This window comes from Corapipo altera, unplaced genomic scaffold (genome assembly GCF_003945725.1).
Source record: "Corapipo altera isolate COAL_440 unplaced genomic scaffold, ASM394572v1 56, whole genome shotgun sequence".
Lineage (NCBI taxonomy): Eukaryota > Metazoa > Chordata > Aves > Passeriformes > Pipridae > Corapipo > Corapipo altera.
The window spans coordinates 6,057,303-6,189,398 of record NW_020884896.1 but is presented as its reverse complement, the minus strand read 5'-3'; the positions used below and the strand labels follow the sequence as shown (position 1 = coordinate 6,189,398).

At 46.3% G+C, this 132,096-nt stretch overlaps 3 protein-coding genes across 6 annotated transcripts in view; 1 reads left to right on the top strand and 2 right to left on the bottom strand.

The window, feature by feature from the left end:
• Window positions 1-10,662: 10,662 nt before the first annotated feature.
• On the bottom strand, window positions 10,663-109,184 carry SUFU (SUFU negative regulator of hedgehog signaling). Of its 2 annotated transcripts, none has more exons than XM_027647906.1 (12): window positions 108,970-109,184; window positions 103,178-103,312; window positions 79,316-79,452; window positions 57,056-57,198; window positions 54,455-54,540; window positions 52,273-52,345; window positions 47,510-47,666; window positions 45,956-46,067; window positions 35,322-35,456; window positions 33,752-33,890; window positions 20,568-20,636; window positions 10,663-17,402 (listed from the first exon to the last, which is right to left on the bottom strand). In XM_027647906.1, exons 1-12 carry the CDS (start codon window positions 109,149-109,151, stop codon window positions 17,313-17,315), a joined length of 1,458 nt encoding a protein of 485 aa, XP_027503707.1. In that variant the 5' UTR covers window positions 109,152-109,184; the 3' UTR covers window positions 10,663-17,312. The 2 variants fall into 2 exon arrangements, with proteins under 2 accessions (XP_027503707.1, XP_027503708.1); XM_027647907.1 differs by having other exon boundaries at window positions 47,510-47,663; window positions 108,970-109,179.
• Window positions 109,185-110,933: 1,749 nt separating this feature from the next.
• On the top strand, window positions 110,934-125,645 carry ACTR1A (ARP1 actin related protein 1 homolog A). The gene is made up of 11 exons (XM_027647893.1): window positions 110,934-111,071; window positions 116,588-116,652; window positions 117,548-117,623; window positions 118,307-118,432; window positions 119,203-119,327; window positions 119,642-119,858; window positions 120,789-120,881; window positions 121,605-121,779; window positions 122,628-122,689; window positions 123,059-123,099; window positions 123,486-125,645. The coding sequence occupies exons 1-11, from the start codon at window positions 111,024-111,026 to the stop codon at window positions 123,586-123,588; spliced, it is 1,131 nt and encodes a 376-aa protein (XP_027503694.1). The 5' UTR covers window positions 110,934-111,023; the 3' UTR covers window positions 123,589-125,645.
• Window positions 125,646-126,324: 679 nt separating this feature from the next.
• Window positions 126,325-132,096, bottom strand: part of MFSD13A (major facilitator superfamily domain containing 13A) — a 13,388-nt gene continuing 7,616 nt past the window's right edge. For 2 of the 3 annotated variants that reach the window (XM_027647890.1, XM_027647891.1), the window contains exons 4-9: window positions 132,002-132,096; window positions 130,990-131,107; window positions 129,953-130,049; window positions 129,043-129,214; window positions 128,318-128,511; window positions 126,325-128,122 (exon numbers count right to left, since the gene is read on the bottom strand). The exon at window positions 132,002-132,096 is cut by the window's right edge and continues 355 nt beyond it. In XM_027647890.1, the coding sequence (XP_027503691.1) occupies window positions 127,869-128,122; window positions 128,318-128,511; window positions 129,043-129,214; window positions 129,953-130,049; window positions 130,990-131,107; window positions 132,002-132,096 (930 nt within the window). In that variant the 3' untranslated portion in view covers window positions 126,325-127,868. Of the gene's footprint in view, window positions 128,197-128,317; window positions 128,512-129,042; window positions 129,215-129,952; window positions 130,050-130,989; window positions 131,108-132,001 lie in introns of all 3 variants that reach the window. The other variant, XM_027647892.1, reaches the window with a different exon arrangement.

Below are 132,096 nucleotides of genomic sequence, written 5' to 3'. Positions count from 1 at the left end.
CGGGAGGCGGCCGGGGTGGGCGGGCGGAGCGGAGGCGCCGGTGCCGGTAGGTCCCGCCGGACGCTGCCGCTGCCGTCGCCGCCGCCTCGGAGCCGCCGCTGCTGCTGCGCTGCGGCGGGAACAGCCCCGCCCCGGCCGCGGGACCGCCCCGCGCGTCACCGGGCACCACCCCCGCCCCGCCCCGGGGCCGCGCCGCCGTAAAGGGGACACGGCCGGCGGTGGGGCCCGGCGCGGTGTTGGGTGCTGCGCGTGTTTCCACCGCTGTCTCACGGGAACTCGGGTTTGGGATGTCCCTTCTGGCCACCGGCTTCCCTGTGCGACTAGGGTTACTGGGGCTGCCAGTCCGTAAAAAGGCTGGTTGCCCTGGAACCAGCGCACATCTGGGTCACAGCTGGCGCTGGGTACCATTCCTCATCGCAGCCTACAACTTCCTCGCGAGGGGAAGTGGAGGGCCAGGCACCGATCTCTTCTCTCTGGCGACCGGTGACAGGACCGGAGGGAATGACCTGAAGCTGTGTCAGGAGAGGTTTTGGTTACATATCGGGAAAAGGTTTTTCACTCAGAGGGTGGTTGAGCACTGGGAAGTGGTCACAGCACCAAGTCCGACAGGGTTCAAGAAGTATTTGGACAATGCTCTCAGGCACATGGTGAGACTCTTGGGGATGGTTCTGTGCAGGGCCAGGAGTTGGACTCGATGATCCTTGTGGCTCCCTTCCAACTCAGAATATTTTGTGGTTCTGTGATAAGTGCCCTCAAGAGCTTCCTGTGCCCTCTTGGCTGGCCCCTGTATGGGCTGTTACTTTGCACGGAGCCATTTCAGGTGTGTTTCCTCCCTGTGCAGAGCAAAAGCCATTTGTCCCCCGGGGTCTTTGCCAAACCGGCAGCCCCAGCACCTCCCACCAGAGCTCAGGGCACAGAGGTGTCTCTGTCAACAGCTCTCCCACCAAATGTTTCCGCAGCTGTTTTGCAGGACACTGTATATCTAACCCCTGCCATATGTGCCAGGCCACTGGGAATAAAGCGCACTGCTGGTGTAAATCCATTTCCCACTGGCAAGAGAGCCACAAATGGCTTGAAACAGAATATTTACACCCAAAAATGCTTGGGGTCCACAGTCAAGGTTTATGGTGGAGTGACAAGGGGGCAAAGGCTCAGTCAGTGGCTTCAGGATCTGGCCCCAACCTGACCCCTGGGTGACGCTGGCTGATAGCAATTTACCTCTGGGGGGGATTTATCAGGAATTCTCCCACTGTGGCCTCAAAGTATTGATCTAACTATATGTATGTACTATGGCACCCTATACCCCCAGTGCCTTGGACCACCTAGAGCAGCTTGTGAGAGGGATGAGCACCGTTCCTGGTGTGTGGGTTATCCAGGTCCTTCCACACTGTCTTTTACAGGAATCCCCTGTGCACAGGCTCCTGCCAAGAGGCACTCTGCTAAGGAGACAGTGATGGTACTGCTCAGGCCCTGGGGCTCACACCATATCACCCCTCGGCCACTCCCCCCCATGACCACACATTCATCCCGCAGCTCCTGGAGCTCAAGCACCAATTCCTGAAAAGGGAGCGGTTTGACATGTAATTTCTCTGCCAGGCCTCAAAGCCCGTGGGCTGTACCTCTCCTCTGGGGTTTTACAGGCTGTCCGGCAGCCAGGACTGGCGGGAGCTGGGCAGGGCGGCATGAGATATGTCGGAACCGCAGCTGACTGGCTGAGCTCGTGCGGAGGCAAACCTCTCCTCAAAAAGTCAGTGTAAAACTATTCATGACTCTCACTTCTTTATAAACACAGGCAGTACCAGACAGCCCCTGGTGACAGCCACCATTCCCATCTCGGCCAGCGTATGGCTCTTCTGCAGGCTCCCTGTGCTCCCACTGTGGGTGAGCTGGGAAAGCCAGCTGGTATCTACCAGTATTTAAAAGAGGAAGGTGGAAGGAATGGGGCTGTGTCAAGCTGAAAGATGCACCCTACTCTCGAAAGATGCACCCTGCTCTCGAAAGATGCACTCTACTCTCGGCTGGGAATCCCTCTGTCCTGGGATCGTCACTGGCCCTGCTGTTGTCACACCCACATGTGGATGATGCCATCTCCCTGCCCAGCCTGGAGAAGGGAAGCAATGCCAAGCTTGGCATTGCTGCCCTTCCACAACTAGCAGGAGCTGCCTGGAAGGGGGCTGTAGACAGGCCCCCCTCTGCCTACACAGATTTCAACCCCCTTCCCGACAGTGTTGGGTGACTGAGGGACACCAGCAGGAGCAAGCTGCAGAAAACCTGCCTGTGCTTTATGGCCTCTCCTCTACCAGGATCCAGCCTCATGTGGGTGCCCTAGCCCACGCCAAGGAGCCACAGAGGTGGTTTGTAGCTGAGTCCTGGTGTGCATCCCTCAACCCACCCAAGCCTTGGTTTTTCCAGGCACTGCTAGGCCATCGTTCTCCTTCATCAGTGGTCTCACTTTGGCAGACCTTAGCCCTGCCCTGGAGAGACCAGTTTGGTATTTAGGGCTTTGGACCTTCCTGAGCTGATGGGAGAGGGAGGATGTTTGCACAGATTTACAGAGCAGTTTGCTGTTGAAGTGACTCCATCCCTGCCTGCCACCACCCCATCCCAGGAACACTCCTGAAGGCTCTGGCACACAGCCCCATGCCTTCCCCAGAAGACTGAAGCCCTCCAAAAGTAGTACAAAGTGCTGTGCTTCTTGGGTCATTTATAACTCAATTAACCAGTCAGAGAACAGCCATCACTGCCTTTCTGTCCCCCTTCCACGTCAGCCTGGTGAGGTGGCTTAGTGTGATGGAGAAAGCTCCCTCCACCCTCCTCCATGTGATTAATGCACTGAAGGCTTTCACTGAAGACTGAGTTTAGGGATGTAAGGAATGTGCAGGGTGGCAGTAGCCTGTTTTGCAGCACTAAATCTGTCTGCTTGTGGCTATCCCCCATTCCTGGTTGGGGTGGAAGAGGAGGGAAAGAGCCCCATGGAGGAGGCACAGCACAGAGGTTCCCATAGCTGGTCACCCCCTGAGCCAGCCCAGGGCACACCACTAACATGCACCACTTGTGCCCACCCATCCCATGGTATCACACTTGTCCCTCCCTCACTGTCACCTGCCTGCTCTGGCCTGGTACCCACTGGGAGAAGATGTATGTGTGGCGCATCTGCAGGGGAAACCTCCTGTCCTCCGACATTAATAAAAAGGGACCAGGAGCTGGGTGTTCAGTTTGGTCCCCACGGCATACAAAGCAGGTTCCCAGCCCCCCAGGTGCTGGGATCCAATGGCACCCATATTTGATACTAGCAGCTGGGAACAGGGCTGGAATGGTGTGCTGGATGCAGGGATCGTGATGCCCTTGTTGACCCCGTGGGAGAGCTTTACCCTTGTGCAACGGGTGCTCAACTGAGGCTCCTCTTGGGCTACAATGCTGGGCTTTCTCGCTTCCCCCCCAAGCCTAAAGCATGGACCAAAGTGGATATTGAAGGCCGGCCAAGGCGAACTGCATGGGGTAGCAATGGAGTGGAGCTCCCTTTTGGCAAATCCAGGGTGGAATAACCCAATCTGAGGTTGAATGACCAAATCCGGGGGTACACAGCCAGCCACCAGGCAGGGATGGTGCTTCAGGGCTCTCTGCCTTGGCTGGTGCTGATGGGTGCTGGTGAGTGCAGAGCGAGTCCGGCAGCTGCGGGGCTGGAGCAAGGGGAGCAGGACGAGGCCGAGGGCTGGTGCGGTTCCTTGCCTGGTGGGGTTTCTTTCTATGCAAATGCCTGGGAGCAGCTGCCCTGCCGGTGTGACTCATTTCCTGCTCTTGTGTCACATTCTGGTCAGGCCAGTTTGGCAAAGGCTTTCTTCTCTCCCTCTCTGGCTTCTCCTCCTTCTCTCCCCCACCGCCGAGGGCTGGGATGTGCATTTGCTCAGTCCCTGGCAGGATGAGGCAGGATTTTCAGGAAACTGCGTCAAAGCCACAAAACCTCCATATATATTAAAAAAAAACCCCAAACAACCAAACAAAAAAAATCCAGCACAATTTTCTTTTTTTGTTTTTTTTTGGTTTTTTTCTGAGTACAATGGAGTCTGGTGTCCAGACGGGCTCCTCCGCTCTTCCTCCCGCTGGGGCAGCTCCTTCCCCTGACACACGGGGGATGGGACCTGGCAAAAAAGCTGTAAAAGTTTGCCCAGGGGCACAAAGGGAAAAAGTGCAGCTTGCTCTCATTTTACCTTCTGCTGCCAGTTGGAGAGGTGCTGCCAGAGTCAGGCTGCCAGTGGACAGCCTTTAACAGCGGACGGATGGTGAGAGCATCCAAGGTAGCCACAATCCCTGAGATTTGCTGGGCATTTCTTATTCCTCGGCAGAGCTATGGGGCAGCCTCACCACTGTGGTCTAAAAAATATACTGGCCAGGGTTAAAAGGCATTCATCTTCGTGGGGTCAGGAAGGGACAGTAGCAAATTCTGGCAAACCTCAGCTTGATGGGTCTCCCACCACAAGTTTTTGGGGCAAGGCAAGGCGATGCTGGGAGTGAATTCCTCCAGCTGCTCCTACAGTCCATCCAGGCTGGCGCTGCCCTAAGCCCAGGCTGTTCACAGGTAGAAAAGTCACTCTTCGAGGCATTTCCAACCTGATGTGTGTTGTAGTGGTGAGGCTGAGATTTACAGCCTCCCAGGTGGCCATGCAAGCCCTCCTACCACAGGGCTCTCGCTCTGCTGTGTCACTGTCCTCTAGGTGCAGAGACACACACATGCACCCCTCATCATCCCCACAGCCAGGGCAGAAACCAGCAGCCCTTTGCTCCAAGCCTGAGGCTACCAGAGGCCCCAGTTCTGTCTCTGCACCAGCCCTTTCCCCAGTGCATCAAGCTCTGGCACAGCATCCCACACCATAGCGGGGCATCTCCCTGAGGGAAAAACAGAGCTCCTTAGTGCTGCCAGCCCAGCAATGGGCTTGGGGATGTGAAAATGCCATCCCCAAATCTGATCATGGGAGACAGGGTGGAATGATCCCACCATTCCCATCTGCAGTTTGGTTCAGCCACCCTCCCACAAGAAGGCCCCTGTGGTCCCTGCCCAGATCAAGGTGCAACCTTTGCAATCTCCACTCCAGAGCAATTTCTCAGCCTTCCTCTTCCTTTCCTGCATGCTCCCTGCAATTAAATTTGGCTGCAACCAAATGACTCATTGCCACACACATGCCAACCCCCCCCACCAGGCAGCTGCTGGGCTTTCCTTTGAAGGGCAGAATATTCAATGCTGCTGTGCCCCGTGTGACCCTCAAACCCGAAGCCCCAAAGCCCAGTGGCACCACTGAAGTCCAGTTTGGTTCAGCCAGGGGAAACTGAGGCAGGAGAGGGCAGAGGATCACTCCAGAGCTTCAGCCCATGCACTCATCACTGCTGAGGCTCAGCTTCCTCTACAAAAGCTTAAAGGTCTATTTGTCCACAGTAAAGGGAAGAGCAGGAGGGTACCGGTGTAAATTAGGTCAGGAAGCATTGCTAATAAACTGTCACTCTTGGTTGTGTAATGGGAGCAATTATGGGTTTAGGTCTCTTTAAGACACCAGGAAGGAAAACATGACCTGTCTGGGGATAGGAGTGTGATGGCAAACAAAAAAGGAGGGTCCTGTTGACAGAAGGATGAAGCTGCTTTTGTGTCAGAGGCATTTCTGCCCTATCCTGGTGTTGGCAGCCTGGGGCTTGGATTGACTCTCATGCAGGGGGATGCAAGGGGTGGGTTTCCAGTTCTTTCTGTACTCTACTCCTTTCTCCAGGTACCCCAGTGCTCCAGGGTCTCCAAGCAGGTGGTTTTAACCCCTCTGAAGTCTCCTTGTCCCTAATCCACTCTGCTTAGTTCAGCACTTGGTACCTACTGTCCCCCCCACAAACCCTCCTTGGGGTCCAATGGGGATTTGTGGGTGGCAGGGCCTGTGCTTGGCTGTGCCAGGAAAGCCTGGGAGAAGTGCCCAAGCTCCTCCCGCCTGTGCAGCCACCGATGGCCTTCCTCTCCCTGGGGAGCTGCCAGGCTTCCCTTTTTGCCCACCACCTTGTGCTGCCCACTGCACTGCTGGCAGTAAACACCTCTCTGCCTATCCCTCCCTGCTGCCGGTCTCTGAGGGATGCTTGGGTGCTGGTGGAGGTCACCCAGAGCTCGCCAGAATAGATCTAGAGCTCCCCATTAACAAAACCCCAGGGCACTGCCAAACCTGGGGTGGGTGGGGACACCCACATCCCCTCCATGGGTGCTGGGAAAGCGGGAGGCTCCTGGAGTGAATCCAGCTCATGTACACTACTAAGGAGGGGCCGGGACACCTGGCAGCCAGGGTTAGCCTTTAACCACCCAAAACACAGCATGGAGGGAGAGGAAATTCTTGAGGCATCTATTAACATAAAAGGAGTCATACTTTACATTTGGTCCCACTTATGGCTTATAAATGATTACTGCACCTTTTAATAAATGGTTAATCAAGTGTTAGAGTCCAAACAAGTGGATGGGTTGCTTATTACCACGGTTTATAACCTTTTATGAATGCCTTCTGTCGATGTACTTATAAACATCCATACCACGTACTTCTCGTGTCTTGACATGTTGGTCACATCTGTTTGAAGTTTATTAACTCTTGAGCTGCTCGCTAACGGCAGGCTGGGGGAATCCCGCTATTTTTCTGGATCGATCCGTGTGGCTCAGGGAGCACACCTGCCTGGGAGGCACCAGCTGAGGGACAGTGTGGGCATCCCCCTTCATCTGAAAGGGGCTCGAGGCAAGCAGGATGCAGCCACATCAGAAATAAGTTGACAGCAGGGTCTCATGGGTGCTTTTTTTTTTTTTTTTTGCCACCAGGACAAACAGCCAAGGGGAAGTTGGTGGTAGATTCTTCCTCTCTTGAAGTCATAGAGCCGAGACAGGATGTCGTCCTGGACTACCCGCTTGAATCAAAAACACAAGTTATTGGGCATAATGTGAGGGGAATTGGGGAAATTCTCTGGTTTGCAAACACAGGAGGTTAAACGCGATGATTTAATGGGCTCTTCTGGACAAGAAATCCATGGAAACATCCCTGGCCATTGCTGTTCCTGTGCAGCCGAAGCCCCCCTCCCGTTGTGTTGCAAATAATGAAATGAAACTTTCAACAAGCTGAATAATCAGAAAACAATTTTCCAATAAAATCATTCCCTGAAATCTCCTTTTAAGGCAAGGACTGGGATTCCCACTGCCGAGCGTGTTCCTGACGCCTCACATTATTGTTCGGCTGGCTGTGCCGGGGCTGGGCAGGCTGCCACGCCACCCTGCGCCCCAGGGATGCTCCCCATCACACAGCCCAGCCTCCCCTCCACTCCTGAGCCCCTGTTGCCTTTATTTTTCCCCCTCTGCTCCAAGCTTCAGATAATTTCCCCATTCAAAAAGCAAGTGGGAAGTATGAGGTGCCACGGTGTTGTGCTTGCTCCAGTGTTTTTAAGAGCCGGAGAAGGGATTTGTGCAGACAAGGATGATCCCAGCCCGGGTGGGAAGCTGGGTCTCCCAGGTCGCCTTGGCTTGGAACTCCTGGAGATTTTTTAATATCCAACCATGCTTTTTCCTTTGCTTCCTGCTGTCCAGTCCTTCTGGAGCAGGTACTCCATCTCCTGCAGCAGGAGCATCTCCAGTGTGGGGCAGCCTTGCTTGCTGCCCTCCAGAGGGTTATGGTTTGTGTCCTGGAGCGTGGAAAGTTTGAGGAAATGTGAATGATGGGAAAGGACATTAAAAGTACTCTTCCCCTTGGAAAAACAAATCTGAACCTGAAGTACTATTTTTTGGAAAGCCACTGTGGCAATGGCTGCTGCCTGAAACGTGCCCACAGGCAGTGCATCCCTGTGGCAGGTGAGCAGTGGAGGACCAAGGGGACAGAGCCTGCACTGAGGCCACTCTGGCTGAGCCATGGGGGCCTGTCTAAACACTGCTGCAGTTAATGTGAGTGATGAGGTGTCAGGAAAGGTAAAGCCATTTTTTTCTCTGATGCAAACTCTGCCTGACAGCAGGAACAGTTGCTCCGAAAGCTATTTGGAGAAGCTGGAACTTTTGGACACACCATGGACATCCAGGTAGGGAGCTGGGGCATGCAGGAGGCTTCCCTACAGTCTTTTCCCACTTCTGCCAGGTCCTGGTTTCCTGCATCAGAAGGTGAGGCTGTGACTAGCAATGGAGCAAGGATGCTTGCTGGCTGCCTGGTGTCACCGAAGCTCAGCTGTGGAGCTGGGGGTGCTTGTCCTGTGCCAAGGGAGGAGGGAGCAGCAGGACCCAGCCCAGCCTGGCTGCTTTGGGCCCCTCTCAGGAGCCTGGGGTGTTAATGCGTCAGGTCCTGCACACTGGGTTGTGTTGGGAGCCTTTCCTCTGCACTGAGGTGCTGCCACAGGTGACTGTGCCAGCTGGGCAAGAGAGCAAGCAGGAAAGAAACAAAGCAGAAAGAGGGGAGAAAGAAAAATCCAAAGGGACCTAGTGTGCTGATCCCCTGCAAACCCACGTTTCTGGGTGCTGCATGACACATATTTGTGGTCCTAGGGGCTAAAGCATGGAAAACCCCGCCTTTCCATGCCTGCACCCTCCTGCCATGGGCTGGGCAACATGCTGTGGGATGGGGACATGCCATGGGAAGGGACATGCTGTGGCAGTGATGCTTTGGGAGGGGGCTTGGGAGCCAGAACCATCCCTGGGTGTCCAAGTCCAGCACAACCAGTGCCCACGTTGGTCTGTCCTGGGTGGGAAGGGAGCACTGCGGGAGTGGGAGCCCCTTGCCTTGGGGGATGCTCCTTTGTTCCACCCATGGGGCCCCATCTCTTATCCCACCCCATCTCCTCTCCTGCTTCACAGGTGCACCCTCTTCACCACTGAAGTTCGCAGGCACCACCATTCACTTTTCAGACGGGAAATGAGCCCCAGCCCTCCCTTCGCACTCCAGAAAAAAAACACCAAGAGAGAAATAAACAAACAAATCCCTTCCCTCTCCTGGCTTGGCATCTGCTCACAGCCCTTCCATTATTAATTAGAAAAGCTGCCGGCATTATTAGCAACAAACCGCTCCTAATGAAGTTCAGAGCCGCAGATCCAGGAGGGGCTCCCAGACACTGCTTTTCAGAAACCTTAATTAAATTCACTGCCCGAAGGTGCTTTTGGCTGGGGTGGAGGCAGAGCAGTGAGGCTGCCGGAGCTGGGCATGGCCATGCCGGCGGTGGGGTTCGAGGAGAAGGGTGTCAACGAGAGAGGGGCACCCCATGGTGCCGCAGATCCAGGGACACCCCATCCCCTCTGGATTTGGAGCTGAACAGAGAAATCAGCTGGGATGCAGTGTTGCAAAGAGGGTGCTGCCTGGCCACCACAGGAATGGGAAAAGTGGATTGTTTAATTCATCGATTAAATCAACTGAGTGGCTGGCGATGAGGGCTCCCAGCACTATGTGAGCAGTGGGGTCCCTTGCTGGTCCCAGCTCTGCCGTCATTGCTGGGATGTGCTAAAGGGGTGACCCTGTGCTTGCACATGCTTTAAGAACTGGGAAGGCAAGAGGCGCAGGGGATCTTGGGCCAATGGAACAGCTGTAGGTGGCCTCTCACCCCCCAAACCGCTGCCTGCGTAAATAACCTTGCTGGAGAACCCAACTGACTGGCAAGGTGTCCTCAAGTGACACGATGAAACCTGGCCAACCTGCGGTGATGTTCCCTTCAGCATGTCCAGCATCGGCTGCTCTGCACTAGCAGAGCTTGGAGATCCCACTGCTTTGCTTTGAGGTTGGGGCAATTTGTGTCTAGATATGGCTGTAGGAGGGGTTCTTAGGGAAAGAATGTTTTCACCCCAAACTTCAAAAGAAAACAGGTCCTCGCAGAAACCTGTTCCACCGATTGCTCCCCTTGTGATGCAGGGTGGGCTGAGATAACACCCACAAAGAGCAATGGCAAAACCTGCCCAAAGTTGGATTTTGGCTCCCTGCACATCCTTTCTTTCCCCTGCCACCCTTCCTCTGCACACAGCGATCTCCCTTCCCCCCCGATATTCCACCCTTTCTCTCTGACCTTAAAGGCATTTATTACTGAGGAGTGTAAAAATATTACTGCAAAATCATTCTGCGTTACTGGGAAATCATTGAAACATTAGCTCAGTAATGTTTTTTCATAAGTGTTTGCTGTGTCTCTTCTCTGACATATTCAGTCTCTGCGCGCACGTCCACACCCCCACAAATCCCGCTGAAGCCAGGAGGTGCTTGGCAGAGCACAGGATCACGGACCTGACCCAGCACTCACCCCAGCTCCCTCCTTCCCATGCCGGTGGACAAGGTTGCCATCCCTCAGCCAACTGGCTGCATCCTCGGACCCACGTGCAAGCATTCCGGATCCCAGCTTGTCCAAATGGCACGGAAAACTCTGGCTGTCAGGGCACTCAGGCTGCCTTGGCTCAAGGAGTTTTGCCAGAGGATACTTATGGAAGATCCTAAACCTGTTAGGGCCTGGGACTGGCTCTTTTGCTGAGTATTTTTGGGAAAAGAAAGATCCCTTTCCCTCCCACACTTGCACTCAAGAGGTCTGGGCAGTAGATCTCACTCCCCTGGGGCCAGGGGGAAAAGGTGCCAATGAGGAGAAGAAGGGGCTGCTGAAGCAGCCATGGGGCTGAGCAGGAGACAGTCAGTCCCGTTGAGTTGCTCACAGAGAAGGACACTGACAATTCTGCAAATACGTTTAATGCACTTAGAATACACGGGAAGAAAAAAACGTTTAGTGATTCACAAAAATATTACAAAAAGTCATGTGCAGGCGAAACACACCCAGCACTGCAATAACAATGTAAGAATTTACATTAGAAACTAATATAAAATATTTTAAAACCTCTGCTAGTTTAGCTTTCCATTTGTTTTTTGTCTTTTATTTAAAAAAAGGAGGAGAGAGGGAAGAAAGGCCATCTACAAGGTACTGATACACCGGCTGCAGAAACGCGGGCTCCTTCCAGCCCCCTCGGGAGTGTCCTGGGGCTCCTTGATCCACATGACCCTGTGCCCGCAGACCACACACACACACACACACACACACATAAACACACTGCTTAAGTACAGAAAGGTTCACCTCCGGGCTCAAGGGCAGCCCCAGCGGTCAGGTTTCACTGTGGTCCTGGTCACCCATGTGTGCCCTGCCCAGGGAACCTTGCCTTTGCTCTAGGATTTACAAAAATCAACCAGCACACAAAACAAGTAGTGTTCCCAATGAGCAGCAAAACTTCTATAACTTTAATAAAAGGGAGAAGTCGGTATGTCCAGCCTACGCCAGATGAGAGAAGGGTTTTGAATGACTAAACTTGGGTTTGGAGCATGACTGTGGCCAAACTCAGAGTATCAGGACTACAGGGCTGGATGTGCAGAAGGAACATCCCAGCCATGGGGGCCAGGGCATTGCTATTAGCCCCTAGTGGGATGCTGCCTGCTTCCATGGGGTTGCACATTCCCACTCTGGGGAAAGCCAGAAGCCCAGAGCCCCCCAGCCTGTGATCAGCCCCTACTGGAATGACATGGCCACTCACACCCACCTCCCCTTCCTCTGCCCCCATGGGGTTTGCATCCCGCTCGCTGCCACAGGAGGAATGGTGCAGGAGCCTTGTCACCAGCACCACAGAGTCCTTCTGCGCCCATCCTGCTCCCAGCATTGTCAACACATGCCGTGTTTACGTAGGACCTACCGCACACGGTGACAGCTTGGTCCCTCCCACCCTCACCACTCATGCAGCGGAGGGTTTCCGGAGCTGCACTTTCGCTGCAGTTGGGCCCCAGGGAAAGGAACAAAGGAGCCATTTTCATCTCCAGCCTCGCTGGGAGTGGAGGGAGAGGGCAAGAGAAAAGACCAGTGTTTGCAAAACACAACAATCGGCAGGAAATTTTCCTCTGGCTTTTCAGGGTTGGTTTTTTTTTTTTTCTCTCTCCCTCTTTTTAAAGAGGGCAGACACAGCATCAGGACAGTTTAAAAACAACCAGGCACTGGCCTGTCACATCTGCCACGTGCAGCCCTTTCTGGGCTGATGTTCCTCTCCTGCTGTCAGGGCTCTATGAGCCAAATGGTGAATAGAGGGAAAGAGAAGGGATACCCCCTTCACAGCAGACTAGAAATGATGTTTCTGAACTGATCTGCCACTTAGGATGATTTTATGGTCTGTCAGCGATTTTAGGGGAAACAGAACTACGGTAGAAATTAAGAGGTGGTGAAGCACAATACACTCCAGGTTCTCTGCCTGAGAGAGACAAGTCAATGCGGGACCAGGTTTAAAACACATTTGCAACCTCAGGCCTATTCCCCATTTGAAATTTTGGACTCATGTCAAACACAAGGGTTGTTTTTTTTTTAAAGAAAAGAGAACAAGCAGACACTGCACAACAGAAAAAATGTCGTAAGAATAGGAGGTTGAAAGAGAGCTCATTAGGTCCCAGAGACCTAAATCCAGCTTTAAAATCTCAGGAGGTGAACTTCAGAGGCAAATGTGGATTTTGAGATTGTTTTGGATACAGTCCGGCTGTTGTGCAGGCTGGCATTTATCGATAGGGACAGATGCACAGAAAGGAATCTCTGGTTGCCCAACAATTCGAGCTGCCCTTGCAGCCTCACTCACAAGAAAAATTAAGGCACAATGTATTCTCTCAGTGGAGGGCAGTTACGTAGAGGACCAAGTCCCCAGGAGGTGGAAGGGCTCTCCTGGTGCTGGAGCCCCTCCTCAGCTCGCTGTGATGGCGCAGGGGTTGAAGCCCAAGACTTCATACAGAGGAGCCACAAGGTGCAAGGCCATGCCCTGGGCAAAGGGAAAATTGGACACATGGGTCTAAGGGTTTCCTTTGGCCTGTAGCTTTTCTCCTCAGTTGACATGATGCTGCCCTGCCCTGGCCAGATACAAGCTAGAAAAGCGGGACTCTGGATGCCCATCTAGGAGGAGGGAATAGTCATCAGGACAGATTAACAGTTGAGCAACCACAATCCCATGCCAACCTGTGAGCTAACCCAGCATCCTGTGAAACATGCAGTCAGCCAAACATTTTCCAGTGAACATTTTCCAACACAGCCATTCACAGAGACATGAACACAGTGGGGTGTGCGTGGCTGGATGCTTGCACCTGAGCTGGACCTCTGTGGGTCCTGGCACGGAAATGAAGACTGGCCTGCAGGGATCCCGTGCTGTGCTGAGGCATCGATGATTCCCACTTTGGTTTCCAGCTTCCCTTGCAGCTCCACTTGCAGCGCCTGAGACGCGTAAGCACTGTGCTGCCTTGAACAGGCCTGAGCTGTGGGTGCAGGAGGGGGGCTGCTCACCTGCTGCCCCACACACACCTCTCCCCAGCAATCTGCCCCCACAAGCCAAGCATCACTTTCAACTGGGTTTTTAAAAGATATTTCTACTGGTCACAGATGAAAAACAACACAACCCTCACTTCTTCCAAGACTGTTTGATGACCTGATGGTGTAATTTCAAAAGCCATCCATGAACAACTGAATATCTGAAGTGAAGAGCTTCAGAATATTTCAAATCACTGTTGGCAAATTCACATACAGTAGAACTAGTATATTACCATCCTCAAAGACATTAGATGCAGCAGGCACCATCTACCTAAGCCACTGAAAATATGGGCACAGCAGCTACAAGACTGACCGCTCCACTCAGATCACATCCTACATACTTTAATACTGAAATGATACATTCCTTGCCCTGTTTTTAATCAGAAATTGAGAGGGAGAGTAGTCCTGGCTTTTAGACCTTCTCCTGTTTCAGAATTGCTGTCACATGTTGGATTTTCAAGGCTCTTCATCTTTCGAAATATCCTGATTGACCTGCATCGCTGGATTTCTCCAGAGGGGAGAAAACCTGTATGCGCTGCTTTCATTTCCATCCAGGTCACTGTCTTTAGCCAACACAAGCCTCAGAGGTTTTGGCTCCATACAAACCTGCTTCAGACCTTCTACACAATCTAGGAAAAAATCAGCACCAGTGGACCTACCATCTCAGCAGGTTTGGGCTAGAAAAATACTTATTAACTTATTAACACTGATGCATTTCCCTGTTTCAAACTACTTGCTCACTAAAATACAAAGGTTTCTTTTCCATTTCCTTCACACACAGGCATATCCTTTTGCCCCAAGATGAAAATATCCAGACTTGACATCTCATTTACTTGCCAATGAGTAAGTTTGCACAGTTGCAAACTTCATGTGAATTGGGGAGGGGAGGTCCTGTGGGTGCCCAGCTCTTCATGATACAGAGTAATGTGCAACTTTCTTATTCTTAGATACCTTGCTGAGAGGCAGTGACATGACCTGGGAGCTTAAGGGCTGACTTTCACCAGCTTCTCTCTCATAATTGGTCTACCAATTAGACACATATTTCTATTTTAGCAGTTATTTGTCTAATATTTTCCCCCTTAACTAAATAGGAAGATTTCACTTCCTTCCCTTCAAGCCTTCCCCTCAGTTGTTATCTGGCTACCAGCAACGATCTGTGTGAAAGTGTCTCAGAAATAGAGATTTCTGGCATGCCACCTGTTCATAACTCAAATACACAGAACTATATACAAATACATGACATGGAACAAAAATACACACACACACACAAGGATCCTGGGTGGATGATCAAAATGCATTCAGCCTGCTCCCTCTGAAGTCAATGAAAATCCAGCCCAGAGTGTCTGATGAGAGTAAGTATGGTGAGGAAAACGCATGAGAAAGGCAGAACTGAAGCACAAGGCAGCTTGGAGGAGGTGCTTTCCCTGTGTACAGCACCACATCCCTGCTGTGAAAGCTCAAAGAGTTCATAGGGCACAAGGTCCCAAGCTTTCCAGATGTGTGTCAAAACTCAGAGAGGGTCTGATGGACTTCTCTCTGTTCCGTGCTGATCTCTGCAGGAACAGCAACAATTGACCTTCCAAATGTCCCTTCTCCACTAAGATGTGGATTTAAAGCTCCTTTTAATGAGAGCTAGCATCTGGAAACAAGGAAGAGCAGCCAGCGTGGTGGCAACAGGCCAGCTCTGCTGCAGGCACCCCCAGCAAGCTCCTACAAGAGCATCCATGGGCTACTGTTGGCGGATGGCTTTGGGACAAAATTGTAGTTGCTGCCCTTGCCTTTTCCCCCACTGCCACAATCACCTGTTTGTTCGTTATCTTGCAGCGGGACACTTGGGCACGTCGTTTTTGAAGCTGGACTGGTACATTGTCATGCTGCTTTCTCACCCACGCTGTCCCTTGCATAAACATCTACAGTACAGAAGGGATGCTTACTGCTAACCAGGACAATGAGAACTGGCCAAGAGATCCCACGGATGAATGCAGCCTGCCTCAGCACAGAACTCACTCTGGCTGGCACATGCAGATATCTGAAAGTTTGCTCTCTCACAGCAGGATTTTAAGATGATCCTCTGAGTTCAGACAAAATGACAAACTCATTTACATGTAAATTGCTTCGTAGCTTTGCAGAAAGGAAGGTTCTGCAGAGCAGTGTTGGACTCTGCATTTGGCCTGCCTTAAATTATAATATAAAAACAATTATAATAGTACAAATACTACTTGGTACACAAAGCACGCCCTCCCCTGCAAACCCTGGCATGCTTCGGTAGGTCCTACAGCCCTCTAGTCAATAATCACCCTCTCTGCACAGAGAGACATTGAGTGACTCGCCTGAGGCCACAGAGGAATTCTGTAGCAAGTCCAAGGAAAGCTTTGTGGCTCCCAGCTCTGCTTCTTGACCAACATTAACCAGCCTCAAATATATGCAAAAAAACATCAAAGCTGACTGTGCCGGGAAGAAATTAAATCAGAAAACAAACAGAAAACCAACCCTGGGGTACTGTGAGGCCTCCTGGACTTTGCTGTTTGATCAGGGGAGTTAAGTGTTAAAAGCTTTTGTTATACTTGTATTATGATCACAGAGCAATTGCGCATAAACCGCCAGGTTATCTTGTAGGCAGAAAGGGGTGGAAGGAAAGCTGCACCTCCCCTTGACAAGGAGTGAAGAGTTGTCACCAAAAGACAATGGGAGAGGAAGGCTGGGGAATATGCATCAGAAACAACCTGCAGCAGCAGCAGGGGGTAAAGCCTGCGGTGGTTTGCTGCAGCGTATCCACAGGGCCAGCAGCTCTATGCAGAGACACAAGCTGGCACTGCAGAGACCAGCTCCTCTGCACACCACGTTTTGCTCCAAGGAGGAAGCCACAGGGATCTAGAGAGACGGTCTCTTCAGACCGATTTTGATGCTTTACAGTTCAAGCCTATCTGAAAAGAGGAAGGTCAGCAACAAGAGTCACCACAGCGAGGCTAGAGGGAAAAACGGAGCTGCATTAGGGCACAACCCTGCTGAACAGGAGAATAGTTGGCTTTATTGAGGCTGAGTCTCCTCTCTGCTATGCCAGGGCAGCGGAGATCTCCACTTCATATGCTTTCAAGCAGCCCCCTGGATCCTATAGAGCTGCTGAAGTTGTCCCTGTGAACAAATGATCCTTTCTAGCTTCTAAAATTCTGTACAATAGCAAGGAAAAAATACTTGACAGTATCTCTTTAAAGATAAACATACTGTAAACAGGAGATCTCCCCCGCCCCGGTAGCTTTCTTCCTCCTGCTTGTGCAAAACCAGAGGTTGCGACCTTCCCTGGGGTTCAGGCACAAGGACAGGATGCACGAGAATAAAGTTGCCTCTGTTTGCAGTGATACCATAGCTAATAGCACCAAGACCAACACTTATAACATGCCTAACTTGAGGGCAGGGAGGATCTGGGTTTGTTTTTCTTGACTGAACTAGAAAGTTCATCTTTAAATCTGTTCAGCTTCAAGCATGTGAGCTTTTGGCCTCCTTTAAACAGGGGAAATACCATTCTGTTTCTGAAAAGAAAAAAAAATAGCACATGGAAGAACAGTTCTGCAGTCAGTAAAAGTTTGGCTAACAAAAGGACTCCAGAGTCACGTAAAGAACATTTAATCCATGGATTATAGGCTCGCACCTGGCAGAAATGTATGTGTAAATACAGGCGTGCAGAGCGTCTACACCCTGGGCTAAGGCAGAAGGGAGTTCTGCAGCTAGAGAGAAAAAGGATTCTTACTACTAATTTTCATAGTTAAATATTTCTCACTCGCACTCACACATACGCAGGCTGCTCCCAGAGAGTTCAGCCTTGGGAAGGATAAAGGAAAGGGCTCAGTTCGGTCTGGGCTGGTGCTGAGTAGCTCCTCTTCTGTTTGCAGTGGTTGTGCAGCAAACTCTTTTTATTTGCAGGCAGAGTTTTTACTGCATTAATTATCCTGTGAGTCACTGGGTAATGGACAGTAACTTGGCTCTCCCAGTTGTTAGAAGAGTGTAATTCAGCTCTAATGCAGCGGGTTGTCGAACACGGCATCTGGCAAGATGGAAACTTTCAGTTTCTTTTCAGGCCAGCTGTACTCCTTTGGAAGTTTAAACTGTAAGACAGTAAAGAGAAACAGTTAATGCATATTGCTGCAACCTGCATAGAAAAAACCATACTTGTTGCAAAGGCAGGCAGCCCCATGTTATTATTGTTTTTTAAAACAAGAGGCCACTAAGAAAACATTTCCCCATCAGTATGTTTTGGACAGCAGTGGACATTAGATAATGTGGCCTGCGCCTCAGCTGCCAAAGTAAAGTTCTGAGCTTTCAGCCCAAGTGCTGTTTATTTCATCAGATGAATGCTGGAGGGTTTCTGCCCTTCCCCCCCACCCCCAATTTCCCCTTCTCAACCTCTCTGAAGATTTGCAGCCAGAAGTGTCTTCCCTCTTACCTAACCATGTTCCTTTCATTTCATCTACCCCAGCCCCCAGAGCCCACATTTGCTTTAAAAGTAGACTTTGGGCAGCTTTCAAACCCCTGCTTATTCAAGGGTGGGATGCAGGTGAGCCAGCACAGCTCTGCTGGGGGACAGGCCACCACCTCCAGGAGGACAAACTGTTGCCCTGGCTGTAGAAAGCCAGAGTGCCTGCACAGCATCTACAGAGGCTCCACGGAGCCATACAATGCCTTGTGCTCTCATAGGCACTCAGCTGCTCAGGCTGTTTTGCAAACACTGGTTGAAGCACACAGAACGGAGATTTTTTGCCCCAGTCTGGTTTACACAGCACTGGCTCTGGCCAGTGTTTCCCAAACAAGACAAGTGCACTGGTCCCATCCTGCCACTCCAGGGCACCCCACCTTAGGCTAGGAAGTCACTCCAAAATCTCTGATCCCAAACACAACCATGCAGGGAGAGACCTCCAAAGAGCCTTACCACCAACCCTTCTCACAACCACATGTGACCAGTGCCCATGCATTCACACCGGTCTCTCAAACACAGGTCTGTGGGGGGTGTGGGATGTGAGGGGTGGAGTCTCTTAGGCTACAAATCTGCCCCATCCACAGCTGAATGGCAACCAGTTCTGCATAGGCATTTCACACCATCCCAGACTGAGGATCCAAAACATGTGGGGGATAGGTCTGGAAGCCAGTTGGCAGGATCATTTTGTTTTCAAAACTCTAATGCACCCAGTGTTGCACTGCCTTGCATTATAATATTCTCTGACACCCTGATGAGACTCCCACTGAGGAATCACACCAGTGACAATCTGACCTGGAGATGGCTAATTCAGAATGGTTATGGATACAGTGGTCCTCTCCTAGGAGAGTCCTCAGACCAAGGCCAGCAACACCATAGGTTCTCAGGGGCAATATGAATTACAGTCGGTACAAGCAACCTACGAATCATCCATCTTTATCCAATTACCTGTCTTTCTTTCCAGAAGCACCCTGTTTCTGAAGGACCTTAACACAGGCTCAGTGGCAGGTTCCTGCTAAAGCAGATGCCCTCCAGCTGCTGCTCCACAGCAAGGGCAGCTCTGTCACAAATTTGCTCCTGACCTTGCTCCACTTGCAGCTGCCCACGAGGGTAACCTGTGGTTAGTATCCATTGACCTTAGTATGCTGGCCTGCTGGTTCAGGGTCTGACCCATGATCTAGGGGCATGGCAGGAAGATTCTTCAGGATAGGGGCTACCATAAACTCCCAATCTTTATCTTCTAGGAAACAAACAGCCCAAGTCCCATTTATGGTTGTTTTTTATAAAGTCAAGCCCTGTGTACAGCTTGCACCATGTAACCTAGTGGCCGTGCACTGCCCAGGAAATTCTTCTGAGTTCACTGTCTAGGGCATGTGAAAAACATGCTAAAGATACTCAGACAGATTATTTCACTTAATTTCACCTAACACAGGTGGCTCTTTATGCAGCAATGGAAAGACTCTCCTCGCAGCACTTTGTTCTACCACATGAACATCATCAGCAACAGTCAGGGCTGCTGAGGAATGTCTTCAGTTGGCCCAGCCTGGGATCCTGCAAGTTACAAATCCTTGGAGGAATCTGGATACTGAAAGATCACATTTCATCTCAAGTATTTTCCTTTTTATAAACAGCAGTGGTTCCAAAGCAATCCTCTTGGAGAAGCCATCCTTTGCATTTGTTTGTTTTTCAACTTTTAATTTAGCAAAGTCACAGTAACTCGGAACCGAACACTCGGTCGCGGTGCCAGGGGCTGCCATGCTCCTTGCCTCTCAGCAGACAGCAAAGGAACATGAGCTGTCCAAAGCCTTAACTAAAGGGCCTTCAAACCAAAGTGCTACTGGGCTTCCATGTCACTAGCAAAAATGAGCTTCGGATTAGGTTTAACTGGATAAAAGCTGGCCTGAAAGTCACTGCACAGCCTCCAGCGTGCTCTCCCCACTCACACAGTGAAGAACACCCTGGCATTAAGTCAACTCTGGATTAAACAATTAGAGCCCTGAGATTTTCCTGGGGGGAGGGGAGCAGGGCAATGGATGGGAGGGCTGCTCTACAAGCCAAGGAAAGTTTCTTTAGAGTCTGCAGGGAGCTGTAAAAAATGGGATTAAAAATATTACATGTCATTTCTGCCACTGCTCTTTGAAGTCAAGCAGAATATTTATATGGCATGCATGGGAGACGGGGTGTTAAATGTTCCCCAGGAAGAGATCACATGGCAGGGGGAAGTTTAGTACCACACAGCAAAGCTTTATAAAGCTCCCCTGGCTGCTGCTGTAACGTTTCCAGGCTGGTGATGGTCCTCTGCACGCCGTGCAGGGGCAGCAGGTGAAGGCCAAATAGCAGATGTGAGAAAGCCCCTGCCTGTTTCCAAAACCAAAAAAATAGGCTCATACAACAGATTGTTCAGCAGTAAATGTGCTGCCACCACTTCCAGCCTTTCTGAAAGCAGGGAAGGTGATGTACTTGGAGCTGCTTGCAAGGACACTATCTATGGATGGCATGGAGGAAACCCCCCATAGACAGGAGCTGCACTGGTTTGATTTGGGATGCTCAGATATGTTGGGAAAGATGCTGGTGGAAAGGAAATGCAGAGTCTCTCTTAATATCTATCCCTGTCCTGTATTTCTTGCAATCCTTTCTCTCAGTGCCTCAGTTCACAGCAGATGTGAAGGTTTAGCAAGGCCTCAAGTCTGTGGGGCAGGCCCACAGTCTGCAAGCTGAGGGGAGGATCAAAGGCAAACTGCAGGATGGGCTGAGCTCTCTGTGACAGTACACGGAAGATATGGGAACGATGCAGCCTTACTTCCTCTGGAGAATTCAGATCTTCTAAATCTTCCAGCATTCTCTCTACGAACTCTTCGGTCAATAGGATCTGCAACGGAAATAGAGTAGTTTATGCCTTCACACTCTTAGTTTTAGCCAATTGCCAGGAAACAGCATGGCTTCTGCAGAGAGCAGACTGTACCAACTCACTCCTTCCCCTATGTCCTTCTTTCCCACAATACAAAGGTTTGAGAGCAAGGAGCTCCTAATTTTGCCTTCCACCCCAACCACTGAAAAAAATGTTGAAATTATACAGCAATCTTTTTTGACCCTCAATTATCTTCCTCAGTCTAAAATTAGAGGCTCGGCTTTAGACAAACAGAGTGGGGAAGGAGGAAAAAGGATCAAGATAACAACTGTTGGAGAGACAGTGGGAGACAGCCACTTTTATCTGATCCACTGAAGTTAAGCTCACAGTTTAATCAGGAAACAGCAGCACAGGAAGAGACTGGGACCTGTGCAGAGTTGATGCTCCGGGCATGGGGAAGGCTTTGGCCCCAGTGCAGCACATTGTTCAGATGAACCAGATGCTGGCTATGGGAGGTGCTCCCAGAGGTGCCCATGCTCGGCACCTCCATGTTGGGATGGCACATGCCCATCTTGCATGCCTGTGCTGGGAAAACTTTTGGCTCATCTCAAAGCCAGCTGGCAAGCACGAAGCAGTCCAAGAAAACAGCTGCCGCCAAGTCAACAGTCCCAGATGCAGGCCAGGACCCCAGCTCCATGGATCCCCCAAGTCACAGAAACCAGAGACACCATGGGGGAAACCAGCCCCAGGAATTCAAGTGGAGGAACTCCCAACTTCTTTTAAAAACCAAAAGCAAACACATCCTGCCCTCTTCACAACAGCCGCAAAGGCCAGAGCTCCAGGCAGGACAGCTGGTTTGGCACAGGAGCAGAGCCGGCAGTGCAGGACCAGGCAAACATCCCCACGCAGTGAGGGGGCCTTGGAGCAGCATTCCTGGGAGTTAGGTTGCAGCAGCATCCAGTGGATTATTATTCCCATTTTAGCCTACAGGTTTATTTCTTTTCCCCTGCTCCTCCTTTCCTTCCTTCAGTCCACCATTTCCTCCATCTCTGGCATTACTTTCCATCCTGAAGCAACCACCATCCCCATGCCCCCTTTTGCACCCCTCCCTTTCCCTGTTCTTCCCAGTCATGATCCACATGCTCCAGAGAAGGGACCTCTCTAGCACTAAACACTGCTGGAACTAAGTGCCCAGCTGCACTGCTCCCCAGCTCACACCGGGAAGAGGGGCGGCCAGGCTGTCCCATCGCCATGCAGGAAGCCACCTCCCATGCCCACTGGCAGCTTGGTGCCAGGAACATCAGTGGAGAGTAAGTGACTGCCAGGGTGCCACAGGCAAGTGGAAGCCTCTGGGCTCCATTTTGGCAATGCATAAGGCAGGACTATTGGACAGAAAGAGAAAGGGAAGATTCTGGTCTCCCTTTCTTTCTTTGTTTGGCAAGAGAAGAGATCCAAACCCACCAAATCCAGATCTGAGAGCTACCAGGCTTATGCAGTCCTCTCCCCTCAATCATGCCACCTTGCTGTCATTGTACACAGATTTCCCAGGGGACGAGGGAACCACTAGCTCCCTTCTCTACTGCATTCCTCTCTTCACTTAACTTCAATGTGCAGCAGGCTCCAGGCTGGGGTTTATGACCAGGCTGCTCAGCATGGATGCAGGCACCTTCACCAGGCCTTTTTAATCATACCTTGAACCTGAAAAAACCCTGCTTCAGCTAGGAACCAGGAGCTTGCTGCTTTGGACAGGACTCTGCAATCTGGCACCAATCTGCAGACTGGCAAGCTGAGGAACGTTGCACTGAAACACGCAGTACCACCACAAACTGCTGCAGTCTCCTTGCAGGGGCCTGTAACTATTCTGCCTGTTGAATTGGAGATACTCATTTGCTGACTGTTTGCAGGAGGAGGGAGACGTCTGTCCATGTCGGAGGCAGGAGAGCAACCTGATCACTCGGCTCAGAAGGAAGAGCTGGGTGGGGAGCCGAGTGCAGAGCAGATCGCTTTCTGCGGAGGTGCAGTCTGCAGTGGGGTGAGGGAATGAAAACAATTTGGCAGACATCAAAATCTACAGAACAGCCGGAAAAAGGAGGAGGAATTGGTATTCACAGCAATCAGGCCAGGAGGAAATGAATATTCAGCCATCCACGGATGAGTAAAAATGCCAGAGGTTGGGATGGGTGAGAGAGCAGGAATGAGGAGCTGCAGCTTTGGCAGGGAGACTAGAAGACAAGCGCAGCAGGAAGACCCCTGGGTGCTCCCAAGGTGCCAGAGGCAGGAGAGAAATGGGAACCACGTGTGTGAGGCAGCCAGCTGCTCTGAGGCTGGAGGAAAACAAGACAGGGTATGAAGGGGTAAACAGCAAAGGGTGGAGACAGGGAAAGAGGGCACAGGTCAGGCCCTGGCTAAGCCACAGACTCCCAGAGAACCTACAAACCTGTGTGGAGCACTGTGGCTAGCACTGAAACTGGGTGCAATGCCTTGAGATGGTTGAGCCCATCTGCAGCTCACTGCCCCCTCTCTGAATGCTGGCAATCCATCTGAAAAAAACTCCCAAATTCCACTAATGTACTGAGCTGAACTGGCTCCCTGAAGGGTCTGACAAGTGGAGTGGGACAGGAGTCCACAGCTCAGCTGTCTGGTGGACTGCATTTGGGGGTTCAAAGCAATGGCAGCCTGCTCTACACAGCACACTGAGGAAAGATCACAGTGCCATTTTGCCAGCCCTGCATGGACAGTTAACTCTGGCGGAGGGCAGGGATCACAGGCTGCAATGACAAACTGCTGCAGTGACATTCACACACACAGAGTGTGTCTCTCAGAACCCATCCTTAACAGTCCAAGTCAGAAAAAAAACACCCCAAACCCTACTACCCCATGCTGCTGGGAGACCTGCCTTCCTTCCTGGAGAAGCAGGGAGACTCCAAAGTGCTGATGTAACCAAATGTACAAGCAGCCTCATCCCTCAATACAGGAAACTGACACTCTTGAGCTCTCCTGAGGATGCAAGGGAAGCCATGTGCCAGCAGCTCACCAACTGCTGAAGAGGGCCTGGAAGCGAGAAGTATTGTCATCCTGGATTCACATCTAGACAAGATTTCTCCTGTTAGAAGTAGCACCATCAAAAAGGCCCAAGAGCACTAAGGCCTGTGCTCATAGATCAGGCTACCATATCCACCTGCAATCAGCAAAACCACCTTCATGCTGGTGAGTGAGTCTTATGGAGAAGGATGAGAATAAATCCAATCCCATCTCAACGTTCCTCACTCACAATATTTCACATTTCCAGTTCTTGTAGCATGCCTGCTCCTGCACAGTATGGTACCCCATTACATTAACACACACACAGACACACACACATATTATATGTGCATGATATTAAAGGTGACATTCCCAGCAAATAAACATGACAGACTGCCATTGCTCTAGGCACCTAATTTAATTTCCTCTGGGATTTAAACCTTAGAAGCTCAAATTAAACAAATAGGCCCCGTTCACTTTATACTTCAGACCTGAATCTACAGTTTTCCTCTGATGCTTTTAACTGATCTTATCAACAGGACACTCCACAGAGATCCCAATGATGAAGCAGCTTATTCCCTTCCCAAAGGAAAACAGAGCCTCACTGTTGTGCTGCAGCCATGGGAAAAGCCGGTGCAATCTGCAGGGCAAACGAAGCCATCCCATGCGCACTGAACAAGCCTTTTCTCCCATGAAATCTCTCGGCTAGTGCTGAGGAAGCAAAGGAGCGGTCCTGTGCAGTGGTGGGTGTCCTGGGTGCTGCAGCAGCCCAGTGCTCACAGGGTTGTTTTCACAGCCCTGTGCAAACACTTGGCCAGCCCAGCCTGCCAAAGCTGGTTACAGGGTGCAGCTCAGCACTGGCAATGGCTGTTTGCAGTATGAACAGTGAACGGCCTCGTCAGCCAGCTGCAGATATCTGAAACATCTCCTTGGGTGCTGCACAGTCCTGCTCGCACCAGGATCTCTCTGACCTGACCTAGAGAGGCCTGGACACATGCTATCCCATTGCCAGCAGATCTAGATTCCATTTGCCGTGTGCTTTGGGGCACCTAGACATGCTACACATGCTCGGAAGATGATCACTAGACAAAAGAGTTTTCTATCACAGGTACCTCCTGCACGGCTGAGGTCCGAAGTTTGGGTTCTCACGACTTCACTAACAGCTGCATGTGTCCTGACATGTTACAAAATACCAGGCTAGGCTGTCTCATTCAGGTGGATGTGTCCAGGGAACACATGCTGTCTCCCTCTCGTGGCAAGTCTCACCTGAGCTTGCTGAAACCTACTTCTTACCTACAAGGCTTACCTATGCGTCCTTACCTGAAGGAGTTTGTGTGGAAGCTTTCAGTGTGGAAGCTTTCATATCTGCAGCTGGCTGAGAAACCTGTACCGTGACTCGTTGCAGGTACATGGCTGCAAGTGTATGAAAAGAGGTGAAATCTAAAAAATGTACACAATGTCATGGGGCTCCAGATGAGTTCAGCTCATTTTGAAAGCAACTGGTGCTTAGTAAAACATTAAAGACTTTATAGTCAGCTTACAGGTACCACCCCACAGTTAATTCCCCATCTCTCACTACAGGGTTCGAAGCTCCCATGAGGGCTTGAAATTGTCTGCTCAGAAAATGCTGCTAAGACCAGAGGTCACACCGATGTTGAATGCCTGGTACAGCTGGCAAGACTTCAATGAAGGAAGACCCCCAGAAGCTGAACTAGGAGTTGAGCTGCAGCTCTGTCCAACTTCAGGAAACACACTTTGTTCAGGGCAAGACACAAGCAATTGGCCCAGGTACAGTGGAGCAGAGGTGCTTTTACTGACAATACTCTCTTTTCTCGCCTACCTAGGAAAAAACCAAACAATCCCACACTTTGCCCTAGTGCTTTGTTTGCATTAAACACTTGCTCTTCTAGCAGGTTTGTCAAAGAAAGAAAACCATGTTTTATTAGTTCTGGACTTAGTACAGAGCTGGCTTGTATGGCCTAGCCAGAGAAGGTGGGGACACATTGCAATAAACCCCTATGTAAACCATATCAACCCTTCTAAGAAACTGTTCATCCATCAGGCGCTATCCCTGGAATGGGTGGAGCAGTTGTATCCTGAGCCACATATCACCTGTTACATCTGCAAATATCCATCTACTTTTAGGAGTCCTTTGCCCTGAAAATGTTTCAGCTTAATTTTTGTCAGCAGCACAGCAAAAAGTGAAGTAGAAGTGTGTCAGCATTTCCCACTGAAATTCCCACCAATAAAATGCCCTGATGAATCACATGCTGTGCCACAGGCCCCCCCAAGCCCATCTTTCTGCTCTCCCCTTGACCCTGCCTTCTTTTCACTGCTTTGCTCAGACTGCAAGTGGTTCAGGGCAGAGGCCTTGTCACATCATTGTTCTACGTCACGCTCAGCCCTGACGCTGCCTGAAGAGGCCACCTTGCTGCCTGAATCCACCACATCTCTCATTACAACCTCAAAGGCACCAGTATTGCAACAAACACCTTTGATGGGAAATTCCACTGTTGCTCTTCCAGGAAATTCACAACCCTCCTTGTAGAGGAAAAACATCCACTCACAGATGCCTCAGGGACTCTATTGCTTCACTCTGCTATGTTACTACCCCAGAAGAGGAAGTATATGATGACACGGAAAGATTTTGACCTTGTGGAATCTCTCTATGACACTCCCAATTACAAGGACCTGAGATCCTTAGAACCTAGACTGATGAGATCCGTATTGCAGACCAGGCTGCTTTGATTCAACACATAAATTTTGGCTCAGTTGAGGACAGGGCTGACAAGGGAGCCAAGACAACAGGCAATAACAATTCTTTCAGAGAGAAGAAGCAAAGGAAGAGCAGGCATTTCAAGGAATGCTCCAAGTGGGTGGAAGAAAAACTATTCAAAGTAGCCAAAACTGTAGTTTGAGTGGAAAGGGAGGGGCATTAGGTGGCTGGATAGACAGTGAGCTTAAGAAGGATGAAAGAACTTGACTCATCCAAAACTAGCCTGGACAAAGTACCAGAGAACATGTTGCAGGAGAGTTGATATTGGGAGGATCGCGATGTCCTAACGGGACATTTCTACCCTGGGGTAAGTTTCTCTCAGTGTCTCATTCAGCAGTGAGGGAGAAGAACACAAAGGGATAACGCAGTGAGGTTTTGAGGAGTGTTTGGGGAACATGATAAACTTACTGGAAAAGTGTTACCTTAGATTCCCATGACCTGCTTAAGGATTTGGGGGAAGCCACCCAAAAGATTCTGAAAAAGTTTTCTTGAGTGGACAGCTATAACTTCTTTGGAGAAGACCAGGCTGCAGTTGTACATTTCTTAAACCAGCCTCTGGGTGTTATCCTTGAGCTCACCATGCTAGGCATAACACCGCTATTCAAGTTTGTGGAGACCAAAAATCAATCCTATCTCTTCAAAAGAGGACTCAACCCATAGCTGCCACACACAAGTGAGCATCTCAAGCATCAGAGTAGCTCTTTCAAATGTTGCTTTGAACCTCTGCTGCTGCCATTATGCCAATGTGCATAAATGATTAAACATGTGGTTTAGCAGAGAGAAGAACCAGATGTGCTCATTTCCAGGGGAATGTCCTGACTCTACTGGAAGAGAGTCATTCTCTTGTGCACTCTGTCTCTTGACTAATTCAGTGTTTTATATGATGTGGAACGACTCCAATTGGACGAGCTGAGGAAGAACGAAAATACCCTATAGTTATGGCACCCATAAAGCAAAGAAGTAGAAATAGGGGTTCAAATTAAAGGAAAGAAATAAAATATGAGTTTCTCATATCCTATGCAAGCATTATGTCCCTCAAGTATTGATTAGAGAAGGCAAAACTTCTAACAACTCCAGCCCTATTCTGCAAAACTAGATTTTTCCCCTCTGTTTTTATTGAGGAAAACTTTCTTATTTCTGGTTTCATTCAACATAAAAGGATTTTATTTCAGCTTTTGGTCTCTTTAAGGCTTTTGTTTCAGCAAGAAAAACTGAAAATACTTCAAGATTGGCCTCAGTTTGATCTTCTTTCCCAGATTTTTCCCTTAGGTTGCCAAACCAAAAGAATGGATCGTCCCCCATGACCCTGCTCACAGTAATCCCCCCTCTGCTGTGACTGCCAGCATAGATAGCGCATGTTGATAGCTCCTGCATGCTGGATGCTTCCCACGGCTTCCATGTACCTATCCTGCCTACAGGCACATTTAACATTTTCTATGAGAGGTTTGACCTTGCTGTCCTAAGCCTCAACTTATTTTTCCATGCTGGATGCCTTGTTTTTGATTTTTTTCTAAAGGTTTTTAGGGAAAAAAGAAATTGAGAGAGGTATTTTGGAAAAAGTGTATTTTGACAGGACTAGCAAATGCGTATGATCATTTTGTTGCAAAGTACAAGAACTACCCCTTACAAGGAAGGTGACGAAGATTAGCAAACAAGTGTTCTGGAGGACAAGTCTGACAAGCATGAAAATGCTTTGCTAAGTCAGAAGCCTCTGAAAGTACTGTTTTCCACAGCCTTTCCAAGAAATGCAGAAAAATGTACTGAAGAGCCCTTCTTCATTGAGCACGTCCCAGCCCAAGGCAGCTCTGTCCCAAACACAGGGCAGAGGTAGCTAAGGAGTGATTTTCACTCTGATCATTCCTCTGAGCAGCAAGGGATTGCTATGTCACCAGGCATACCACGATTAAAGGCAGGTAAACTCTCCAGTACTCTCAGTGTTTCTGCTGGAAGTCAGGCCATGTGGAGGAGCAGGAGAAGGAATCTGCCAACTTCAATGAAAGGAAGGAGAAGAAAGCAAGAGATGGGCCAGGATGAGGGAAGACAGAGACAAAGAAAAACAAGATGAAGGTCAGATTAGAGGTCAAAATGGAGGCAACACAAAGGGCAAGGAGACTGGAGAACCCCATGTCCACAGCCTCAGCATCCATGTTCTGTCTGACGGACATTGTGAACCTACTGGCACAGGAATCAAGCAAAGAGCATCCCCCAGCAGTGGCTGGTGCCAGAGGGTAATACCCCACTACTGCTGTGAGCTCCTCGGCTCATGCAGAGACACAGACTTTGTGCTGAGAATCAGGGGGTGCCCAGTGACAGTGAACCATAGCCTCCATCTGCCTGACAGGATTCGCCCTGAAATCAAGTAAATTACCTGGAAAAAAACCCTCTGCACTCAGAGACCAGTGACATTGGGCGTATAAAACTTTGGAAACTGCTGCACAGAATTTGTGCCATGCTAATTTGGCCCCAGCATACATCCGCCTCATGAAATAAATCTGCAATCACAGGATCACCTGCAGTTTTTCTCCCACAAGACCTCTGCTCTCCTCAGTCCTCAGGATGGTTCTGCCCACTAATGCAGCATTAGTCATCATTGCTTTTCATTATCATTCAACTTGCTTCTCCATTCTCTCTTACTCTCTTCCCTTTTATTTAATATGCTCCATCCAACTACTGTCAGCACAGATAACACTGGAAGTACCTCATCTGACTGTCTTTATCACTCTCATAGTCTCTGATGTGCTTGGCCTCACATTTCTGTGAGGCAGGAAAGTGCTGCTCTCCATACAGCAAATGGAGGATGGAGGCTAAAAGAAGGTAAGAGACTTACAGTCACGGAGAAAACCTGTAAGAGCAGGAAGCTGAATGTGGGTCTTTGACATGGCTCCCAGGCTGACCCCCTACCCCAGAGAGATCCTTTTTACTTGTTCTTGATCCTGACCTGCATGAACAAATTTTAATCTCGTCCTGAAATTGTTTCCGGTGTTCATCTGTGGAGCTGGAATGCCTGGCAAGCACTGAATTCATTACATCCTTCACAGGATGACTGGAAGGAGGTCTCCCTGAACAGACATAGGAAAATCAGTGAAGAGAAAAATGAATCTGAAGATCCACTTCTCATGGGTGCCCATCTCAGGACTTGCAGATCTCTGTTTTCCAGCCCAGTCCTGTGGGTCACAAGGATATCTGCAGGGGAGTTCCTCCTGGCCTCCTCCTGTCACTGGGAACACAGATCAGACCTCAGGTCTTGAGCTGGGCATCTAGAAAATGAGCAACACAAACTCCCTTGCCGGGTGAGAAGTTTTTAGCTTAAGACACTGGAATAGCATCACGAAAGAAAAGTGCAGTAGAGGCAGAAACAGGATCCAATTCTCCAGGGCAATATTTAACAGGCTTTGCTGTAAGACTATCATGATTTTTCTGCAATTAGATGCCTCATTCACTACACACCTTCCAATTTTGACAAACAAATGAAGTGGAATTCCTATATGCAACAGCCTACTTTACTCCACATTCCTGATTCGTCCCCCAAACACACTGCATCTCTGTGCACTGAATGAGGCAGGCACGCTTTGTTAAAAATAGCTGTAATCCTTCAATTAGATATTGTATTGAAATACACGTGTAACAGGGGCAAGGCTAAAGTGCAGAGATATTTCTTAAATTCTGTGTGCTAGATTTTAAAGTTAACAAGGACTCTTTAACTATAGGTTTGTTTTTATTGCACTGTATTGGCTCGTATGTCAGAGTCTGCAGCAATATCTGATGCGTAACATGTACGCTGCACATGATCAAAGACTTCAGTGTCATCTTCTTCCCTAGAACAATGAGTGCCTAAAGCAGCAGGAGCAGAAATTATCTAAAGGTAGTGTTAAACAAACCTCCTTCTCCCCTCTGGGGAGAGTAAGCAGTCCAGGTGAGCAAGGCAGGAGGAGAGAACAGCATGCTTTGTGCTAGACAGGCAGAGAGCTCCACATAAAAGCAGAGGAGCTTTGCAGAAGCATGTCCTGACTCCCATCACTGGAGACTTAATGATGGTAATTCCCAAAGGATGATGCATGCTGACAGGCTTTGACACAAACTACCCCAGGATAATATTAATATGTATTAAAGGCTCAGGCAACTTTATTGGGACGGGCTTGATCAGTAACACATTTCAACACAGCGTCTCTATCATCTGTTGGAACAAAAGTAAGGGAGGGAGGGAGAATACACGCACAACCTCACCTTGCTTTGGGAATGTTTTTGAGACAAACAAGGTCAATCTGTGATGAATTGCATGCTTGGCACAGCTCAGACGTTGGACCAAGAACCTTGGACGCTCCACCACAAATACGAATGTCACTGTGGGGCAGTTTGTGTTGGAGTCTGTCTGCATGATACGCATCCTTAACCCTCCAGTATGGGGCCAGACATCCCTTGCACAGTCTTTGCCTGTGCATCTGGAACATCTACCCCTTGGAAAGGAGAGGAGAGGTGCTTAGGAGGCAGTGTGGGGGCTCTGCTGTCACCCCACTGGGGGGAGTGGAAGAAAGAACCGCTGAAGCCTTTGATCATGTGTAATGTTAATGCAAGTGTTACACATCAGAGACTTTGCCACAGTAACTAGCATATAAACAGGAGTCTAGTGTTAACAAGGAGGACTTCTTGAATATGTTTGTACATTTCTGAGTTAAAGCAATTTCCCTATTCAACAATACATGACACAGTGGAAGAAGTTCAGAAATAAACCAGCCTGACATGCTTAGACCTTTAATAGAATTTAGCTTCTTAGAACTAATTAAATGTTACTTAAGTGAAAAAAAAAAATCCAAGTACTTGGGAAAGGTGCCAATTTGACAGTTCTGGAGAATGAAATAATCTAATCATCCCCAGAGCATGGGCAGCAGCAGGACAGGCTTCCCCCGCTAACATGCCTTAAACGTGACCTGGAAAGACTGTTGATACAAATGGGCCGTACAATCTCTGTGGTTGAATGACTCCTTGCTTTTTCTGCTGAGACTGCTAAAGCAGTTCCCACTGAGTACCAGCTGTGGTGGTGATATGGACACCTGTCTGGTAGGAATGGTGCTGGGACCTGCCAAACTCCTGTCATCTGCTAACCCTCCACTGGAGCCCAGTGACTCTCAGCTCATTGCTCAGCCTGGGCAGCGGGGGCTAAGCAGCAGCTCTCCGGGTGCAGCTCTCCAGCCTGTCCCACCTTGGACACACTCCACTCCAGCCCACAAAATGTAAACAGGAGGTACTGTGTTTAGTCTGCAGGTTTGGGCTTTCACTGCACCAAAGCTCAGGCTCAAGAGAAGTCAGCCTCTGGCTGCTGCCGAGTCGAGGTCGGGATTTTTCAGGCTCTTATTTCTCTCCTAGGATAGGGAAAAAGTCCACAGGAGAAAAAGTCTGCCATGTCTCCTCTTATCCACAGTTTCTCCATTTACTTGTCTTTGCAAAAAGCCCCTGCATTGCAGTGATCTGCTTTCAGCCACCAACTCTCTTTGGAGCTCCTCACTTGCCTGGGGTCCCAAGCGAGGGAGGAGGAAAATCCTCTCTGGGCCTTGCTGTGAAAGCTTAGCAGGGCTTGCCAACTCAGCCAGCCCAGGCTGCAACGGACTAAACCAAACTCAGCTTGCCTCCTTGGAAATTTCATGTACCACAACTTCTTTTGCTTCTGAAGTAAAGCCACATGAACCTCCCCCTCCCCTGCTCCCAACACCACAAGGGACTGCTGAGCATGGATCAAGCCTCCCATTGCGTTCTAAGCCAAAAGCCTCAGACACTCCCACATGTATCTCACAACCGGGTGCTACTCCTGTTGTCCCAGGCTGCTTTCAGCCTCCCTTCCTCCCCCACCCAGCCTGTCCCCCTTCATACTCAACAGGACAGGGCAGGGGCCAAGACCAGAGCTGGTCCTGCCAGACAAGAAGATCTAATACATTGACCTCGTGTAGGAGACAAGTGAGGAAACTTGTTTCTCCCTGCCATCTGAGCCAGCAATTCTTCACCTTTCCATTCCACCTCTGCCAAAAATCTTACACAGTTTTCAGCACCAAAGTAACATGCATGAAAACAACCAGGTTCATAAGGGTTAACATGTCTGAATGGTGACATAATTATTGCCATTCTTCACTGTTTACAGGTTACCTGACTACTCTACACATCAATACATTTCGAGATGTGATGTAAATGCAAACAAACACTCATGTTTGGAGTTAACACAGTCACAAGATCCTGTGTATCATGTGTTGGCAAGCACAGGAACCAACAGCAAATGACCCACCCTTAAACCTGACCCTTTGCTGTTAATCATTATAGGAGAGTTGCACTTTCCAGTCAGTACAATCAAAGCACACAGGCTCTTTGAAAATCCCTACACACGAGATGCTTCTGGCCAAGATCAGCTCCTTTACAAGTTATACAGCTTTCAAGGTACGATGTCCTCCAGACATATGAACATGGGTTGTGGAAAGCCTTAAAAACAAGTCACTGGAAGGCAAACTGCAACACTGCAATGCTAAAACAAACCCCTGCCTTCAAAACAGAAGGGGAGGTAGGACTGCCACAGTGACAGCGAAGGCAGAGACATACTGCACACATAGTTCCTCAGAGATGGGCTTTTCTGCATTAACACATTCCTCCAAGCTTTTTTATTTTTGCAATATGTTTATAACCATGAAGAAATTCAAGGGTAGAATAGCACTATGCTGTCGTATCATTAGTGCATCACTGCTCCATAGGGCTGATCCTCAACACCAAGCAGATTGGGATTTTCCATAGAAAATCTGAGATACTGAAAACATCTGGGTGCAGAAAATGTGTGGGTGCTTCAAGCCATCACGAGCTTTTGTCAAAGAATCAACAGGAAAGAGCTAAAACTGAACAAAACAGTGCTCTCTGTGCTGCTCTCCCATTTGGGATGATGTTTAACTGAGATTTTGGCTCTGTAGGATCACAGTCCCACAGCTTTCTAGCTCTTCCGCTTTGGCTCCATTCTTGTTTAGGTCATTCCACTCTGCCTCCCCAAATTCCTTTCTGGAAGAAATCAAGAATAAATACAGCCTGTAAAGTGTTTGCCATGGACTCCAGGAAACGGACACTACTGTATTCGCAGATGATTTTTGAACTTTCCAGCCACTGCTTATCAATGTGAGTTCCATTAATACAAATAGTAACATTTCACCATTATTTTTTGAGTCCATAATTACCAAAATTATTATGCAAGAGCTATGAGAGATGTTGCAGCAGAAAATACAGGTTTGTTACACTTTTAAGTCACATAAGCCCTCAGCAGGATCGTTTTTAGGACACAGTAAAGAAGGAAGGGGGAAAAACAGGAAGGAGGCTTTCTCACTTGTAACCAAGGTCCATGTGCTGCATAGGGGTGCTCCTCTGTAGCAAAGGCTCCTTCTACTCCTGTTGATACAAACGTGATTGCTGTATCTCCTGTAATACTTTTATACGTAAAGTGCCGTCCATGTAAGAGCCTTCCCCTGGAGAATTAAACATATGTGCATGAATTGAGAGGGTGTGCACAGCATTCAACACAACGATGAAGATACATCACTATATACTTTCTGCCATCAGTGTGGGAAACCACTTTGAAGGCAGTAACTGTTAATTTTTCAGGAATATATGAAAGATTTTCTCCAAAAAGCAGGTCACAAGCCTCCTTCTGAGGCAGGGAGCTACCCCTCATCTCTCTCCTTAATCTCAGGGCCTTGTTACAGAACTAGAATACATCTAAATCCCACTGCATGCCTATCCCCGTGATGAGGTGCTTACGTAGCTAAGGGCAGGAGACTGCCAGTAAGAAGAAAACTGCAGAAGAGAATCGACTCCACATCATGTGGGAATGCGAAGATGCATTTCTAAGAAGGCTCATTGCTGGAGGCAAACTTAACTATGACAATACCTAGTAATCAATTGCCCTGGTGCTTGACAAATGTTAGCTGTATTGCTTAAGCTCATGCCTAGAAAATACACATACATGGCCAGCTACAGTATCCCTTCTGTTTTTTTCATTCAATGCAAGGGAAAATCATGGCTCTGGTATTTAGGCTGAGAGCATGTGTGACAGGCATGCATGGCTGCTAACATGCAAGAGGGAAAACTTCAGGTAAGACATTTAGTGCCTAACAGAGTCACAGTTGATGAGTTAGTGCTGGCCAGCTGAGCTGTGGTAACTGATCAGGATAGGCTGTTTACACATTTATGATGTAAAATAAAATATGTTTGTATTAACTATCCCATTGGTTTCTCAACAGGCACAGGCAAGTGTGCACCTGCTGCTGATAACTGATACTACCAACATGTAACTCATTAAGCTGAAGTAACTCAATCACCTATAATCATTTGTCTTTACCCCACAGTTCATGTTAAGGACTACAACACTTGCACAGGTATTTCCTGACTGAAATTGTGGAAAACTAGAAGGCAGCCTGAACCTTCGAAAGACAACGTGTAGAGTATGCATGCAATGTTTTGCTACTTCACTAATGTGACATAATTTGTCTAACAAACACACTCGTAAGGATAAACTGACTGGAAACAGGCTTCGCAAAATCACTTATTTGAGTCCATAAGTCAGAATTAACAAGTTAAGGGATTTTTTTGACAGAGTATGTTAAGACATCCCTTCTTTATCACACAGTTGCTAGCATTAGACTAATAAAAAACCCCCCTATACTAACCCTGTCCTGCTTCAGCACTCCAAATACACTGGAGGACATAAAAAGAATGAGAAACAATCTTGCCATAATGAACACACATGCAAAGAATCATCTGTTTCCAATGTGTTTTGGCAAAATATGTCAGCCCTGACCTTTACAGACTCATTGCACGCATGTCTGTAGGGTGAAACAATGCCACAAGGCAAAAGCAGCATGCTAGCACAAGCTGAGGGGGAAGACAGCTTCACTCACCTTAGACAGAGGGGAATGAGTGCTCCGGACTCCTGGTTAAATTTCAGGTGTACGCTCTCCAGCTGCCTTGTGCGGATTAGCTCGTGAGGAATGATGGCTGCTGAGCTCTCGCTTTCTAAACTGTCCTTACGGCTTCTAAGAGAAGAGACAAAATGCACATTTATTCAGGATGCCAGTGCTGTGTGCTATTTCTGCGGTGTTTCAGTGCAACTACAAATATTGAAGGAAACAGAAACAACCTTATGAAGACACATCTAAATTTTCATCACCCCTACAGAGACAGCCTCCCTCAGACTACCAGTCCCAGCATGCAGCTCTTCACCTTGATTTGACAATCTAGGATCTGAATTGATGCATACACACGGTGCATCCCTTTCCAGTACAAAAGAAATATTTTTTCTGGAAAGAACTGGAGCAAAACTACACTCCCTAAACCCCCAAACACAATAAAATGGTTTGGAAGAATTAACAGGTGTGCCCTCCCTCCTGCTTTTGCTTTATCTTCAGGATTTTTCAGGCAGTGGTCTGTAGGAAAGAGTTGTCCAGTCCTTTGTGTCCTTGCTCAAATATCTTTGAGGTCTGTGGCATCCCTACAATTGTGTTAAAATCATTCCTTCGCACAGTTCAACCCAAAGGTTTTAAGAATCCCCTGCTTCCACCAGCATCAAGTGCAACAGCCAAAAGACAGACTCCACATGTGACGAGTAGATTGTTTTCCCTTGTAAGTGGGGCTGCTTTAAGACAATGGCAGCTTTGCTTTCTTATTCATTCATTTCTGCAAGACCAGCATATTATGAAGCTACGACTAAAGGTTATGTTGTTATATGATTAGGAATGTTGCCAGACAAAATCCTCTAGATAATAAAATGGTCTATATCAAAATACTTGACCATAAACACTTTATATGTTCAAAGAGCATCAGTGTGATGCCTCACTTGGCAGTACAGAACAAAGAATGAAGGACAGGGTGGGTTACAATTTTATGGATGACATGGACTGATGTGAAGTGTTTGATATGTGATTTATCTTTTTGTCACCTGGCATTCCATGTGAATTTAACAGAGGTAAGACTTTTTAAAGATAGTTTCTATAGTACAGAATCATCAGAGGAGAGGGACAGGGAAAGCAGGAGGGAACTGAGATGCCACGTTGAAATGTGTCTCCATTGTGCCAGACATATCAAATGCCAATTAAGGCTATCAAGCTGTGGCCCCATTTGGGAACATTTAAGTGTGGATCCTTCCTCCATCCAAGTTGAACCATCTTTAATGTACATCTGGAAATGATTGTAAAGAAACAGCCTGACCCTTGTGAGCTGACCTAGATGATACCTTTACTTGATTTTACCTTGGAGTGTTGTCCCAAAATTACTCCCGTCAACCACACACATAGTAGTGCAGTTCAGTGTGAATTCAAGTGCAGATGCTTCTGTCAGGTCACCTAGTCCCAGGTGAGCCCTTCACCAAGCAGCTGAGCCGCCCACTCTGAAACAAGCTAAAATCTGATATCTCACGGTGCAAGCCTGCATTGCCAGGCCAGAGACATGCAGGAGAAAGATATCAGAGCTCAGCTCCCTGCAAGATAAAAACTGTAAAACATGTTCCATGTTCTGCTCTAGCAACACAAAAGAGCAATAATGGATCCAGCAGGGACACAGTAGGTCAGGACAGAGCTTATTCACAGGGTGGGCTGATGGACTGACAGTCAGCAGAGTATCAGTTTAGTGGGTTAACCCTGAAGCAAAGACACAACATGCTTTGTAGTCCATAGGTGGCACTTAAAGTTGTGTTTAATCTACTTCAGCAAACATTTTACAGCTCTTTGTAGGTGGGGTCTTCAAAGAGTGGAGTGGGCTAGCATTTTGCAGGCTGATTACCTGAGAAGTGCAGTTACAGTTGATTAATGATCAGTTGACCTTAAGCTAAGCTTTGTCTCAACTTCCTTATCAGATCTTATATACACAGTGAGCTGTGGGAAAGTCAGCCTGTGGTCTACAGCTTCCAATCATTCATTTATCAGCCCCTACCAAAAGGGTCAGCCATTAGCAACGCATGATTTTCAGGGAAGCCATAAGCTTGCACTCCTAAATGCAGTTCCAGAGCTTAGGCACCCCAGAGCGGATTAGGAGTTTTACAGCAATGTTATTGCTACAGACAAGAGACTGTGCTGCCCTGCTCACCTGGACTGCCTAAGCATTCCGGGTGCGTCCCATAACACAGCTGTGGGTTCATGCTTCTGCAGGACAGACAGCTGCAGGACAGCTCCCCATACTCCTGGGTTGCAACTCCCCCCCACGAGCTGAAGGTGGGTTTTTAGGTTTCCACTATGCTAGCCAGTACAGCTGCTACAATGGGGCTGCAGTCCGGAGGGGAAACAGCCTCCAGTTGTTAATGCAATAATAGGAATGACGACAATTCTGGAGGCAAGGGGCAAAGCTTTCTAAGTCTTATTAAAAACAGCAAATGCTGTTTGTCATTACATGCTCAAGAGAAGATGTTGACTAATGTATAACTATCAAACGGAACTGTCATGACTTTAGGGCTGTCAATAATTATGACTTCACATTAATATGTAACCAGCCCTTGTCAAAAAGATGAAGCAAAATGGTAGTTAATACTTTGAATTACATGAAAGTATTAATCCTTTTCACAAAATTTTTCCAAAATAGCCTTTGTTTCTTATTTCACTGCAGTGGAGCTCACACAATTTCAGATATTTAAAGTTAAGGGTGAAACTTCAATAGTAAAAACCAAATAACCTTTTATCTCAGCTATACCTTTCTAAACAAGAGTTACGTGTTGTGGACTGCACTTAACACACCAAGAGGCCACAGTGCCATCATTTTCAAACATGGAAACATGTCGCATGACATAAGGACTCAGCAAGAACAATCAAAATTCTCTCTTTGGAATTGGAAATCCTTGTGCTGGCCCTTCCAAAGGATGATAGCCCAGGCGAAGGGTTGGCAGGACCTCTAGGTTGTTATTAACAAAAAGCTCATGTTGTAACACACATTGCCATCTACAGCTTGTAGTTTTCAGACTTAGAAAAAAACCATAGAAAATGTTTGCTTTTTAACACTAACATGCCTGGTTTTACGACTGTCAGTTACCCGTAAGTCATTGCTTCCTCCACCCCATCACCAAATAAATCAGCAGCAAAAGTCAGTGGAGTTTTACTTGTTATGACTAAGATCTAGCTGACTATCACGTAAAATGTTGTGAACTTTGTCTATTCCAGATTTAATACTTCATCCAACCCACACAAAAAAATTTATGTTTCTCAGTGTCCAGAAAAAACAAGTCTGCAAAAGCCAGGGCTGCTGCATTAGGAAAGGCAGCAGATTTAAATGGAAGTAGCATGCCGGAAATGCCCCAGTTTAAGGACTACACATCTCATGTTTTGTGAAACTGGAGGGGAGTTGGAGAAGATTAAAGCACATTTCCCTCTGATTGGGGGCTTGTGGGAGGTGTAAACGTGGGCAGTTGTCAGATTAATTCTTTAGATGATTACATTCTTTTTGTTTCTTTAAAGCTGTTTGTAGTTGGTTTTGATGTCTCCTGTTCTGGGCAAGTGTATTGCTGCAGTTACCAAGGTGACTTTAGCTGACTTTCAACTATTTTTTCCAGCTTTGGTTTCTACCAGTAGTCTGCTTCTGGGTGGAGGAGAGCAGGAGGAAATTATGTTTGCTGTTTTTTTGTTAAATCTCATGAATGCTGATTAACATGAACTTAACCAAAGCCATATTTGATTTTTTTTTCTATTTTTGAGAAAGAAAGGGTGGTCAAACCATTGCAAAGGTGTCCTGTGTGGCCTGCAGCTTCCCCAGACCTCTGTTAACAAGGAAAGAGCCTGAGAATAATCCACATCCCAGTGTGCTGTGCCCCTTCTCAATGTGAGAGGCCACACGCTGGAACCTGTAGCCTCCTGGGGGCCCTCTCATTGTATTAAAGATGAGGGTGGCTGCAACCTGCTTCATTTTATGCCAACTAACAGCAGCCCGTGGGGATCCTGGAAAATTGCCAATGTAATCACTGGATTGCACAAAGTTTGGATGTCCCCTCCTTCTAAGTCATGTTTATAGCAACCCCTTCTCAAGCAACCACTGGCAGTTATTTTATGGGATTCAAGAATAACCAGGTTGATCGGATTAAGAAAGGTTTATTTATTCTTGCACTTGCATTTCACTTTATGATCAGAGCACTTGATCTCATGGAGCATAATTTTGCTGCATTTCCAAGCTACTCTCTCAGGTACCAAAATCACTAGGGATATGCTGTTGGAAGTTGGCCGTGGCAGGGGCTCTTTGTAGGAGTGAGTTCCCACTGCATCACCAAAGTTAGTTTCTCTCACTGGTCTTTGCTTCCTCCATATAAAACCCAGCACTGTGAGTTAGCAAATGCAAACCATCAGTGCAAGCTTACACAGCTGGGAGAGAAAGGTCAGACCACTTTTTCTTTCTTCCCCGCCCTTCTTCCCTTTCCAACCGTGGCTATTTCAAACCTCCTCAATCCCTCACTAAGATATGGTCAAAGATCATTTAAGTGCCAACAATCTTCCAGAGTCTTTCCCACAGTTTCCCCTGAAGGGCAAACCAGCAGTTGTGGGAAAGAGCCCTAAGCATCTTGGCACACAGAGTTACAGCACGTCACGAACACACAGAGGCAAGTGCAGAACTGGGGAGGACACGGTTACACAGCTCTTGCAGTGGTCACACTGGGACAAGGCTCGAGTGCTCAGATCTGGGTGCTCCTCCTCAGCCTGGTTAAACAGGATGGTGACGATGTTCTGTGTGCATTTCCTGGCATGGAAGGGCTGCAAGGACAATGCCAGTAGTAACAATCCCCTTGCCACTCACATATCCCTTTGGAAAGGTGCATAATAATTACTGTCGGAGCTTGCAGGGGCCAGACTGTTCTAAGACCTGCAGCTGAACTGAGATTGAGAGATTTAGGCTGTTCCACTGGCACCCTGCAGACTCATGAGTGAAGTCAAACAACTCTTTTATGCTTCAGGTTCCCCGTCTGTAAAACTGAGACATTTTTCCACATAGGGGTGTTGCAAGGATTAAGTCAATGTTTGCAAAGCACTTTTGGATTCTTAGATGGGGAAAGCTATGCAAGAGTGCAAATTATTAGCATGGTGACTGCTCTGCACTTCTACTGACACTGGTTTTCCAGACATTTACGTTTTCAGTTTGCAAGCTTGTCACCCAGCACTCAGCCTCATGCTGAGAGACACTCCCTGAAGTATATCGCCTCCCCCCATTCAGCATTCCTGACTCAAGCAGGACACCACTGAATGGCATTGCAATGAGAGAGCATGCCTAAATAAGCAGGACTGGATTGGAAACTTACTGCTTAGTGGTTGCAGAATCAGAAAGCCTGGCCAGAACCAGACTGTTTCAGAGAATGCTGAAATGCTCCCCTTTATGTAAAGTTTGCCTCCAAGAACTGAAGACAGGAAACGAGCTATACAGACAACAGCTTCCCTCCACCCAAGTGAAGCAGATTCAAAACCCAATGCAACTGGGAGAAGCAAAGGGCAGACTCGTCTTGAAGCAAAACCTACATCTCGGTATTACTGTCAGAGCTTCCTCAGAAATGCTGCTCAGATGGAGCTCGTTAATGTGCATTAACCCAATGCTACCCCCTGACAGGAGAAATCCACACACCCTATTTACCATGTCAGAGGAACTACAAGGGCAGTGGACTCCAGTCCTGGAAGTGGTGCCACTATTACTCATGTGCTCCAAACCAGGCACACCGTGTGACAGTCTGGGGTTATCCTGGGAGGAATTCCGGAGTGACACAACTCCTTCTTCTCACGAGCACCTGAGATGCTGAGGGTGCAGTGCTCCAGCAGATCACTGCCAGGACAGTCCTGCCAGCCCCACCTGCCGGAGGGTTGGTCCCTACTCTGATTGCCCGGAGCCTGCCTCCATTTCCCTGCACAGCTGCAAACTGTTCAGGGCTGGATGGTATATGAGCTACCAGATGTTCAAGTTTCCCTATACTCAACCTGTCTTTCTGCCTGGAAGTTGAATGTAGATGGGATTTGAGGTCTTTGTGCGTCCCTGGATGAATGATCACAGTGCATGAGGGGACCAGCAACAAGCACAGTTACCTGGGAAATCCCAGACAGAAATATGAGAATTAGGTATATTCAACCACACCACTTGATCCTTCTTAAGAAGGAGGAGAGTGATAAACAGCAGAGACATGCTGGAAAAGCCTTGTCAAAGTAATACAACCTTGGGAGACCTTTTTCTATCACTCAAACCTCATCTTCAGACACTGGGGATGTGCGTGGGCAATACCTGAATCCTGGCACAATGAAATGCAAAAATTACGGATAATTTTAGCTTCAACACGTGCAGTAATGCAGTATGCTAGCTCTAGGTTTCTACTCCATGTCTCAGCTCACTGTAGAACAGTCTGAGTCAGCCAAGAGGCAGAAAAACATCAATTTCAGCAATGCTGCATGATCAAGGGGACCCTTGAGGGGTAGAAAAGGTCAAGAATTCCCCTATCCCAACCCCAGTTCTCACGGCAACTGCGGCAAATTAACTCCTCTGTCCTCATCTGTAGAATGGAGATACTACTCACCTACCTCACAGGAGAGCATAGAGCTAATTACCAGGGACAACTAAAGACTCAGCCCCAGAAATTATTACATCAAGATATTAAATAATGAATGAAGCAAGACTCCACAGGTGTCACTGAACTTTGACATCTGGAACTTCCAGCCCTCTGAAGTCTTAACAGCAGCAGTGTTTAGTCTGACATTTAAACATCCCCTATGGATAACAGCTCTCTATATCCAACAAGAGTGAACCTGAATGGCTCAGGAGACTGGGAGCCTTGCCTTTCTGTCTGAGTGGCACCTACTAAGCTGATGGGTCGTAGGAAATAAATAATGTGCCACTGAAAAGCACATTTGTATTCATACACGCCTTATTTTTCCAAGAGGTAATTGACAGTATTTGGTTACCTATGGTTGAAATGATTAGTCATGTTTCCAAAGATTAATTTACATGTTCTTTTGTTTAATACCTATGAACTGATTTAATGACTGCTTATGAACTGAGCTAACAGTCATTTTGAGAAACAGATGTCCGATGCAGTTTTAAGCTTTAAGAGTGCTTTTATTCATATCCTTAGGAGAAAAAGGGCTACACAGTCTACAGTAATAACACTAATGAATCAAAGTACTACAGCTGCCCAACAGGGTTTTGACAGAAACCAGCTTTTTCTCAAAGGAACTTTTTTTTAGGGCTCTGGGACAGTGAACAACTGGTAATATGCATGCTACATGTAAGTATGTGCTTTGCTGGAGCCAAAACACTGAATCAAGCCCTATCTGCAACCAAACAATGTGAGGCTTTTGCATAAGTGGTGAAAACTGTAGCTACACAAAAACTGAGAAATCTGTATGGAATCTGGATCCTCTATGTTTTATATAAATAAATATTTGAAAGTTTGAGTGTTTCTGATACTATTTAGTGACACTGAATGCAGAACAGGTTGTCTGCTTCAAGCCCTGATAGATTATTGTGTGTGGGTGGTAGGGTTAGGATAAAAGAAAGGGAAGAAAGCTACTAGGAAAGCAGTTGGTGGTTGCAAACCCATGATAAATAAACAGCACATTCCTCTTCTGCACAAAGCCATTAGAGTCTGTGTCAGACTTTACCATCCTAATGTCAGCTGGGTGCAAATTTGACAGCCTGGGGTTCTGCAGTGCTCCCTATGGAAAGCAGATTTGAAACAATTTGCCATGCCCCAACAGAGCATTTCTGTCAAGTTCCTAAAGAGCTTCTAATGCACCAGTTATTCACAGGACCCTTGCAAAGAACCACGGGTTTGATATTTTATGGTCTGGTGTGTACAGTGCAGGATATGATTACACACAAGCCTGCTTCCCATCAGCTAGCACCTCGTAATCGTTAACATATTTATCCTTGTGGTGCCTCAAGAAGATGACATTGTTATTAGTCCCATTTTATAGATTCAGAAACTGAAGCTAAATGACTTGCCTTTGATTACACAAGATTTATAGTGAAGGACAGGACTGAGTCTCAGCCCTACCGGGCCCAAGCAATCCAAGCAAGGATCACACCAGAAGGACTAGATCTACGTGCAGAACCATCCTTCATCTCAGGTGCTCGTAAGTCCTATGAAATGGTTATATCTGCTCTGGGATTTGTGCCTTTCGTGTCTCAGCCTTTATCCCTGTAGGTACCTATAGGGAACATGGACGTAGATACATTACTGCATGCAAAAGCTGAGCTCATAAGTTACATTCCTCTGCAGCAGCTGGAGATGAGAGTCTCCATATCATACACTTGTACTTAATAGCACATTGAGCAATTTTGCTCAGACGCATAAGACATGCTGAGACAGTGTATTAAGAAAGGCTGAGACATAATAAGATCTTCTACTTCATCTATATCACACTGCTCTGGAAAATGTGTTGACTGATCAGTTTTAGCTGCAGTAAGGGTAATCATCAGTACCAGTTAGTTAGAGGTTGTGAGTAAACACTGCTTTCCAGAACAAACCAGCCCTTTCAGTACGGTCAATGCATTTAACAAGTCCCATTGTATCTGCTACATGAATTTGAGAAGAGAAGCCACTGCAAAAGTAAAAAAGACCTTTCTCAAACTCCTCTCAAAGCAGTCAGTAAGATGGAGGAAGGAAGTATTAGGACACACAGCTGTTTTAAGTTGAGATCTCCCCTATCCCTCCAATAGTATCACCAGAGTAACACAGCTGATAGCTCTTTCCTTAACTGAAGTGCTGTTATGGAGAAATGGGGTAGCTACCAGTTTCCCCCGTGGTAACCATAGACCTCAGTGAAATGTATTGATCTTCTAGGAGGCAAACACTGGGAACCAGCCATTCCTACCACTCAGGCTTCAGGTAGGGTGGGTGTGCAGCTGCTGCAGGTTAAGAGAGATTTGCAACAAAGAGCACTGTCACAGATATGAGGCTCTGAATTTGACCTGCCTTCCTCTCTGTCTCAGAACAGTTAAAAATCCAGGTAAATATTTGTGTTCTTCATCTTAGACCTCTGCTAACCTTTCATCACTCTGTCTCAAGCCTATCTCTGTTTATCTTACCCTCAATAACGTAAAGCTCCCTTATCTAAGCAACAACAGCCTCCCAGCATTAAGGCTTACCCATCAGCTGCCTCCTCGACCTGATGTGCACCTGAAATGTTTCTGGTCATCCCCAAACACTGTGGATTCAGAGGTCACACCGGGCATGCAGATGCATGCAGGAGCCCAGCATCTGTGAGAAATCCTGCCCAGTACTTTTGAGCCTTCCAAGTCTGGGTGTGATTTGTGCAAATCAGATGGTATAATTTTATATTTTTTTCACTGTGGCCAGCGGGACCAGCCAATGATCCAATGTGACCAACCTTCAAGCAGGGAAATACTACTCAGAACCTGAGTCAGATCAGAATCTGGCTCAATTTCATTACTATATAGTAAAAGTAAGATTATTCCTAAAGCAATAATAAAGTCACTTGAGTTTTTTTTATATAAGTACAATATCTCATATTAGTTGTTATTACACAGCATCAGCAGTTGATATAATACTTCCCCCAAAGGATTAGGCAACTCAGAAAAATTCATATATAAGGCAAATCAGAAGTCACCCACAAAATGGAACAAGAAAGGACAACTACAAGAAATATTCTCATGAAATGTTTGAATCAAGAATGAAACAGGAATTGAAACAGAGCAGAATATTGTCCCTGCCTGGCACTACAGGAAAGTGCTGATTTCATTACGATTTTACTCTTGGAACAAGAAAGCACAAACACTCATCAGAGAATAAGAAACCAAAGGAAATGACAAGATGAAGGAGTGCAGCAAAGATGTATGTCTTTCTGTATCATTTAGGTGAAACTATTAAAATTGATGGGAAAACACTTCACCAGCAACTGAAGCCTAAGAGGAGAAGGGGAGAAACCCAGAAACACAGAAGTGCAGAAACTACAGATGGCTTGAAATCGCAGGTAATTTCCTATAGATTCACTGTATTCAAAAGTTACAAATGAGAGATCTACAGGTCCACCTAGTCCCACTTAAATCACCCGTTAGACTACAGACTATTAGAGACCAGGGTGGTATCGACGTGTAATTACTGACAGAACACCTGTTTCAGCAAGGCAAGATCAAAGTCACTTGAAAAAAAAAAAAAGTCAACACTTTAACCAAAAGGTTTGTAAGTTTGAGCTTGAAAACAATATACTCAGGCAAAAATACCAGCAGTCATCTATGCCACCTAGCTCTGGATGCTGTAGCCCTTTTCAGCATGGTCCATTTTATAGGGATCATTCCAATCTGATTTCAAATATAGTACGCTGTGAACAGCAGGTTCTACAGAACAGTCAGAGCCACTCCGCATTTGCAAGGTTTGTCCAAAATGCCTCTCAAAAGCTGCACTCCTGAGTACTAGCCCATTAATCCAACCTGAACAACTCTTCTCCCTCAGTCTTTGCAAGCATTCACTGGTAGCTTCCCTCTCCCCTTGCCAAGTCTTTTCCCACCCGGCTTTAACTTTGTTTGCCATGCTGAGCTCTTCAGCTTCCCTCTGCCACTGAGTGTGTAGGGTGAAACTCACGGTGCTCGGTCGTGGTTCAACCCATTCTGTCTTTGTGCATTGATTGGAGGTAGGACAGGTTTGCTGTTAATCTCAAGCCCTCTCCGCAAAGTCTCCCTGATTTGCTCTGTATCTGCAAAGAGAAATTTTTTTAACATAGTTTAGAGTCCCCAGAAACATCACAGACATGAGGAGATATCAGGTGTGTTTCATCTAAACTCTTCCCCTTCAGAAAAGAAATGAAGAGATGCTAAGGGTTAATACTTAACTGCCCTTCCTGCACTTCCTTAGGAGTTATTTCACTTTATAAAGTCTGTTTAAATTCTCCTGGTTTGGGCTGTGATGTTATGTCAGGCAAGGAGAGCAAGGTGTTTGCTGTTTCTGTAGCTCTCACAGAACCTCCTCGCACTTCCAAGCCTTTCTACCGGAAATCATTTTTCCCATTGGGCATAACAGGAATTTGTTCCTTTACCAAACGAGTGTATGAAAATTTGAAAGGTTTTGCAATTGGCTTTGCAAACAAATCTGTTGATTAATTTACAACAAGATTCACAAAAGAGGGGAATTTTATGCAGAGTAACCTTCAGCCTCAAGCGCACGTCTGAAAATAAGCTGCAAATTATGCAGTTCAGATACAGTCTTTTTACTTCTGCATTTTTCTAAAATGTCTACTGGCCAAATACTTTCAATAGAGATCTTTCCTGCCTTTCTTAGAAGTTTCCTCATATTTTTTTGAGAAATGTGAGAATTGGGTAGACAAAAATATATCCAAATTATTTCAAAATTTTTTGAAGGATATGCAAATTTCACCATGTATACCTGTCTTTGGCTTTTCCTTTGCAAAACTGAGGAAAAATCACCTTTTTAGATCCAGTGCAGTTCAAAATATTTGCACAGGAGCCAAAAGAAACTATATATGCATTTAAATAATTTCTACTGTGGACTAAAGAACAAATAAGATACCATTTCAGTGCAAACCGTTGTTAATTCCCAGAAATCTCAAGCCCGCAAATTTTATGTTCCTTCACCCATTTGAAAGGTAACATGTATAATTTCAAGTCAGTGTAATGGCTATGACATCTGTACCCAAAGAGGGCATCTTACTGCAAAGGGGAACTCCACTGTATTTTATTTCTTCTTTCCAGAGTTCCGTATTTGCGAGAATGCCTTGAGTTCAGCTGAATCAGTGCAGAATCAGTCCAACTTGCCACCCAAGAAGTGACAATGTTAATAAGGAACAAAACCTGGGAAAATACAATTGCTTCACCTTGCAGGTGTTTACAGTCCTCGTTTCACCAAGTGCTCAGTTTAACTTTGCAGATTCAGATTACAATTTGCTTAAAAACTGAAAAAAGCATTTAGACAAAACAAGGCCAGGATCTCTTTTCCTCTCTCCTGCCTTCCTCAAAGAGGCCACACCAAAATTCATTTCACTCCCCTGAGACACACTGAGCCTCCCAATTACTTGGGTGTTTGTTATGAACTCGAAGATGCTGCATGACTCAGTGCACTGCCCAGACCCACCACAAAACAAGCCTAAAGGTCATGCCAGTGACTTGGCCCAGGACATCTTACCCTTTCCAGAAAGCCGCCGGGGCTGTGTCCCAATGCAAATGCTCCTGCTGTCTTCATCATCCTCCGGTGGCCGGCTGAGGTCATCCCAGGCACATTTGGCACTCACTCCACTCAGGTTTGAGCCATCTGTCTCAATCCCTTTATCGACTCTCTCCTGCTTGAAAAGATCCAAAACACCAAGACTTTTTTGGGTGTGGCTTGAACCTGAGCAGGAACCTACCATGGTGCAGCCCAACCTTCAGCAGCTCCTGCAGATCCCTCTTTGTGGACAGTTTCCACCCTGTGGCCCCTGTGCTTTGCTGTGTCAGCAAACAGTGACTGCACATGGAGCCAAATCTGGGAGCTGGTCGGAACTGAATAAACCTTTTCCATAGCAGGTTGATCTGAACTTCCACCCCTTACCCACTGCTTCACTACATGGCCCTGGCAGGCCCAAAGGAGGGAAAGAGAAAAGTGGAAACCTGGGGTGTACAGGGTTGCCTCTTTCAGTGTTAGCACTGATTTACACCAACTCAAAGTATTTAAGACACTACATTACACACTCCTGTATGAAGCACAGCTTGGCAGTTGATCTATTATAAGTCAATGACAACAAACCCCTGAATAACTAAAACTAGATTCTATTTTCAACCTTACCAAGGAGTCCTACAATGCAAACAGCCCATGGAGAGACTAATCATTCACAAGGGTTCTTCATTTGCAAACTGCCCAGACAGCCCCTGCTTTCCAGTGTGCTGGGGTGTCCCATAAAGGACAAATGTACAGGTTTGGATGTGCAAGGAGATACAGGTTTGTTCCCAATGTCAAAGCTTTTGCATAGCTTTCTCTATTGGCAAATAAACGAACTCCCTCCCTCACAAGCTGGACTTTCCAAGCACATAACTAGCGTTTGGGCGTCGGAAAGTGTCACATACCAACCACAAGCAGTTGGATGCTCTCAGTCACCAGGCATTTTCTCCACGACGTGCATCTGCAAGGCTGCCCTAACTACAGCCAAAACTTTCACAGGACACCACCTGCTTGGACACTGGCATCAGTCTGATTTTCCACCTGTGACCCACAAGGGGGTAATGTTGAGCTGAACAAACTCGGGGCTGAGCTTCACCAAGGACAGGCTCTTACCGCTGTCACCTCTTCCCTGGCTCCAAACCAACCTGGATTGTTTCCCCCTTTTCTGAAGGGGTATCTCTTCTGGTACTGCTCAGTGGCACCAGCAAGACCTCCATCTCTCTGCATACATCTTGGTCACCTCAAAACAGGCAATAAGCCCCAAGAAATGTTGAAGATTTGAGGAGAGAGCAGAGCTGTGTTACACACAATGCTCCATGTTACTACTCTCCAGCTTGACCTTGCCACTGGAGATGAGACATTGTGAGTATTCAGTGCTTTGCAAAATCTGTTCCCTAAGAAAGTTTCCAGACTAAACCCACATATGTTCCCCCCCCTTGCCCAACTGTGCACACTCTGCCCTAGGAAGAGCATGGCCTGTTCTTGTGATCATTCAAGAAAGGATTTGAGCAGCTCAAAGATAAGCACAGGCACTCAGGGTGTGGTTGCACAGCGGTTTAAGTTGATGTAATTTGCAGTGACTGCAGTCCCACCCTCCTCCATGTGCTCCTACCCCTTTCCTTGAGCCAACTCTTTATTTTTTTTCGCCTGGATCACCTCCCAGAACCCACTCTTTGGCCCAGAAGTAGAGGCAGGAGCCTGTGGCTGGGGGCAGGACCAGAGCAGTCTTGACTTAGACTTAAGCATTCAAAAGACTGCCTTCCTTCCGTCTCTCTCCCTGAAAGACTGTTCCTTGTCAGGATCTTCCTCCGGCGTCAGGGGAAACTGACTTCTTGAACGCGTAATAGGAAAATCTGAGAAATAATAAATCTGCTGGGATTTTCTTTTGTTATATCCTAAATATGAAATCAGTTGTATCACCCAGAAATAGAAGTTGTGGAAAAAGAAATAAAAATACATCCGTTCCTACATATGCAAACAATGCTTTAAGTGAGATTTAGCACGTGGCTCCTCCGGGAGCCCTCTGCAGTGCTCTGTGAGGACCCAGATCAGCTGGCATGGGTGGGTGTAACTTGTCAGCACTGTTATTTTTCATCCCAGTCATAGGGGAAGCATGGGAGAGCCACCAAACTTGCCCTTGAGCAGGGAGCAGAAGAGCCCAGAGGGCCCTGAGGCTCTGGTGGGACCTGCTCCTCCATCCCTGCAGCCAGGGCCCCACTCAGAGCCACAGCTGGGCCCTGCGGACAGTGAGCACAGCCTCGGGGAGGGGGAAAGGGACTCTCATCTGCAGCTCAGCTGGCTTGCAGAGCACTTCCTCAGGGGAAGAAGTGCTGCTCTGTTGGCATCCCTTGGAGATCAAGGGGAGCTGATGGAAACGAGCTGGCTTAAGGCAGCCTGATTTGCATGCCTGTTTTATAATATTTGCAAGTATTGATGTTGAAGGGGGAAAAGTCCAAAATAACCCCAACCAGCTCAGATTCATCTGTGGCAATTCACAGTTTTACCCCATCTTTAGCCAGCAAAGATTTGCTTGGACTGAGGGGCTGTTCTTCCCTTGAAAGGGCAGCCTGAGCAGGAGGTTGGAGGAGCCCAGGGCAAAGGAGGTTCAGCTCTTTTCCTTCCTCAAAGGATGTTTCTGTCCTATTTTCCTCTCAGCATGTGGGAGGGATGCTCTGAGGCTCTTATAAGTCATTGATCCCTTTTTAAACGAGCCAGAGCACTGCAGTGTGACCCGCAGAGCAGCAACCACAACTCAGGAAATTCAAATCAGCTTTATTCTCTTCTGAGATATCTGTTAAACAGAAGCAAAGCACTGAGAATCAGTGCAGAGCTGGGGACTGACAGGGATTGTTTGACAGTGCTGCCAGAGAAATCTGAATGGCCTACAGGGAAGCCTTGGCTGAACAGAAAACAGCCAGCCCTTGCCACAGTGTTAATTGCCGACATCCTGGGATGACATCTTAGTTGGGATCCATTCTCAGCAACTCCGAACAGAAAGTACAGCTGCTGCTGCCAGGGCTGGGTTTAGGCCTCAACCAATTCCCACAAGAGACAATGCAACCTCCAAACAAGCTCTGCCTGCTTCCCAGGCAGACAACATGCTTGCTGGCTCCGGGAAAGTTGTCCATTTTCTCTGCCTGCTCCCTCCCTTCCCTCCACCTCTCTTCCACTGCTGCCTTTCTGGTCTCACACACCCTGTACCACCACTAAGAAAATAACACTTTATTCTTTCCCCACTAATTAGAGCAGGAGGCACATGAAGTGGCTGAACCCAGCCTGGCACAGCCTTGCTCCCTGCACTCAGCAAAGGCTCTTTGCAGGACCCAGCAGTGGGTTTTGCCCTATGAATTCCCAGGGGCTGCGGCAGCAGAACAGGAAGGAGGTGTGCACACACACACCTGCACATATGGACTTCTGCAAGGGCAAGCAAGAACAGAAACAGGAATGTCTTCAGTGTGAAGAAGTACGGAAGGACCACAGACATAGCAGCTTTCAGCAGCAGGACGCACTGGTGAGGCAGAGGTACTCTTCATTTGCCTTAACTTGCCTTGGCTGACTCAGATTCCAGTAAGCTGAGCTATTTTTCATTTACAGTAAATTGAAGAAAACCCTGTTATCATTAGGAATCACCAGCGTGCAGAGAACAGAAACACCTCCAGGAGAGGAGAGGGCAAAGTTTTGAAGAGCCTAAAAACTTTATGGGTCTTGCAGTTGTATTAGCTCCCATATTGTGGAACATTTGCTGAACATTTTTTTCCTGTGTTTCTCAGACTGGGGTTATTTTAGAGGAACAAGTCCTTAAAAACAGTAAAAGTAGAATTTGGTTTTGTTCTTAAGCTTTCAAAATAAAAGATGTTGTGAGGCAACTGAGGGTAATCAGATGCAGACATGCAGACCATGAGCAAACGCAATAGCTTGTACAAAATGTGCACATATGCACGTGCCCTACCAGGCTAAGCCATAAGTTCTCTGTTAAAGGCAAATACTCAGTGATTCACTGAAACACGGCCAGCACCACACTGGATTTGCCTGTGACCCATGTACTCCAGTACCATAACTACGCTGAAGGGATGCAGAATTGTCCCCTAAATACATAGAAGTCCACAGAAGAGTAACCTCTCCATAGAGGTCCTATTCTGATCTTTAAATGTCAGAAATTAACTTGAACTCTGAAGAAGAAGGTTCAGTATTTCTTCCTGCATGGATTATTAATAACTGCATGTGATACTTTTGGCTTCCCATTATTTCTCAGACCACACTAACTACTTGGCCTCAGGTGTCATCCTATGGGAATAAGCAACACTATCACATTTACTGTGAAAAAATAGGACTTAGGTGGGTTTGAGTTTTTTGTATGTTATATCACCTCATGCTTGCATATAAAAGAAAGGAGGAATTTCCTGATGTACCATTTTAAAATATTTTATTTTTCTATGTTCTGTCATCTTCTATTTTCCTCCTTTCTAAAACATCCAGTCCAAATCTTACCAATTTGTTTCACATAGGAGATTCTGTTTTCCTGGTCTCCCTTCTCTAACTTTTTTCCTAGACCCGCCATCCACCTAGGGCTGGACATGTGTTCTCTTGAACCACCTCTGAGAGGGAAAAGAGTTTCTAGGACTTTTACAGGATTATTGAAAACACTGAGAAGATCAAAGCACCTTTAGAGAAGATAATAGAACTGTTGTATATCATTAAACCAATTCTCTCTGGCTACTAAAAAAGACACGACATTTTACAAACTAAAGACATACTTGCAGATGTGGGTCAATCTCGAATATTGTCTCCCCTCTTCTCATATCTGTTATCAACCAGGGGCCTCCAGCTCTACAAAGAAAGACAGATAATGAACCAAACAAGTCCTTTAGCTCCTTAGAGTCCTTAGAACTCCCCAACAGGGTCCTCAGAGTGGAGCTGTACCGGAAGGAAGACAGGAAGCTTAAAACAAACCTAGAAGACCCTTTATGCTGTATATACCTCCCATAGCATGCATTTACCCTTTACATTTCCCAAATACTTAATAAAATTACTTAATACTTAATAAAAGCCCTCCATGACCTAGTGGTTAATCTGCTTAGTGTCTGGCACCAGCAAAAGTTGCAGAGCAGTCAGGACTGGCACAGGTTATCATGCCCTGTGCAGGCCAACTTAGTCATACAAGACTGAGCTGGGTTTTAATCTTTACAGGTAAATGAATTGGGACTGAGAAGTCCAGTGTAGCCTGGGTCTAAGACAGATAGGCAAGGCATGAGGTCAAGATTTATACCTCTATTATGTATCTAAAGATAGAGCAGGGTCCCAGTGGGACTGCACTTTTTGCCGAGATCGTCAGTCAAGTTTGGTACCATAAAGAGTTTATTGCTCTGATAAATACCCTTGCAAAAGGCATTTTGCTCAGTTGGTACTTAATGGCCACGTACTCAGATAGTTCAGGAAAATCTTTGTTTTCATTTCATTAGCAACAGAAGTTGGAAGGGTCAAGATGTTTCCTGACAAAGGTGATAGAAAACAGGTTACTGTGAAGATGAACTACTAGGAGACTTTGCTTTGGGTTTCAGTGCAGCCAGACTGCAGAAGTCAGCCCTAGATGGTGCTTTCTTCATTTGAAGTCAAAACTTAAGTCTCTTGGAACTGCCATAAAAAAATTCATTTTTTTCATGAGACACTTTGTTATTGCAGTCAAAAGCCCCCTCCTCTGGCCCAGTCTGTGTTAGTCTCCTAAAGCACTTAGAGTGGGAGCAAGAAAAGTTAATGTTTTATAGTTTTTCAGATGCATTGATAGCCCCTCTTTTTTCACATCACTTTGGAAGCTGTGAATTATTAACTGCAGAGGTGTGACCTGCTTCAGTTCCTCACTGGGATGCAAGAGAATTTTACCCTGACTCCACATCAATGGCTTAGTAGTTTGCATCTTTGCCTTCAAATCATGCACATTTGAGACTTATTTTATCCTTGGAAAGGTGCTTGTACCACAGCACAAAAGCCAAAACCCAACATGAGAACAGACTGAGGAGAGGGGTGCTATATCTGCACTGACTTAGAGGAGCCAAGGGAGCTTCAGAAAGTGTTTATTGTCTTAGGGACCCAGAAACAAAGCTTGCAGCTGGACAAATACACTCTACTCTAGGGCATTTGCATGAATTATCGGCACTTGTGCCTAAAAAGGGAAAAGTTCAAGTTTAAGAAGTCCAGCTTTTCCAAATAATCAATCAATTCAAGGCTATTGTGACACTAGAGAGTGTACTATTGTGCCCAAAAACACACATACAGAAGTATTTTGTTTAAAAAAATGTCTTTTGAGCTACAATCACATGGCAACAACTTCCACTAAATTTAATAATATTTAAACAAAACACCTGCAAGCCAAAAAGGCTTAGCTGCAACCTGGCACCCAATAAAGCATCAACATATCATTTACCATTTAAAACCCATCTCCTCCATAACCCAACAGCATCTTTGTTATTTCTCCCATGGTAAAACAATGAACTTCACTTGCATGAATGCTCCTCCTGTTGCAAATTGGCCCACCAAGAGTGGGACCAGCTTGAGTGTGACTTTCTCACTTTCAGACAGTACCCAAGCTTTGTAAGCCAGACCCTCTCCTTCCTTTCTTTTGAACTACACAGAAAGGTCACCAGTAACAGTTATCCCAGCTCTCTCAGGAAGAACCAATGAGAAAACCCTGGAGGCATAAGAGGGAGGAAATTAAGCTTTCAAGACCTCATTCTGTTTCACCCTGAACATGTGGACTTCCACATGCATTAATTTGCCATCTAAGTGTCTGTGCGTGAGAACAGATTTGCAATGAATTCCCATCTCTTGCTACAGCACAGATTAAATAAGTGTCATCAACAAGTTAAAGACTGTTAATAAAAATAAACAACTGAATTGTTCTCTATGGAAATGCTCCCCTATATGGGCTACATGACCACTTACACTGGGACAGTCCGAAGCAGTTCCAAGATCCCTTGACCGTTCCACTGCTGAGCCGCATGCAGTTCCTCCGTGCAAACCCCAACAATCTGGAATAAATACAAACAGAGATACTAAATTGGATGGGAACCATGCAAGAACTGTAGAGAAAATATACCACATGGTACTAGATCAAACAGTACAAATACAGAGAAGTGCCATTTCTTTAATCTAACCAGATGAGTGAGGACAAATGGAGTCTGAGACAACAGTGGGATTCTGCAATTCCTTACGCTCTCTCTACACTTACCCTGTGAAGCACCTCAGTCACGTAACAATCTTTCACAGCATGTGTGAGCTTAACTATGAGGATGGTCTGGTGACAAATCAGGGTTTATACACTAGCCTGCTCTGACTTTTCAATCTAGTCCACACAAGACAGGACTGAGCAAGACAGGTTAGGGTCTGAGCACATGCAAACACTGCTCTTTCAGCCAACTGCTAGGAGCCAATGCACGAGCAATCGGAACCAGGCAAGGGACTTGCTGCCATACAGGACTGCTTTGGTGCTCATAAAATCCTTGACCAACTCAATTTGCTGACTGGTTACATCTTACCCAGCACCATAAAGTAAAGCTGCTTACACACCACATAATCCACTTGTCACTGCAGGCAACTGCAGACTTCTGTCTTCCTGTATAAGGCAGGATGTGTTTGCTTTTCAGGATAGGAGCTGCCACACTGAGCCATACCAGATGTCTCTCTCACAGCAGCTGAGATCAGCCGCTTCAAATGAAGGGGTGAAACACCCTTCAGCTGATAGGGGAAGGCAATTTCTTCCTGCTTTATCAACCTCTGGCTTGTGCCTTTGAGCACAATGATTCACTCGGAGATGAAAAATTATTTTATCCACAGCCTTCTATTTTCTTCCTCAATATTCTAAGCCTTTTCCAACAACACTGAATTTTTGGTCAAAATCTGTTCAACTGATGTTTTATCAGAAAATAGGAAAACTAACAACTGGAGAGCAGCAAGCAGAAGCGCACAACGTGCCTCTGCTGCAAGCACGTATCTGCACTGATAGAGATCTGTGTGGAAAACCATTAACGTCAGCATGTACCCAGCTCTGCACACCCTACCTCCCCTGCCCCTTGCAGAGCTCACTTTCTCAGGATCCAGCCCTTGGAGATGCATTTCATCCCCACCCATCTCCCAGGCTTCCTCCATCAACAGCCTGAATCACCCTTGCTTCAGGACACCCCTCCCTGGGCCTTCACTCAATAATTACACATAAACAACAAGATTCTAAACAGGAAATTATTTTGTGTTCATTCTTTGCTTTTTGCAATCATTTATCCTCATGGGTCAAAATAAATCCATAACAACAAGCATCAAACAAGGGGGAAAAACAGGTCAACTGTATGTGTTGTGGAAGATTATAGAGTCCAAGGGCCTCAGGATGAAGCAAGTTGAATGTCCTTTGATCCAGGACAGCTGGGCACTATAGAAGAGATAAGGACTAATGCAGCACAAACTGGAGAGTCAGCCAGGAATTGCCCTGCTTAGCTTGGCACCCTGCCTCTCCTTCCAGGTCCCACAACTCACCTTTCATTAATTAATCAATCTCACACCTATTTCTTTCTTGTTGATAAAACACAGACTTTTGGGCACCTCAGAAAACTCAGGAAGTTCTCTGCCCTTGCACAGCAGTTGCCTTGTGCAGGTTTGTGGTAACAGAGGTTTGCCTTACATATTGCAAACTACAACCAAAGACAAATGGGAGCAACTTGAAGCTTAAATTGTAAAATACAGACACTTGCATTTTCCCACATGGGTGGGAAAATGGATGGAAGCTTTTCTACCCATGGGGAAAATCCCCATGGATGGAAGCTTTTCTACCAAGCAAGGAGAAATTAGCAGTTGGTATGAACTCTTCCACTAAGGTTATTAACTCCATATGCAATTTAAAAGTATCCAAAGCAGTCTCTATCTCAGAGACATCACTGAGAAGAAGGACTTTGGGAAAGCAAGCAAACCTGTTTGGCCACAGAAGCTCCTCACACTGAACAGCAGGGTTAACTCACAAGGGATTTTTTTAAATGTTTTGTTTGTAAAGCAAACCTGAACATTTTTTAAACAGTAGATCAATGCAGAAAAACTCAGTTTCTAAAGAATCTTTGTGCCAATGCTGCCATTAAGTACCGCTAAAGCAGCTCCAAGCTCTTCCTTTTCTAGAACTCAAACCAATGGATCAGTTACCGATACTATCATAGAATCAATTTGAATTTATCTTTACATTAGTTTTTAAAAGTGTTTCGTTTAACATTTTTTCCTACACTCACGTTTGAAATATCAGAGCAGTAATCTAATATTCATTTCCAGGTGGGGTGTAAATCTTCTCCCTATCTCAAGACCTCTGTCTTAAGAACTGCATGTGCCGTTGCTCAGTCCTGGTAAAATGCTTACAGAATATCTCCAGAGTAACAGCTCAAAGATGAGATCCACAGTAATTAAATAAGGAAGAAAGCTGGAAGACAGGATAATAAACATCTAACTTATCCCAGCTCAATGCAAGGTTAGCTGCATTCCATGCCCAGGAGGTGGCAGTCAGAGCCAGAGTCATACCTGTAGGAAAGTAACGACCCCAAAAGGAGTCTGCACTGGCTGCATCTGAGGGTCTTCTGTCAGTAACATATGCTGGATTCTAGATTCACTGTTGTCCAAAGGGCTATGCCACGATACATGGTCACCGCTGCAGAAGGTGTTTTCTGCAAGGAAGAGGAACAAGAAATATTTAGTCTGTGAAGTCTGTTAGAATATTCCTTCTGTTGGCACTTGCTCCCGACCACTGTCAGGCAGGGACCCCAAGCTGGGCCCAGGACAGTCACTGGTGGCTATTCACAGGGACTGCCTCCAGCCACCTCTGCTGAGTCTCTGAGTCACCTGAAGCAAGAGTGGAGTCTCATTGAGCCATCTGAATTCAAGCACTGTGAATTGACCACTCTTGAGTCCTGTGGTAAAAAATAGTGTCCTACCTTGATATTAAGCCCAACACAGGAATACCAAAAAATAAGATTAGTCTGTCTCTCATTTACTATTAGTCTCCTTCTGTAAGAGGGCACAGAGAGTCATTAGGCCATACTGGGTGCCCATGGGACAGCGATTCATACTTAATTTGCAGCTCTAATTTGCCACTGAGAAAATATTCTGAAATGTGAATTAAACACAAATACTACTCTGCTATATCTAATAAAAATCCACATTCTGCTGCCCAAATTGTGATGGTCTAAGTCAAAATCACTGTCTCTCCCAATTGTCTGGTGGCTTTGGTGCAGAATAATTAATATACTCCTTCTTTCTCAAACCAGTGAGAAAACCAGTAGGCTATAAATTTCACTCTATGTGTGCATCAAAACAAAGACCCAGATATTATCCTTCCTTCTTCGTGACTGTAAGCATTCCTTTCTTTTCCTCCTCTCCTACTCAGAAAGACAAAACCTCAGATAATCCCATGTTCCACAGCTAGTGCATGCCAGAAGGCACACCAGAACCCATCTGTGTAATGCTGCCCCATCACAGGAAAGGTTAATGCTTGCTTTCTGAGTGAACTAGAAGTAAAACAACCAGCCACGACCATGTTCACACCAATTAAAGCACGTTCCATTTGCACACAGTTTCCAGAGCATGTGTGCAGTAATGCTGCCCAGCCGACTGCCTTGTGCTCGGGTCTTGTGCTTGCCCCGCTCCAAGTACAGCTTTTATAGCACATACAAATAAACAGCCTGGAATCCATATTCTGCTTCTGTAGTGCTCCAGGGATGTACAGAGTACTGCCCATCTTCCTCCAAAGTCAGTGGCAGGCACAGTGCCCCTCTCCCTGACCAAACTCATCGATGAAGGCAGTCCAAGCTGCTGTCATGCTGTCCTCTCCCAAGGCCACACTTACAGGACAGTGGGAAAGGAGGCCTTGCCCACCAGAGGAGGACTAGGACTTCCACTGCAGACTGGAAAATGTTAGTGGTTACTCGAGTTGCTGTCTGTCAAGACTGGGGCATCTTACATGCTACTGACTGGGATCCAACTCAAAGAAATGCTCTCTGCCTTGCAGCTACGAGCAGATGTGGTTCTGGATCTTCACCTAACCTTCCCGCACCACATACCAATAGGACATCTCTTAAACAACTACAGCACTTATCTGAGAATCCACAGCAGCTTCTGCAGCAGCAAGAGAGAAACAGCATTTGCCAGTAATTGCAGCTTTATTCCCAGTCACATTAAACAACACACACCGAGGAACTGGGCGCTTGCACACCACCCATCATGCATCAGCACTGCCACGACTGTGTGCACGCACTTGTGCAAGGGCAGCAAGGGCAGGATGCTTTGAGGGAGCCCTCAGCAGCAGGCAGGTAAACTAAGGAGAGTTCTCTTGGAGTTGCTGTCGTTAAAAATACTCGCAGTTGTCTCCCTGACGAGCCAACTCGTGCTCGCCCACTCCTGGGTGTAATGCAGCGCGTCCTGGACAACTCGGAGTGTCTCCACTGGGTGTCCCCATTGGTGTGGGTTTGAACATTTAACTATATATGTATTTTCAGATGAATTTCCTGGACAGCACATTTGATTAAGAATTTAAATAAACTCTAAATACCATAAGGAACTTGGGCTGAAAAATGAGGCATGTAACAGAAGTGTTTTGATAAGTAAGGGAATGTTTTCCTTAGTTAAAATTAGGAAAGAAAGAAAACATAGTGAATGCAAGCTCCTTGAAAGAGTTTATCGATATGTACACTAAATTACACGCTTTCAGCTCTGTGACTGAAAGGACTGGTTCAGATATTACTTTACTTTTAGAGTTGAGGAAATATAAGCAGACAAATGAAAATATGATTCTTTTTTTTAGTATCAAAATCAGATTAAAGAAACAGTACTTAGAATGTTGGATCTTGCATATTTTCCAAGTTATGTGGAAATGTGACTGATTAATTTTTTTTTTAAATGATAAAAGCCTCTCAGTCACAGTTTTCAGGAATGAAACAAAGCCACAAAGAGCTTATTCTTGGGCCCTGTCTTTATACCACAACATTTTGCCCATCAAATGCTCACACAATTCTATGCTGATCGATCGCTGCGTTTCACTGTTGGTGCTGCTTCTGCTGGGAAAGCCCAGCCCGTTTAGAGTAGGTTTTCAAATGCAAATGTCTCTGCTGGAAACCCACCTGTTTATGTCCATGTGAACGCTGAACACTTACAAAATCTCCCTCTCCTTTGCATGCACAGGAACACCACAAAATTCACACTGACTACTCAATTAAATCACGCACAAAAAAAATTCTGCAAATAACATGAAGCCAAATTGAAACCTGTGAGAGTGCAAGAAATTTGGAATTACAGTCTGGAATTCAGCTTTCCACTTGAGGTATTGTCACCCATGTGGAATGTAAGATGAGCTCTTGTACAGAGACCATTGCAGCACTGAGAACAGCCTGAATTGCAGGACTTGTAGACACAGAAACTAAGAAGATACAGAAACAAAGGACTAGATAACCACTTTCTATTGCCTCATGCTGGAAACAGGGACAAGCATCCTCCCATCCCACCTTTCACACTCAGGTTTTCAAAACAGAACAATCAAAATCTTTTCAAGTACTTAAGTTTTAAACAATGTTTTAGCTAGAAAATCTTGAAGTTTTGATAGATGATTCCTCCAAAGTAAATTTATAATGAAATTTGCGTCTTTTACAAATGTTGAATTAGAACTTAAAACTGATAAATCCTCAAAGTCATCACAGCACAGATGGATGTGGAAAAGTCTCCTGTGGTTTTTGTACCTTTCTATCATTTGCAGTGGTGTCAATAGCACACTGTACAACCTGCCTTTCATCCACAACATGTACCATGTGCTAGTGTTTGTGACATGGACACAGGTGTTTTCATAACACCAAGAGGTGGGTAGGCACAGGATACGTGCACTTATCTCAGGTACGTGAGGAGCACAAACACCTTGCAAGGAGCAGCACACTTCAGGTAGATATGGCTAAAGACAGCTCCTTTTGTTCCCAAAAATGCATCCCCACATCTTCCATACCATGCAGACTGACTGGAGAAACAGCCTGCCATCTCCAAACTGATTTCGGGGGATCTCTGCTTTGCACTGCTATGAACCCAGCACCTGTGGCACAGTTTCTTACTGAAGCACAACAGATGTTAAGAAAGTCCCTTTGTACTGTATTTATTAATGAGACAAAATGCATTTGCATCCAGCATCCAGGAAAAGCTGAGATGGCCTTCAGTGTTTGCTGTGAAGAATGATGGGCTTCTACTGAACAAGCACCTTCTCTACTGTTCCAAAAAGGAAATGATTGGTCTGGGAGAGCAGATGCTCAGACTGGTGTCATTTGCTGCTGCAGGTTTCTGCTTCTTTGAACTTCTGTGTTATCTGAATCCACAGTAAAGCCAAAAAGAGATGTGACATGTCCAAGGAAATAACTGTATATAATGGAAGGAGTTTGATATATTCATGTAATAAATAGCAAGCTTCAAAGCAGCTGGTGTGTTCCCATGCTCAGGAGTAAGGTTGGAGAAGACTTCTATGAGCAGGAGAACTAGGGACACTCTTCTCTGCAGATGGACCCATCATTGCCTAAGGAGGAAGGACTCTGACCAAAGTTTTTACTGCATCTGTGGCATGCACAAGAGGACCCTATCTAGGTTCACTTGTGTCTAAAGTCCAGTGTGACACATCTCCACTCTTCTCCACTGTAGGGGCAACAGTGTTTTCATTTGTCTGCTCATTTTTACAATCCTTTAAACACCAAGTCTCTCCAAGAGCTCTACCACTCTGTTACGTCTGACACTGGCCAACACGTTCAAACACCATTAGGGTGGCACAGTCAATCTTGGAGGCATGAGAACACCATGACTGCATAAACCTCATCTTAGATGAACACAGCAAAAACAACAGTCATCAGAAAAAGTACCAAGACATGACCAGGGAATTGTTAAATCCGTAGGACAGGTGTCAAGGCACAGAAATGATCTAGCCATCAACAGGAGAAATTAAATAGCCAGGGAACTGAAAAAAAATATGTTAAAAATTTGAATCCAAATTATTTTAGTGTATGGATAAATTGGCAAATCCTCAGGAGCAAACTAAGGCTCTGATTTACTGCATACAAGCTGACTGCTGCTGAATACTTCTGTCTCATGGTAAACTTGAGGTGGCTACATGTTCCCTCTATGGAAGGAAGAGCTAAGCTACCTTATCTGCCCCAGGATAAATTCACTCCCTTCAGCAGTTACCATGGGAGCATGGGATGTGTTGTAAATACACAGGCTTGCTCACAGTATCCTCTGAGACATTTGCACCCTTCCTGCTTGGAAGGGCCACTAACTAGTCTCAAACCTAGCAGAGCAAGGTGACCCATCCTCACAGTTTTGAAACTGGTTCTTTTTCTACAAGTTTGTATTTTAAACAAAAACCACTGATTTTTCTTCCTTTCTGTTGGAGAATAGTGATTCCATGAAATCCAACTGCTTCACAGGGAAACTTGATTTCATAAGAATTCAACAAGGAATTCAGTAAAATATTTAATTTCAAACTTACTATTTTATTTCATAATTTATAAAAGCAAATCTGAAGCCTCTCTCTAGCTCTACAAAAATGAAAAGTCTCTAAATTTGCCATAGACCAGCTTTTATACTATTCTATTATGCAAAAGCAGCATCTATAAGACAGTTATACTAAACCACTCTGTTCAGCTACCCATATTTTGAAGTCTTTAAAACGTCATTATTAATTTTCTTTTACAGCCCACATAAAGCAGGTGAGGTTCCTTCATGCAGCAACGGTCATAATTCAGCTGCACAATCCCTCCTAACTTTACTACCCAACTGCTTTATAATGAGAACTGGGGAAATAACTCAGAAGGAACCACTGCACTATAGACTAGTAAATTTTCTTTGTCTAACTTTGCTTATGTATTTTCTCAGAGCGCATTCCTCCTCCCTCCTTTAATTTGACTAAATATAGCTGATGCCTAAGGAAATAAAACCAAGTCCTATTCTTGGCCTCAAGATATTTTATAAACAGTGTGAGGTATGCAATCTATGCTCAAGAGGTGTTACTTAGCTCTAGACACAAACACTGACTACTTCTCACTGTATTTTCAATTTCTTTTTTAAACCTGCCAGTTGGGCACATATGGTATCCTGCTAGGAGTCCTTACTCCTTTAACTGCCACAGGGAGCAAGTTGAAAAGAATGGCAGAGGGGAGTACTGGGAGCTAACAGAGCTGCATCCAAAAGCTGGATGCATTGGGCTGAAATTGGGTCAGGGAAGATCTCCAGTGAGCTGGCTACCCTGCATGCAGACCAAATGGCAAATGGGCATCTGGGAGTTAAGTATCTTCTCCTGCACTGGAAACTTAAGAAGGGAAACAAAGAGCTGATGCTGTTCTACCAGCAAGGTGACAGCAAGGGCCTTTCTCCTGTCCATAAGGAGATGCATGGCCTGGCATAAAGTCCCCAGACTGTCTGGCTCTGGGGCAGATTGGACTGCACCACCCTGGTTCATCCAAAGGCCATAAACTTGCCCCTTCTGACATGGTCGCACCATGTAATTCTTTAGATAAATTTTCAAATTAGGAGCATAGATTTGTAGCCTGACTGTTCCTCTGTATCTCTTCTAAGATACCTCCTCCTTCCAAATGCCAGCTAAAACTGGCAACAGAGGGGTTAAACTGCCCTGACTAATCAGTCAGATAAAACCCTTGGACAGTGTGTTACAGGTTAGGAGGTGATACTGCATGGAGTGGGAGAAGCCCTAAGTACATTAACTGCTAAGTGTCTTGGTTTTAGGAAAACAGCTTCTCTATTGCACTCATATCTTTCAAAAGCAAGTTTTTATGTTCCTCCTGTTTCAAGGGAAAGCCAGGCCATTATTACAAGGTCACACATAATATTCAGGGATATGTGCAAAATTACACTGAAAGATACAATCCTGTTTGTCCCCCTGAGACAGCAGGGCTACCTGGATCACCTCCTCGAGGGAGTGATGTTGCTTAGCTATGCTAGCACAACACTGGGCAATTCCCTGCTACCTTGGTCTAAAAATTAAAACCCCAATAAATTTGCATGTGGCACTGGGGATGCTGGCATGCAAACAAGATGACTACATCCCTCACACGAGCCAGACCTACATTATCTGCATCACTCAGCAGCTTGAAAACTCGCTGCTCTAAGGGGTACAAACACGCTTTTTTTATTTGACCAAGAGATCTCAGCTAAACTGCAGGCAGCGAGTCACAGATGTCAGCCTGCATAACTCAGAGAAATTCTGCATTTGAGGGCAAAGGAGGATTTTAACTCCATGACTTATGGGTGCAGGAATGTTAAAAAGGCCCCCAGTGATTTCCTGACCAGCATGACAGTGATGCAGCCAGACGTTTAAATTGAACGCAGCTTATCCAATACTTACAGAAACAACATAATTTATTGCATTGCCATTACCCCATGCACAGTCTGGATAATTTATTATATAAATGTATTTTCTCCAACACATTTTTAATCTTCAGTCTGGCTTTGTTAAAATAAGTAATCTGGCAATCTGTCACAAGTAAGATTTGATACTGTTTTTCAGTACCATTTTGCACACTGAACAGCTAAAATTAATTGTGAGAAACTAGGGGCAAACACAAGAGTCCAATGCTGAAATGTATTAACTATATTTTTCACCACAGCTACTTAAGGTATTTCTAACTAGTTCAATAATGGCTATAAGCATGTATGCAAAGATGTTAGCTATAATAAATAGATACAAAAGCTAAAGATGAAAGTTGTGTTTAAAAATCTCAAAGTTATACTGTTATTGCAACTCATTAAATAGATAAAAATTTTTAAAAAACAGAATATAAAAGGAAAAGACTTTATTCAGACTCATTTGCCAGTCATGTTAAATTATGATAATTAATGCTAAATTCAGTCTGTCTGCTTAGTTTCCTAACCTAATAATTGGGATATAATCTGTGGGCCCCACTGGCAATTAGTTTAAAATTTTGTTTTCAAGTCAAGATGAACGTGTTTTAAGAATATACAAGGAATTAGCAGAATCCAAGCCATGATGTATTTGCATTACATTTAAAAAATGCTTTTTCTCTGTGTTTTTCTTTTTGAGTTCAGTTTTGCTGCCCCATATCTCCTGCTTGGGAAACAGGAACTGCCCCAGCCCTGGCACTCCAAAGAGGTGCAAATTCACACACTGCTGCTGCCTGATGCAGACATGCAGCATAGACAAGATGCCTTAGGAAGAATTAAATCCCTGGAGTACAATTAAACAATAGCTTCACTGCAGGGATTCAAATTGGGCTTTTAGAAACAAGGGGCCTAGGCAAAAGGTTCTTTTAAAAAAAAATAGCAGGGTAAAACCCAGATTATCACTACTGTAAGGACTGCTTGACCTCTGAGGCTTGAAGACAGTTTCAGAACGCAGAAAAGTGTGATGCAAATTTTTTTTTAAAAAAATTGTTTGGCAGGTTGAAAATACAAAATTGGTTACTGCACAGCTCCAGGGTGTTAAATCTGGAAAATTATCAGGCCTACCAAAAAGCCCCATCAATTTATGCAAACACATAAAAACTTATCTGATCACTTAATTCTCCTGGACTGAAAACCCAATGAAGAGCCTTCCACACCTACCCAGTATGACAAGGTGATTCCTCACTTCTGTGTGCCCTGCTCAGAGCCATCACCTTACTACTGGCAGTGAGATGGTGGAAAATGTGTCTCACTGTACTGCAGCTTCCACTGATGGAGTTGCAAATAATACTTCTCTTATCACAAAGTAGATCCCAGGCACCCAGATGCCTCATGTGACATTGCAGAGTGCAATATTTTAGACAAAAAAAAAAAAAAGAAAGCTTCTGTACAATAACCGAATTGGTTCTGAGCCTCCTCGGTCTTCTGTTTTTCAAGACATTTCTTTCCATCCCTTACACATCTGCATATCTGGCTTGCTCCTTCTCCCTGCCCATTGCTATGTGCGTACACAATTTCCATGACTGCAGACTCTGGGAATTTCTCACACAGCCTCCCAGAGAGTGACTCCCATGCCCAGGGCATGCTCCCACCCTCTGTGAGCAGTGGGCCTCCTGTCCTCTCCCTGACTCTGTACAGCCCTGCTCCATCAGCCACTTCCTCCCACACTTCCTCTCCTCCCCACAACTTCATTCAGCTCCTCCACTCTGCTCCTTACAGCCTGCTCCAGTCCTTGCAGTCAGTAGAGGCAGGAGCTGGCATCCCCTCAGTATAAGCACTGCCCAAGGCAGGATATATCTCCCACCTTGCTTTTGCAACAACAGAGTTCTCACCTATCTAACAGATTTATGTGCATGGATCCCTCCCACAGGGAGGGAAAGCTGGAGGAAGGCATGGCAGCATGAAAGGACTTACCTGGCATTGCTGGGTATGGCAGAGAAAGAAAACCAACACAGATGTGAGTTGCTCCTTCTGAGCCCCACTTAAGTTTCCTCCTCCAAGCTCTTCCTCCTCTATACCCCGTTACTCAGACCCATCTCTCTTGGGTGCTGCAGGGCTGGGCTGCTTTCACCTCCTCCAGTCTTCCTTTTACCTTCTCCAATGCCCCATCCCTGAAACCTCAAGGGAGCAGGAGTGATGCACTTGCTAAATTCCGACAAAGACCCTTCCACTTCTGTCCAGCTGTGCTGCCACCAGCTTTCTGCATCCTTCACCTGAATAAGATGTGCTTTGCAGTTCCCCTTCAAAGGATGGTAGTTATGTCTTCAATAGTTTCAGAAAGTGAATAGCCTGAGGATGAAGTGGAGGCCCAGGAGCAGGAAAGGATATTATACAGTAGGATGTCCTGTCAGATAAGGACTCAGCTCAAAACAGGTATTTAATGACAGTTTATTTACAGATCATGTGGTCCTAACGTGGCCAATCTGAAGAGATACTTGCCTGTCATTTAAAAACCCTATCCTGTGTTCTGAAACATGAAAGCCAGAACCCTTCCCAACCAGGTGCAACTAGAACAAAGACTTGTACCCGCTGCATTTAGCAACCTTTAGGTGTCCTCAGTGAGGGAAGAGAATTGCAGCAGGTTTTCAACCTTTTTTCCTTGTCGTTGGACTCCTACATACTTGCACAGGTGCAGGGCTCTGAGAAGGGAGGATGCTTAGATGGACACACAAGCACCATAAGCCCATACAGTCATTTGTGATCTTCCCCTAGATATGTATCTATACGACATTCCTGCTGAAGAGTTTTCAAGGAGCTTGAAAGGGAATCAAAGGCAATATCTGCTTCTGAAGAACCCAAAGAACATGCAAGCAGCTCCGTTTAATAGCCCTCATAACACAGACATCTGGCAGAGGGACAGCTACACTGCACTAGGGTATTATTCCTTTTAGCAAAAATTACCCAAGAAAGGGAAGATGGTCTGTGAGAAAACATCCACAAAGTTATCACATCATAACCCCTTCAGAAAAGAGTTCTGATTACCCAGGCATTAGTTCTGGGGCTTGTAATGGACAAAAGGGCAGAGGTCTTTGAGAGAGCACTGTGGCATTTTTCTCAGTGGTTGATTATTTTCCCTTAAATTTTCAGGAATTTAAAGCTTGCACAGGCCAAACTTTTGTTTTACTTTGGCAAAGCAGGAGGCTGAAGGGCAGGAAACAGAGGAACTTTGCATTCACATATACTAGCGTAAAACAGTTATGCATTGAGCTCTATCCACCCAGTACAGTAGTATAAGAGAAACACACTAAGTCCAAGAGTTGTATTTATGGTTCAAATGCAAAATGGCCAGCCTCTTTATGGTGCACCTTTTGAAATGCCATCCCAAGTGTTCTGAGAAGACTCAGAACTTAAGCCCCTAATTTTAAACCAAAAAGCACAGGAGTCCACTTTTCTCAGGCTCTGGGCTGCCTGCAGCCTCTGAATATACTCTCCCAGTTTCTCTTCCCCACCAAGAACAAATGCTTCCCCTGCTGTGCCCATTTGCTGCCTCCTGGCTTAGCAGGCTGCAGAGGATCTTTGCATCTGAGGCTTTCAGAAGAGAGTCTGTAATGAGCTCCGCACACTGCCACTCTCACAGGCAGAGTGAGTTAGTCAGAAAGCACAGTTTGAGCACCACTTGCTGCACAGATCTTCAATAGAATGTGTAAGAAGGTGGATATGTAACAGTGAACCCAACTTCCAGCTCAGTCCAGTCTTCTTTGCAGTTTCATCTAACACGGGCTTGGCAGCTGTCAAGGGAAAACACAGTCCTTTTCAGAAGGCTACTCGGTACATGTAACCTTCAGACTCTCCTCTGTGCATCCCAAACAATTGCACACAGGCAGTGAGAGAGGATGCTCCTGCGACTGCGGAACAATCCCTCTGTGTTGTGGCTTTCAGCTCCTCCATAGGAGGAGGCAACACTGTTCTCTGCAGAAGCTTTTAACTACTTAAAGCGGCTGCTTCCGTTTCCCAGGAAAGGCCGGGTGGGACAAAGACCTCATATATAAGAGGCCAAAGGACCTCACACCAGCAGGAGGGGGAGTTTTCTGCCTTCCCCACGCTGTTTCCTTTGTCCTGAATTCCTCCTTCAGCACAGGGGACAGAGCCTTTGTCCGAGATTGGGCTGACCATGTGCAGCTTCTCCCCTGCCTCCTTATCCCAGGATTAAGAGATGCTCTTCATAACAGGGCTTGCTGGTCTCCATCACGTGGATTCCTCCTCACCCTCCTGCAGCAGGGAGGCTCCAGGCAGGATGGAGAAAAGGGTTGTTCTTGCAGAGAGCTCAGCTCCCCTCCACTTTGGGCAGAAAGCATCAGCAAGATCAGTCCCGATCCTGAACTGCAGCCCCTCCAGATGCATACCTGCTAAGGGCCAGCACCCCGGCATCCCAGGGTGTGGGGCCTGCTGGCAGTCCCTCTGCCTCTTTGGCTGCTGCAGCCCTGCACAGCCCTCACACAGCTTCTTCCGGGCCTCTGTGTCAGCTTCTTTCCCCCCTCTCCCATAGCAGCTCAGGTGCAATGTGAAAGCTAAACCAACTTGTGCACTTATACGTGTAACCATGTATCAGAGTTAAAAGTCTTGCTGCTCTGTCCATCCCTGACATTTAGGAGCAGAGCCAGGGCACATGGACTGATGCAAAGCAGAGAGAGACAAGACAGATTTTTGACTCCCCCACGCCCCCCTTTTTTTCTCCCTTTCTTTCTTTTTTTTTAACAAACCAACTGAATGAACTGTACTGAACAGCTGAAAAACAACCAGCCAAGTTCAGTTCCCAGGCAGGAACAGGACATGAGTTGACAGAATTAAAAGGGACAGCATCAGTTGAAATCCAGCCAACTCAAACCAGGCCTAAACCTACTTTATCTAAATTGCAGTAGCAGCTACAAACAAGCCTTCTCTTTCAGGCTGCACTGAGATCCCTCACTTACCGCCTAGAAATACTATGCAATCAGTAAAGCAGTCGGGGAAGACAGCTTTCCTTCTATTTCAACAAAGTCTTTTATAAGGAACAAAGACTTTCTGTGCCTCTGCTCCTGGCACAAGGTCTCTCCACGCCTTAGTGTCAACCTATCCTTTGGGGCTGGAGAAGGTCAGAGACCTGTTCCCAGCCAAGAGCAAGAAACTGGAGAGACAACAGTGGCTTCCATGGCAAGGCACAGGAAGTAACCCACCTGACCCATGAGTCCTGCAGGAGTGGAAAAAAGACCAAACTTCAGAAGACTAGGGAGGTGGAGAAGAAAAGGCTTTAATTTATGTTATATAGCCAGCTCACTGACAGTGTAACACATAGACTTTTCATCCTCCAAGTCAAATGAGAGTACAGACGTCCTTGGAAACTCTGGGTTTTTCAGTCATGCTTTCCTACTGCTGCACTTCTGACTGGGAGGAAGCTTGGAGGAGCCCAGCCCAGGTTCACATCACCAGTGCTAACAAAGCAAAAGGCAATGTTGCACAGCAATGGTGCTGGTCCCTTCCTCTCATATTCCTGAAAGAGTGTCCTGCACTTTTTAAACCTGGCCAGAGGGCTGCAGTGGCTTTTTTATCACTGCAGAAATAGAAATTTTGTGGGGAAGAGATTTGCTGGTGTGGCAAAAGGGCCCAGCAAGTCCCAAATTAAGGCCACAGAGATGCTACTCACCAAAAGCAGCAAAAGCTAAATAACTGCCAGCTTGTGCCATCAGTGGCTGATGAAGGGACAGTGCTTGAAGGCACAGGGCAGAACTGAGCCTGGCACTGGGGTGCCTCCAGTATTGCAAAGGGGCAGCAGCCTGCCCATTCTGAACAGGAAGAGAAGTCAGTATAATCAGCAAAATCTAAGGCCATGCAACTCCATTTATGCTGTCAGGAAGAACAGGGGCACACCACCCACGTGGTGGCATAACCACACTCAGCAGCATTCACAGCTGTGTTCCTGCTCTGTGTCCTCAGTTAACCACCCACACCTGAAACCACTCTGACCAAAAGAGGACTCATAGAGAGGAAGGACAGGCCACCACGTGTGTGCCAGTTCACAGCCTGGGAAGTCTCAGCCATGGCCAGGGCCACTGCAAAGTTCCTCTCTTATGACTGGCAAAAGCCTGTGCCTCAGCACCCACCAAGAAAACAGAGGTAGGTGTTTCCCTTCCTCACAAGTGAGGATAAAAGCACTGGACTATGAAAGTCCCACAGATTAGTCATACAAACTGACAAATAATATTAAACTTTGCCAGCCTGCAGAGAGGGGCTGCATTAATTTAATTTAGGGAACCCAGAAGCACCTCTGCATGCTGACCCAGGCACCAGTCTCAGTGTCACCAGCGCCAAGATCTGTCCTCTCCATCTTTTCCAACTGAAAAGCTCCCTCCACTGAAGAGCCTGGGTGTTGCAAACAGTCAATACAGGTACAGCTGGTCCTTACAGACCCCTACTAATGGTTGGCAGGACCACCTTAACGTTTAAAACAAGTGCTGGAAATTTAAAGTTTCTTGAGAGGAGGGAAAAGAAGAGCTATAATAATGAGTTCCAATGAGTTCTGCTGGACCATACCCAGTCACAGAAAAAAACCAACATGGATTAGAGAAAAAAGTTTGATACCAAAGACTAAACAATGAGAAGGCTTCTTAGGACTTGCTATGTCAGGAAAGCAGGTAGGACAGAAGCTGCCCCATTCTTCAACAGCACTCAAAGAAAAACACAAATAAAGCCACACCACAACACTAATGTTTCTCCTCTGAGAGCTCAGGTACACAGTCAAGTCAGCATGGGTTAAAACTGCACGCACAGGTTGAGGTGGGTGTGAGACTTGGCTCTTGCGCTGCAGGAAGGGTTTCTTGCATCTGGCACTGCTCCTGTGCCAGCTGAGGGGTGCACTCACACAAGGAGAGCAGAGCTGCCACAGTAGGATGAGCCTCATCTGGCGGGACATGCAACAGGAAACCAGCATCCAGCATTGGACAGGGTAGGGCACAGCAGGGCAAGCACACAGTGCCAGCAGGCAAGTTCCAACCCTTGAGCATCCTGAGCAGTAACAGCAACAAGATGGTAAGAGTAAATCTGGTCCCAGCTTCAATGTTTTCCCTGCACAACCCTGGGACAGTATTTCAAGAGAAGATGCATTTATGTGCTTGTGGAACGTCTGCTCTTAGAGCCATCCTTTCCACAGACAAAAACATTTTCCATGAGGTCTCCTCAGTGTTGTCTGATTGACAGCTTTGCAGACAGATGCTTCTCTCTGGATTACTTGCAGTGCTGCATAAGATTTATTTGTGATCTACAGTAGGGACTAAAAAGGGTCAGGTCCATCTGCAACAAGCACTTTGCTGCAATGCTTTTCAAGACTATTTACAAGAGTTACATTTGGCAATTCCCTCCCTGACAAATTCAGAGCCGCCAGCCAGCTCTGGAGGAAGCCAGCAACAGGTTTGAGACCAAAGCACGAGCTTGATAGCTGCCTGTCGTGCCCAGCACATCAGCCAACCATTCTGCACACCAGCAACCAGTTTGTTTTATCAGCCAGCACATTATTTGGTACCGGTCACAGCACGTACGTCCCAGCTGGAAACGAGGGGATGTGACAAGGCTGGCTTAGGAGACAAGGGGAGGGATGGGAAGCATTGGGGAGATGGGCTCACAGGCAGCAGTATGAGGAAAAGGGGATTTGTTGCAGCAGTGCAGGACACAGAGGGGCTAGTGCACAAAGACACAAGGGACTAGGCTTGATCCGAGCTGCTGCTCACAGAACAGCTTGTTTTATGGGAAACATCTAAGAGGAATTAGGCTAAAACCCAACCAATTTCTCATGGACCACTGAATAACTATCAGATGATGAGAGCTTTTGGCCATGACAAACTTGGGTTAAATTGGAACCAGTGACTTAATGTTTCCATACCCCTTTGCAGAATAAGGGCACGCAGCCTGCACACTGGGGTGAGTCCTGTTCACCTACGGCAATTTACTGCGCTACAGTTTCAGTGTTTGTGGAGCAGAATTCACTATGCAACAGGTTCTGCTGAAATGAAAATGATGTTGATTTATACTTTGTAGAGCTAAAAAATGCAGTTAATCCCCCCCCTTGTTTTTAATCTAAAATCCTGGAATACTACGGAGGAGCCAGGGCCAGCTCTACACTGGAAACGGGTCAATATTACAAACAGATGATAGAAAAAATATATATATTTTACAGAGCCATAGCAACCAGAAGAGAATAATAAATCAGCCTGGGGTTGGGGAAAAAAAAGATAAAGGCACAGTCAGGGAAAAATATATATGAATTACTGGGAGATTTTATTTGGCTTTAGTCATCCTACTGGGAAGAAATAAACACTGTTTTACAAACAAGCTAGACAAGCTTCATTTGTATTCAAGGAAGCAAGAAGTTTGTTTTGGGTTTGGAGTTTGGTTGTTTTGGTTTTTTTTTCCTTTTTACACACAGAAATTGGCCTGTGTCAAGAATATTTGAAAACATGTTGGCAAAGAAAGAGTCACTGAGGCTATTACACTGAAGCTTTCTGGACTCCAGAAGATCTGAAGATGAGGCCTAGTGGTTACGGCAGGGCAGCAAGTGTCAAGTTATCTGCTGGCTTAATGGCTGCACGTCTGTGACCCCAGTCAAATCACTTAATCCCACTGAGCCCCATTTTCAGAGTAAAAGTTATAGTGCCTGTCAAACACGAAGTGCCTCTGTGGCTCAGACTAAACTAACTTGAATCAGATGAAAACTGCTGAATAAGAAGAGTACATCTATACCTGCAGTCCTTACAACTTCTGAAATGACCCTTGTTTAAAAAAGAAGGGGGAAACTGCAGCATACAGAGATAGCCCCAAACTGATGCACTGGGACATCAAGCACGTGGGCAGGAACAGTGTGTGTGTGTGTGTGTGTGTTTGAGTGTGTGTGGTCCCTCAAACTGGACACAAGCTGTCATAAAATAATTTCTACCTGAAGAAAGTATGACATGTCAGAAATTACTGAGGAAAGCTAGATGTACCCCATTTTGGGCTTGCTTTTGAGCCTGGTGGCCGGAGGCTTATGCTACCTCAGGCACTTGCAGGCGTCAGAACCATCCTCCCTTCCAGCTTTGGGAAATTGGCCCACAGACTTGAATCATGACAGAGGACAGAAGCCCACAGATACTAAGTCCCTACAGGTTTCACAGAAATAACTAAAGAATAAGAGAATATATTTCATTGCTTATATTCTGAAAAGGAAAATCCTCACCACGACAGCGCAGAGGTGTCTGCAGGGAAAAAAACCCCATATAACAAATCAGCTACAGTTAGTTTGGTCATTGTTTTGACATGTTTTTATCAACATGAATAACTCACTATGTACCTACTGGAATTGGTTGTCCAATCCACTTTTCAAAAGTAATAAGTTTTCTAAGGAATAATTAATGTAATTTTCTCCTGAAGTAATCAGCTGAAATCTACATTAAATTGCCACTGTTCAACTTAACATCTTGCATGCTTACTTTCTTTGCCTGTACATTTGGTTACTACCGTTTTGCAATCCCCAACACACAAACAGCTTCCTACTACTGATTAGTCAAAGATTAAATACTAAAATTCAACTTTTAAATTAGTTGAGACATCAAACTCACATTTAAATATCTTTCAGTGCACTAGTAATCAGGAGACTATGAAAAAAGATAAATTATATATTTATGGAAACATAGAAAATTATATTTAGAAGATCTAGTCATTCAAGACATAATTATAATATAAAGGAGACTTAAGAAGTCTCCTACTTTGCCCTCACCTAAAGGAAGGATCAGCTCTTCCTGACAAATATCCACGAAGAATATTTTGACTTGTTCTCAAAGGTATGCAGCAGTAGGGAATCTGCAACTATTCAGTGCTTCACTGCACTTGCCATTTGGAAGTTTTCCTAATGACAAACCTTAAGCCTATTTTACAGAAATTTTCGTATTGATAAGTCTCTCCTATCCCCAGTAGGGGATTACTTTATTTATTACTTTGTTCCTTACAGCAACCTTTTGCATGTTTGAAGACTGTTCTCTCATCTTCCTTTCATCTTCTCTTCCCTAGACTAAACAAACATAATTCTTTTGATCATTCCTCCACGGGTCATATTTTCTAGACCTCTGGATCATTCTTACTGGTCTCCTCCAGGCTCTCTCCAATTGGGATGCATCTGACTTGAAGCCATTCACCTAAAATGAGATATAGTGCTCTCCCTTTCTCTTGCAGTGCCATCTATCATATGCCATATACAGAACATTTCTATTTGTACATCAGAATAATTTCACTTCCATTTCTCAGCGTGAAGAGGATGTTGGTTTAGGTATAGCTCATTGGTGATAGTAACTCCAAATAGTTTCCCTCTCCTTTCAGACCTGCTGCCTTTCCCCAGCTGATTTCACTGGATTACTTCTGTCAGGACAGGACCTCACACCTGTTGCATCTCCCTGCCCTTACTGCACATCGGTACTTCGGACTGTTTCTGTAGGTTATTGGAATTCAGGCTGTTCTGAATTCCAGCCCTCTGTGCCATAGTGCTTTGCTGTGTCTGCAGATTTCATCAGGACACTCTGCATTTCATCATCCTGGTCAATACCAAACTGCATGAGCTCTACAAGAGATTTTAGAGGAATCCAAACTCTACACAGCTTTTGTGGTTGATGACTAAACATTGCCAATTACTCAGTCTAAATATCCAACCAATATTGTATCCATCTTCTTTACCTTTTATCAAGATCACATTTCCTCAGCTCACTCACATACTTGTCAGAAAGGACAATTAAAAAAATCTCACTACTAACAAGGTAACCAACATTCACTGCTTCTTATGGTGCCTGGTACTTTGTCACAATTAATTTGTTCTGATTTAATCTTGATAAATCCATGCTGGAACAACCTTTTTTTTTTTTTTTCCTTTTGCATTTTGGGGGCTTGTTTTTGTTTGGTTGGGTTTTTTTCCAGTGTATTGCTCTCAGGACACATATCAGTCAGGCCCTTGAAAACAATCTAAATTTCCCTTAGAGAGAAAAAAAAGTGCAGATTTTAATTTCAGAAAAACACAAACCATAGTCTCTCTATAGTGAGCAAGTATTGTAATACTGCAGTACCTAAAGAGTTAAGCTCTGGATAAGCTTTCTTTAGGCAAAGCGTTTCTTCTTTTTCATTTGAATTGAAGTATAAATTTGTTCTACCATGAGATATTTCGAGTATAGCCACGAACCATGACAAGCTAAGGTCATTGAATTGTGCAGTTTCATTTTCAAGGTTTGAGGGTTTGGAGTTTTTTTAAAACTAAAAATAACAGAATTGGAATTTGTGGTCATGGTCAAACAGTGATAAAATTAAGAACAGATAAAGCCACAAATAAAACTTTTTGAGACTTTCAAGCTTAGTTTTGTTGAAGGAGGGTAAGTAGTGCCCTTTAATCAAAAGCACAAAGCATCAAGTGCTTGTTACAGTGAACAGAGAAGCCAAGGCTCAAAGAGGTTTGAAATTCAATGCAAAAGACTGCTTTTCTAAAGCACAGCCACAGTGCAGGAGAGAGAGAAACAAAGGAATGCAACATTCATTTACCTAGAAGTGTTTGTTACAAAAATACACCTCTTGCAATGAGACATACTTTGCAACTGCAATACACAGGAATAATATTTAGGACAGCAGTAGCTGCTAGGTGAGTATTCAACTCGGTCGTCACCACCTGAAAATGCTCAGGCTCAGCAGGAGTATAACTATACCTTACTCTGCCCCAGCTTCAACTGGACTCAGCAAAGCGCCTCTATGATAACTAAAAAGTTGGCTTTTATCAAGAGATAAGAATTTAGCTCTTAGCATAGCTTGCGGAGTAAACAATCTTTTGACATGCAAAAGTGCTTGGAGCCTATCCAAAAAGTTTCTGCCGGTTTTATTCTTTTTCTTACTTCTTGTTCAGGGTGGATTCATAAGCATTAGTTGTTTCAGTTCATCAAATGTTTTTAAGGCTACTTTGGAGTATTAAAGAGGCTCCACAGATATTTTTTTTAAACAACAAAAGAGGACAATGTTAAGGTACATACAACAGAGTCAAACAACGCTTGTCACTGTTTGACAAATGCTTAAAGTGGTACAGTCAGAAAGAACTTGAGCAAAAAGAAACCTTTCATCATGTAAAACAATGCTGTCGTGCCACAGCCTGCCTAGTGCCCAGCGGGCTTCAGGAGAGCCAACCTTTCAAATACTTCAGAGTTTTAAAGTTTTGACATCTAACCAAGAAGTCCTGTAAAAAAAAAAAAAAAAAAAAAACAAGGAAAAAAGATGACGGCAGAAGCTCGCTTGGCTTTTCAGAGTGAGAATGTCAAATTAGAGGAAATAATATTAGGCCAAAAAAACCAAACCAGTAGCATTGCTGAGGAATAGGTGCCTGGTTACCTAGGAGTGATGCAAGGGAGAACATGGGAACTGCTCTGGAGATTGCTAGCCTCAGAGGTGACAGCTTGTGGATGTAAAGCAAAACAAAGTGGGACACAGTACATGTAGCAGAAGGATTCGGGACTCTGAAGAGCAATGGAGTGAGAATGCTTTGACTAAATTAGAAGCTTACTGCATCTAGCTGTGGTCAACTGGTATGGCCCCGAGAAATCAAGAAGAAACACAATAGAGTATGCCCTATTACAAGTCTTAGTTTTAAATGCACCATCTTGTCAGGATTAACCTTGATGTCTTTAGAAGATTTGAGTCTAAAAAGGTTCTTATTCAAAAGATATCCAATGATATCCAATTTGTACTGAAATAAAACTAGAGCTTGTTCACTTGTTGCAACAGCACACAGATTCCCTTTTTACAAGGCAAGGAATGGTTGGTAACTCTTGGTGATAGCACAAAGCTGCTTGCTTAAGGGCATAAAGCACTATGGAGAAAAACCACCAAAAATCCCACACTTCTGTAATATTTTAAGAAGCCTCTGCAGGTCTCTTGTCCAGCCTGCCTATTTGAAGTGGAGCCATCACCAATGCTAGATCAGGGCCAACTTGGCTTTTTTGAACCAAGTTTCAAACATTTTTGGAAACAGAGATCCAACATCTCTCTTATAAACTATTCCCTGTCCTTTGCAACCCTCCTTGCGCACGAATTTTCCCTGAAGCCCTTCCAGGTCCTCCCACACTGCAATTCAGAGCTGTAGTCCCTTGATATATTATCTAGGGCTTGACCCCACAATCTTGTAACTACTCTCCCGACAGCTGTAGGCTCTGATTAGATCACCCTGGCCTTCTCTTCCCAGGCTAAACCGACTCTGCTCCCTCCAGCTCTCCTCATAGCTTATGTGCCCTAGGACCCTGACCACCTTGGACTACCTCCAGTTTTTCAGTATCTCTTAAACTGGAAGACCCAAACCAGAACACAGTATTTTAAGTGAGGCCTCCCCAGTGCAATGCCAAAGAGTTAATAACTTCCCTTAATCTGTTGCTCATGCTCTTCCTAAGGTAACCCAACATGTGGTTTGCCCATTGTCCAATGAGTGTAGTGTTGGCTCATATCCCATTTCACAGTAAAAGAAAAAAGTCAATTTATGATTCATACACTGTTGTTTTTCATAATGCAAATTGAGTTAAACACCCAGAGGCTAGAATCCGTTAGCGTGTATTGGAGCAGTGCCTTTAAAGAGTCATGGTGGATAGAAAGTCAAAACCAGCATGGATAAGCAGTGGATAATGCTGGAGGGTCCGAGAACTTCACGCCAGATCGATATGTATGGGCACAACCACTCTTTTCAGTCTATAAACAGTTCTTTGGCTTTGAGGTCAAAAAGGTGGGACTGCATTAGTGCAGGAACCAAACAAGGGTAGTCTCTGCCCCAAGTGCCAGCTTAGTCACCAAGATGTTTGCCCTAAAGTACCTTACCAAATCCTGTTTCACTCTGCAGACCTTCTCTCACCCATGAAAAGACAGAGACAAACAAGCAACTGCTATAGAGAGGCTGCTTAGTGGGTGAATAGAAGGCATGTAAACTAGTCTATCAAAGAGAGAGTTATGAGAACCTACCATGGACTAGAAAATTTAAAAGCCTCCGAAAGGGACCGTAATGTAAGGTAAGTTAACATGAAACATGTATGTTATTTTATATCTAAGAGGGAGACTTTAGACACAGATGTTTTCTTTGGACTCTGCAATCATTGCACAGAAAATGTAGGTATGAATTCATCGCTGCATGGTCAGTATCAAAGAGCTATTGTACAATACAGTTTAGGCAGGAATGGGAATCTCAAACAATGGCAAAAATAATGACAGTCACATGGATTCAGATGCTTAACAGTAGCAAAAATCAAGACAGAAAGGTGAGCCAAATTTTGGATGGCAAATGGGGAAGATAGCTACACAGCAAAGGTTACAAAAAGACAAGCAATTGTCTGTGCTGGCACTGGTCAACGTCAGTCAATATTTAGAAAAATACCCCACAAGAGTTGCCACTGCCTCAGAGATTTGTCACAAATGTTAGCTGAGCAATCCTGTTCTTATCCAGACCTTTTCCCTTCAAGTCAGCCAGCTGACTGAAAACCAGTGACAGAATCAGAAGTTACCGAGCAATTTATTAACTAGTAGAGCAGGTACCAAATGTTAGAAATTCAATAATCATTGATTTAGAAGGTACTTTACCTGCAAAGGACCTCAAACTAGGTTAAAAAATCTTCTTCAAATATTTTCATTCAGATCTTGTGATGCTGCAAAGTCCCTTTTAAGTACATTAGGAACTTAGCCATTCCACAAGTCTCCATGTGCTAACACTGAAACTAACATTCAGTCTACTGATATAAATAAACAACAGTGCAAGAGGGTTGTTTGTAGGCACCTTGGTTCCCAGTTTTCTGGCAAGTCTCTATCTGCATTAATGATTCACAATTGTTAATTCCTTGGCCCTCCCAGCCTTAGCATCCCTTAGGACTTTTACATTTTCACATCTCAAGAGCTCTGTGTTTACATACATTTCTACTCCTCAACTGCAGGAATCATTGGAAGAGATTTGGTTGTAAAGGAGCTGCAATGTTTTTGGAAGTTATAACCCTCTGCTGAGAAGTGAGACTTTATCAGATGGCTGCTCCTGAGCCATTCAGGATAAGCAAATGTGCTTTTCTTGCTGAGAGAAGATGAATCCAACTATGCAGGAAAGAAACAAAGAGTCACTGGGCAGAATTCCTATAGTTACTGGCTGTTCTGTACCTTCAGCTTTTCAGTACTTGAGACTTGCAGTTACCTGAACAGCAGTGCGTTCTGTCCCAGCAAGCTGGGCTGATGGAAGGAACACATTCTTTTGGGTTCCCACACAAAGACAATTCTTAAGATTTGATTGGGTGCCGATGAGAAAAGCGTCACACGGTGTAACAGATGTGCCCCTTCAGAACCAGAGCAGGAAAAAGCGAGGCCGTGTATCGAACCCTGTGGTACCTGACTGGAAGACGTATCTGGCCAAGCCCTGCATCAGCTCTGCTGGCCACGTGGGCGGCGCCGACTCCCCTGTTTCTCTCTTCAGTCGAAATGTCAGCTCAAATCCGAAACCACTTGGTCCATCTGTTCCTGTAAACCTGGAGGGAATGAAAAAAAAAAGTCACAACACACTTCTTGTAACCAGAGCAGGCTTTAAGCTTAGGACCGTGGAAAAAGGATGAGTGCTCTCCTCATAGAAAAGATAAATTTAGAACTTCTCTTTCAGCCTACTTTGGCTCAAATGGCATAACATGGTTAGATTAGCTGAGGTAATACAATTTCAAAGATAACTATCAGAGTAGTGTTTTCAGTTAGAATAATGCAGTCTTGGAACCATGACTTCTTTCCTGGGACTGGTGGGATTTTCAGCAACCTGAATTTGTTTTTGAAACATCATTGTAAGTTTTGCACTGATAGCTAAATGGGAACACCGAAGAAAGTGCATAACAGAAAATAATGCTATTCCACCCTTGTGAATTCTAATTTCTATGCAGTGAGAAGTGGGATGCAACTGAAGTACTGGGTAGAAGGTTTCTGGGTTGAAACAGCTGAACATTCTGATGAACAACACACAATTTCTATGTTGCGGATGGTCAGCAGGGGAGGGAGAAACAAGGAGATGCAGGCAGAAAGTTAATAACCTCTCCCACAATGCACTAATTCCTAAATCCCCAGCAGCTAAAAATGCCACATTTGCCTGTGGAAAATAAGAAACCTCATGGAGAAATATATAAGCTTGCAAACTTGAAAGCAAGTTGGGAACATTTATGTGATTCCTACCACTGTCATTTCATCCCTCGCTCATTTGCTGTAACTGTTCCACAAAGGTAGAGGAAAGAAGGAAGGATTTACACTGAGCATAAAGACACCTTACAGAAGCTTTCATAAACTAGTATCATTCTGCAAGTTCAAATCTCCAACACCTGTAGCCACTGGTAAATTCTCTGGAGAAAGTTTGCAAATGTCTTGGATGCTCGTACCTTGCTGGCACATAGGAAAGATACGATGCATAAAGGTTTAATAACACTGTACTACTTCTAAAAGCAGACAAACAGAGCAGTCTGGAAAGTAACAAAAGCACTTTTCATTTGAAAAACACAGCTCACCAGCAGTGCAGTGACCAGCTGCAAGTGTTGGAAGGACTGTTCCAATAATACGGGTTTGAAGCAGAAATTATTTATAATGACAAGGATGAGTCTTAAAACTGATCAGACTTAAGCATTGATGCAAATCCACCATGCAAAGTAACTCTGAGGATTCTCCAAGGAAAGTGTGATTGTAGTTGACTATCAAATATTGTAATAAAAGTAGCTGAGAAACAAACCCTAGGACAGAACTAGACTATGGGACAGCCCAAAATGGTAACAACAGTTATTACAATTACAATGCATCTCAGACGATCTGAAATAGAGCATATGCAGGAAGGAAACCTCAAAATTAGTATTTTTTTATCTGCATGTGGCCCCACATACAAAACCTGAAAGCTGCAACACAGCATTAAGTTTCTGTGTTAAGAGATCTGAATATTCCACATAGTTTGCTTTATGCTGAACCCTCCTGTTTTGAGTGAAAGTTTCTTTTTTTTCAAAATGCTAAGGAAAAAAAATTTGGAAAAAAAAAAATCTCTGATTGAAAACAATGAAGCATTGAAAGTCATTCCAACATCTGCAATAGAGGAGTAAACAATATAGCAAATATTAGTATAACAACATACAAGCATGCCCATTTTTATTTCTCTCAACATTATCCTCAACAAAAAATTTGAGAATTAATATTACAGAAGCAAATTCTCTATGAACAGGGCAGAAAACCCATTTCAGAATGCTCAGCTGGTACATATAAAACCTCTTTTAGGAAAGAAATACACCTTTAAGCAACAATCATTACATTTGGTTCTCAAAAAAAGTGAGAGATTATCGAGTAACCAGCCATCCAGGAATCTGGATGTGCAGTGAATCCTGTGTCCTGCAATCATGGAGGTCTACCAAACAGACTTATACAGTACAGTGACAGCCTCACCAATGCAAAGTTGTACTTTGTACATCCAAGCACCCCTCTAGTATTTTATTAGTTTCACATATCAGCTAGCAAAGGAAAAATACAAATATTTCTTAAAGGGAGAAACAAAAACGCTTCAAAGTGGATAATTTTCAGGGATTGATTCCAGGAAAAACCAGAAACTGAAACACATTATGAATGGGTCAATTTTAAGAAAGATCAAAGTCAACAAAAAGCCTTCAAGCGGATCTTTCACAGTTAAATTTTTTGGAAAGCAAGATGGCTCCCTATTGAATTTCCTCCTTTCAAGGCATGTTCTGAAACAACACAGCTTTACTTCTAATATGCAATGAGCTAGAGTTTAGTGGGCTTTTTTTTAACTTCTTGGATCTCTGCTTCTCAAAAGTAACTGTTTAAAGGAAGACCACGCGTGCTCTATATTGATCACTATGAAAGTTACTGATTAACAGAAGTGTTCAGGTGAGCATCCATCAAAGCAACATTTAGGAGAACATTGCTTCTCAGCAACATACCAGTAGTCACAAAGCAGTAAAACTGACAGGCAACGTTACTTACATCAATTTGTTCATACAGTAGTGAAAGTCTCTAAAACAGAGAACTACTAAATAGAATAAAAGATAAGGAAACAAGCACTAAGTTACTTCTCTTCTAAGATTTAAAAAAATTCCTGAAGAATCCATATGTATCTTCCAAAGAAAACTCAGAATATACAGCAGCATCAGCATACAATGCTTATAATTTTCAAATTCTTAAATTACCAGTTAAATATTAGAAAAATCCTATTTGCACATAAGATTTAAAAATTAGATTTAAAATGTTTTTGAATAGTTAATGGTCACAGTTTGCTGAAAATACACAGCTTTGTTACAGGGAAAATTTAAATGCATGCAATTCACTTGCTCTGTGCAGCTGTTCTGAAGTAACAGTCTATAAAGTAAAAGTCTTTGATCTGTTTAATTTTAGGTTAGTAATCTGGTTTTGAGGAAATTGTGACACATGGCTTTAAAAACCTGTGATTATTTTGGTAACTTTTTGTGTCTAATTTAGATGAGTCTTTCACAGGAAGAAATATTAATATTCAGAATGTAATTAGGACAGTAATTTTCAGCTAGTATTTTTTCCAAAGCTTTTGCTTTTATCCTCCAAAAAGGTCTTGTATTTGACAGTAAATTGAATGTAGTTTCAACAGCTGCCATGACATTTCTGTCACTGAACAATGGACCACAATCCAGGATCAGAGCTCCTGGCCGAGGTTAGGAGGATGCACCTGAGAATGGAGGCAGACACGAGCTTCAGGAGCTACACAAACCTGGTAACCTTGCCACATGCTTCTGACCCTTGGTCTAATGAAGATCACCAAGAAGTATCCAGTAGCCAAGTTATGCAGCTTGGCTTCTCTTATGGAAGTCCTTTTCATTTGGATGCAAGTGCTTACACCAGCCCTAACTCCAAAATTTGCCAGTGTAAGGATGCATCAGTCTCCTGGTGGAGAGGCAAGTAGTAGGCACAGCCATCAAATGCATGAGAAATGATTTTGCCCAGTTAGAAGCCCAAGATCTCCAGGTACATGTGCCAGTGGAAGACAGAGCAAATGGCTTATTATCCTGCACAAGGATAAAGAGGCTCCTCCCTCACATTCCATGTGGAAACACTGGAATCTCATGGCAGCCTCCTCTTGCAGAGCATGCCTCCGCTGCTTGAGAATTATCTTAGGGGGATGACAAGGAACTGGACGAAAAAGGACCACACCTTGCAGGCTTGCATGTGTTCAAACTCATGCTTCTTCCCACAAGTTCCAAATTTCCCTCAAACTTCCAGAAAACTTCTAGAGAAGTCAACCACCTTCAGCCAGCCACAGTGAAAGAACAAGCTAAAAAAACCAAACAAGAATTCCAGAAGAGAAAGACCAAACAAGCCTCATTTCCACAAAAAACTGAGTAGAGGGGTGAGGATAACCCATAGATGGAAGAAGTCCTGCTAAAGCACATGGAAGCTGTTACTGCTTCCTCCACTGACCTTCCCAAGTTCACTGCTACCTGTACCTGTTCAACTTGCTCCCTTCCACAGCCAGCAAAGTGTCCACAGCAGGTCAGTCTGACCCCAACTCCTGTGTCAGCTGCAGAGGCAACACACTTTGATTACACACTTTGTGATGTACAGCAGCAAGATTCTGGCATTATTTTGGGTTGGTTTCTCTGCAAGCTAGGGAGACAAGGGTGGGATTTTTTGGTCACAGTTAGGTTGGTTGGGTTTTTTTGTTTTGGGGGGTGGTGGTTTTCTTTGTTTTTGTGGTTTTGTTTGTGGTTTTGTTTTTTTTTTTTTAATCTGAAGGTAACTGATTCAGACTACAGCCAATTTAGAACAAAGGCTTTGGAGCTCAGTTCAGCATCTCAACACTGAAGTGCTTTGCAGGTCATTTCTTCAGCGAAACTATTACAGTGTAGCAGTCCAAAAGCACCTCAGTTTTACAGCACGATGATGATCTGAGTGTGTGCAGGAAGGAAACCTCAAAATTAGTACTTTGTATCTGTGCGTGGCCCCAGCTTCACAAGCTGAAACACAGCATTAACTTTCTGTACTAACAGATCTGAATATTTCAAATAGTTTTATGTCTTGGTTCTGGTGAACCCTGCAGTTTTGAGTGAAAGTTTCTTGTAAACACTTCTAAAATGCTAAGAAGGAAAAAAAATAAATCCATATATTGCCCCAAGACTAAAGATGCTAACTATAAAGAGTCAGCAGGGGTCATATTGCGCCCACCACTGCTTTGCCCCCTCCAACACAAGGACACATCACCTTTATAGGCAACCCAATTGCAAAGCAACCAGTTAAGTTTTCACAAAAATAAACACTGATGGAGAAATTCTTGGCTTGCTGCATGGCCACTGGCACATATCAGATAGTTTTATATTATGACTACAGCGGTAATGGAAGGCTCTGGTATCTGCCAAGTCAAATCCAACCCTATATTTAATATTAAAACCTTATTTTGTCGCATGAACAAAAATAAACCTTTTGAAAGCCAAGGTCATATATTACATGCCATTCTTTGGGTTAAAACTCCCTTTATCTGTTCAGCGAATCAGCTCAGCAGAACAAACCACGCTGCAACACTGCTCATACGCTGGAGGAGTCTGGCTTGTTCCTTTAATGAGGTAAGAGTTTCACTGATCATGATATTTAGTTCCAGCAAAAGAATCCAAAGAAATAGAGGCCCCTTTATTTACAGAGCTGTGCAGCCGGGCCCCCCAAGCCCCCCGCCACCCTGTGCTCTGCCAGGCCTCTCCTGAAGCCACACACAGAGAACTGAAAAGCTGCTCCCCTCTGCAGCAGAGTACCCAGGGCGTTTTTCACATCAAATAACCCAGCTTAAGAGGATCAAAAGCCAAAGTAGCCCTTTGCTTTAAAAGCAGCTCTGAAAACCAGAGGCTTTTCAGTTTAAATCAAAGCTATTTGCCAAAGCATTTTCATTCTCACTTCTGCAAGGAAGGAGAGAAGGTTTGTCTCACTGCAGTGCAAATGGCTGTATTTCTGCAATTCTGTTTTTGAAAGCTACACAGCTCTGGACAAGGAACAGAGTGTACTAGATGTTTATTTTTTGAGAGTTTAAGAGTACGTGTATATAAATATGTTAGGTGAACCCATCCTGAAAATGGGAGTTTAGGTAGGGAAATGCTGGCCCTTCACTGTGATTATTTCAGCCAGGGAACAACAAGAAAGCCCTTTCAGGGTGTTTGGGGATGGTTAGGACTGCACTTTCAGAAGTCTTAGCTGCACTCCCAGCAGCTCCAGGGAGATAAGCCAGGTCTCTTCTGGGAAGTGAGGGGAGGCTCACAGTACTCTGGACTGACTTGTCCCAGCTTCAGTTTTCAGCTCCATCACCACTACTTTCATGAAGCCATTTAAGATGCCTTTTGCTTCAACTCCCTAATTGCATGTCCCTACACCTCCTACACAGACAAAGCTCTGCTGCTGTTGAGCTGCTCCAATACCATTTTGAAGGCTGCAGAAATACAGTATCACTACATTCCTAAGCCTGATATCAGGAAGAGCTGCTGTTATTTCCATCAAGTAAGCAGTTTTAATTCTATCCCCAATACACATCCCACCCCCCAAAAACCCCCCAACACAGTAATTGCCAATCCACAGCTTTCAGTACTCCAGACCAGCCTATTAGGACCTTTTAGAAGTTTGAGACATTGGTCAAACCAAGCTGAGGGGCAGTATCACCACTCTGCTTGACAACACTAAAGCACTTCAGAGCCCAACCCTCAACAGTGTAAGACTGCAGAGCCAGTACCCATCCCAGATTTTTCTATTAGCTAGCAAAGAGACTACTATTAGCAACTACTATTATGCCAGAGGACTGACATAACAAAAAGCATCAGGGTACCCACTGACTGACTTCACAGGTCCTCACTGAGAGAAATCAAGAGAATCACTTCCCTTTCACTGCCCATATCTGCTTACAAACAAGCAACACAAAGGGTGACCTCCTCTTTAAAACCCAAGAAGAAGCCTCCAGCAGGCTGTTACAGCCACTGAGCCAAACACTTTAGTTTTTCCATCTCCTAGGAAGGACATCGGGCAGGAGCTGTTGTGCCCCGAACAAGATTATGCACAGTCGGTCTTCAGAATTCAAGCTCCAGGTGCATTACACAATATCTACCCACTATAAGCTAATGACTCTCAGATTCCAGAGCTTCAGAGGGAAAAAAAAATAAGGGGCACTCTACCTAGTGCTTCCAGCATCTTGCCTAACAGGAAACAGTTGTTTTTAGTGCAGCTGTCAAACAGTATAAAACTCTCATCTGAGAACCCCGACGGCAAGCTGGGAGGCTCCTGTGAAGCAATTTCATAAGAAAACAGTCACAGCAGCCCCCTTACATAAAAGATTTAAAAAGTATCCAGAAAAGTTGTTTCAATCAAAACCTACCTGCTTACTCACATATTCTCCTGGATTGTTTCCTGGCATTTAAAAAAGCATCACTTCACATAAAGACATTTGAGAGAAGCAGGGGTGGTTATCTGGATGTCAGATGGTTATCTCTTCACTGTGCTCAACAGGAAATTCCATGAGCTCTTGCCACCCCAAACTTGCGCACACAATCTTACTGGGCTCCTTTCTAGCTTGATTTAAGAAAAATCAAGGATAAGCAGGGCAAATACAACCATAATAGGAACCCATGTTCAAAGATTTCTCTTCATATAAAATCAAGGTTAGAAAGCAAGTGACATAGCGCTCAGAGATGTCAGTCCATGGCAGCTGCTGCTTAGAGCTTTCTCTTGGAGTACATCATATCAAATGTGTAAGCCATCAACTAAATGGAAAACTCTTCTAGAAACAGCAAGTTAAATTGTTTTTAGAGATTTATTCCAACATCTAAATCCAAACATATGCAGAGGCACTCACTCTGCAGTTATTTGGTTATGGGTTTCTCAGCTTTCTGAAATGCTCATCTAGGATCCACTTAGAAAGCTTACATTGAGATTGATCTGAGTAAAATTTGTGAATTGATTTGTGCTGGCCAGTATGAAAATAGAGCTGTGATTCACTGGCCTACCATTCAGAGAGTAAAGGGCTATTACAAGGCAGAGGGGAAGAGGAGACAAGTTACAGTTTCACTCACATATACACAACACAGATTTCAAAGATTTTACTATTCAGCTTCTTCAAAACTCATCTGGTGACAATCTTGCCCCTGAAGCCTGCAGACTCACAGTTTAGATTTTGTTTTTACAAAATCATTTCTGTAAATAACAAGTGTTGACATGACAGATAAATTGATTTTTCCTCTAAACCTTCATACTACAGAGTCAAGTCAACCTTATTCCTAACTCTGTAGACATAACTGTCTTATGTAACGTCACTAGATAGTGATCAAACTCTGGAATAGGATCCAGGGATGCAATCCAGGGAAGTCAGCCCTCTGAGAAAGCATCAGTTGGAAACTTTCAGAGGTCCCTTCCAACCCAAGTGATCCTATGAAGCATCACAGCCAAGAACACAGGGATGAACTTTTACTACTGGTACCCTGTATCCAGAACTGAGCTGGCAGGACCCACAGCTGGTAATTCTCAAACACTTAAGTTAAACTCGTTTTGAGAGCAGTGGTTACTGTATTCAGCTTCTGCCCAGCTACAGGGGAAACAGCTCCTGAACTATACTATCTTCAGCCTAGGATGTTAAAGTAAACCACCATCAGTTTTCTGGTCAGTTTAATGTGTTGGGCTGCAAGTTAAGGCGATTTAGGGTTTGCTTCTTTGAGGTTGCTGCTTGCTGTCCCTGTCATGAAAGTAGTAGCATTTGGAAGGAGGACAGGATCATGTTTAGCTGCTGGAGGTTAATTCCTTTGAGCTCTAGAGGCTTGGAAGCATTATTGTCTCACTCTGGAGAGTGCCAACACACAGTCACACACATAGGGATAGTGCAGGTAGACCAAGGAGAAAAGGCTGCAAAGGCCCTATTGGTGCCAAAAGGATCAATCTGCTTCATTACTAAGTCAGGAAACTTCAGATGACTCTTAAAGTGCTAAAACAGCACCCATGCAAGCTAAGTCTGAATCTCTTGTCTGCTACAAAGTTCTCATCCTCCTCAACAAGTTATTCAGGAATTTGATTTTCAGATGTAAATAATACTTCCTTGCTTCAAAGAGCAATGTGACACACTCACCATATAGGAAATGCTTATATACTCCATTTATCAGGGTCACAAAAACTGGGAAATTAACTCCACATTCTGCACAGCATGGACAAATGAACAAGGGAAATGACTAAAACAACAAAATATGAAACAGGAGGTTGCATGGGATATGTCACTCCCCACTCCAGCAAAAGATGTTCACATGAGGGCAGTTTACATTTTATTTTCTTGATTTTATGGTGCATGGATGAGCTATACCAGTAGGTGATGGTTTACTCTCCCATTACAGTCATAGCTAAACTGAGAAGATCAAACCATTTCACCCTCATGATTACCAAAATAACTTATTAAAAATAAATAAATCTATGTGAAATTAAGTAACTAGAGTACTGATGATGTGTTTCAGCTCAAGGGCTCACAGATTTCTCCAGAGAGCCACCAATATGGCTTCCCACCTCATGGCCAGCAGAACCAGTCCCAACCCAGCCCAGGTGCCCCTGAGAGCAGTTTCTAAACCACCACAACCAGCACCACAAGTGAGGCTGTGCTTCTTGGCAAAGAAAGTGCAAACGGTCTCACTGCAATGGTCTGGGGAAGTTCTGGCAGAGCTGCATCATCTTAATGCCCACTGAAAGGATCTGGAAAGAAAAGGTTAGGAGTACAATAAGGATTTACTATTGCATTCACAGAACAAGGGTCAGGGCACCAGTGAAATACAAAACTTATCAAGATCTGTACTTTAACATTTTACTTAAGCTCTCTATGCTGCACCTCAGAACTACTCATCCTTCATTTCTACATGGTCCAGCAGAACAGTGCTCAGGTTTGGCCTGAGCTGAAGGTGATTCCGCAAACAAAGCTCACAGTCACTGCACGACACAGCGCACTAGGGAACACAACCTTTCATCTGCACATGGATCTTGTTTCATACAGGAACTGAATCCTCAGCTCTGATACACAGGGAATGGTAATGCACCTCCACAACTTCACCTAAGGGCTCAGCTGCAACCTCACCAGGCAAGAGAACATAAGCAAAGGGCCAGTTTGAGCCTGAGTGGCTGGGAAGGATGGCATTGCTGTGCTTGGTGAGCAGCTGGGAGAAGGGCACCAATTTTCCTTGCAGTGTCTGCTGGCTCCTTCCTAGCTCCTGCTGTGGAAAGTTCTGCAGCTGCCGGGAGGAATCCATTCGCATAACAAAAGCGGCTTTCAAAAGCAGTATGGGAGAGTGGAAAGAATAAGAGAAAAACCCAAAGCCAGAAACTACAGTGACAGATAGAGTTATTTTTTTTCAGCATTGCCTAAAGGTCTCAAGTGAGGATCAGGGCTCCATTATGTTACATAGAATATAAACACTGGTGTCACCCATTACTTTCCTACTGGCTAAAGAACATGTTAAGAAAAATCACACAAGAAAAAACTTCAGCATACCCTTGAGTACATTTTTAGAACTCGCATATAATTCATTCTCCACTGTGCAATAAATGAGCTTGAGGCATAAAAGGTATTTAGGAGCTTTAAAAGCCTGAAATCCAACAGATTTTAAGGAGGCTGTGGGCACAAGTATTGTTGATGAAAAGCTGGCAATGTGTGCCTGCAGCCCAGAAAGTCAGGTATGCCCTGGGCTGCACCACAGGAAGTGTGGCCAGCAGGTCGAGGGAGGTGATTCTGCCCCTCTGCTCTTACAAGATCCCAGCTGGAGTGCTGCTCTGGGTCTCCCATCATAAGAAGAAAATGGACTTGTTGGAGTGAGTCCTAGGAGGGCCATGGAGATGCTCAGAGGGCCAGAAACATGCTGAGAGACTTGGACCTGCTCAGCCTGGAGAAAAGGCTCCAGGGAGATCTTAGAGCACCTTCCTAAAGGGGCTACAAGAGAACTGGGGGGGAACTTTTGACAGGGGCATGTAGTGACATGACAAGAGGGAATGGTTTTAAACTGATAGAGGGTAGGCTTAGATTAGACATTAGGAGGAAATTCTTTACTGTGAGGCTGGTGAGGCACTGACACAGGTTGCCCAGGGAAGTTGTTGTTGTCCTGTCCCTGGAATTGTTCAAGGCCAGGTTGGACAGGACTTTGAGCAACCTGGTCTAGTGGAAGGTATCCCTGCCCATGGTAGAGGAGTTGGAACTAGATGATCTTTTAAGGTCCCTTCCAACCCAAACCATTCTATGATTTTCTGATCGTGAAGGATCTGGAATTTTGATCCCTGATCTTTCACTTCACTAACTATAGAAATCAAGACAATACTACCTTACCTGAGGAGCTGTTACATAGTCTCATTTCATTACAAAGGGTACACTCAAAAATATACTGATGAGCACCATGAGAGATCTTAATCAATTAAACAGGCAACGAAAGGCCCTTGGAGCTTGTGCTGTAATTGCAGGGAAAAGAAAGCACCAGATTGCTGGTTAAAGACTCCCAAAAGGGAAACACCAGACAGCTGCAATGAAAAGTCTACTCTAGATACTTTTTTTTTTTCAATCGGCCTTTAAATGTTAAGCTTCTCCTGTAAGACTATCTTTCCTTTAAAGCATTTGAAACTTCCAGAGGTAGGCTGATATTTTTGTTCTATAGAAGTAAACACTTGGCTTGTGAACATTACACAAACTCCACTTGTTGTAAGACAAAATCCAAAAGGATAAAATAGGTCTTTGCATCTTAAAAATCAAACAAAAGAGGAAAGAAATCATCATTCCCCACCTTCCTTTCAGTGGCTCCAGGCTTACCCCTAAAGATTCTAATAGTGGCAGAATAGTGCTGCCTCTCAGCCAAACCACTTCAGTTATGGAAACTGCAATATAGCTCAGCTTGTCTTTCAAACAGGAATAAAGCTGGGAGAGAGATGTCAGGTTACAGCATATTTCAGTACTGCTTTTTAGTGCAGTAAGCAGAAACACGCTCCTCACGTTCCTGACCACTTTAGGAGGAATAACTAGCCCAGTAAAACACAGAGTTCAGCGTACAGCTCATCACAGCCACTCTGTTACAGAAAATCCCTCATCTATCTCTGAACACTAAATTCTTTGCTTTTCTGCTTAATGTTACTCTTCTGGGTAAAAAGGAATTCAAGGCCCAGAGACATATTATTTTTGCGTAATAAGGTTATACATATGGATTCAACTTAGCTAGGAAATGTCAACTTAAGGCTTGTCTTCATGAGGAAATTTACTGTAACTAGTCTACCAGTATAATTATATTGCCATAGTTCTACTAGTAAAATTCCCCTGTTGAGCCTTATTCATAACAACAGCTGCCTTTATGGTTTATTTTTGTCGACTATGCCAAAAAGGGCCCCTGCTCCAGAAAGGCCACAACAATTCACAGGGGAGGAGGGGAAGGAGCTGTGCTAGTGCAACTGGAGAGGTAGAAAGAATAACAGTATAGAAATGGCAGTATATACTAATGAATTATTTGCTACAAAAACCCCCCAAACCCTATCAGAAAACTATACTGTACATCAGATATCATTGCAGGTAAGGTATGTGCCAGTTTTATGATGCATTTTATGGTTTTGGTAAAGGTCCTTGAGCCAGACCCTGCTCTGCATCAGTCCCTCCGTGCACATCCTTTTGTTCTCGCCTTGTCCCCAGATGCTGCAGTGCATTTCCCAGAAACCTACTCTTTCCCCCCACTCCAGCAGCCCAGCAACCGCCCAGGGCCCCTTGAACAGAGCACTGACCATCCAAAATAAATGGGTGCTAAAGACCAGCCCCTCTAGTTTACAGTTTACAGGGACCAGGGATAGCTGGAAAGCAAAGAGCACTCTTTGCATAAAGGATTTTAAAACAATTGCCCTTCGCTTAGGCAGTGCAAGAATGCTGAGCTAGACAAAACAATGAGCCATCTGTGCACCCTTCCCTCCTTCCCTTGTCTCTATCCTCCCAGCTTAAATCAGAGCTCCCCAAGAATGGCTGGGTCCCCCTTCACCTCCGCCCACCCTGTTTACAGCCTGCAAAAAAAGCCAGTTTTTTTGCCTCTTTTTTTCCTTCCTTTTTGTTCTTAAGAGCCCTTGCAAAATCTTCCTTTAAACCTCAGCCCTTTGTCAGGTGGTATCCCATCTACCCAGCTTTGTCAAGTGATCAAAAAATGCCTCCCACCAGCGATCCATTCCTTGTTTACCAACCCTGGAGGCAGAGTGGCACTCAGGAGCCCTAGTCACCCCTTTGTCCAAGGAAGGGAATACCATCTGAATGGGAGACCACCAAGATTTGCAACCCTCTTTTGTTAGCCTGGTGTCACTGCCGACTGGGCCTCGATTCAAAATTGAGATGACAGTAGAGGCAGCGGAGTTAGGTAATCGCTATGGAGTTTCCAGCTCAGAAGAAACACCAATAGCTTAAATATCAAATAACATTGGCAACTTTCTTACCAATGGTAATTTGTTGCTACCAATTGTAACCATTGTCTCATCAAGTAACATGTACTATTCTAGTACTAGTCCGGAAGGCATGTTCCCAGCACTAAATCTGGGTTGAGGAAAAAAAAAGGGGATTAATAACATTCAGCTCTACCTCTTCAAATATCCACTTTGTTCATACCCCTATTCCAGGGAGCAAATCAATTAAAAAAGTCAACTATCCTTTGATCTCGCAGCTGGTATGGCCACACAGCTCAAAAATGCTTTTACCTTCATGTCCCACTGAAAAAAAAATCTTTTAATTCTTAATTTTTATAACATCCTAAACAGATCTTTATCTCATAAAGCAATCTTTCACCAGAAGACCCAATTTTGATCCTCCCCAGTCACTACTCCTCCTGGTAGGCTGAACTTGATGGGAGAGCAGAGTTTGAAAGCTCTCCCACATCATCCAGCGCTAACCCAGTTGGGAGGTGAGAGTAAAGAAGCTCTGCCTCAGATCAATTCTCCATGTGCCAAGATCATAAATGTGGAAGTTCTGCTGGCAAAAAAAGAAAAAGAAAAAAAAAATCATCCAGTTTGAGCACTATGTCCCTTCCCCTGCATGGCAGAAAGAGGCTCATCTTACTGGGATGTACAGGCAGATGCAGTACTAAACAGGAAGTGGGGCTTGCCTTCAGTAATGCTCAGCTATAAACCTACTTCCAATTTTTTTCCCCCCATTTTCTTTGATTGAAATCAGTCCTTCTTGCAAATGCTAAATGAATTTCCTTCAATGTTTCAAAAAAACCATTCCAAATCTAGCACAGTTCAAGCACAGTCTCATCCCACAACCTGTGCAGGCAAACACAGATAGACCTCAGCACAAAGAGCGCTGCTCTCCGTAGGTGGCCCACATATTTCATTAAGGGTACTAACTACCGCCAACAAATGACATTTGGAAGCCAAGTCTGCAGTGCCTGGGAGGAGGAAAAAATATTTCCCTTTGGTGACCGTAGCTTCAAGGGAGGTCTGCCTCCAGCAGTCACACCCAAGGCTTAGAGGGTTCTGAAGTATTGCAAAGTCATTCAAGGGACACCCTCAATGGGGCACCTAAACAGGCATAATGCTTGGTTTAACTGGGTTTTTTGCCTGGGAAATAGAGAATTAAACTTTACAAGATCGCATTTGTGTATATGCTTCTTAAAAATGTCTCTGCAATTTTTTAACTCATTGGTCAAATTCAGTCAAGTCCTTCAAAGGAAGACTTGTCCCCAAAATGTCACATCTCTACAAAGTACGCAAAACCAAACAGCCAGACAGAAGAGAAGGATGTATAGGTGCTCACAGTAATCAAGTTTCAGTAGAAGCACAACTCTATTACTAGACACCAGACAACCCACACAGGAGAGGCTTATTTAAAGTACCTTCATTTTGTGAAAAGCTCAGTCTAACTCATTATCCTTATAGGCACGAAAAAATCTAACCACAATTCAGCTGTAAAATTAAGTACTTTATTAGAAATTGTTAGCCATAGATAAATTCTATGTATTTTAGACTAAGAATTTTAAAAGTAGAGTGTTAGCTCTCATATATTTTAGCTCTCATAAAGAACCGATATATTTTAGTAAGGTTGAAAGTTCCCAAGGGAAAGTGCATAGTTTATAATTTCTTGAGAAGATTTGTTACAGGCAAGAATTTCGATAAAACACAGACAGTTGCTTGCACCCATGAAGAGATGATAAAAGTGAGAAAGAAGACAAAACAGATGAGACAAGACTGGGTTTAGGTCTTGAACCAGGTATAGAAGGCAGAAAACTGCACCAGAACCAAGGAGGCAAGGGAAAAACAAGTGATTTGAGGGGGGCATGCTGTGGGGGAAAATGGAGTGGGACACGTGAGGTAATCCTTGAATCTGTAATTAGAGAATGGTATAAAGTTATGAAACCTGTGTGATTCCAGATGCACCCTCTGGGATTTTTTCTGATGGACACGGCACTGCAATAACTGTGTGTGCTTTTTGGCTTTCTATACTCAAAACGAGTCTAGAGAGTTTCTTCTCTGACTTTTCAGCATCAACGAGACAAATCCTTTAAAAACCAGATTTTGCCCCCCCATGCAGCTAAACTACTCATTCCAGCTCTGATAGATTCTCAAATAAGCTATCATTAAAAGAAAATAGCTTTTTTTGTCACAGAACTCCCTAATTCCATTGCCTCTTCCTTCCCACTCCGCCATGAACCTTCTCCTTCCCTCTGCCTCAGACAAAAGACCAAACAAACAAACAAGACCTAGGAAGAAAAAGGAAGCTCAGAGTATGGTCCCCACCTGGGACTCTCTCTCCTCCAAGTCCTAACTCTTGTACCTCTTTCCTAAACTGATGCTCACTAATATCCTCATCCATGTTATTCCCTTTAGCTGGGGCAGATGCTCCACCTCCAGCAACTCTATGAAGAAGAAACATTTCTTCAGTACACTGGCTTAAGTTCAATTCCCCCAGATGAAGCCAAGGCAACACGAAGCAGGAAGTTATGGAGACCTAGAAGAAGCCTTTCAGGTGACTGTAAACCTCTACAAACAACCCATCACATCATCAGCATCACAAAGTCTGACCCAGGAACAGAACCACTGTTTCCTGATCTTCAGTTTATGTCCCCAGCACTCAACCTTATTTCCCTGTTCCATGTGCTGAAGTAGCTACCACACAGCCATCCCTGACACAGCAGGTGTCCTTCAACTTCAGAGCTAACAGCCTAGAAAACAAAACCAGGATGAATAAGGAAGGGTTTACATATCTATGCAATTATTTAAGAAAGTCCTCAGGTTCCTCTGTGTGAAATATGCTTCAACATTACACTTGAAAGCAACTGGACACCATGAAAAATGGAGAAAAACCTTGACTTTTAAACTATTTTCTTTGAATTCCAGGCTCAACTCCCAAACCAAAGTGATTTGATCTTTAATCTCTCAAGGTAGACATACTGAACTCTAAAAATCTCGTCTGAAATATGGATCCACAACAAAAACCACCTCTCTCTAACTTACTGTCTTCCAAAAGGCCCCCTATTTTATCCCATTTTCATGAAAACAAAGAGGGGCAGAGTCAGTCTTCACCATTTTTAAAGCATTCACTGTCACTTTGGAGTTTGGTGTAATATTTCAGCAGTTCTTTAGGCATGTGGTTTATAAATCACTTAGGGACCCATTAAATAGCAAAATTTAAGGCTAAAGGCTGGCAAGCTGAGGGCAGTGAGCTTTTAAATTCATGAAAGGCTACAGAACTAAGAGGCCACTAAAGTGACAGCTGTCAGCACCACTCTGTCCCATATTCATGCAGGTTCAAAGGAGAAGCCAGCACGCACTCAAAAGAAAGAGAGCACTCGTTCCAACTTTCAGGCTATTTTCTAAATACTCTTTTCAAACTCCTTTTATACTCAGAAAAAGCCTTCCAGAAAACATCCACCCCTCTGCAAGCCTTGCATTTGTTACCTGATCCAGTTTTGCGCTCCTTTTTCTTCTACCCAGCTCTAACAAGCATCCTTGCCCTTTTACAAGTTAAGATCATTCAGAGGATCTATACAAGCAAGCAGAACACAAGCTGGACTGGAGATCTTGAAAGGCTCATGCTTACCCTCACCTTTAATAGGGAGGCACCACCCACAGAGACAACACATTATCCCGGCATGCACCGCTCCCTCCTGACCCAAATGGTAAGCAGCACAAATCAAAAGGACCACAGCAAGTTGGAACCTGTTGTCTCAGCGGGTGGTACCCTGCATCTGTAATAGAGATGAAGGCAGCTGTAATCTCTTTGGGTTTATGCAAATGGGATGCTGCACTTCAGCTCCTGGCCAGCCACCATGGAAAAAAAGCAAAACCAAAAAAACCCCAAAACCCCACCACACTTGTCAATCTGAGGATGGTGTAGTAAACATCAAAACACAGCTGATCTGTTTCTTCTTGGGATGTGGGAAGGCCACAAATAGAAATCTTATCTCTTAACCTAGTCATAACTTAAGCTTCGCTTTCTATTGTAGCTCTGAATCACAACCCTGCAATTTTAATACAAATAAGACTACTGAAGGTGTTCAGGAATTCTATCACATCATGGGTTTCATTTTCCATGTATTTCTTTAAATTGTTAACAAAAAGGGTAAGCACTGGAATGCCAGAACAGTTAAGTGAAGATTCAGCCTTGGCCTTAGAGCAAACTGGTGACAGAAGTTAGTCTGATGAAAACTCACATTCCTTCTTAGCTCCCTGGACAGCCCTACAAACCCCTGTGTCAGCACAATCCAGGGCTGGAACACATCCTGGTACTGCAGTATCACAGAATGGGTAAGGTTGGAAGAGACCACAGGGGGTCACCTGGTCCAACCTTCTGCTCAAGCAGGGTCATCCTAGAGCACATGGTACAGAACTGCAGCCAGACGGTTCTTGAGTATCTCCAGCGAGGGAAACTCCACATCTTCTCTGGGCCATCTGTTCCAGTGCTTGGTCACCTGCACAGGAAGTTGAATATGAATTCTTCCTCATATTCAGGTGGAACTTCCTATGCGTCCGTTTCTGCCCATTGCCTCTTGTCCTACTGCTTGGCACCACCGAGAAAAGTCTGGCTCCATCCTCTTGACATCCTCCCTTCAGACACTTAGACAATGATGAGGTCCCCTCTCAGACATTTCTTCTCCAGGCTGAACAGGCCCAGCTCTCTCAGCCTTTCCTCATAAGAGAGATGCTCCAGTTCCTTAATCATCCACATGGACTCACTCCATGTCTCTCTTGTACTGAGGAGGACAGAACTGGGCATGGCACTTCAGATTGGGACAAACTAGGGCAGAGTAGAGGGGCAGGATCACCTCCCTTGACCTGCTGGCAATGCTCTTCCTAATGTACCCCGGGATACCATTGGCCTTCTTGATCACAAGGACACGCTGCTGGCTCATGCACAGCTTGTTGTCTACAAGGACCCCCAGGTCCTTCCCTGCAGAGCTAAATTCCAACAGGTCAGCCCCCAACCTGTGCTGGTGTCTGGGGTTATTCCTCCCCAGTTGAAGGATCCTGCATTTGCCGTTGTTGAATTTCAGACAGTTCTTCTCTGCCCATCCCTCCAACTTGTTGAGGCCCTTCTGAAGGGCTGCACAGCATTCTGGGGTATCACAGAATCACAGAATATGCTGAGTTGGAAGGAACCCACAAGGATCACCGAGTCCAACTCCTGGTCCTGCACAGGACCATCCATCCCCAAGAGTCACACCATGTGCCCAAGAGTATTATGCAAGCACTTTTTGAACTCTGTCAGGCTTGGTGCTGTGACCACTTCCCTGGGGAGCCTGTTCCAGCACCCAACAACCCTCTGGATGAAGAACCTTTTTCTAAGGTTCCAGCCTAAACCTCCCTGGGGCAACTTCAGGCCATTCCCTCAGATCCTGTCACTGGTCACCACAGAGAAGAGATCAGTGTCTGCCCCTGTTGCCAGCTTTGTGTCATAAGTGAACTTGCTGAGGAGGCATCAACCCCCTTCAACCAAGTCATTGATGGAGAAGTTAAACAATACTGGGCCCAGTATTGAACCTTGGGGGACACCACTAATGACAGGCCTCCAACTAAACCCTGTGCCACTGATTATGGCCCTCTGGTTGTTCAGCCAGTTTTCAATCCACCTCACTGTCCACATATCCTGAGTTTGCCTATGAGGATGTTGTGAGAGACAGTGTTGAAAGCCTTGTTGAAGTCAAGGTAGACAATATCCACTGCTCTCCCTTCACCCATCCAGGTAGTTGTTTCATCATGGAAAGCCAGGTTGGTCAAGCCCAATTCACCTTTAGTGAATCCATGCTGACTGTTCCTGATCACCTTTTTGTCATCCCTGTAAACAGAGACGGCCTCCAGAATGAGTGGCTCCATCCCCTTTCCAGGGATTGATGTGAGGCTGTTTGAAAACTGGGGTGACATTTCCTTTATTCCAGTCTTCAGGCACCTCTCCTGACCTCCACAGCCTTCCACAGACAATCGTGAACGGCCTAGTTACGCTGTCTATCAGCTCTCTCAGCACTCGTGGATGCATCCCATCAGGGCCCATGGATTGTGGATATCAAGTTTTCCTTGGTGTTCCATAACCCAATCCTCCTTGACCAAGATAAAGTCTTCCTTCCAACATTCCTTTATCCTGGTCTCCTGGGCCAGAGATTCCTAGAGGCTGGTCTTGTCAGTGAAGACCAATGCAAAGATGGCTTTCAGCAGTAGCTGAAGCTGATGTTGCCACTGATGGAGTCAGATTCCAGCTAAGTCTGCTGATGCTGCCTTCCTCAAGCACCTGTTCTCCATGTGGAGCTGTAAAATTAAGTACTTTTTTAGAAATTGTGAGCCATAGAATTTATGAATTTTAGACTAAGCATTTTAGAAGGAAAGTGCTAGCCATAAAACCCATGTATTTTAGTAAGATTGGAAGTTCTCAAGGGAAAGTGCATAGTTTATAATTTCTTGTGAAGATTCTTTACAGGCAAGAATTTTGATAAAAACAGAGATGGTTGCTTGCACTTGTGAGGAGGCAGATAGAAAGCAAGAAAGACGATGAAACAGGTCCATGGGACTGGGTTTAGGCCTTGAACCAGTTCCAAAAGGCAGGAAGCCATGACAGAACCAAGGAGTCAAGAGAACAACATAGCAAGAAAGACATTAATGCCCAGCATCAGGGGCTGCTTTACGACCTTCGAAGCAATTCAAGGGGGCGGGTGGAAAATGGGCTGGAACAGGTGAGGTAATCCTTGAATCTGTAATTAGAGAGTTGTTTAAAGTTATGAAACCTGTGTGATTTGGGCTGTGTACTGCAGCTGCATACTTTGGGATTTTTTCTGATGCACCTGGCGCTGAAATAAACGTGTGTGCTTTTTGCCGACGGCCTGGCATCGGAGCACGAATCTGCAATTGCCAGCTGAGGCACGGTGCTTTGTGCAGATGCACAGGGATATGTTCCCTTCTACTGGCATTGCTGTGGGTGTTGCTGCTGGCAAGGGGTGCAGAAGGGCACAGGACCCGTCATCTCCTCTCCTGCAACGGAACCGGCCAGATGGTCCCTGCCCGCTGACACGCTGCACTCACCACTGCAGTGCAGAATCTCCTCAGAAAGCAAGAGGAGTCTGATAAAAGGCTCTACTTTAACCCTGCTGAATAGATTCAAGAAGTTACACATTTGTTTTAATTTGAAAGGAGATAAAAAAAAGCTAAAAACAGAGTATAACTTGCAAAAACATCCTGGAAGGGTTTCTGCTGCCACTCAAGTTGTGCAACATGCTCAACTGGAGAGACTTATTTCCATGCAAGCAGCTTGGCATGAAATCCCACCGAAAGGCCTGTGGTTCCCTAATGCTGTCATGACGTCATGATTTAGGATTTTTAGAGCTATCAGCCCAGCACAGCTGGTGTCATGGTTGCAATTATACCATGAAACACTGAGGGGTTTTAAATGAAAAAGGTTTCCCTGTTTGAAATTCTTAGATTTCTTCCATGTTATTCTGTGGATTCTTAAAGCCAGACCAGTTCTGTAAGCAGAGTATAGCTGACATTTAAGTAGAGCAGGAAACAGTGCTGCTTTAACTGAAAATAAATCTGTCAACAAGGAGGCACAGGGAGAGCTCCACTTCAGACTTTTCAGGTTCTTATTAAAAAATATAAATTAAAGTCAACATTTTCACATTATTTGCTACATCTGTTTGCTATTCCATTATAAATAAAAATACAGGGGCCTCTAATTCAGTGTTAGTTCACCCAACAAAATCAAAAAGTCCTTTTTATTTAATACTGCATGATAATTGTTCTAGATTGTACTGTATTACCAGAGGAGGCCCACAAGAAATAAGCTACGCATTACCCTAAGTCAAGCTGGACAACTAAAAAGACCTTTGTCAGTGTACTATTCTTCCCTTTCTAAAGGATGAAGGACAGCAAGGTTATGGAAGCACATCCCCATTGTAGGAACCTTGCTGACTGTCACAAGCAGATCCATCTCTCCAGTCTTTGCAGAGAGAGATGGGAAACAAAAAAACCCACAAACTCACTCCTATCTCCAGGGGCCAGGGCAGTTGAGCAGAGTTCAGTGCCACATCAGCTTTAAAGGAAATATGGTAAAGATTTAAACAACTCCCCTGTCACCCTATGCCCCTGCCAACCATTCTGCAGCATGTTTTACCTGGGACAGTAGAACCCCAAAGCCCTTCAAGCAACAAAGAGACTGATACCCATTTTCTTAAACAAAAGCTTTATTAAATTCCCTGTTGGAGAATAAGAGCTTCCTGAGCGCATAGGAAATCCACCACATTCCTGCAGTGTGCACGTAGGTCTGGTCTGGTGAAGTGCAGTTCCCATTGCCATCACATTTCAAGAGTAGTTAGCGAACAGCAATTGCTCTTGGGAGTAAGAATTGCTGGTGAGTGCTCAGCTCCTTTGAAAATCGTCTCTCGGGCAGTCTACAGTGCTCAGCTACCCGGTGATAACTTCGGCTTTAGTGTTTAAGAGATGTGTAGGTCTTGACAGGTCTACCACATGCATAATTGTATATTAAGACTTTTGGACACAAGAGCAGAACCCACCCACTTGACAGCACAAGTAGTATTAAGTTTTGTAGCCCCAAGAATGAGGCCAAATTAAAGGCAACTGCAGACAGCTTAACATCTCAGGGTAAGTGCTCTGGAGCCAGGAAGACTGTTCCAGCCACACAGAGAGAAGGGAAACACATGCATGTACTCAGGGCACAGAGATCACTTTGATGGATCTGAGCAGGCCTGTGCTGAAGAAGTTGCAGCCAATATCCCAAAAGCAGCACAGCAATGATGGTTTACTATTTGCATGCAGTGCCCAGCTGCAGCAGCCTCTACCAGTGTGGTGCCAGGGGCAGCCAAGGCACACCAGCTCCCTTAAGCTTCTGCCAAGGGTCACATCCAGGCAGGGCAGTCGGGGACTTCAGACCTCCCAGAGCATGGCACAGGCTTTCCTCCTGCTTCACTCAGCAAGCCTTGGAAATCACCAGCAGCTTGTGTCTAGAGATGGGAGTTTAATTCCTGTGCCCTGCAACCAGCAAAAGGCATGTCCCACTACCTCAATCCAAATTTCCAGACCAAACCATATGACAGTATGAAGAGTTAGGAGGTCTCATGCCAGGAAATGATGTAAAGTTGTGACATTCCACCTGTGTGACACTTTCGATCCTCCACCCCCAAGTTTTCCACTACAGAAGCACGACAGGTTTTGGGAGTGAGAAGTCAGAGCACGTACCAGGACAAAGGAAGCTGTGTCTTTACAGAATTTGCATCTTCATTCACAAAAACACAACACCCTTCATGTCTTCAGCTGAGAACCTCATGTCCACCCATGTCCCTCACCCAAAACCATCAGAAAAGAGTCTGAGCAAAGAGAACAGTCTCATTACGGAAAAAACTCGGGCTGACAAGTCACCAAAGAAGTCAGCACAGCTCTACTCTCTCCAAAATCAGTCTCATCACAACAAGGTGGGCAAACACAGGTCATCTAATCTTGGTAACCTCAGATTTTCGGTTGCATAGATGAAATATCACGATCTGAGAACAAAGGCACCATGTGAAGGCCTGCATGTCCATGCTAGGGTCTCTCGTAGAAGCAAGGGAAGGAAGCCTTTAACTTCATTTCTTTCACTTGCCCTACTTTTCCTCTGCCCCTGTTACTAATGACTGGAGTTAGTTGTTAGACGTGTTGATTAAATGTCCCAGGCAGATCCCTGTGACACTTAAGTCCCTTATAAACTACAGCCTTAAGAGATTTGTCTTCTGAAAAACAGTTCTGTAATCACATACACAAGGAGGAAAAACAAAACAGGAGAAACTGCCTTGAGGACACGGGTAAGGTTAAAGAGACTGCCTGACTGCTGCTGTTGCAAGAGAAGCATTTGGGTGAAAAAAAAATGGTGGCTGAATCTTAACCAAGGTAAACAAAAGGAGGAAAGCTTGGGTGAGCAAACTGGGGCCTTTGCTGCAACATTCATCAAGGACATTTACCCTGCAACTATGAAACAATGCATAGAGAGTTTCAATAAACAGCAACAGCAGAAACCTTGTGGCATTTCTGGCTGGATAAAAGGCCATATTCACAGCCCTGAGATCATGTCTGCTTAGCTACTGCTACTCACTTTAACTGGAGTTAAGAAGCAAGGTCAATTAAAGAAAGACAAGGGTAAGATTAGCTCACACTGCCTGCTTGGTCTGAAACAAAATGTCTGCTAGAAACCATCCATACCAAGAATCTAAGATAATAATTTAATTACTGGAGAAAAGACAGTCAAATAATTAGAATTTTAGGCTTCTAATACACAAACTGGCACTTTATACAGCAGCCACTGGGGTGGCAGCCTGCTGACAGTAACACTGCTGCGCCAGCAACAGCAAAAATGCCCTTACAGCAGTTTTCCAGAGGAAGGCATTTAACATGCACAGGGAGGGGTCAGGATTTAGGCGTATGACCATAACAGACTACCAAGAGTGAAAAACACAACAAGACGGACAGTTAAAAGAAAATTTCCCAACCAGTTAAAAGAAATTAAAAAAAAAACCCAACAAAAAATCATTCGACTTAACACTGAAAAGAAATATATTGCATTCAAAGCCTGCAAAGGGGAACATAGAAATTCTTCTACATACAAGAACAGGCAAACCTCATCCTTTGTGAGACCAGGGCTGGGCTATTCTCAGCAGAAAACCAGCTGTTCAAATAATATGAACAGCAGGACAGGGTTTTACCTACACGGTCCCAAAATGCAACACAAAACACAACATGCAGCTACAGAACTTGAATGGCACTTACTCATGTACCCTGTTGTCTCCATACAAGTCACTTAACCCAAAGCTGACGTAGTGCCAATGTTCAGGAACATTCAGTGCTGGATTTCCCAGGTTTCTGTACATGCTAACATAGTCCAGAGGGTCAGGTCCTCCCAACCTGCATTAAAAACAGAAAGATTACTAGGTAAGTTAGTTTATTCAAGACAAATAGTTAAGTCTCCACAGGTGCTAAAAGAGGTTGTACAAAGACCTGGTTTTAAACACAGCTAGTGACAAAAATTAAATTAGCATGCTCTAGTTACCTCTAAAAAAATAACTGAGGAGAAATGTTGGGTTAAGTCCAGAATGATTCAAGCACAGGAAGGCAAAGCGCATGTGTACAACATACTACAATGTTTTAAAAGTTAAAGCATAAAAACCTCTGGAAAATCATATTAAAGCTTCTACAAAACACAAAGAAAATTGGAAAACTGTACTAGTAAAGAGCAATAGCTGTATCTGCATTGCAACCTCTTAATTCAGTCCAGAGGCACATACCTCAAAAAAAGTGATGCTATTCCTCAAAGGAGAATTTGAAAGGGCTAAGTTTTGAGGAGAGTACTCCATACTTCTGAACACAGAGAAACAAGTTAAAAGAGTGGAGAAGAAAAACATTGATTCAGAAGAATTAGCATCATAACTTCTAAAATACATCACTTGCATTAATCAAGAATGAGTAAAGAGCATCAGTGCATCCCCTACTTCAACACTAGGATGTGTTCCTTAAAATAACATTACTTAAAAGTCAGTGCAGTACAGCCAGGTCACGTTAAGCAGTAATCACCACAACCTGCATCCACCCTTCCTGTTACAAGGCACAGGGAAGCGAGGCCAGTGTGCCAGCAGAGAGCATGGCATGCTCCTCCTGCCACTCCTGTCACATCTGCCCATTCAAGGCAGGACAACTCCCCACTGAGGGACATGCCACACTTGTTTGCTTGCAGTTCACTCTGTCAGTCATAAAACACCTACCACAAGCAGTTACAGAACTGTGTGAGCAGCTGTTTAACTGTTTCCTGACTACAGTTCACTTTGTTTTCAGGAAAAACTCTCAACTGCTCCAAATAAGAAAATCCAAATTAAGATGACCCTCCTTCATTGAAACCACACTAATTCCCCTCATCTGCATTGTCTGTTCAGACCCTGACACAATCATCCGCAGATTGCAGGGCACGCCTGTGCTTCCTTTGCTAGCCCTGGGGGTTTGTGTATCACCAGCAGGCAGTCTCTGTGGCTAGACAGATGGATCCAACCCTAGTGCAGAGAGACACACTATTTGAAATCCTCTGCCACCTTCTTTTGCCCAACCTTATCAGGACTGTCCGAAGTAGCATATCAGCCTGCTATATTAAAGGCTCTTTCCACGGGTGAGCTCTGCTGCCTCCCTCCTACTCCTGCAGGAAAAAAAAGCAGAGCCTTTATCTAACAAGTGACTTTCCCTACGACAGCTTCCACCCTCTGAAGTCACGTAGGGCCACCATGGTGGCTCCAGACCAGTTCCAGTTTCCCCAGCAGGTCAGTCAAGGATGCATCCCAGGATACCGGGGCAGGACAGAGGGGATGAGTAGCCCACCCCCAGTAATGGTACAGAAGTCCATTGGTGAGGGCTACATCACAACTATGCAGCCTTCTCATATGACAAGCAGCATCTTCATGGAGTAAAAGGCAAACTGGTGAGCAAGCCCACGGAATGCAAGTTAGAGCCCGGGATGGAACAAAGTCTGATTCTCAGCAGCCACCTGGGAAATACCCATTCTCAAAATTTAGCAATAGTTTGAAACACTCAGGAAAAAACAAGTCCCCTCTGACACACCCATTCCCCACTTGTTCCCTCTTGCCAGCACAAGGTCGCAGTGGAGGCTGGGATCTCTACCACAAACACCCATTCAGGTGGTTCTGTTCAGAGTGTGGCACCAATGCCCTGGCCAGTGCTCAGGCTCCCAGGGATCCATGATGGAAGTAGCCAAATGGAAGAAATTCCAGTCAGGACAACCACTCACTCCCAAGGAGTGGTAGTGAACAGCAGCAGGCACACACAATTACCACCCTGACTGGGGAGACTCCAGAGTAAGGGAGATCCATACACTGACCAGCAAACCAGTGTGAGAGATTAGTGAGTGGTCAGAGTAGTTGTGTAGGATTTGCAATGAAGGGACCACCTGATAAACAACCAGCACCTCCCACATGCAGAAAACCTGCTTCCAAACTGGGTTTAGTAACACCTTAGATGTCAAACGATCCGTTCTGGAACAATGCTGACACAGGCACTCTGACATGGACAGCTCACAAGACAAACCCTTACACTGCCCTTTTTCAGGACAGGAACTGTTCCACAAGTACATGCTTTTCCCTAGGGCTACTCAAAGGTATTTGTCAGGTCTGATGCAGATGGAAAGTCCTGCCTAGACTGCACCAGGTGAGGTAGACACCTCTCTCTCACTCCTGTCAGCAGCCCTGTGTTTCCTTCCAAAGGCCAAACCTCTCTGGGCTATCCAGGAGGTGACCACAGCGATGCGGCACCAGCCCGCTCAGGGGAGCCAAATTCTGTCCTGTCCAGAGCAGACCTGGACAGAGTTCACTACCCACTGGTTTACATGCTGCTCGATGACCCAAGCAGACTGCCTTTACTCCCTGAGAAATTTGGTAGGCTTGGAAGAGAGGTAAACAAAAAGCCTGCAATGGTGGTGACTAATTAAATTTTGAAAAACACGCATCCAAGCCATAAACCTATCCCAGAACCACTGCAACTGCAGGAGCATCCAGCACGAGCTTTAAGCCAGCTACCTGGAGCACAGCTAGTAGTGTACCCAAGGCTCACCAAAGGTTAGTCAGCACAGATATTCATCCAGTTTCGGTGGCAGGTTTCACTGCTCTAAGGTTGGGTGCCACTGATGCCTATTGTGGTACATCCTCCCACCCACGGCTGCCGAGGCAGGGTTCGACCTTGAATCACAATCTACATATCAGTACATGGTTCACACAAAGAGCTGGAAGCGTTGGAGGATTTTATTAGGAAGAGCTGAACTTCAAAGCCAGAGGTACAGTACAAATTTGTTACATTCTCTATTCATGGAGCTCATTCACAAACAAGAAGGGCAGCCTCGGGGGAAACCCCCGGATTTGCATCTGCACCAAGAGTCTTCTTTTGACTGACGTTTAGAGCGCTCTGAAGTTTCTGTGGAAGTAGAAATGCAAAGCGGGCAGAGGAAACAGATCCACAATGGGAAAAAATTCAAAAATTCCCAATTCATTCACCCTGAGAAGTCCTCAATGCATGGTTCATAGTCACTTCCCAGCAGGTGACAACAGGACTGCTTTTCACAGCTACCTTTTGACAACCCTTCAGAAGTAATCCACGATCCCCAAGTGGCTGCAGACCACAGGTCAGTGCACTGGTTTTTGAGTATATGGCCTAAATTCAAGACAGGTGATGAAAAACCAACAGTCCAGCCCAAAGTATGCCTATTTCAAAACCTGCCACAAAGGAAAGTACATATTTGCTTGTTTCAGCATCAATTCTATGCAACAAGATATTTCACTTAAAGATACTCAACCATGGTTTATAATAAAAGCGGACACTGGACATCAACAGAGAAAAACTTCATCTCAGCACATGGCCTTTATAAACACAGCCAGAAACTCTTCAAAAAGATCGAATCACAAACTCTCTCCCAAGATATGCAAATGGCATTTAAAAAAAGACTAGTTCCATTAAATAACTCACATGGCTAAACTCCTCCATGTAATAGGTATGGAGTTCTGCAGATTCTCCAGCATTACATAGTAAGGATCTGCTCTGACACGCAAGCTGAGGACTGATTTCAGCTACCAGAACAAAAAAAACCACCTCTGTTAACCATAGAGAAACTGATACATATAATTAAAAGCTGATTTAGTGTTACAATATTTCTCCTAAGGCAGGGAATTTAGTTCAGCAATTTCCTCTTTTAATCTAAACCAGCTAATAGCTGGCAGCTCGGGCAGAGGAGGACAGATTAGCAGAGAGTGAGCTGCGGTAGAAGTCATTTTACCAGACTTCACAAAACCAAGCTCCAAGTTTCACCTAACAAAGGGAGGGAAACTATGTGCAGTGTGCACATAAGCTTCACCCTGCACAAGAATTTCCTGCACAGGATAGCAGTAAGAATCTCACCTCTGGTTTCTACAAGCAAAGCTCTCGGCTCTTGTTGCTGAGTTGACAGTCGGAAGAACCACTACGTGGAAAGTGCCAGGATAAACAGGCCTTCACTTTACTTCTTACTTGCAACCTGCCATTACTGCCAATAGCAGTTTTTCCAGTGTTTGAGCTCCAATTGCAGTGAAATCCTAATCAATCCCTTAAGCAAACAAGCAGCAATGTTTCTTCCCAAACAAGGGTCTCTGCCATTTTCCAATATATACCTAAATTTCCCTCAACCCCCACAAATCTTACATCACTCTAGTCAGTGTTGTTTTAAGCTGTTGACAGGAAAGAAGTGCTGACTCCCAAATCGAGGTGACTGGAAACTCCTCAGGATTGAATATCTGAGATTAGAAATGGGTATAAAAACAGACTGATCAGACCATCACCAAAGTACTGATGCACACAATCAGGAAAATATTTGTATTTTGAAGTCTCAGATTTGCAACATCTCGGCCCATTGTGTCAGTTTAAGTATAACCCCCCCCCTAAGCAATAAGGGCTAACAGTACTGTGAAAACCAACAGGAATAGCTTGTGTGTCAGAGCAGCATCAGGGAGGATGTTATTCTGCTGTTCCTCAGGAATCTAACCAGATGGAGTTAAAATGAACTGTAAATAAAGAAGCTGAGCATTGACTAAAGTTTTTCCAAGTGGTGGAGTAGGGACTGGTCAATGTCAGGTACAGCAAACTCTCGGGGGTGACTTTATCGCACTCCTTAGGCCCAGAAGAGGCGGCTGAGCAGCAAAGCCATAGTAAAGAGCAAAAGGAACTCCTCTTCACACGAGGTTAGATGCTAGACACTTACTCCATAGCTAAACATCCGAGTACTTCCTTCATGCCACTCTCCCACATAAACACCGGCTGTTCCCGGTGTCAGACACTGTGTCAGCAGACACTGAGCAGCAGATTCACAGTCTGCGATAACACATGGCTATGCAAGGCCAAGAGAAGCTGGCACTGCCCCGTGGGCTTTACGGGAATGCACAGCGTGTGTCCGGCCTGGGGCCGGAATGCGGGATCACTCCGGTCAGTGCCGGCCACACTGGAACCCCAAGCTCCCGGATACAAGACAAGAGCTCGTGGCTCCCGTCCAGGAGGGGAAACTCCAGCCCCTCACCCTCTGTGGGAATCCTCCAATGAGTAACACACACTCCCCTTTTGTACGACCTGCCCAAGCCACGGCCTTCATCAGCCACCTCTCATTCACGGACCCTTCAAATCACGCCAGAAGCCCCATTACACCCTCCTGTCTTCACTGCAACCCTCCCTACAGCCTTACCCCTATTGCCAGTGCATCCTCCCTAGGACGCCCCCAAACACACCGCCCGGGCACCCAACGCATTCCCAACGCCTCCATCCCATCCCGGCCACAAGAGCATCTCACCCCAAACTCTGGGCACAACTCGCGGTCCCTCTCCCCTTCCTAGGACCCTATCCAGCCCCGCGGCCTCACTCCCTGCAACGTCCCCAGCCCCACTGCTTCTCCCAACCCCACCACTCCTCCCAAACCCTCTCCTATCCCACACAAGGCGCCGGCCCCACCGCTTCCCCCAGCTCCACGCGAGACCCCGGCCCCATCCAGGCCGCCTCACCAGTACTTGAGGATGGCGGTGACCTGGAGCGGGTTGGGCTGGTCGGGGTAGAGGCGGCGGCACTCGCCGTAGATACCGTGCAGCCCCGGCGGGAACAGCGACGGGAAGGACCCGGACGTGGAGCCCGAGCCGGACCCCGGCCCACCCGCGGGGGGCCCCCCGCCCTGCCGCACGCCCTCCATGTCCTGGAGACGACTGGTCCCGGGGGATCCCGGCTGGTCCCGACCCCGCTCCGCTCCCGCCCGGCGCTCCCGGCCCGGCCCGGCCCGGCCCAAGCGGCTGCGCGGGGCCGCGGGAGGAGGGGGCGGGGCCTGCTGCTGGGCGGCGTGACTGACAGCGCGGCTCGGCCAATGGCGACGCCGTGCGGAGCTCCGCCGGGAGGGGGCGGGGCTCCACCGCCCGGGCGCCCTGAGTGACAGCGCGGCTCCGCCAATGGCGGCGCGCGGAGCGGGGGGAGGCCGCGCCTCTTCTCCCTCCCTCGCACGCCAACGCCGCGAGCGCGCCCCCTAGCGGCGGCGCGGGGCACCGCGAGGGGCGGGGCGAGGGGGCCACCGAGGGGCGGGGTTACGCAGGTGGGCGGGGCGATGCGATGGGTGGCGGTTGAGGGGCTCCCTCATGGGGAAGGGAAACCCGGGTGCGAAGCACAGTGACGGTCTGGCTCGCTCCCGACCTTAAAACTACACTTGCAAAGCGTGTGGTTGGTTCGTGTTTATAGTCCTATGTACATAACAAATGTCTCCTGGCATTCACTGAGGTGATGCAACACTGGCCTTGAAATAATTTAAACCCCTCCATGCTGCTGCCCCTCTTTTACAGTAGGTGAATGGTGAAGAGCCCTACAGGTGAATATCTGAGATTAGACTCTCAGCCTGGAGAAGAGGAGACTGAGGGGAGACCTCATTGCAGCCTCCAAGTTCCTCATGAGGGGAAGAGGGGGGGCAGACACTGATCCCTTCTCTATGGTGATCACTGACAGGATCTGAGGGAATGGCCCGAAGCTGCCTCAGGGAGATATCAGAAAAAGGTTCTTCATCCAGAGCATTGTTGGGTGCTGGAACAGGCTCCCCAGGGAAGTGGTCACAGCACCAAGCCTGACAGAGTTCAAAAAGCGCTTGGATAATACTCTTGGGCACATGGTGTGACTCTTGGGAATGGTCCTGTGCAGGGGCAGGAGTTGAACTCGATGATGCTTGTGGGTCCTTTCCAAGTTGGCGTATTCTGTAATTCTGTGATTGTCTGCTTGGGCTAAAGGCAGGAATGACAGGAGAAAAGTCCATATCTGCAGGAGAGATGTAGAACAGGACAGGTGAGTTCTGAATCAGCCTTCAGGTGCACTCACTGACATGGAAGTTCATTTTAATTAATTTCAAGACCCTATGTTTCAGTCATCGATCATTCCAAGTGCTTTTAGAACATGTAGCCAATGGAAAACAACAGGAAATACATTGTTCAACACCAAAATACCTGCGATGTGCATCCTTTATGCCAGCACTTCTTTTGTGGTTGCCGTGCCTCAAAAATGCAGAGAAACTGGCATTTCTCGGAGGCAACAGATGTGTTAGGAACAGCAGTTTGTAGAGATAATCCCATGAAATGATGGGACAATAAAACACTTTCCTTAGTCATAGATGCCCTCTTCAGAAGTTGATGGGATCACCTTTTTCTCCCTTCTTATTAGAAAAAATTAGCGTGCAAAAATCTATTAGGTGGAAACCCGCCAATTGTGATGTAGTGTTTTTGGTGGAAGTGCCCAGTTCCCCCTTGGACCGCAACATCCATCGGTTTCCCGGCCGTGGATGTGTCCGGAGCGCTTCCTTTTTCCGCACTCCGCCTCCTGGCGCGCCCCTCTCCCGGCGCCGGACTACAACTCCCGGCATGCTCCGCGACAGGAATGTAGTATCACCGAGCGTCGCTTTGCGCCGGACTACAACTCCCGGCACGCAGCGCGGCCGCGGGAATACATCACCCAGCCGGCGCCGCGCTCCCGCTCCGCGCGTGCGCCGCCGAGGGCTGGGCTGTTGCTCCCTGACGGGCGGCTGCGGCGGGTCCTCGCCATGGAGTCCTACGACGTGATAGCAAACCAGCCCGTCGTGATAGACAACGTGAGTGCAGCCGCCCGCGCGTCCCGGGACCGGGGGTAGCGGGGAGGGCCCGCAATCCCTTTGTCATCGGGGCTGGCCGCGCCCCGCCCGCCGCCGCCCCCCCCCCCCCCCGACCGGCCCGGCCGCCGCCTCTGGCCCTCGCAGAGCGCCGCACGGCGTCCTCGGGGGGCGGGGCCGCCGCGCCTCGGCGCGCCGAGATTGGCTGGGGCGGCTGCCAGTCACCCGCGGCGGGGCCGCTGCCCCGCTTTGGGGGGCGCAGCCCCCGCCACCGCCGGGCTACCACTGGCGGGGAGGGGCGGCGCGCCCCCATTGGCTGCGGAGGCTGTCAGTCAGCGGGGCGACCCGCTGGTACCTGCCGGAGCGGGGCGGGACCGCCGCGGCAGCACCTGCGCTCATTGGCAGTGGGGGCTGTCAGTCACGCGGGGCTGCCCCGGCCCCGCCCCGCCGCTCTTTGTGCCGGGGGGACAATGGGGGTGCTGGGCCAGGCTGTGGCCGCACTCCCGGCGTGCTCTGCGGCGGGATATGGCCGGGGGTCCAGCGGGATCCTGTCAGGCCTTGGGTGGACCCCCACGCGCTCTGGGGGTCCCCGCGCCTCCTGTGGCCTGTGCGGGGCGTGGAGCCCTGCATCCAGGTCCCCATCACAGCCTCAGCGGAGGGGGATACACCCCCAGTACTGCACTTCCTCCAGTGCATCCAGCAGGGCGGCCACAGCAGGGGAGTGCCGCTCCCAAGGCCTGGATTTCCGTGCTCCTGAAGGATCTGCTCCCAGCACGGATTGCATCAGCTGTAGTTTGACAGCGTGGTGCGGTGTTGCAGATGGCTGCTCCGAGCTGATGATACTGCTCATTAGCACAAAGCAGACATGCACCTGTGTCGGCAGTAGCTCGGCTGGAGATGAATGACAGTGATTCCATGCCTGGTACTTCTGGGTCCAGTTCTGATTTGCCTCATCCAAGCTGGCCTCCCAGGAGGCAGGACCATCCAGGAAAGGGTGGGAGGGCGTATCTTGGAGGGAACCTCCTCCAGTGTAGTGAGTCACAAATCCATGCTCCTCCCTTCTGACCTCTACTGCCAGGGATTCAGATTTTGTTGTTTTGAAGGGTCAGTATTGTGCTCCGTTCTTTCTCCAAAAGCTTAATTTCTGCTGAATCTTTTTACTGTATGACATGTGGACCTGCTAGCCTGGCACTTCTCAATTTATTGCTTTATGTCCCCATAAAGTGAGTGATTTTAGGTGTTCTCGGATCAACCCAGTTATTCTTCTGACCCCTTCTTTATTTTTGATCCCAATTTCCTCTCTACGCATTGAGCTCTCTGATACACTTTTGGCATTGTTTCTTTCCCTGGAATCACAACAGAGAGATTTAGGTTAGACACTGAAGGAAAGCATCTAATGGAAAATGAGATTAAGCAGTATAATTGACCATGTTGAGGAAAACATGTATCTCCTTTATTGAGGATATTAAAGAGTGTGTTAGGGTGTTTTTTCTTAGAAATGACTGGAGCAGCACTGATCCTGCTGTGTTGTCGAGTGATTAGCTGACCATTAAAGTTATTTCTGGGCGTTCTGGTGCTGTGAGGATGAGTTTGTGGAGCTACGGTCACACAGTAACAACCTGTATCTAATTTCAGCATGTCCTCTTATTCAGCGCAATGATTGCCACCCCTGCATCAGAGCTGAAGAAGGGCTCATGTGCCAGCAGCTGACTCTGTGTCTTTTCTCATTTTATCAGCTGGTCTTATAAAAGCCAATTCTTCCTCTTACCTCCCTGATAAGTGAGCTCCCTCCCTTCCCCTCCCTGCACAAGCAGTAGAATGGAGCAGTTGTTGTGACATCTGCCTTGAACACTTGCAGGCTGTGGGCAGAGGGGCATCGTGGTGACTCTGCATTTTTGGTACTCTTTGGAGTTCAGGCAGGATGGGAAGTGGAGCTGCACAGAGCAGGTACTGCCGTTCCCACGGCTCTTCCATTGCTGCTTTTCCTCAGAGAGGTGTGTGTGGGAGGGTAGGAAGGGGTAAATGAGATAGTGAGCTGGTGATCGAGCTCGACCCCCTCCAGTCCCAGCTGTGCTCTAGTATCTGTGTGTTCCAAAAGGCCATTAAAGGATGTAGCTAAAAACTCAACAAGGAGGATTTTTTCCCTTCCCTTTACCAAACAGTGTTCCGGTTTTCAGCAGGGAGAGTTTTGTAATGTACAGTGAGAGGTTGGAGCTGTACCTCAGCACAACCTTAATGCTCTTCATTGTCTAATTCTTAAGAGTTGTGTTCGTCTTGCAGTCCCAGAAGCTCTCTCTGTATGGTTTGGGAGCCCTGCTGAACCTTATGCACATGTAGGTAGTTCAAAGGTGGCCTTAGAAAGTGCAGATTCCTTGACCTCTGTGAAATTATCCCTTGTTTCATAAAAAGAGGATAAAATTTGGCTTTGTAGTCTAAGTGGTGGCATTTAAGCAGCTGAGCTGTCAGTAAGGGCTGTTGTGTCTTTGGTTTGTTCTTGATCTTACAAAATCTGTATCTAATAAAAGAGTTTTATGACAATATAAACGTGCACTCTCCGTAGAAAGTGCTGTGCAGTAGATTGACTCTTGGTGATTTCCGTTTAAATTCATGCATCAAGATGAGTGAATCCATAACTGACTGGCTACAGAGCCAGAGGATGAGGCATGTTCAGTTACTTCATGGTACTCACAGGAATTTTCCATGAATTTATCTTCCTTGACCTTTACATTTTACATCTAGCTTTTCTTCTTTTATTTTTTTGCTCATATTAAAGTAAAAAAATAAATAATAAAAAATTGGATGAAAGCTCAGGCAGGATAGTTACTGGTGGAAGCATATAAATTTGTAAATTTTCTTTTAAGTTCTAGTAAATCAGAGTTTGTAGCAGAAGGGGAGACGCATGGGTTTTTTTCTTATTTGAAACAAAGATGGAAAAGCAGGTCTTTAAACTTTCCGAATCAGAGTTATTTCAAAATTTAAATGTTTTCTTCACATTGTGTAGGAATCTCAAAATAGTCTATAATAAACACATTTACTCAGTGCACACATATCTGCAAAGAAGTAAAACGTTTTCAAGAAAAATTGAATAGGTCAGAAAGTGCTGTCAGGTCTTTGTAGTGCGGAGATAGCAAACAGCTGTGCTTGGTTTATTCCCAGGCACTTGGAAGCACAACTGTGTTGAAGCCCCATCGTACCACATTCAAAGCAGTCACTTGTTTGTGACTCCAAGTAGGAGTTCTGAACTACCGGCACATTCAGTTAACTTTGAACTTCAGTATGTAAATCTTAAAATACATAACTTGCTGGGAATCTCAGCAGGACATGCTGGGTAATTTTTGGTCCAGCATAAGGAAGTTTTAATCTCTAAATTAAAATAGGAACATCATTGTTCTCCTGAAACCAGTTCCCAGCAGCAGACTGTGCTGGCAGCAAGATCAGTCATTATCTTGAATAAAATATTCAAGAAGTGCAATATTCTGATGTGGTTAAGTTATTGCATTCAGCTTGTTTGCTCTGAGACTTGACAAAGTATGGTACTCTTTCCCAGGTAGAGAGTTGTTTATAAGCTATGATAAGAAAAATGAAAGCAGTAATTTTGTTTTATTCCTTGCTTCACTTTGAAGGGAGTAGCCAGAAGAGAGTCTGTCTCAAGGGAACTCTTTTTAACACTTTACAGGCCGGTTTGACACTGGTATCAGTTAGTGCAGACCTTGGGATGCAACTGGAGCTGAGTCCCTCTTGCCAAGAGGGAGCAGTCCTGCCCAGATGCCAGCTTGAGTGTGTTCCTGGAGCCAGTCTGGGTGCAGGTGTTTATCAAGAGACGAGATTTCAAGCAATCTACCTTCCATATGCTTTATAACTAGCTAGGTCTGGTCTGCAGAGTGTTCCTGACACTCATCTCCTACAGATGTGTCCTGGCAAACCTGACTCTGGTGGTTTCAAGGCAGGAGCGCCCTGGCTCATGTGACAGAGCACACATGCTCCGTGCAGAGCCCGGCTGAAAATGCTGATGGAAGTAGCTTGGCAAGAAGGCGCTGGACTGTGAACAGGAGAGACTGGGGACACCCCACATTCCTTTCTGCTGAGCCTGCTCTGGCTGGTAACCTCTGGCACTGGGATGGCGGAACCGCTGCAGCCAGGGCTTGACTTGCAGGGCCCTGAGCAACTCATGTGGCCTCGGCCTTCTGACCCATGCAGAGGTGGTGAGAAGCAGAAAGCTACAGAGGAGCTGTGTTACCACTCATTTTAAAATGCTGTGGGGCAGCCAAAATGTCTTTTTGGCCTCAAAAACAGAGCAGTCCTGCTGCAGAACCCTTGAGAGTGAACAAGCACTTCACAGGTCACAGCTTTCAGTGCAAACTCACACACTTTGCTCCCAGTATGGGGTAAAGCAGAATTGCTTCTCTTTCTGCAGAAGAGTTTGCTGCCATGATAGTCTGGGATTAACAGTGAAATGGCTTATCTGAGGAGATCCTATGAAAATCTGCTCCTTACCAAACTTGGGTGTTCCTGCAAGCTGCTCATTGTTTCAAGATGTCATTCCCTTGTGCAGGGAGAGGAAATGGAGGAGGGGAAGGAGTCAGCACAGATCCAAGTTGATGATGGGGTTTCCAGGGTGCTTCTGGACAGGGATGGGAGCTGCAAGGCCAGATGCCTGGCACTGACTCCCTACCAGGGCCTCACTGTGGCTGGTTTTACCCACTCTGTGTTTGCTGCTTTGAATGTTGTACAAGGCTCCTTGGATTTGTGCCTTACTGACTGCCATGCCTCATCTCTTCTTCCTTATTCCTTTTGAACAAGCCATATTCCATCAGCTGCATTCCTACCTCCAGCCTTTTCCTTTGCAGTCTGACCAACACCTTTGTCCTTTCCAGACACCGGGCTGGGTTGGTTTCCAGTGTCTTTTCTGACCACGTTTCTATGGCCTGCCTCCTTAGTGTTAGCTAGTTTATCTACCATTTGATCTTCTTTTCCCTAGTCCCCACTCAACCTGTTTCCCACAGTCCTTTCCTGCTCCCTTCTCTGACTTTATCCACCTTCCCTCCATCCTTTCCAAATTTACTTCTGAGAGGCCTGTAACCATCATCCTCCCAACACCCCCTGAAGCTGGCAGGGTTCAGTTGCACTTCCCTAGCTTTCTGGAGTACTCTCCTCCACCCAGAGAGTATCTGAGATGGATAGAAAACTGTGGAGCATGGATTCAGCCTCCTGCGTTTCTCACAGTAGCGCTGGGTAGAAGGTCTGTACAGAGCAGTGTCTGGGTGTGTGCATGGAGCAGTGCCAGGGCCCAGCTGGTTGTGCTGATATTGTTTGATGTGTTGCTGCCTGTCACACCCCTCCAGTGGCCAAGCTGCCACTTCCCATTCCCAACCCTGCCCAAAGAGTCAGTCCCTAGGGAGCTTTATTCCAAGTAGAAAGGAAGGGACCTGGCAGTGCTGATGTACTTTGCTACTCCTCTAAAACTTATGAGGATGATGGAGTGAATGATAAGCTCATGCATTTGTCTCTTGCTCCCACAGGGCTCGGGTGTGATTAAAGCAGGTTTTGCAGGTGATCAAATACCAAAATACTGCTTTCCCAACTAGTAAGTATTCTGCTGGTCTTGGTAAGTTCTTAGTACTGTGTACCAATTCTCTGATACATAGTACTCTGTACCAATTCTCTGGTCCAGTTTTGTAGTTGGAGAAATGAATTATTCTTTTCTGCCTACTGCAAAGAAGCATCAGGGAGAGGAGATCTCTGCTATTAAGTACTTTGAGATTTTTGGGGGGACACACACATCATAAAAGATGACTTATCACTTTGTCAGGTACAACACACAACCAAACCTGTAGGATTCTTTAGACTGTAGACATAAGGAAAAGGACCTGGAAAAAGTCAAAGCTGGGATGAGAGGTGTGAAGACCTCTATATTTCTTTGGTGGTCCGGTATCTTGATTCCTGACAGACTTCCTTGGAAGTTTTCTGAGAGTTTTGCCAGGATGAAGACTGCTGGATCAAAAACTCTAATTAGTCACTGGCTTTTATTTTCAGTGGAGTAGATTTTTAATGAGTAATTTTTAATTTGTGTTCTAAGCAGTGTGATCTGTAGGAGGTGGTGGGGTATGGGACCAGAAATGTCTAATCTCAGAAGCCTGCCTGAGATCATGTGGATCTGTCAGCTCAGACAGTTGCTCAGTCTAGCCATTTTCATCCTGGGCACAATTGGAACAGGTAAATCCTGAGTCATCAGCAAAAATGTGGCCAGACTCAGATGGCTTGTGTCCCAACAATTCAAAACTCTCTACAATCTGTTCTCTTCACCTCTGATTCTGAGATTAGCTTCGAGCAAACCTGGGTTTGTCTGCACCTGGTAGTGCCCCCAGACCCACCCATTGCTTTAGAGAGTGTGGTTAGGACAGAGAGGAACACGGAGTACATGATGCTTTGGTGCATCTGAGCCCTCTGTAGAAACATTTATACTCTTGTCTCTGTTCCAGTGTGGGCAGACCAAAGCACGTTCGTGTTATGGCTGGTGCTTTAGAAGGGGACATTTTCATTGGTCCAAAGGCAGAGGTAAGAACATCTGTACACTCTACTTCTCCATATATCTCTGTATGATGCTGTAAGGAGGGGCTGTGTTCCATGTTCTGAAGAACAGAACAGATTGTCACTTCTAAGTGTGTCCAGGGTGAAGTGGGAAGCTTCATGAAATTCTTGTGCCAATCTGCTGACCACAGACCTCGTTTCCAAGACCTTCTGTATCTCTCTGGTTTTTTTTTCTAGGCTACTTCTAGGTCTGTATCATTACATCCCCATCTTTTTGAATGGGAACTTTAGAAATGGACCCTACTTGATTGCCTTTATCTCCCTGGCATGGACATGAAGCTTGCTTTCCACAGTTCTGTTTCTGTCAGCACGTAGTCATGTTGTCTCACACTTCTTGTGAGCCCTCTGAAGTGCATTCCCCAGTACCACCATTTGATAGGTGTCTGTGTGTTGGCTTGAAAAGTGTTAGGATGGAATGTGCTCTGCAAATGTCAGACCTTTCTACTTGTTATAAAAAGGCCTTGTCTAATCTTGTGAATACTTCTCTGGGAGAGATGTTTGTGATTAATTGTCAGGTTTTTCCCTGTATGATAGAGATAAGTTATTTTGTAGTGGAATGCAAACTCAAGTTGAGTCTGACATTAAATCATAGTCACAGGGCTCAGAAATGTGAGTTTTTTGATGTTCTCTTGTCCTTTCTGTTTGCTCAGGAGCACAGAGGTCTCCTTGCGATCCGATACCCGATGGAGCATGGCATAGTGAAGGACTGGAACGACATGGAGCGCATCTGGCAGTATGTGTATTCTAAAGACCAGCTTCAGACGTTCTCAGAGGAGGTGAGAGACCTCGTTATGTAACAGCACAGGTGTCATTCAGTGCATGTGTAACACCAGGAGCCTTGGAACTCTGGGACTTTTCCTTTGCCCTTCTCTCTAAATGTGTGTCTGTTGTTAAATTAGGTTCTTTCACCTCTCGGGCGGTGCTGCACAAGAAGTTCCAAGCAGAATTCCTCTCCTGATATGATGTTCTGGCCTGACTGAAAATCTGCCTTTCACATTTTCTATTCACACTCTCTAATGATTGTGCTCTAGGCCAAGTGCTTCTAACCTTTCCTGTTCTGCCTGCACATCAGGCATATCCACTCAGCAGTGACATGATTTGAAGTGAGGAAGGAGAAAACCACACACCTGTGGTCTGGAAGGATTTGACCAAAAGATTATTACATGTCTGAGAGTATAAGTTGTATAAGTGGAATAGGAATATTTCTGTCTGCTCGTACTAAGACCATGTGCCTTCACCCTTTCTTAGGGTGTGTGTATTTTGGCTAATCTGACTGACTTCTGCCACTGAGAGTCTTGTTTGTCCGTCATGGGGCAGAGTTACTCACAGAGTATGATTCCTAGCAATTAAACCAGAACCCTGCTGGTCTTCCAACCTAATCAAGATTATTCACAGTCTAATACAACTCAGTAGCTGAAATGATTCCTTTCTACCTGTCCTCTTGCACCAGTGGTTCCAAAAGTGAATAAATAAGCAGAAATTTTCAGGAACACACCCCTAGCTGCCTCCTGGTTATTGCAGCCCAGCTCCTTCTTCTCTTTGCCAGCATCCTGTGCTGCTGACGGAAGCCCCCCTAAACCCGCGCAAGAACAGAGAGCGTGCCGCTGAGGTGTTTTTTGAGACCTTCAATGTGCCAGCACTGTTCATCTCCATGCAAGCTGTGCTTAGCCTGTAAGTGTCTTTCGTCTTCGATTTGTGTTTGTGGAATGTTGCCGTGAAATCCATTCTTTCACGAACCAAAAAAAACCTGTAGAAGATCTCACTGATGTCTGACTTGTCCCCTTTTCATGTAAGAACTGAAACTCAGTTTCTGTAATGGAGAGTTTTCAGGACTTTGCTGAACTGTGATGAGAACTCAGTTTTTGATGGTTTTTTTAGCCTCTGTTCATGTGAAATCTCTTCTCCCTGAGTTGAGTGTGGATGTGCTGCGTGCTTGGGCTCACTTTGAGTTGCTTGTTCTGACTTGACCCTTTGTCCCTGTGTAGCTACGCGACCGGGAGGACCACAGGAGTGGTGCTGGACTCCGGGGATGGCGTTACTCACGCGGTTCCCATCTACGAAGGCTTTGCCATGCCCCACTCCATCATGCGGATTGACATCGCTGGCCGCGATGTCTCACGCTTCCTGCGCCTCTATCTCCGGAAGGAAGGCTATGACTTCCATACCACCTCTGAGTTTGAGATTGTCAAGACCATCAAGGAGGTGATGCCCTGTCTTGTTTCTCTTTATCCAAGCGGGTATTTCTTCTCAAGGGAAGTTGTGGCTTGTGGAATCTGGCGGGAAGTGCCAGCCTACTGAGCTCTGCACCTAACTCCATTATCTACCTGGGGGAGTCTAGGGTCACTAAGATGATTAAAGGACTGGAACATCTGTTGTGTGTAGAAAGGCTGAGAGAGCTTGGACTGTTGAACCATGAGAAGAGATGGTTGGGGAGGGTCTCATCAATGTATATAAATGTCTGAAGGGAGGCTGCAGAGAAAACAGAGCCAGGCTCGTTTCAGTGATGTCCAGTAATAGGACAAGATGCACAAACTGAAGCACAGGAGGTTCTGTCTGAACATAGACTTTTTTAGCGTGAGGGTAATCAAGTGCTGGCACAGGTTGTCCAGAGGGTTGCGGAGTCTCCATCCTTTGTGATGTTAAAAAGCCACCTGGACATGGTCCCACACAGCCAGCTGTAGGGGACCTTTCTTGAACAAGGTGAGTGGACAGGATGACCTGCAGATGTCCCTTGCAACCTCAGCCATCCTGTATTCTGGGTGAGTTATAGTCAAGGTCACATTAATCACTATTGAGGGGCTGTTAACATGGAGGTGAAGATGGGCTGGTGGTTTAGAATCCATTTTGCGTTTATCTGTGCTGCAGTTTCTCTGGGTCTGATGTCTTTCACTAGCGTTTGTTTACCCTTCAGGGCAAGGGTCTGCAAAATCTGTGGCAGGTAGGGACCACCAGGCTGGGATATTGCAAGGTATTTTACCTGATGTGAGCCCAAAATGTCAGTTCTTCAACACAAAATTCTGTTGAAATTGGTCTCCCTAAAGGGATACATGGATTTTGATTATTAGTGAGAAAAATATTTTACCAGAGGTATATGGGTTATCATCTCCCTCTCCCTGACTGTTTCCTCTCCAGCGTGCCTGCTACCTGTCAATAAACCCGCAGAAGGATGAGACTCTGGAGACTGAGAAGGCTCAGTACTACCTGCCAGATGGAAGCACTATTGAGGTTTGTAAGGACCACCCTGGGAGAATTCCTCATGTGAAGCACAGGGCTTCCAGAGCAGCCTTCTACCTAGTGATGGGAAATTTCATGTGGTGTTAGGTGGCAGGGGATAACTTTAAAAGACCAGAACTCATCCCAGGCTGTTGAACTGGACACTAGAATTTTTAGGGAAAGAAAACATTTTGAGAAACCTTAACAACTTCTGGAAGTCCTGGGTAAGGATGCAGCATGACCATGAGCTGTTTGAGTGCAGGCTCTGATCTAGCAAAACTTTATGCAGATCATTTGTGGAGTGTGGGTGGTTGTCAGCTCACTAAATTCAGCAGTGGTTTTATTTGTGGCTTTTCCCCTGCCTAGAATTGTTTTCTGTGCAGGAACAGTTGCTTTGATTAGTGAGTTAGGAATATTCCTCAGAAGACTGAGCCCACTATAGAATAGTTGAAGGAGAAGAAATACAGGTCTTACCTCCAGTACCAGGGCTGGATTTGCTCCCTTTTTGTTAGTGACCTACTGTATAGAGCTCAGCAAGCTTCTTTGTCTCTTTTCATCTACAGAATGGAAATGGTGCCCTTTGCAGGAGCAGTATTGGCATTCACTTGGGTTCTAGTGATGCAGCATGAATGTCCAGGAAACTTCATTACTCTGAAGTTTCACCTAAGAAAGGAAGGCCCAACTGCAGGCAGTGAAGGCATTGCTCTCTTCCCTCTGTGCTAACTTCTCTTACAGATTGGCCCTGCCCGTTTCCGAGCCCCAGAGCTCCTATTCCGGCCAGACCTGATAGGGGAGGAATGTGAAGGACTCCATGAAGTGCTCGTTTTTGCCATTCAAAAGTCAGACATGGACCTGAGGCGAACGCTGTTCTCCAACATCGTGCTGTCTGGAGGATCCACGCTTTTCAAAGGTTCCTACCTCTTCTCTTTCTGTGGGCTGTGACATACATGATCTTTTGCTTTCTTCTCATGTGAAACTGGGAAGATAACCCAGATCACCCAACTTGTCCTGTGGGGTGAGGACTGTGGGAACTCTGCTCTCTTGGGGCAGTTACTGCCTGATTTTTCTGAGTCCTCATCACAGTCTTCTGGGTATGCTAGACACCTCTGCCCTCATACATCACTTCCTGGACTTAAGAGCTTTTATTGTTTTCCTCCAATGTGTCTGCCTGTGTCAGGACTGAATACTTTTGCTGTAGCTCACGATATTTGAGGCTAGGTACCTGAAAGGCTCTTGCATCTCCTAAGGTTCCTTTAGGTCTGTAGTGTGCAAAAGAGTCCAACAGTCCTGGTCCTGCATGAAGTGTCGGCTGTGTGTGTGCAGAAAGGTTTCTATCCATCCCCTCAGGGCTCAGCTGGTACTCACTGACCTAAAGATAACCCTCTGCTAGAACCCATCAGTCTGTTATCCACAGGTTGACATCTCCAAATAGGTCCTGGTCTTCCCATTCAACTCCCTGTAAAAATGGGCTGTACAGAGGAGGAATGCCTAGGGAAGGAGGAGGTCCTAGCTAAAAACCTTGTTTGCTTGACTCAAGTTGCTGCTGAGGGAGAGCCCATTGTGCCAGTGTTTGACATCTCAGTGAGACAAAATCCCATTCTCTCACTGGCTGTGTTATGTGCCTCCCCAAACTTAGTCTCTCTGTAAGATCTGGAGTGGGATATTTGAGCAGGGCTACACAGGACATGTCCACATTGTTAGTGGATGGAACCTGGGATTTTGCTGAGGTGCTCACATTACACATTTTGTCTTGTGTAGGCTTTGGTGACAGGCTGTTGAGTGAAGTGAAGAAACTAGCTCCGAAGGACGTCAAAATAAGGGTAGGAGCAATCTCTTGTGTTTAACACTACTACCTGTGTTGTTCTGTGACCTTGAAAGAACCTTGTTGAGAGTGCAGCTGCCATTTGCTTTGAACCAGAAATGACTTGACTGGGACAGCCCACCAATTTGCTGTTGTGATGAAAACCAGTTTGGTTTCATCACTGAGTAGGTGGCTTCTCTGACAACATGACCCCTGTCCAGGATCCTGGACCACAAGGCCTGTTTTGGGGGGACTGCCCAGGTGTCCTTCTGTTGGGAGAGATCATATCTGTGTTTGCCAGGCGTTAGCTGAACAAAGTAGGGGCAGTGTGTCAGGGAGAGCAGACTGGAGCTCAGGAAGGTACTGACTGATTCTCTCTTTCTCCCAGATATCGGCTCCTCAGGAGAGATTGTATTCCACATGGATTGGGTATGTACTGCACAGCAACGACTTGCTGTGGGAGGGGACTGGGGAGAGGCAGCCCATTGTCTCCGATGCTGTTGTCCCTCCTGGTGCTGTGTGTCAGGAGGGTTTTGTTGCTCAGCTGGGTGATTTTCAGTGTGTTCCTGGAGCAGCAGTCAGCAGGTCATGTGGGAGGGGTCGTGTGGTGCCAGGCTCTGTAGTGCCAGCACGTTTGCGGATAGCAGGAGAGGGAGTGACTGTGCAGAGAGCGTTTCTGTCACAGGTAACTGTGAGCCTCAGCACCTTTCTCACATGGGCAAGTGTCATGATAGAAACAGCCCATCTCTGCAGTGGTACGATGAGAGTGCCCCCAAAGTTTTCCTCTAACCCATAGCATGCCTGTCTCTCCCCAGTGGCTCTATCCTGGCCTCTCTGGACACCTTTAAGAAAATGTGGGTTTCGAAAAAGGAATATGAAGAAGATGGAGCTCGTGCCATCCACCGAAAAACCTTCTAGCCCTGGGACCTGTCCTCAGTCTCCTCCGAAGACTCACTTAAACTCGCTTTTCTGAGTCTGAGTGTCTGAGAGCTGCCTGTGTGTGTGTGTGTGCGCCAGCATGCCCCGATGTCACTGAGCAAAGACGACAGCAGCAGGAGGGTTGTATTAGTACTACTAACTTTTTTATTTTATTTTTTTTGTTGGTTTTTGTTTTTTTTTTTCTAATGGAAAGGAGAAAGTACCAATCTGAATTTCTCCAGAACGGCCCATTCCTTTTTCATTTCAGTCCTTTATTTTCCGTATCACAATCACATCTGTCACTGTAAAACAAACAAGCAAAAACAAAGGGAACAGCTCATAGAAACTGCCTGGCAAGCCAGAAGGGAGCCAACCACTGCAGACTGCTCATGCAGGCTTCAGTCAGCCTAACTGCAATGCCTGGATTGTCTGGAAACACATAGCTGAGACCCCATAGCTACTTCCTTCTTTAGCAGTGTCTTCTCCATAAGTAGGTTTTTGAAGTTGTTTTTAATATATTTTTTATTAAGAGAAAGCACATTCTCAACAGTTAAGCCCATTTGCCCCCACTGTTTTTGGTGTGTGAGTGCGTGTATGCGTGTGTAACTTCTTAGCCTGATGTGGGGTCTGCACCACAGCTGGAGAAGTTGGCGATAGGACTTAGTTTGTATTGCATGGAGTAGAACAAAGCAAATCTAATCAGCTATCGTTGTACTAGACGGTTATTCTCTCGTATCTTGTTTTAAATACCTTTTCTCCTCTGGAAGCAAGTGCCCCAGAATGGGCGTGAAGGCACTTGTGTGTTCCCCCTCAACCTGCCAAGATTTACAGTGCTGACTTCTCGTGTTCTTTGTAAGAGTCGAGGCTGTTTCCCTCCTTCCTGCCATGTCAGGGCAAAGGGAGCATGTATTCACAGCCAGGCATAACTCTTGTGTACTTTATCCATTCTGGGGCAAAATAATAATTGGGAAGGTGCATTGTAATGTAAAAATTGTTTTATTTATTGAAATGTCTGAGGATATCTCAAATACTGACCACAGCACCTGGGAATTATGCTTTGGGTCTTCTTTAAACACCTGTCACCCAGGTGTTCGATGTTCGCACTGCGCACCGCACACACGCTTAGCGGAACGGCCAGCCCTGCACCACCACCCCTCGCTGTTCTCTAGGAGTGCACCAAAGGAGAGGACAATTAGCTCCACCAGGAGGTTGGTTGTGAGCAGGAAGCTGTCATGCTGGCTGTGTTCTGCTGCACTGCGGTGCCTTTCTGCTCACCTGGTGACTGCTTTGCTTCTACTGCTCTAACAGCCATGGGCAGCCTGCAGACCCGCTTGTGTTGGGGCATGCCACTGTTTCCCCTTTAGGTTTTTCTTGTGCATTTTTCGGTGCTTCCCCCCCCCCCCCCCCATTGTTAGTTTTCTGCAGAACCTGGCAGTAGCAGTGGAGCGGGAGTTGCTTGGTGGCAGTTCCTTCCTTTCTGTTCATCACCAAACATCACCTTGGGGACGCTCCTGGGCACAGAAATGGCATAAGAGCTGGAGGACTGCCACAGGGGTGAGGGTAAGCCCCCAGCTGAGACAAATGTAAGCAGCAGGTGGTTGCCACTGCAGGAACCACATTCTTGGGGCTCACCAGTGGGCTCAGAGGCTGTAGGCAGGCAGTTGTGGTGATCTTTCCCAGCTGAGGCCAGGCTGCTTGTTCACCTACTCCCATCAGAGCAGACTGTTTTTTAAGCAAGAATCGTCAGTGCTCAGCCTTCTGTTGGAAAATCAGTTCCTTTCTTGCTGGTTTGCTGCAGCACACAGAGGGGAGGCAGCCAACCCCTCTTGGTTCCATGACAATGTGCGCCAGGCAGTGCCAGTGCTCTCCATCCCCCCCAGCCCCTCTGCTGGCCTTGCAGCAGCAATGCTCCATTTTGTAACCTGCAGTGACTGGACAGAACGGTGCTGTATCCAGTCTAGCGTGCGTTTGGTCTGCCTGACTGTTCCCTCGCACACTGTCCAAACCATGTTGCCTGGTGGTGCCCAGCATACTTAAATAAAATCATTCATATACAACCCTCAAGCCTCCTGGCCTCATGTTCCCACATTTGCAGTTTTAAGGAGGTAATAACTTGCGTTCTTCTCTTGCCTGTGCAGAATTGTTGCTGGCCAGACTCCGCAAGGAGACACCATCTCTGGTCCAGGACTGCATTCCTGGCCTGGCTTTTGAGCTGAGTTAGAAGCTTCCTGGGCTGCAGCTGTGGTGTCCAAAGCTGCTCTCCCTCCTCTGCAACCATTATCTCTGAGATCTGTGTCATTGCAGACAGGACTGAGGGAGGCAGTAAGGGCAGCCCAGGCTGAGTAGGGGCGAGGGCAGTGATGCCACTGTCATTGTGAGGGGAGCTGTTGCCATCCGGGTGTTTGCAGAGAACTAACGCGTCAAGCTGTGCTGGCAGGGCGGGCCTTGGGAAGGTGGCACAGTGCCTTGTCCTCAGCAGAGGTGTAGGAACAGGACAGACATAACCCTGGGGCCTTCCAAAGCAGAAGGGTAGGTGACACCTCCCCCCAAAAGGCAGTGATACCCACCCCAACCCACTGATCCCCTCTGCCCCTTGCAGAAACAGCCAAGCCCCAGGGCACAGTTTTGAGGGGAGGAGCTCTCCCCTTCTCTCCACGCAGCCGCAGCTGTGTCCCCACAGCACCACATGCACTTGGCCAGGTTAGAGCCACCAGCTAGAAGAAAATCATTAAGTAATTCAGAAAAAGATCATCTTTAATTTATGAAATGAAGAATCATTCTCGAACTTGGTTAGAAGTTGCACAAATAACTTATGATTGAACCATCAAGAGCTACAGAAGCCTCATGGCAGGAATGTCTTGGTCCAAGACAGAAGGCAGCTGTGCCCTGAGGCAAGATGGCAGGTTGGCAGGCTGAGACCCCAGAGGGAACCTGGCACTAAAAAAAGAACAGCACATCCCTCAGTGTGCAACAACACTGCCTGCCTACCCTCTTCCTCCTGCAGCAGACAGACTTTGGCACATCCCTTCTGCCTACTCCCAAACACATCACAGGGATTGAGGAGACATCCCCTTACCTCAGGGACCCCTTTGGGTCCCATCCCTGTCCCATCTGTTCCCAGTCAAAACCAGGGAGACCAAAACACCTGCTCTCCTCCTTGGATCCCTGCCTCGGCAGCCAGGTGAGATGATCAAACTCTGGGGCACTGTTTAAAGCACAGAGGAGCTGAGGTGTCTACCTTTCCCCACGGCTGTAAAATCTCAACCCTGTGACTGCCCAGCATTGTGTCAGACAGGCTCCAACAAGAAACTGAAGGCACAAAAGCAAGACCTGGTGTTCCTCCAGGCTGTGCTCTGCAACAGGGGACAGTGCCAGGCTGCCTCACCAGGTCACCTGGGATGGCCCTGGGCAGGGAGGCACTTCCATTGGCTCATTTAGGGGTTGGTTCCCTGACCTGTGCCAGCATGGGAGGGGGCTCATGGCACAGCTCTGTGACAGCACTGAGTGGAAGGGACTGGAGGAGAGAGGAGGGATAAACATAAGCAATGTTTATCCAGCTCAAGGCCCTGAATCCAGTTCAAGCCCTGCACCTTTCCCAGGTTGGCAACAAGGCCTTCTGCAAGGCCACAAAGGACAGAACCTCAGCATAAAACACAGCCAGCAGATCCTGCCTGTGCAGGATATTGTCCTGGAAACAAGAAATGTCGAAGAGTGGATTTGGTCCAAGAACTGCAGCACTGTATGTGGGAGGGTTGTACCAGTTACTGGGAAAGGCCTTTGAGGTCCTCTCATCCCTGCTCCTGCTGTTCTGTCATCATCCCCTCAGTCACTTAGTCCCTCAGGAGCCTCCCACTCTACTCCCCAAAGCTGCAAGGCTCTAGCAAGGAAGGACTCCCTGTGCAGTCTCCTCCTGCTCAGCCAGAGGCTGTGGCTCCCCAGGGCCATGCTCAGGGCAGAGGAGCGAACTGGGGACATGTCTGCCTCTAGCACACACTGCAACCCAGCACCTCCTCACCAGAATGAGCAGCTCTCTGCTCCCTGGAACAGGCTGGGATAAAATGTTCTTGCTCCTGTGGCCAAATGATCTATCCCAGGCCCCTCACATGCTGAACTTCTCTGCCTTCCACAGTGACCACCTCCTGGAATGAGAAAACATTGGCCTCACAGCGTTTCACAGTTGAACCGCAAACACCAGGCTTTCTCAGCCTGCCATCCCTGCGTTTTGCCTGCCCTCTGGCACCAGCCTGGAACCAGCAGCACCCCGGGGGCTTGGGCACCCCTTAGATTGTTTTGACCTCTGGTGCTCGGCCTTGAGTCAGGTTCTGCCGCTGAGCCTTCACCATCTGCAGCCGCTTCCCATGCAGGCTAAACTGCGACCAGCTGAGGAGCTGCAGCAGCGCACATGTGATGGGCACAAAGACGAGGAGGTAAAAGCAGCCCTGGCGAAGAGTTGGCTCCAAGGCCATGGCAGACTCCAACTTTGGCTGGGCACTCACCACGTTGCTCAGGGGGTTGCGCTGGAAGATGTCGTAGCCTGGTGTCAGAGAAGAGTTTGTGAGACTGGGAACAGTGGGGATGGACCCTCATCCATTCTCTCTGAGTGACTGGCTGTGGAAAGGCAAGGACCAGGCACAGCTCAGCCACTGGACCTTTGTCCCCAGGGGACAGGACACTGAATTCACATGTCTGCCCTCTCCCGCCCCGCTGCTTTCCCCAGGAGCATCCTTACCTGTGTATGCACAGAGCAGCCAGGTGCCAATCAGAGGGGCAAAGGTCTGGCCTGGCTTGGTGACCAGAGCCACCATCCCAAAGAGCAAGGCTGAGGCTGCCTGCTTCCTACGGTTTAGGACTAGATCCTCATCCACTAAGTCCGTGACCACCAGGTTCAGCAGCTTACAGGTCCCTTCTGTGAACACACGGTTGCTGCAGAACAACAGGCAAAGCACTGAATAGGGGTATCAAGAAGTGACAGGAGTAGGTGAGAGATCAGAAAAAACAGAGTGTGAGAAAGGTTTCTCCACACTTTAAATAAGAATTTCAGAAGCCCAGGTTACAGGAGGGGAACACCATTAGCAATAAGACTTTGTACCCTGCAGCAACGCCTTGGATCACTCCTGACCTGCCGAGGAAAGGACACACCAGGCCAGGGGCTAATGGGCAGCTGCAGCACACACTGAGGGCTGTGGATGAGGAGAGGAGCTCTCAGCAGCTGGGAAAGGCTGCTGCAGGCTGCTGCCAGTCCAGCTGGTCTGTACCCTCCTGAACATCGCTGCCTCCCTCACAGCCAATAGATTCCAGTGACCCATCCTACATGCTATCAGAGCTGGAAATCACATGGCTTATGGGTGATCCTGGCTATTGTTCCCAGTCTCCCACCCCTCTCCTTAAAACAGGGACAAATAATTTTGCTTCCCAGGTGGCAAAGGGCATGGGAAGCAAGTGCTGCCTGCCTACCTGGCAATGAAGATGCAGAGCAGATACACCTGGTCAGGTCCTGCCAGGAGCATGACAACACTCAGAGCCAGCTTCAGGAAGAAGAGTCCTCGCACTACAGCGTAAACCCCACAGCGGCGGCAGAGTGACAGGAAGTAGAGGTTGTTGAGATGGGGGGCAATGTAGGAAACACCTGAGCAGAGACAGAGGCACAGACAGCTCAATGGAGTTTCAGTTTCCACCATGCCACCAGGTCTGATACTGAGAGTAAGAGAACAAGGCTGGCTATTGCCAGCAGGACTGTAAGACACAATACAAAGCATCCCCTACGCACATACAGAAGGCTGCAGCAGATTTACTCTGTGGCTTCGTGGCACAACACACACTTTCCTACAGAGGGAGGCCTTCTCCCATCAACCTCATGGGCAGGAAGGAAGAAAAGACTTGCCCAGTGTCACACAGAAGCTGCGACTGGAGCAAAAATCAGAAAGATAGAACTGCCTGACCAGACCTAGCCTGCACGGAACCCTCCTAGGGTAACTCTAGGATCACTGTCCACATATCTGTGGCAGCCTGGAAATGGTCCATATGCTGTAGAGGGAAAGGGTTTAAATTCAGGCCTCTGTTCTCTGCTGCATCCTGGGGACACTGTCTGCAGCCTCTAATGCTCAGAGCAATACCTCCATGGAGTCTGGCATCCAGCATGCCAGGCTTGTTATTACTAGAACAGGCCCCAATTTACTTCTGTGCCCAGGAAGGACAACTTGGAGGTCCCAGGGAAGCATGTGGGCTGTGTGCATGTGAATTTTACAGCTCAGAGACCTGCATGTGAGCACACCTCTCCCCAGACAGAGTGTGCGAAGAGCAAACCCAGACTCAGGCCAGGTCCTACCTAACTCAGCTGCTCCCTCCTGTCCCACCTGAGACTCACCGAGCAGGAAGGATCCAGTAGAGACAGAGATCTGGTCTGACAGCAGGTGCTCCAGGAACAGAGGGAAGAAGTTGCTGTTAAAATGGCAGTGAAAAACCTGTGAAGGCAGCATGCAGACGAGCTGGTCAGCAGGAACAGCAGTGAGAGAGAACAGAAAAAGCTAACAGCCCTCTGAGCTCTGTTGTCCTAGAAGCCCCATGCCAAGGGACCATGCAAGATGGACCTGGAGTACTTCAGAAGAGCAAGAGCTTGGCTGTGGAGTTTCTGGCACTGTCAGCTGAGATTGCAAAGCTGCCATGCCCCCAGCCATGCCCACCATGTCAGCCCAGGGTCAGCACTGCTGCCCAGCTGCTGAGGCTTGGCTTGCACAGCACAGTGTTGCTGGGGCAAGCAGGGCCAGCAGGTGACAGCAGTGACCACAAGGCTTTGGGGACACAGTGGCATGGCAGGAGGGAGGAGGCTGCTGGCAGGACACAGATAAGGCAGCAGCAAGGCTTGAACACAAAGATGCAGACCAGTATCAAAAGCCTGCCTGAGGGGAACTGAGGGATCCCCAGGGAGCCGTAACTGCAGCACACAAAGCTGGGCAGGCTGCCGAAATTTGTTAGTAATCACTGAAGAGGATGAAGAACAGAAATGGCAAAGCCAGCTGGGAGGTAGATCCAGCTGGACAGCAAGAACAGCGATGTGAGCCTCAGGAAAGTGGAATGGGGAAGGAGACTGTGCTGACAGCCACACCAGCCAGCCAGCCCTGTGCTTCTGCACCCCAGATGGGCTGCACAGAGCTCAGCCAGCCCCTGTAATCCAGCCTACGCTCCAGAGAGGAAGGAGCACCCCACAGCTTGCTCAGGAAGTATTCTCGGTCACAAGTAGGGAGAGTGGCTACCAGCTGCTTAATGTGCAGGAGGCTCCAAGAGCAAGTGGGCGCTGGAAACATCTCTGCCCTTCCTGGGGAACTCACACACTGCTGAATCACCACGTCAAACAGCCAGAGCCAGTGCTCATCCTCTGAATCACGGTGTCACAGCTGTGCCTACCTGGATGAGATTCATGCAGACAAACCAGAGGAAGTTGCGATGCCGGGAGAGCTGCTGGAGATACTCTGCCAGGGTGATCCTCTTCTCCTGGGGGACGGAGAGTTTCTCAATGTACAGCCTAAAGGAAAAGGAAGGAAAACAGCAACCATAAATCCCTCACAGGAGGCAGGACAGAGCCCCCAGCTCTTCCTGTGTAGTTGCAGAACTGTCTTTCCTCAGCTCCCAACCCAGCCATTCCTCTTCCTGGACCAAAGCGAAACAGTGGAGTCTACAACAATGATTGCTTATTGCTAGCAAGAACCACAGGCAACAGGTCTCCCAAAGTACACCTGTCTTCCAAAAACAAAATTCACATTTCTGTCTATAAACGCATTCTCCTCTTATTAGCCATTCTGCTACATACACGCTCCTCTCCCATATCCCTGTGGTCAGCTCACCCGGTAGATCTCATCAGGATCCGCTGCTATGACAGCATAATGCTGGCAGCTTTAACAAGAGATGACAAGAGGGGCAGCCCAAGGAAAAGCAAGGAGCTAAACAGGGAACATCAGCTGCGTTGTGGCCTACCAACAGCCCAGCCACTACCAGGCAGCTAAAGCGAGCAACAGGGCAAGACATCCACTTGTCCAACTCCATAGGGAATAATGGGCAGCAAGGTAGTCTCATGCTCAAGCAGAAATGCTTTCATAAGCTGCATCTGACATTTTGCCACTCAGAGGCCTCACTGGGTGCTCTAGATATTAACTCATTTCATATTCCAAACACTGGGTGGCCATACAGCAGGTCAGGGATCTGCCTCCAGTTTAGGCCAGGAGTGTCACAAGATAGGTTTGTTCTATTTTCAGAGGGCCTTCAGAGCCAGTGTAACAGAGCTGATCCTGGAAACTGTATCAATAGACAAGAACCACAGATGATTAACAAAAGTTTGCCTTGTACTGGATCTTCCCACACATTCAGTTTGCTGCAGACCTATGCTAGGCTTTTGTCTCCGCTGAGAATTGGTGACACTTACTCTTTTAGGGTTGATTCCTGGTCCCATTTCTCTTTCCCATCAGCCTGGAACCGCTGGCGGAGCAACTGTGTGGACAGGGTAAAACCAACGATGGA

Coding starts and splice junctions, on each gene's coding strand:
- SUFU (XM_027647906.1), bottom strand. CDS start 109,151: ATGGAGGGCGTGCGGCAGGGCGGGGGGCCCCCCGCGGGTGGGCCGGGG. Junction 33,891..35,321: donor CTCATTCCCCTCTGTCTAAG/GTGAGTGAAGCT, acceptor TTAATTCTCCAG/GGGAAGGCTCTTACATGGAC. Junction 17,403..20,567: donor ATCTGAATTCTCCAGAGGAA/GTAAGGCTGCAT, acceptor ACTGTCTTACAG/TTTAAACTTCCAAAGGAGTA.
- ACTR1A (XM_027647893.1), top strand. CDS start 111,024: ATGGAGTCCTACGACGTGATAGCAAACCAGCCCGTCGTGATAGACAAC. Junction 111,072..116,587: donor AGCCCGTCGTGATAGACAAC/GTGAGTGCAGCC, acceptor TTGCTCCCACAG/GGCTCGGGTGTGATTAAAGC. Junction 121,780..122,627: donor AGGATCCACGCTTTTCAAAG/GTTCCTACCTCT, acceptor TGTCTTGTGTAG/GCTTTGGTGACAGGCTGTTG.